Genomic DNA, 144,179 nt, shown 5'->3' with positions numbered 1-144,179 from the left:
AAGAGCAGAAGATTCAGGCCACAGAAGCATTTTCCCTAACCCAGCAGAAATAGCAACAGTTTGCCCATGGAGAACAGCCTAGAAGAGCCTCTGGCTTTGCTGGGTTTTGTTTTGTATCTATGGGCTCCAGCAGCGGCAAGGCTTACAGCACTTTTGACTGACAGGAGGCCAGTGACAGGGTAGGCCCACAGAAACCTGTAGTGGGGCAGTACCAGCACCCAGAGGGGAGAGACTAAGCCAACACTCCACCTAGCTCAGGGCCTAGTAGTGTCATTTGTCATCCTGTCCTGGCACTGGAGGTAGCCCCTGACCTGGCAGAGGGAGCAGCAGGCAGTGATGTGGGCCCTGGTGCCAGGGGCAGCAGTAGGTAATGGCTTACCAGGGCTTGGTACCAGCTCATTGTACTCCTCCTACACCCCCTCACCCCCCTCCACCCCTGCCCCTGGAGGGCTTGGAGAACCAACAGGTCCCAACAGGGAGGGGACCTACTTCTTGGCAACAAGGGGGCAAAGAAAGTGTTTAACTAGCCCCAAAGATAAAGGGAGGGGGGCAATCCTTCAGAGGCCTCTGAGGGGCAAAGCTTTCATATCCCCTTTCTCCACCAGGTTCACAGGGAGGGGACAGTCCTGAGTTATGGGCCAAAGCTCAGTAAGTGGATTTGGGTATGGGAGGGTTCCACCTGACCTGTGATGAGGATCTATGGCTATGCAGAACATAGACCATCTGTGCTGAGTCTCTGCTATTCCCAGTGCTGACCCTCTTACAGTTACCTTTCTCCACTGAAAGACCCACTTCAAGCTGCAAAGATTTTACATGGCCCCTATGGACCTGCCTGTTTACACCTGTGATTCAGTGCTTCCTCAGACTCTTCCAGATGGAGTCACTGCTTTAGGGTCCTGCCACATTGTTTTGGTTTTTGCTTCCCTGTTTTAGTTTTTCTCTTCCTCCCTTAGTGCTGTCTGTATTAAGGCTTCTTGGTAATTGCCCTTCTAGTAATTGCCCTTCATGAAAAAAGCATTTATTAATCACTTCCCATGTGCAAAGTACAGTGTATGCAAGTAAACGAGTAAGACAGTCCCTGCCTGCTCTTAGGGAGCTCACTTCCTAATGAGGGGGACAGCACACATGGAAGGTTTCAGCTGCATGTCAGACAGAAAGGTCCTATGATCCTTAGAGCACAGTGTCAAAGAAGATGGTGAGGCCTTATCTCTGCATATGCATTTTTTTTTATTTTTTATTTTTTGGTGAGGCAATTGGGGTTAAGTGACTTGCCCAGGGTCACACAGCTAGTAAATGTTAAGTGTCTGAATCCGGATTTGAACTCAGGTCCTCCTGAATCCAGGGCCGGTGCTTTATTCACTGCGCCATCTAGCTGCCCCTAGGCCTTATCTCTGAATGTCATTTCTACTGAAAAAATTATATCAGTTTCTGATGTTGAACTATTTGACAGTACCAAGGACTTTGGTGACGAGAACTTTTCCATGTTCTATAAATGTGGCTGTAGCACCTGCAGGAGCCCTTGTGAGGCTGCATGTCCACAGGGATTACTACACAGGGTGATGGCAGTGGACATTGGGCTAGAAGCATTGCTATACCAAAGGCTCTGATTTTCAGAGTCCTCAGCAGTTTCCATCAGGGTGTGGAAGAGAGATGTCGGTCAAGGTGGTGGTAGTGGTTTGACCTGCCTGGTATATGCTGCCCTCTGCCTCTCCCTTGGTGCTTCAGCCAGGCTGGCTGGTTAGTTGGCACTTAGCAAGGACGGTTTACCCCTTCTGCACAGGAATCAGTCCCTCAGATGTAGCTGGGAGCTCTGGGCTCCAGCAAGACCCACTAGGACTCTTGTGCCCATCTACCTGTTGGAGGAAGCTGATCAGCAAGTTGTTGCTGGTGGTGATGAGGAAAGGCAGCCCCCTTCTCTATATCAGTGATGGCTTTAGAAGCTGGACTGAAAGCAATTCTGGTCCTTTGTGGGATGCTTCTCTTTTCAAGGCTATTCCCATTAGGGTTCAAAGAGAGTGGAGTATAATAGGAGCATATCCCAAGTCCTCCTTCATGCTGGTTAGGTTAGTTTTTCCTTTAAAAGCATTGAGAGACTCCCTTGAGGACATGATTGGCTCAGGGGACTATTAACTTCACTTTTGCGTCACCTGAGAACACAGTAGACAAGATGAGCTAGAAGGACTCTCAGGTGTTCAAACTTTGCTCAGCTGAATCAACTTGAGGTGTTGATGGTTCTTGTTGTTGAATAGCCTTCTCCTGCTGTGGCTAAGTAGATCTTTTGTTAACTGTTACATACCCTACATATGTCTAATTTTATTTCCATATCTAGTCTAAACTATCAGTAAGCTAACCCAGCACAGACCAGATGAAGACTAAGCAAAGCCCATTGGATTTAGTAGCTAATATTTTATCAGTAACTTTGGATAGATCAGTTTCAGTAGAGTGGTTGGGCTGAAATTAAAATTTCAAGGACTTGAGAAATGGAAGCAGCAAATGTAATCTTTCAGTAAAAAGAAATGGAATTATAGGGTAATAAGTTTAAGGGAGAGCAAGGTTAAGGTTTTTTTAAGGATGAGGGAAGAGTAAATATGTTTATAGACATCAAGGGAGCAAGAGATAAGGAGAGCTTGAAAATGAAATGTGTGTGTGTGTGTGTGTGTGTGTGTGTGTGAGAGAGAGAGAGAGAGAGAGAGAGAGAGAGAGACAGAGACAGAGAGACAGAGAGACAGAGACAGAGACAGAGAGAGAGAGAGATGGATAAAGAAGAATGCATAGGTCACCTCCTCTCCTTAGGCAATATAGCCTTATCAAGAAAAAGAGTCACCTTTTCATCAGATACTGGAATAGATGAGGAGGCAATAGGTGAAGATAGAAAGGGGGTTTAATGTGTGCGGTAGGGGAGATGAGGAAACTCCTGTTTGATGGCTTCAATTTCCTGAGTAAAGGAGAAGGCAAGGTCAACTCCCAACACAGTGTTGGCCTCCACTGGGCTTAGGATCTTGTGAAACAAAAGGCAGTGGGGGATTTTATCATCCTGTGTTTGTACATCTGATTTTTCTTAACTCAAACAAAATATCTTACATTCATCCCTGTTAAATACCATCTTTTTTCATCTTCTGCAACAGCTGTTAATTCCTAAGCTACAATTACCATGATGGCAATTCCCTTGTTTTTGCTCATCATAATCACTGCAAGGTAAGACTTAGAAGCATTCCATTAAGTGATGGCTCTTTTTGCCCTTGGGCATGCTATAAATCCTTTCAAAGGAGAAACTTAGCCATCCTTCCATTTGGATGTGATATCTTTACATAATATCTGCTTTCATTTATAGGAAGAATGTCCATAAGGACACAGTTCAATTTCCCATATATATATATATAAAATCTCATTGGCCACAGGACAAAGCTCTCACATTCAGAGTACCAATAGTTGAATTAATAGTTATAGATGGTCTAAGAACTATGTGAGTCATAGCATTTCTTATTTCCTTGTCCACCATATTTCCCCCTTATCCCTATGAAAGCAGAAGAGGACTCCATAGAACTGTAGACCCTTGTGTATTTGTATCTGTTTCATGACTTGTCATGGCCAAAGAGTTTTCACCTGGTTGCCAACCTGTTTAAAATACTGAAATGGTAGGCTTGAGGCTAGAGATGGATGTATCTAGACTAGTGAAAACATGTTTACCTGGTTAAATTGAAAAGGGAAAGGAAGAAAAAAATCTATATATTTCTACCAAGTCAGGGACCATAGCCATTAGCAGGTAAGACAAATGAATGAGAGTATTTGAAGGAGACAATATCTGAGAAGAAAGACAGTAATAAAACCCACAATCTCAGCCAGATGTCTATGTGGAAATATACATAGTACAAATAATAAACCAAATAAAATTGAGATGTTAATGTAAGGCCATACATTAGACCTTAAGTATCACTGAGACTTTGTAGAATAGACTCATGACTAGAATATGACTCTAAAAGGATATATACCTTTAGTATTTGTACCTTCCAATGCTTAGCAGTGTCTGGCACATAGTAAACAATTGATAGATTCCTTTTCATTCATCTTCTTGCTACAGAAGTGGCATTGTTTCATATTTTCTTCTTTTGTTTTGACATGGCTTATGTAAGAATTTGTTTTGCATGACTATTCATATTTGTAATTTTTGGGGGGGGGCCTTCTCAATGAATGGGGGAAAGGGAGGAAGGAGCGAGAGAATTCAGAACTGAAAATAAAATTTAAAAAAAAGAAATAGTGTCCCATTAGGACACTGAAAGTTTGGAAGAGAAATACTGATAATGTAAGGAGAGAGACTAAAAAACCCACAGGAAGTTTGTGTGACACATGGTCTGATAAACACAATTATTGAACTGACTGACTTCATCTAGTTTCATTCCCAAGCCAAGAAATTGCCTGGGGCTGACCAGACTTTGTCAATTCTAGCTTGTGATGATTTTGTAGATCTTCCAAAACTGTCCCCTCCAAAGAATCTCAAGCTGTCTTTTTGTATTTTTGCTTGTTATGTAAAACAGTTTACCTTAAGAATTTATGAGATACCAAACCTTCATCAAGCTAATCTAGTTACAATATATAAAATAATTTAGCTGGTGAAACTATGAGGTAAATTAACCCAGAAGCAATCTTTTCCCTCTCTCTATTCTGTTACCCCATATAAACCCTGGTCCCAGTCTCCATCTTTGATATTCCTAGCACTAGCTATGACAGCATCCTGAGTTATAACTCCTCTGCCCTGATTAAGATCTTAATCAATTATATTGATTGTTTCATTAATTTTCAGGTGGAGAGCCTAACAAGCATGTTCCAGAATGAGCTAGTCAGTGTATATTTAGTTTTAGTTTTCATATTCTGCCACGACATCAAAAAACATTTCTTTCATTTCCTGCCACTATGTAAGGTTTCTTCCTGCTCATGAATTCAGGTGAAAGGTGACTTAGTGGTAAGAGGCAGCCACATCAGCTCTTTAGAATGGCAACTGCAATGGAGCTTCCTGAAGAGTTTGCCAGAAGTTATGCATTCATTTTCCTTCAGTTGTTGGTTTTTTGGTTTTGCTTTGTTTTGTTTTTTTAGCTGAACCACATAGACAAAAGGCAGCTAGGTTGTGCAATGGATAGAGCACTGACCCTGGAGTCAGGAGGATCTGAGTTCAAATCTGACCTCAGACACTTACTAGCCTCAGATTGTGGGCAAGTCACTTAACCCTGGTTGCCTCAGGGGAAGACAGACAGACAGACAGAGAAAGAGACAGAGACAGAGACAGAGAGACAGAGACAGAGCAAGAAAAAGAGAAAGAGAGAAACCACAGAGTTAGTGCAATGAAATGGAGCTGTGATCCACAGAAATGCACTTTGTCATTCACAGAACAACATTTCTTCTTTATTGTCTTTTTCTGGCAAGGTGATTTTGGATGGAAGGTCCCAGTCCTTGGGTCTTCTTGGCTCCTTGGATTGTTCACTATTAATCTTCATTTGAAAATGTGCCTGCTTATTTCTATTTCTGTTTCAGTTTCTTGAAAGGCGATTTTCCTGAGGATGCCTTAATGCTGAAGAAGTCCCAGGAAAGGTCCTGTCACAGTTTAGAGTAAAGCTAGTTGTGACTTTCTAAGAGACAAAAGTTCTTTCAAAGATTCAAGAGCAGCAGACAAGGGCAGCTGGTAGGTTGTGAATGAACAGTGTTAGGATCCAGCCAGAGAAAAATAAGGTAAAGGAGAGACAACCTGGGTTTTTATTCCTGCTGCTTCACTGCTACCCTTGTTACTGTTCTCTCTTGTGCCCCACCGGTTTCTAGAATAATGCCTGGCACATAGTAGGTGCTTAATAAATGTTTATATAGTTTGGTTGATTGACTAATTAATAAAAATCCACAAACTCCTCTGTTTGGCATTGAAAGCCCTTGGCAATCTAGCTATGCCACACTATTCTTCCTTTCAGACTTTACATTCCAGCTAAACCCACCTACACTGTGTTCCCATGCAATGTTCTGGTCTTTAGGTTTTTGCATGCTTTGTCCTCCTTTCTGAGAATGCTTTCTCTCTTTACCTCCACCTTGTGGAAGCTCCTTTCAAGGTTCAGGTCAAATGCAATCTCTTATAAGAGGCTTTTCCTGCTTCACCAAGTGGTTAATCTCCTCCATCCCCCACTTTCAAAATGACTTTATTTATATGGTATAGATCTCGCATTTACTTATTTTGATCTGTGTAAATTTGTTTCCTCTCAGTATAATGGACATTCCTTGAGGACAAAGATAATTTCATTTTTGCCTTTCATCCCTAGTGCCTATCAAAGTACCTGGCACGCAATAGGCATTTGGCAAATGCCTATTGAATTGAGGGAAAGTGGAATAAATGAGATAATCTGTAGGTCTTTAAGGAGAGGATCCTTCTGGCAAAGGGTGGATATCCTATCCCAAGGAGATCAATGACATTTGCAAGGTCCTATAGATGACAAAATACTCAGAACAGCACTCTTTGTGGTAGCAAAAATCTGAAAACAGAGTGCCTTCAATTGAAGAAAGGCTAAATAAATTGTGTCATATGAATATAATGAAACAGAATTACTCTGCATATATGAGACTTGGGAATTCTTGTATGAACTGATCCAGAGCAAAGAAATAGAACCAAGAGACCAATATATAGGATAACTACAAAAAAAAAATAAAGGAAAACACCATTCAAGGTGTCAGAATTCAGGTCAATATCTGAAGTCTAATCAACTCCAGAAGATGGATGGGTGAGAAAATATTTATTAAGTACTTGTTATGTGCCAAGTATTGTGCTAAAGAAAGACAGTTTCTGCTTCCAACAATCTCACATGCTAATTGAGGGAGTTGCTCAGTTGCTTCGGTTGTGTCCAACTCTTTGTGAGCCCATTTGGGGTTTTCTCAGCAAAGATACTAGAGTGGTTTGCCATTTCCTTCTCCAGCTCATTTTACAGATGAGAAAACAGGCCAACACAGGGTGAAGCGACTTGCCCAGGGTCATGCAGCTAGTATCTTCGACCAGATTTGAACTCAGGAAGATGAGTCTTCCTGATTTCAGGTTCAGCATTCTATCCACTGCACCATTTAGCTGCCCCATAATTGGAGAAGACAAGACATATAAGGTAATCCAGTTACAGGGCAGATGGAAAAGCCCAGAATTCCTAGGCTTCTGTAGTGGGGTGTATAGCAAGTCCCAGGGATTCCTAGGGTGCATTGGCAGGTCAGATATGATAATATGATGACAAAACTTATCTCTTTTCTCTCAGCAGAGAGGTGATAGACTATAGGGTCAGGATGAGACGTGCTGTTAGATATGGCCAATGTGTTGGTTTTGTTTAATTGTAATAACAACCACCATAACAGCTAACATTTCCATAGCGCTTTGAGGTTTGCGAAGTCTGCTCTATTGGATTGGAAAATTAGGAAGTGATAATAATATTTAAAAATCAATAATCCTTTTTAAATTAAAAAAAAAAGATCCTGAGATTAAATAACAGAGACATTTATTGAGCAACTACTATATGAAACTCTGTAGGAGGTATGATGAAATGTAAGACAGGAACCTCTGCTCTGAAGAAGAAAGCTGAGGTTCTGTTGGCTAAAGAAGAGTCCTGAACTTATAACATTGTCCCAAGAGCTGTACTTTCTTATCTTTTTTCTCTCTTCCCTTTGATAACCAATCCCCATGATACCAGGAGTGAATAAATAAAGAAAAGTGATTAGAGCCCTTAGACTGGCTGGTAGTTGGGGAGACCTAAATTCAGGTTCCAGCTCTCCCTCTAGCATAGGCAAGCCATCTAGCCTCAGCTTTCACATCTGTCAATTTAAGGGACTGAAGCAGATTGTACCTTCAAGCTTTAAAATGTTATGCTTCCTTCCTCAATAAATCAACTCATCATGCAAGGCACTGAGGGAGATCTGAATGCACAGGGCTGCACAAAAGCAATATGGCTGGCATTCCCAGAAATTTTTTTCTGGGCCATTAATGAATGATATGTGAGTTAGTTTGAAAAACACTATTACGCTCTGAAGAAAACATAATCTCTCATCTTCAGACCTTTACGGTAATGGCAGGACCTTCTGGCCTCATTCAGATGAATCAGCTTGCCTTTTGCCCTCCATTAGGGTGCACCAGAAGGATGTCCCTCGTTTGCCCTCCTCTTTATGATCCTGACGTGGAGAAATTAAGGCAGATGGGGCTGTGCATAGATTAATTTTGCGTGAAAGCTCTTTCTTTTCTTTTTTTTTTTTCATTGTCCCGGTCAACAACCATATGCTAATGTATTACAGCAGATGGCAGCCTTTTCCCAGACTTCCTGAGAGCAGAGAAGGAAGAACTAGTCTGAGGGAGTACAGGGTGGTGGTTTGGTATGGTTTTTTCTTCTTTAATAGTTTCCACTTGAGCCAAGTTCAGGGCCCAAAATCACAATAGGCTCTGCCAGAGAATGAACAGGAGTGAGCCTTGTACTTTGGAGGAAATGGAGGCAGGATACAATGAAGGATGCAGTGCCTCCCAATCTCAAGGAGAATGCCCCACGGGTCCTGGTTCCCGTGGTTTCTCGTTGGTCTTGAAGTGATTCTCTATAGTAATCTCTACAGAGACCCTTGAGAAACCACAGAGAAAATCAAAATGGAAGCTTGCTGGAGGGCAGGTGTAGTGTGGTAAAAAATGGCAGAGGCCCTCCCTCTGCAAGACCAATGTCAAAGTATTGCGTTCATGAGGGACTGCCCCTCTGGACAAAATTTTTCTCTCTCCTTTTCTATATTGATATTATCATATTATTAGATAGCATAGGATATTATTTTTGGCTGTTTCATTGAGCAAACTTATTCGTTTTTCAAATGAAAGTAAAAGGGGGAATGTGGTAAAAAATGGCAGAGGCCCTCCCTCTGCAAGACCAATGTCAAAGTGTCCCGTTCATGAGGGACTGCCCCTCTGGACAAAACTTCTCTCTCTCTCTCTCTCTCTCTCTCTCTCTCTCTCTCTCTCTCTCTCTCTCTCTCTCTCTCTCTCTCTCTCGGCTCACACGTTGGCGTTCGGGTGATCGGCTCTGGTCCTTGGTGGCAGCAGGCGTTCAACTCTGGTTCTCAGCCTGAGAGGTAGTTTTGGGATTTGTCGAGTTTTATAAAAGAATATAGACTAAGCTTAGATCTAAGACTATTCATTTGTATTTCTACTTTCCTATTTCCCTAATCAGTATCACTTGTTTGTTGGCTAATTAATTCGCAAACAATAAAAGCTAATTAATCCCTCTCTGACTAAAGCTCAGAGGCTTCTTTCTCTTACTGGTCTGGGAGATAGATAAGGGAAAGGTTAAAGGAGAGTTTAATGCTCTTATATCCAATTTTAAATCTCACAGTAGGAATAAGTTACCTTCAGTCCAGAAAGGAGGGATAAATGAAGCCAAAGGTGGTCTTCCATTACTGATCTAGACAGTTATCAACTCTCCCTTGACAACATCCTCCCACTTCCATTCTACCATGATGGTCTTAGTGGATACTGTACCCTATAACTGAAATGACCTCTCCTTTCATTTCCAAGTGTTGAAATTCTATTAATTTTTCAATATTTAGCTTAAATGAAACTTATACCATGAAGCTTTTCTTCATTCATACAGCTATCCACATACACACATGGAAATATACTTTTCCCCAGCCAGTGTGATCTTTCCATGGATGGAATTCTAATAACACTTTGTTTTCATTACTCTCATACTCTTAAAACCATAAACCTAGAGTTGGATGAGATTGTAGGGGTCATTTAGTCCAACCTCCTCACTTTACAAATGGGGGGAAACTGAGGCCCATGGAGGTTAAGTAATTTGCCTAAAGTCCTATAAGTAACAAATATCAGAGTCAGCATTTGAACTTAGGTCCTAGGACTCTAACTTCAGTACTCTTTTCACTGCACTATAATACTGTCTTGTCTTATCTTGCATTCTAGTTATTCCTGTATCTGTCATCTTATTTTCTTTACTAGGTGGTAAGTTTCGTGAGGGCAGGAGGGCATGTTTTACTTATCCTTGTATTTTTCTCAGTGCCTAGCACAGAGTTGATACTTTAAAAATTTTGGTGACTTTCTGATGAATTTGTTGAGGAAGGAAGCAGCTGTTCATTAAGTCTCAGTGGGATTGTTTCCAATGGTGACTTAAAAAAAATATGTATATTTGAAAGGGTATTTATCCACTGGGGTACTGAATATATACACTTATATATACATATATGTGTATATGTATATATACACATTTGTGTGTGTGTGTACACATAATGTCATGTGAGGTCCAGGTACATGAGACTCTAATACATCTCAGTGATCTATTATCTATGAGATCCTCAGATGGAGTTTTCTGGGCCTGGCACCTGTTGGTGTTAATTTCAACAGCATTCCTCCTACTTCCTAATAAGCCAACTTGTTTTTAACACCTTTTAGTGGAGTGATTTGCATATTTCTCTCAACGGCTGTTAGGAATGCATGAACACTTCTAATTTCTCACACAGTTTATTGACAAGTAGGTACAAAGGTCTATTTGTAGTAATGTTGGCACACTTTCCATTTAGGTTAGCACTACTCAAGATAGAAGCATAGCTGACATTTTTTTTTCGGTGACACAAGGATATGTCATGGGAGCCTGAGAATGTTGGATATGTGAAGTGATACAATCAAATGTTATTGTATTGGGAAAAAGACAACCCAGATTACATACAGGTCTCCCTTGACAGACATCTAGCAATCCCATTTCTCACGTGAACCCCTAGAAAATCTGGGACCCCCTACGTCAAGATATTTTCTAGATGTGGATCTACTCAAAAGGATATTTTATGTGCCCTTCTCCCCTTGCCTCCCCCAAATATATTGACTTTAACCATTTAGTCAAAGAAAACAGTTCAAAGCAAAGATAATTTATGTAAGAGCATGGTAAGAAAAGTAGCAATACAAAATTCTTTCCCTAGACTGGGCATGCTGTTTTTATTTTTTTGTGTGTATGTGTGTGTGTATATATGTATATATATAATATGTGTGTATGAATATGTACATGTAAATATATACATATACATACATATACATATTATATAAAATCAGTGGGGAAAGTAGACTGCATAGAGATTACATGTGGGTGACACATGTAGGAAACATTTGTACCCAGAACACACACGCACAGAGGGCACATATATATCGCATATGCTCTATGTGCTATTAGTGTGTATTCCCACCAGAGCATAGGAATTACTTGGAACAAGCAATGGTTTTAATATGGTTTCATTTTGTGAACGTAATGGTCATGATCCCATGCTCCCGATGACACTAGGATGACACAGAACCTCGGGCCTTGATTGGATCAGATGGGATTTAGCTGATTTCCCAACCTCTAGTTGGTTCTCTAGTTTTCAAGCCACACTAACAATGTTGTCTTGTTCTCTTTGTTATGCTTTTAATTCTGTAGTTTTTAATGAATGCAAAAGTGGTAGCTCTTAAAGAGCACACTTCAATGACTATCAGAGACACTGCAGTGGCTACCAGCATGGGAAAGTCAAATATCTCAAGGAGCATTCAGGCTCACATTAAACAGAATCAGTTGTACAAAAGCCTAAAAAGGGAAAGTGAAATTTAAAAGGTAAAACAAGACCAAAAACAAAGTATTGCAGCAAAACAGCCTAATGAAAACTCAGAAAATAAGCAAAGTCCTCAGAGGGACCTGACAGTTGGAGGGGTTGTTACCAATTCTTTTTTTTAGTGAGGCAATTGGGGTTAAGTGACTTGCCCAAGGTCACACAGCTAGTAAGTGTTAAGTGTCTGAGGCCGGATTTGAACTCAGGTACTCCTGACTGCAGGGCCAGTGCTCTATCCATTTCGCCACCTAGCTGCCCCCCCAATTCTTTTAAAGGGCATTAGTGGCTTCTTGAAATTGGAACAAGACCACTTTAAAAACAAATGACTGTTAACTATTGTCATGAAGGGGAAAAATACTCATCATCAGCAAGACCATACAACCACTGGAGTACTGGACATTGGGAAAAGGTTATTTTTACTGATTTAAATCACTTTTCAATTCAAAGACATATCCCACATTGTTATCACAAGAAGCCCAGGTGGACTTGATCGAGACATCTTCATTAAACTATACAACATCTACCCAAAGAAATTTTGGAGAAATTTTACTTTCAGTAATCTTCAGAAATCTTGCCCTTATTGAGTAGGAACTCTGAAAAGTATACTGACATACCTCAGTACATACAGTCTGGTCAACAATCTTTTAAGTACTTATTAAGTACTTGATAATAATAAGCTAAGTGCTGTGATGCTGATAGAAGTAAAAAGGAAGTCCTGCTTAAGGAGCTTAAATTCTAATTGAGGTCAGGGGGAGTAGAATACAATGCATAAAAGGAAGCTCAGAGTGGGAGGGGTAAAATAAAGGTACCCAGGGAAAATATTGTAGTGAAAATCAAGGGAGAGTTAGAAGGAGGAACCAGCAAATCAAACGGGGAGCCTGCCAATTTCGAGGCTGAGGCTACTTCCAATGTGCAAAGTTCAAGGGTGAAATCCTGGGGTAGAATGAGCAAAGAAGTTTCTGGGGAATTATAGAGAGAGTGTGGGAGACTCAGGAATATAGCCTACAAAGGAATGAAGGCATGACTGGTCAGTGCCTCCTCCTTAAAATAGAGGTTCTGGGAGTAACCAGTCAATCAAAAGGAGAGGCTGCAGCACCAAGGGTATTTATAATATGTGAAATGCATGGGTAGACAGAGAATTGTACCAGCAGCATTGTTCTGGAGTTAAAAGAAATTCCCAGCCAAGCAATCAACAAGTATTTATTAAGCAACTGCTATATACCTGAAACAGGGGATCCTAGTTCACTAAAAGACGCCTTTCTACTTACAAGGAAATTTGCATTCTAACAGGAGATGACATCCTATAATTTGACCCTGCCACATATCAGAAAAGGTTAAAATATACCCAAGAGTTGAAAATAAAAATGCTTTGATGATCTGGGGGCTCACTAAACTAAGCACCATTGATGTTCTATGCACTGTAACCAAGGGTAGATATGGAAAAAGGACTGTCAGAGATAACTTGATATCCAGTGTGATGAAGATTCAAATCTTGTGTCACATTGTGTGTGTGGTATATAACCTTTATCACATTGCTTTCTGTCTTGGGGAGGAGGGAGGGAAGGGAGAGTGGGAGAAAAATTTGGAACTAAAAGTCCTATGAAAACAAATGTTGAAAACTATCCTTATATGTAACTGGAAAATAATAAAATACTTTTATTTATTAAAAAATTAAAAATAAAAACAAACAAAAAAACCAATTGTGTGAGGCAAGGCAACAAGTAATTATTGAGCACTTACTATGTACCAGGCACTGTGCTAAATACTGAGGATACATGAACAAGTGAAAATAAAGTGTTCCTGCCCTCCAGGAGCTTACATTCTAGTGAGAGAAGACAACAGACACCAAGGAACTGAAAAGGCTTGGGGGAAGTTACCTAAGGTTGGGCTTGGTGTTAGGGTCCAGAAAGTCAGGGAGGAGCCAGCCAACTTTGCTCCACACTGCCACCTGCTGGTCACACAAGGATAGCACTGGTGCTCTTTACCTGGATTCTAGAAAAGTGATAGAACTCTCCAAAGACATTCAGAAGAAAGGTGAAATACATTTTTTATAGGGTAGGGTAGGGTAAGGTAGGGAGAAAGATAATGAGTTCTATTTGACCATGTTGAGTGTGAGATGCTTAAAGGCTATCCAGTTTGAAATATCCAATAGGCATTTGATAGATGAAGTTCACTGAAGCTCAAGAGAGATGAGGCATGAATATATAGATTTAGGAGTCATCTGCATAGATATGCAAATTGAACCCATGAGAACAGATGAGATCACCACCCAAAAGAATATAGAGAAGAGAGGCCAGGACAGAGCCTTGGGATAGTATACTTACAGTTAGTGGAGTTGGCATGACATGCTTGATGATCCAACAACGGAGTGTGAGAAGAAATAGTCAGCTAGGAGGACAAAGAGGAATGTCATGAAAATACAGAGGGGAGGGAGTATTCCTGAGGAGAGGGGGTTTAAGAGTATCAAATGCTGCAGAGGACAAGTATGAAAATTAAGAAAAAACCATTAGATTGAGCAATAAAGGGATCATTGACATAATTCTGGAGAATAAAGTTTCATTTGGATGTTGAGATCAGAAACCATATTGCTGAGAGATTAGAGGAGGGTAAGTAGAAGCAACGAGAACAACTTTTCCCAAAGAACTGTTCTGATAAGGAGGAGGGATGTAGCATGATTGGTAGCACGGATGGCACAATCTGGCCAAGGTTGTTATTTAAGGATGGGGGAGACTTGGGCATATGAGCAGGCAGAAGGAAAGGAACAGGTAGATAGGGTAAACTTGAGATTAGACAGAAGGAATGTTAGTGGGGACAGTCTTCTTGCAGAAGAGAGGAAGAGATGGACTCAAAGATACTTCATGAGGCAGTCTGTTCTATCCACTCGTTTGATATCTTCAAAATATCCAAAATAGGAAAACTTTGAGGAAAGCTTACATGGTGGAGTGGTCCTTGATTCAACTGCTATTTACACAGAGTGTTTCTCTGTATCAACTTTCCTCAAAGTATTCCTTTGAAAATTTGCCAATAGCACCAAGATTTGTAATATATCTTGTGGAAGATATGAGAGAGAAGAGGAAAGGTAACCCCCCAAATTCTAAGGGCCTAACGCCCCTTATCCTCTCCTTTTAGAACACTCGCTGCCAGTTATTGACACTGGGGCCCACTTTAAAGGTCAATTGATTTAGCAAATTAGTTTTCCCTGAAAAAGGAATCCAACATCTATGGGTACACAATCCTTAGAGCCAGAACCAGTAACCTGAAGGCTACTGTCCTCAGCTCTTCCAGATGAATGATGCAAAGCTACAGTAGAGAAGGGTTCTAGGTGAACATTACCTAAACAACAAGTACAGCCTGCATAAGGTTTATATCTTCTCATAATTTTCTTTTCTTTTGTTTGTTTTTTTATTTTTATTTTTTTCTTATATTTTTTATTTTTTAATTTTTTGCGGGGCAATGGGGGTTAAGTGACTTGCTCAGGGTCACACAGCTAATACATGTCAAGTATCTGAGGCTGGATTTGAACTTAGGTACTCCTGAATCCAGGGCTGGTGCTTTATCCACTGCACCACCTAGCTGCCCCCCCCTTTTTTTTTTTTGGTGAGGCAGTTGGGGTTAAGTGACTTGCCAAGGGTCACACAGCTAGTAAGTGTTAAGTTTCTGAGGCTGGATTTGAACTCAGATCCTTCTGAATCCAGGGCTGGTGCTCTATCCACTGTGCCACCTAGCTGCCCCTGCCCCTTTTCTTATAATTTTTAAAGGGCAACAAGGACACACAGGCAGCAGACGGAAGCAGAATCTGACCCCAGCATACCCTGGGTTGAAAATTAAATGAAGGTGGGGGCAGCTAGGTGGCATAGTGGATAAAGCACCGGCCCTGGATTCAAAAGGACCTGAGTTCAAATCCAGCCTCAGATACTTGATACTAGCTTTGTGACCCTGGGCAAGTCACTTAATCCTCATTGTCCCATCCCCAGAAAAATTTAAATGGAAAACTATACCCAGAATCTGAGGGACCGCCTCTACAATTCTCCATTGAAGATGCCCTTTCCCCCAAAACTTGGATTAATAGAGGCTGTATCTCAAAGGATTATGCTTTGGGAGCAGGGGGAGGTTTGTCATTTCCTCATCATTTTATAGATGAAGTAAGTAGGGTCTAGAGATATTAAGTAACTTCCCTAAGGCAACATAAGCAGTAAAGAGGGGAACTGGAATTCACACTTAGATTTCTCTGACTGAACATTGTGTACCCTTTCTACTTCATCACCTCTACTGCTTGCATGCACCCCTACTCTACATCAGGGAGAGTCCAGCAACATTCTCTTGTACATTGGCATGCGAAACACGCCGCTCTTTGGCCAGATTCCCACAGATTCTCCTTCACAGTTGGTTTTCCCCTTCAGGTAGCAGTGTCTCTATTTTCTTGTGAATCGGTTCTGTAAACCTTTAACACAACAGCAACTTTGCTTTTGTTTTAAGCAAATAAAAATGACCTTTTTAGTATTTTTGGCTTTTTCTTTGTATTCCCAGTGTTTAGATGTGGTTGGCATATAAATTAAGCACTTAATAAATGCTTTTAGATCTGTTCTTTGTTGTCAAGAGGCAGAGCCTTGAAAAAGCATTAGCATGATACCCAACTCACCCTCTCCCTTTATCTCTTGCCTCTTTGGCTAACATATTCTATACCCCTACCCCTTCAGCAATATTTAAAAGGAAAGAAATCAAGTAAACACATTTGAAAGCTTGGGCAATCAGAGAACCTTAAAATAGCAGTTGATCTGCAGCAGGTTAAATACACACAGATACACATGCTAATTTTTCAAATTTTATAACTACCCACAATTTACACTCTGATCTATCTTAATTGGCTATTTAAAAAAATTGCTCGTTTTTCATGGCATAAATATAGACACGTATCATAGCCTCAGTAAAGTTTCAGTAAGATTTCTTATGAGGAAAACCACAATTACTTTACTCTGACCCAGCATAGACACTGAGGTCACTATTTCTTTGAAGCTGGTATAACTTGCACCAGTGAGGACCCAGTTCTTGGAGCATTTGGCAGTCCTCCTTTATACTGGTGGGTAGCTAGGTGGCACAATGGATAGAGTGCTTTGCCTGAAGTCAGGACGACCTGAGTTCAAATCTTACCTCAGTCATTTACAGGCAAACTTAACCCTGCTTGACTCATTTTTTTTTTTATCTGTAAAAATGAGCTGAAGAAAGAGATGATAAACTACTCCAGTATCTTTGTCAAGAAAACCCCCAAAGGGGTCACAAATTGTTGAACATGACTGAAAAATAACTAAACAATTTTACACTGGTATGTTATGGTAGTTAGGTAGAAAAATTACATTTTTCTAAGTTTTCTTGTCCCCTATGACATCCAAACACACACCAGGTTGTTAGGAGTTTTATTCAGTTGTGGGGTGTGTGTGTGTGTGTGTGTGTGTGTGTGTGTAGGGAGAGCTCAGTGAGGAGACTTCCTCAAATAAAACTGATCTGAAAATTATGGTTTTGCAGGGTTACTTGGGAACCTGAGTTACTTGTTCAGGATCACAAAGCCAATGGGCATCAGAGGGAAGACTTAGCCCAGCTGACCAACATAAGACCAATGAGACAAAGTACCCTTTTGTACTGCTTCTCCCTGTCTCTAGGTTTTCAAAAGTGGTATATGCACATTTCCATGAGGAAACTGAGCAGAATTACATTTACCTTAAGTTAGTTACACAAGGGCTAATGGCGATACAAACCTTATGCTGGGAAGTAGCAGAATTTTTAACTATTTGAAGATAATTCAAATTATGAGAGGCAGTTGTGAGTTAAATAGAGTCAGCAAGACCCTGATTCAAATTCTGCTTCTGACACATACTGGCTGAATGACCAAAGCCAAGTCATTTAAGCCTGGCCGAGGGCCAGGAAAGATAAGTTAAATTAGAGATAAACACTTCTCTGTATTAGTGGAGGAAGTTGTTGTTTGTCCTTCATCCTTCGTTTCTGAAGAGGAACAAAGGCATTGAGAGGGTCATGCCCTAACATGCCGTGAGGCAGAGCTACACAAAGTCATCAGCCTCATTCCTCCAGAGTCCAGTGTCAAGTTTCTTCATAGGGAGTTTCCTATACCAAGGAAATCACAAGTCTGGAGCTTTTCCTCCTCAAAGACCTTAATCACAATAAAGTAACCTCAATGTACCACCAATATCCCTTTGCCTATAAAAAAATCAATCAACAAGCACTCATTAAGCTCTTTTTATATGCCAGATACAATGCTAGGTGCTAAAGTTACAAAGATCAACAAGGAACATTTCCTGCTCTCAAGGAAATCACACCCTAATGTAAAGAATGATAAGGGGCAGCTAGGTGGTGCAGTGGATAGAGTACTGGTCCTGGAGTCAGGAGCACCTGAGTTCAAATTCAGCCTCAAACATTTAACACTTACTAGCTGTGTGACCTGAGGCAAGTCACTTAACCCCAAATGCCTCACCAAAAAAAAAAAAATGATAAAAGCCCAAATTAAAAAAAAATTCCTAAAATGGAAGACCAGATACACAAAAATCTAATTCAGTCACCTTTCCAACCCACTAGGAATTCCTTGAATTATGCTTTCCTCCTCAGTACATTCTTCTGATTATTCTTTTTATCTGGGTGTATTTAACTGTGTGTATTTTATTCCCTCTTTGAACCAATTCCAATGACAGTAAGGTTTAAGGGTTGTTTGCTACCATCACTTCCCATGTTACCCTCCACTATAAAAGCTCTTTCATGTCTTTGTCATATGAGATGATTTATTCCATTTTTACTTCTTTTTTCCTCCTCTTAGCACATCCCTCTTTCTCACCCCTTGATTTTATTTTTTAGATATCATCCCAACATACTCAACTCATACCTATTCCCTCTATCTACATAGAATTCTTCTAACTACCCTAATAATGATAAAGTTCTTAGGATTTAGATGTATAATTTTCCCATAAAGGAATATAAACAGTTTAACTTCACTCAATTCCTTATGATTTCTCTTTCCTGTTTACCTTTTTCTGCTTCTGATTCTTGTATTTGAAAGTTAAATTTTCTATTTGGCTCTGGCCTTTTCATCAGGAATGCTTGAAAGTCTTCTATTTAATTAAATGCCGATTTCTTTCCCCTGAAGGATTATGATCATTTTTGCTAGGTAGTTGATTCTTGGTTGTAATTTTAGCTCCTTTACCCTCTGTAATATCATATTCCAATACCTCCAAACCTTTAATGTAGAAGCTGTTAAGTCTTGTATTATACTGACTGTTGCTCCACAATATTTGAATTGTTTCTTTCTGGCTGCTTGCAATATTTTCTCCTTGACCTGGGACCTCTGGAATTTGTTTATACTATTGCTGGGAGTTTTCATTTTGGGATTTCTTCCAGAAGGTGATCAGTGGATTCTTTCAATTTATTTATTTTATCCTGTTTCTAGGATAGCAGATAAGTTTTCCTTGATAATTTCTTGAAAGATAATGTCTAGGCTCTTTTTTTTGTTTTCAGGTAGTCTAATAATTCTTAGATGATCTTTTTTGATCCATTTTTCAGGGCAGTTGTTTTTCCAATGAGATTTCAGATATTTTTTCTAATTTTTTTCATCCTTTTCACTTTATTTTATTGTTTCTTGGTGTCTCATGGAGTCATTAGCTTCCATTTGCCCAATTTTGACTCTAAGGAATGGTTTTCTTTACTGAGCTTTTGTACCTTCTTTTCCATTTGGCCAATTCTGCTTTTTAAGGAGCTCTTCTTTTCAGTGGGTGTTTGCACCTCTTTTACCATGTCAGGATGACCATGTCAAGACCATTCCTCTCTTTTTACTCCTCTTTTTTTTCTTTTGGGAGACACCCTGTTTTCCAGAGATAAGGCCCAATAAGAAAGCTGTGTTCTGAGTATGGCATAATAACAATCCTTTGCTCTCTTCTAGGTGAACACAACCACAGCAAAATCCAAGACTTTTTTCATACCAGCACTAGGTGATCCCTGAGTTCAGACAAGGACCTGCAGAAAGCAGTCATGAAGTCCTGCTATGAATCAGATTTTTCTCACTGTTGCTGTTACCCCTCATTGTCAGGGCTACAACTCACTATATAGCCACCAGTATATGTATTGAGATTTTCCCACACTAAGGTGGGTCTCCATAGTATTGGAGAAGGCCCTGGAACATGTGTCTTCTTCCTCCAATGGAATAAAGAAAGTTTTTTGCTTATGATTACTGTTAGTTCTTTAGTTTTCTTTAGTTTTATTTTATTTTTCAGAGTTAACTGTGGTTGTGATAACCTGTGTGAGCTCTTTGGCCATTTGTTTTCAGGGTTGACAACCATGTGGCCTATTCTTTTTTTTTTTTTAAGGTGTTATATTCTTCAGTATTTTTGGTGCCTCCTTTACCAAGCTGCTGACTCTTTTTTTCATGATTTTCTTACCTTACTCTCATTTCTTTTCCATATTTTCCTCTATCTCTCTTATTTGATTTTTGAGTTCATCTGGGAATTCTTTTTGGGCCCAAGACAAGTTCATACTTTTCTTTGAGGTTTTGAATGTATCTGTTTTGACTTTGTTGTCTTCTGAGTTCGGGTCTTGGTCTTCTCTGACATCATAGCAACTTTCAATGGTCTGATTCTTTTTTGTTGTTTGCTCATTTTCCCAACCTATTTCTTGGCTTTTAACTTTGTGTTAAAGTTGGGCTCTGCTCCCAGGGTTGCAGGTGCTCTATCCCAAGTTTCAGGGTGTTTGTACAGCTATTTTCAGAGCTAGTTCTGGGGGGCTATAATTTTTCAGTTCTTCCAAGCGGTATGATCTCATCTGTGAATGATCACTAGCACTCATCTGTGAATGATCACTAGCACTCTTTTCTTCCCTGGAATTGTGACCAGGGTCCATGGTCCCCTGAGGCCACACACTATTTTGCTTGTACTTCTCACCCTGGGACTGGGACCTGGAACTGAATATGGTCAATGCAACAGAGTCCTATACCCAATGCTGGCAAAGGGATCCTTATAATTTCCTTCTGGCAAGTTGTCTGTGCGCTAAGAGCTCCAGAAGCTTCTGATTCAGTCACCCCCAAGGCCTGCTGCTGACTTGCTGGGCAAGGCCTGTACTGGACTGTGCTCCATTCTCACACCAGTGACACCAACCCTTTCTGCTCAACTTCTAAGTTTCCTTGGGGTGGAAAATTGCTTCACCCTGTCCTTCTGTGGGTTCTGCCACTTCAGGATTTGTTTTGAGGCATTATTTTTAAGTTATTTGGAGGGTAATTAGGGAGAGCCCAGGTCAATCATTACAAGAAGCCTTTCCCAATTGCCCTATTTGATAATGCTCTCTCCAATTACCTGAAATTACTTTATACTTTCTTTGTTTATATTTTTTTCATTAATGTATCTATGTACATAATGTTTCTTGACAGGCTTTATTGAGGGCAAAGGCTATTTCTTTTTATGAAGTTGTATGCCTAGCCCTTGGAAGCTGGGATCAAAGAATGAGATTTATTAGAGTCAGAAGGGAACTCAAAAGCTGAGTGCATCCTTCTCATTTTACAGATGAGGAAATGGGGGCTGAGAGAGGGTAATTGATTTACTCCTTGTCATACAGTTAGTAAATGTCTTACTTAAGATTTTAACTCAGTTCTTTCTGACTCCAAGTCCAGAACTCTATCCATTGTGCCACATAATTGCCAATCAGCAGACACTTATAAATACCTATTGAATTGAAAGTGGTCATTGTTAGGTACTCTCAATCACTGTTGTGAAGGCTTAATAATATATTATCCCTCCTAGAGGACAATCTGCTGTCAAAGATGCCCACTATGTGTATTTTAGCCAACAATTTCCAGCCATGAATGAGGAAATTATTTCTTTCTTCTTCCTATTTGTATGATCTGAATATAGATTTAATGCTGCTCTTGGAGTCAGAAGACTGGGGTTCAAAGACTTCTTTAGCGACTGGGTGTGTCACACTCTTTATGTTATTTTAACCTTTATGTGGCTCAGCCAACTCCCTAATACTTACCCATTAAGTTATTAACTAAATCACTACCCCGACTTTTCCCCTGCTATTACCTATCCTTTTATAAAGTATCTCTGATCTCTAGGTTTTCATGACTCCATTCACTTGTTCTCCTACTTTTTTACTTCCATTGAACCCAAAAGTCTTTTCTGCATTGAGGGAGTGGCAAACTCTGATAAATTTACCAAGAACTAGAATTATTCCAGAAACATAGAAAATCCTAAATGGAGGTAGAATGCAGCAATACAACATTGCACCATTCCACTCATCACAAAATCATAATAAAATTTTCCAAATGATAAATATACTTCAGTGGCCTGGGAACTCACCGGATTTAAATCCCATTAAAAACCTGTGGGCTATAATCAAGGCTACATTTGGGGAAAAAATGGTCTGTTTGTCCGAGGTATATTTAACATCCTATGTGATAAAACTATGGTTTCCACAACGAAAACTAAAGAATATGTATTTTTTAAAAAATCTTGTGAACACAATGCCAAGTCATGTGAAAAACAGTAAAAGGTAGTTGTTACATTAAAATTTTTTTTAAGATTTGAAAATGTGTAGTTTATTGCATGCCAGTAAATTTAATTTTTGACTTTGTCCCAAGTAATTCACACACCTTTTTTATAAGCTATTACCATCTATGTCACTAGGCCTTCAGGCAGTTATTGTCTAACCTGTGGCCTACGTTCAGACTTCTGCAAAGACTTGATTGACAAGTCCTTCTTAATCAATTAATCAGTCAACAAACATTTATTGAGCATCTGTGCTAAGTGCTAGAGATACAAGTGCAAAGAACAAAAAAAAATCCCTATTCTGAAAGAATTTATATTCATCCTGTATTATTTAATGAATAAATTAATTTCAACAGACCTTTGCATGTCAGTGTGAAATACTCCTTTATGATTGGTTGTTTCTCCAATAGCTTGCAATTTATTTTAATGAGGAAGACAATAAGGGCATAGATAAGGATTTACAACATTAAAAAAACAGTGAATAAATAGGAATATATGCAAAATTATTAAATATAAAGTAACTTGGAAGGAAGAATAAGGAAATAAGTATTTATTAAGTGCCTACTACATGCCAGGCATTGAGCTAAGTGTATTACAAATATTTCATTTGATCTTTACAACAACTCTGTGAAGTTGGTGTGGTACTGTTATCATCTCTATTTTACAATTGGCAAAACTGAGGCAGGTCATGGTCAACTGAGGTCAGATTTGAACCTTCTTGACTCCAGGCCCAGGGTTCTAGCCACTGTTCTACCAGCTGCTTCTTAGGGAGCTGGCACCTAGTAGGCCCTTAATAAATGCTTATTTCCTTCTATTTAATATTATGGGGGTACCAGTGCAGCATTCAGGTTATCCATCTGTTATTGCCTGCTTTCTCTACTTGACCAGTGTCAGAACCAGATTCTGAGACAGAGGAATTTCTCAAGCACTCAGTTTTATTTTACAAATCAGGAGCCCTCCATATGTAGATTCAGACATATGCTTGCCAAGGTCAATGAACATGGAACTACAGGTCATTACAGAATGTGGAAGAGTGGGCAGATTGGTTGATTTGTTTCACATTCTTATAAGGAGGCATGGGAGATTGTGGGCAGGCATTTACCCCATGGTAGCTTTTTTTTTTTTTTTTTTGGTGGGGCAATGAGGGTTAAGTGACTTGCCCAAGGTCACACAGCTATTAAGTGTCAAGTGTCCGAGGCCGAATTTGAACTCAGGTCCTCCTGAATCCAGGGCCAGTGCTTTATCCCCTGTGCCACCTAGTCCCACCCCCCCATAGCTTTTTCAATTATTTGTCCTTACTTTTCTGACCATTTATCTAAAATGACTCCCAATTTAAAAGGGCTTTCATACCAGCCTACCTCCTTTTTTGATCAGATATATCTCCTGAAGTGTAAGGGGAAGACACTAAAGGCTTGAAAAAAAAAAGTCTCAGACCTAGTGATTCTCATCACTCAGTTCTTTCTCAGCCTGTTGCTGCCATACTAGTTGCACTATTCTTCTTTCCCGATCTTGAATCATTGGTGAATCAGTTCACTCTACACTATCTTTTAAATTCAGATCCCTTTTCCTTTGCCCCATAGCTCATCATGCCTTCTCAAACTCCAACCATGAAATGTCCCCACTATTTGCGACCTTTATTCCTATTCATGAGCTGCTGAACAGAGCTGGAAAGAACCATGAAATCATGCTGATTGGATCCACTACAAATTTATGTTACACGATCTCTCTGGGCTCTCACTGTAGCAAGGCACCTCCTTAATCAGTTCACTCTTCCACTCACTGCAGTGGCTATTCCAATCCTTTTCATCCCTCCTCCCCTTTCCCACTACCCCCATTCTCTGAGGACTTCACTGAAAAAATTGAGGCCATTGGCCAAGAACTTCCTACTGTCTCCTCCCCCTATCTCCTCCTTCATCCCTGTCTCACTTGAAGATATGGTCCTCCTCACCAACACAAACTTCCATATTGCATTATCGATTCCATCTTTTCTAGTAGTTTGCCGCTTTCTGTCATCTCAACTCTTTAGAATCTTCAGTGACTATCTTTTGGGGGGGGTGGGGCCATGAGGGTTAAGTGACTTGCCCAGGGTCACACAGCTAGTAAGTGTCAAGTGTCTGAGGCCGGATTTGAACTCAGATGCTCCTGAATCCAGGGCCGGTGCTCTATCCACTGCGCCATCTAGCTGCTCATCTTTTTTTTTTTTTTTCAGTGTCTATCTTTTGTCTATCTATTGGTTTCTTCCCTGCCATATATAAACATGCCCTGAGTCTTTGAAAAACTAAAGTTGAAGGTTACTTAAAAGGGCAATCAAATGGCACATGGTGGGTGCGAACAAGTTGTAATACATTATAAATGAAGGAAAGGTCATAATGGATATTGTTAGAAAGATGTGTGAACTGAGTGGGGTGGGGGGGGGAGAGACGAGATGTTCACACAAGAGTGAACAATAAATGATGGATACCTTGTGTACTCCATTGATATCTATACAATGTGAAGAGATCCAAAATAAGGCCCTGATCATGTTGGGTAGAATGTTGGTGTAAAATTTCTGCAGACAAGATTCAGATGAGATAGGTAGGCGTGGGTGGGCTGTGATATGCATTGTTGGACAGAATAGTCAAATGGATCTTCTCAATGTGTGAAATAATTTAAATATAAATCTCCTGGTTGTTATCTTTTATTCTATTTCTTATGTGCAAATAAGTTATCCCTGGTAATATGCTGCAGTTGATTTATTATACTCTCCATTGTCCTTTCAATTTCTAGAAATGTTCATTCTTCCAAAATGATGGCATCTCATGATTCACAAGCATGTAGCATCACCAAAAAAAAACCCCCCAAAAACCCCAAGAAAAACAAAAACGTGTTAAAAAGCTAGATTTTTGTTTCAAGGACCATTTTGGGATTACAGAAAACACTGCAATTTTTCCAAACACAATCAAACCTCTTTTCTTATGCCGGACCTCCTATTTCATTTGTCCATTTTCAGTGTCTTTCCAATATAAGTGGGCTGATGGACCAGTTCAATGGGCTCTCGCCTATTTTATATCCCAATTTCATACTCTTCATCCATGTGTTTTTTCTATGTGTGAATGGTTAAGCTAGCCTCTTTACTGACTGGAGATCTCATTGAGAAGGCCTATATGATATTCCCAACTTAAGGCAATCACCTCAATACTTGGAGAACATCACCATCTGCAGTTATTTCTTTTTCCATTTGGACTCTGCATTGGGCAGATTTCATGATAATGTCAAACACCTTGGGCAAAGATGTCTTCCTGTTTTATTCCTCAGTTGATATTAATTAATAATCAAAGGATCAATGAACATAGTTAATTGTTACTGCATCATGGAATTTAGCCACAAAAGAGTGAAGAGAAATCTTATATGATCATAACATATGCATTAACATTAGTATACTTTAAACAATCAATCAAGAAATAAGTTTTTATTAAAATCATATGATGTGTCATGCACTAAGTTAGGAGGGGGGATTCCATGGACAAAAAATGAAGCAATTCTTATTCTCAAGGAGCTTACATTCTATTGTGGGAGATAGGGTAGGAATTATATAGGGGTTAAGTGACTTGCCCATGGTCAACAGCTAGTAAGCGTCAAGTGTCTGAGGCCACATTTGAACTCAGGTCCTCCTGAATCCAGGGCTGGTGCTTTATCCACTGTGCCACCTAGCTGCCTCCAAAGTAATAAATTAAAAAAAAAGATATTGATAGTAACTGTGGAAAGAATTATGCTTGAATATTGGGATCAAAAGCCACAGTGAAAGGGCTTGTGAAAATGAATGGGGAGAATAGTAGCAAGAAGTGTACCAAGCCCTGCAATAATGACTAACATAAAATTGGCATAGGTAATAATAATAACAACCATGGATAGCATTAAAGTTTGTGGAGTGATTTACAAATTTCTAATTTCATCTTCATAACAAACTTGGGAGGTAGGTGCTATTAATTACTCCCATTTTACAAATGAGGAAACTGAAGCAGAAGTGACTTGCCCAGGGACATATAAGTGTCTGAGGTAAGATTTGAATTCAGGGCTTCCTGACTTCTGGGCCTCTACACTTTAGGGGGGAAACCGTTCTCCATAGCTACCTCTAGGAGGGTATTAAAAAACAAAATTTAAAAATGAAAAGTATGGCATTTGTTATCATATTCTTTCACCAGTACAAACCTCTTTCTTTCCTGGTCTGTTTAAATAGTGAACTAAAATCTCAATAATCACAAGGGGGAAAAAAACCACCTTAAAAACAGAAAAGAGTTTGAAATCGAGGTTGAAAGCCTAAGGCTTAATGATGACACTCTTCAGGTTTTCCATACAAAGTCTTACTGCATTGGACCTGTAAAAGTAACTCACTGCCCTGTGCTCTATTTCCAAACTAAAGACTCTCAGAAGTTTTCCCATTTGTCAACAACTTGTATGGCTCTTCTCCTTAGATGGCTCAGGGATGATATAGTGGATGCAACTCTGTAAGTCATTTATAGTTCTCTGCCTTAGTAGTCTTTGAGAGGCAATAGAATTCCCTAAGTGAAGAAACTGTAGATTAAGCCTTATACCATCTGCTGCCAAGTCAAAACTTTCTTCTTACAACACTACGCCACCATAGAACTAAGGAGAAAAAAATGTAGAGATTATTAATTTATTATTGTCAAAGGGTTGAGTTACTTTAGTTCCCATAGGATGGCTAATAATGAGATTCAAGGCTGTTCAAGGAGTTAAAATATAAAAGCATGTTACTTAACACATGCAAAGCAGTGCTTAGCACACTCCCTGACATATTGTTTTTGTTGTTCTGCCTTTTTTGTCAGTCGCATCCAACTCTTTGTGACCCTGTTTGGGGTTTTCTTGGCAAAGATACTGGAATGGTTTGCCATTTCTTTCTCCAGCTCATTTTATAGATGAGGAAACTGAGGCCAACAGGATGAAGTGACTTGCCCAGGGTCACACAGCTAGTGTTTGAAAGCAGATTTGACCTCAAGAAGATGAGTCTTGGGGCAGCTAGGTGGCACAGTGGATAGAGCACCAGCCCTGGAGTCAGGAGTACCTGAGTTCAAATCCGGCCTCGGACACTTAACACTTACTAGCTGTGTGACCCTGGACAAGTCACTTAACCCCAATTGCCTCACTTAAAAAAAAAAAAAAAGAAGATGAGTCTTCCTGTCTGCAGGTCCGGCACCTGGTTGCCCTTCTGGCATATAGTAGGTGCTTAATAAATTTTTATTGATTAATCTTACTCAATTACAGGAAACTTTGAGTTAAGGACAACCAGAAAGGCAGGAAACTTATCTTACCTTTTCTGAACTCACCTCACTCAGACTCTGGCAGATTTACAATGAATAATTGCCCATTGTTATTCCCTGCCCTCTAGCAAAGGAACATCCAAATCTTGATATCTAAAGAGGAGACAGTGGATGAAGGTTGGACTCCAGCCCTGTCAGAATTCCTTGTTCTTGTGAAACCCCATCCAAACATCATTTCAATGGTTGTTTTGTATTAAAAGGGGAATTGAAACACTTTTGTAAATAAATGAATCTATTTTAAGTTCCTAACAATACTGACACCATAAATGAACCCTAAAATAAACTTCTGAAGGTCAGGCCTTAAGTTTTCTATGGCCTATGTAATATGTGGCCACACTGTAACGGAATGAGGAAATGCTTTTCATGGTTCTTTCTCTGCCAAGTTTACCTGGATTCTCCAAAGTTCTGGCTTAGATTTTCATTTCACTAAAGTGGTCAGGTAATCCTCCAGCTATAGGTCCCACCTACATCCTACTCCTGTTGTGGAAACAGACTTTCTTTGCCTGGTAAAAGTCAAGAGTAACTTTGCCAGGACAAAGTGATTTTGAATCCAATTAATTAAAAAATTGTTTTTAAACATATGAACTCATTTGAATCTATAAACATACTTCTTGGATCCATGAACACCCTCTCCACAAATGCAGATTGTTAACTCAACCTGTTCTTTCTGATCCTCATGTCCTTCTATAAATCTTCCAAAGAGAATCTACCCAAAGTCTTCCTTTTTTTTTTAATCTTATTTTTTAAAATTTTAAATCATAAAAGTATTTTATTATTTTCCAGTTACATGTAGAGATAATTTTCAACATTTGTTTTTATAAGATTTCTAGTTCCAAATTTTTCTTCCTCCCTCCCCCCTCCCCAAGACAACAAGCAATCAGATATAGGTTATATAGGTACAATCGCATTAAACATATTTCTGCATTAGTGATGCTGTGAAAGAAAAATCAGAACAAAAGGGAAAAAACCTCAAAAAAAAAAAAAAGTAGAAACAGTATGGTTCAGTCTGCATTCAGATTCCACAGTTCGTTTTTCTGGATGTGGAGAGCACTGTCCATCATGAGCCCTTTGGAATTTTCTTGGACCATTGTATCACTGAGAAGAGTTAAGTCTACCACAGTTGGTCAACACACAATGTTGTTGATACTGTGTACAATGTTCTCCCGGTTCTGTTCATCTCACTCAGCATCAATTCATGTAAGTCTTTCCAGGTTTTTCTGAAATTTGCCTGCTCATCATTTCTTACAGCACAATAGTATTCTATTACAGTCACAAACCATTCCTCAATTGATGGGCATCCTCTCAATTTCCAATTCTTTGCCACCACAAAAAGAGCAGCTATAAATATTTTGGCACATGTGGGTCCTTTTCCCTTTTTGATGATCTCTTTGGGATATAGACCTAATAGTGGTATTGCTACATCAAAGGGTGTGCAGTTTTATAGCCCTTTGGGCATAGTTCCAAATTGCTCTCCAGAATGGTTGGATCAGTTCACAGCTCCACCAACAATGCATTAGTGTTTTTCCATGGCTTCTCCAACATTTATTTTCCTTTTTTGTCATATTAGCTAATATGATAGGTGTGAGGTGGTATCTCAGAGTTGTTTTAATTTGCATTTCTCTGGTCAATAGACATTTAGAGCATTTTTTTTTCATATGGTAATGCCTTCCTTTTTGTCTTTCTATTGAAAACTGACCTAGAGGGCAGTGGGGAAACTATTTTTTGGAGAATAGTACAACACTAGATCTTCCCAATGGGCAGCTAGGTGGCATAGTGGATAGAGCTTCTGGCCTAGAGCCAGGAAGACCTGAGTTCAAATTCTGCTTCAGACTTACTATCTTCAGAGACTTACTATGTGACACTAAGTCACTTAATCCTGTTTGCCTCAGTTTCTTCACCTGTGAAATGAGTTGGAGAAGGAAATGGCAAATCACTCTAGTATTTTTGCCAAGAAAACCCTAAATGGGTCACAAAGAGTTGGGCATGACTTAAACAATTGAACAACAATGATAACAAAAGACATTTCCATCTGTAATTCTTTGCTCCATAACCCACCCATCTCCTTTCTAATCACACATGTCCTTGGTAACTTTTTACATGTTGCTTCTTGTGTGTAAGTCATTGATAGCAAAATGCTTTTGCCTTCTGAAACCTATCATAGTTTCCCTACTGCCCTCTAGGTCAGTTGCAATTTTAATTGTTTTGGGTTGGTGGTGATTCACAGTCACATAACAACACTGGACTGGGGTTGAAATGGTGGCCATCTATGTTAGGGAGAAGTTTGAGAGCACTTAAAACATTACATAATTTCCTAAATGCAAGCCAGACCTCTCTCACCTTCCTCTTTGATTTTAGGCCAACTCATTGCCCATCAGTAAAACCTGTCCATATCTATATACTGATAGACTGACTCAGTGAGCACCCAACTACATGTCATAATCAGAGTACTATGCATTCTTTACGCACACCCAGGTTTTTTCCTTTGTAGATTGCATGGTCAATGTCTTTTGATTGTTCACAGGTCTCATTGAAGAGGCCCTTTATTGCTCCATGCAACAGGATGACACAATGTCGTACCTAAAGAGAAGCATCTGGAGAACTTGACCCTTGGATAAAACAATTTTTGAAAAAACATCACATAGAATAATCTGTATCATGATGGGTCTATCAGTCTTGACTTTTTTTTTTTTTTTTTGGCCTGGACTATCCATGGCCTTTGGACTTTTTTTCCTTTCTTTGTGATTTCATGTCCATCAATACTTCCACTCTCTCCACTCCCCCATTCTCCTCCCTTTGGGAAAAGCAGGGAAGTAGTTGTAAAAGAAATGCTTTGCACTAGGTACATAAATGCCTCAATAGATGTCAAATTAACCTGCAGTCAACATTGCTACTTTTTTGGCACGTTAAAAGGGCTGATGGGGGAAGAATTTCAAATTATTGGCTTCAAAGGAAGTTAAGACCTATGAATGTGATAAATCATACTGTCATCAATTGCTATAGATTCAATTTGGAAATATTCATGGCAGTATGAGATTTCTGACATGACTTGATATAAGTTTCACGTTGCTAGAAAGCACTTTCCTAGTCGGTTTTCCATATTGTAGAAAGACGATATATAATAATGGTAAGGGAATGGTAATGGTTTAAAGAAAACAACTCCATTGAATAGTCCTACTCTTTTTACCTTGACTTGCTTTGTTGAGGCTAAGAAATTTATTGCCCTTGTTGGGCAAGTCAGAAGAACCAGAGATCCCTCAGATAAAAGACCTAGCCTAAAGAATCAAGTTTCCTTTTTGAGGCTGCTGATGAAGTCTTGACTTAAATACAACCATTAGAGAACATTCACATAGTTGAAGGTACACCATTGGGCCCTGGTAGAAGGAAGAGCTGAGATTCAAAATTCTCTCAAACTAAAAGGCAGAATTTAACACACAGAGAGAGAGAGAGAGAGAGAGAGAGAGAGAGAGAGAGAGAGAGAGAGAGAGAGAGAGACAGAGACAGAGACAGAGAGACAGAGAGAGAACTTATCAACTTTTCCTGTGGCAACATTATGCTCATGTGACAGTATTTTAAACTTTTGGCACCTGAGTTTGAGTTCCTTATGCAATGAACCCAATGTACCTACTCTATAGGTAAATTTTACTCTGCAGGTAAAATTTACTCAATTTTATTCTGTAAAATCTTTTGAGAAGCTAGACATTGTTCCAATTCTTTTAGGCTATTTTGATACCATTTAAGCAGTGCTACAATTACTAAATGCTTTTGTTCAAGTAGATGTTAGAACTCCTTCTGACTTATGTTTCCTAAAGGACCAATTCCCTACCAGGGGACTGACTACCTCAGAATCAGGGACAGTATGTTTCAATAACTTGAGAGGCAGCATGGTGACAAGATTTGGATCAAGAAGATTCAACTTCGAATCCCATTTTTGCCACTATCTGACCTTAGGAAAGTAATTTATAGCTATTCTGGCTGGGCCTTTAATTTCATTTGTAAAATGGAGATTTAGGGGTAGCTAGGTGATGCAGTGGATAGAGTTCCGTACCTGGAGTCAGAAGACAACTTCCTGAGTTCAAATTTGGCCTGACACTTACTAGCTGTGTGACCCTGGGCAAGTCACTGCCTTGGTTTCCTTATCTATAAAATGAGCTGGAGAAGGACATGGCAAATCAAGAAAACCCCAAATAGTCATGAAAGGTTGGACCAGACAAACAACTGAACAGCAAAAAATGGGGGTCAAATTGGATGACCTCTCAACTTCCTTCCAATGGCCTCTTCTCAATCCTCATTCTTCTTGACTTTTCTGCAGCCTTTGGCACCGTTGATCACTCTCTTCCTTGATGATTTTCTCTTCAGGGTTTCAGGACACCATGCTCTCCTGGTTTTCCTTCTACCTGCCCTTCCATCTGTCTCTGCTGGATCTTTCTCCAGGTGTCCATCAGGGTTCTGTGCTGGTCCCTCTTCTCTTTTCCCTTGATATTGCTTCACTTGGTGATCTCATCAGCTCACGTTGACTTAATTACAATTTTTATGCTGATTTTCAAACCTACCTATCCTGCCCCAATCTCTCTGTTGACCTCTAACCTTGAATCTCCAACTACTTTTCAGACATCTCACACTCAATGCCCAGTAGCCATCTTAAATGCAGCATGTCCAAAACAGAAGTCATTGTCTTTCCCTCCAAAGCCTCTCTCCCTTCTACCTTCCCTATTACAGCAGAGAGTACCAGCATCCTCCCTCAGGCTCACATCCTAGGAGTCATCCTAGATTCCCCCTCCCCCCCCATCCAAGGCTGTTGCCAAGGCCTATTTCATCTCTTGAATTTATCACCACTTTAGTGCAGGCCTTAATTATGGCAATAGCCAGTTGGTGAGTATGCCAGTCTCAAGTCGTTTTCCCATTCCAATCCATCCTCCAAGGTGATTTTCCTAGAGCACAGGTCCCATATTGTTACCTAGTCCTTGCAACTCCCCCACCCCACCCCAGACCCCACCTTTGCTCTGTTTGGCATTCAAAGCCCTTCCTAACTTGACTCCTCCTACTTTTTTAGTCTCTCACACCTTTCCCCCTGGCATGTACTCTTCCATCTGATAACACTGTCCTCCTGGTTACTCTAGGAACAAGAACCTCCATCTCATTTCTGGGCCTTTTCCCTATGCCTGGTGTACTCTCCCTTTCCCGCTCCAACTACTGATCAATCTCTGTGGCTTCCTTTGAGTCCCAACGAGAATCCAATGGGCTTTAGACATTTCTCAGCCCCTCTTAAATCTAGGGTCTCCCCCCATTTTATTTCTTACTTATCTTCTCCGAAGCTTGTTTTATAAATATATTTTGCATTCTGTCTCCTCCATTTGATTATAAGCTCCTTGAAAGCAGGGAGTGCATCTTTTTGTATTTCCAGCACTTAGTATAGTGCCTGTTACCTGGTAGGTGCTTCAAACGTGTTTACTGATTGACCCTAAATAATGAAATGCTTTGGAAAAAGAAAGAACTGATATATTAATGTAATCTTTTCACCTACTTGATTGATTTTTGGTGAGGCAATTGGGGTTAAGAGACTTGCCCAGAGTCACACAGCTAGTTAGTATTAAGTGCCTGAGGCTGGATTTGAACTCAGGTCCTCCTGAATCCAGGGCCGGTGCTCTATCCACTGCACCACCTAGCTGCCCCATCATCTACTTGAAATAAATTCTTCCAGTCTGGGAAATAGCCTGTCCCCACCCCATCCCACATTTCCTATTCCCATCTCCTTTCTTCCATATAAAAAAAAATTAAACCAAAAGAAGAAAGCTTCACATTTCTGTTTTGAAAAGTGTTTACTTACAGTTTGAATAAATTAAATTGCAAAAAAAAAATTAGCTATGGTATAGCCCAAACAGAAATGATCGAAACAAATACAATATAGGGGTTGATTTCTTTGTTGCATCAGTCACAATGCATGTGAACAATCTAGAAAATTTCAAAATCAATTATATTTCTATGAAAAGGGTGTAACAGCAGTTACTTATACTTATAATACAGGTTTCCTGACATGCATTTCCTGAGTGAATCCAAACAATTATTTTTTGTTTTTGTTTTTAAAAAAACAAAACAAAAAAACAAGGAAAATCTGACAGCTGAAGTGAAACAGTTCATGGCTTCTAAGCAAAAGATTCTTTTTTTTTTTGTTCTTTTTACTGAGAAAATCAAAGCTATGCTACATAGTACAGGAATTTGCTATTGTCAATTTTTATTACATACCTTTTTTTTCTTAAACCAAAGGAAAAACATCATAAATGGAAAAACCTCAACCTAATCCCAAGATAGACTGATTTACACATGTGTCACAAGACCCCTTTTTGATGTAACATACTTACCTATAACTTTCATGTATATAGTCCATGAAAAAAGGAGGGAATTTTTCACGCTTCTGAAAGAATAGTTTTAAAGGCTATTTTCTCACAGGCAGACTTTGTGTACAATCTCCTTCCATTGTCCTGTCACTATTGTCCACTATCACCTGCTTTAGTGTGTATTTGCTGAAGTGACCAGTGCTTTGTTGGAATAGGGGGATATGAACTTGATTTCCACTGAAAGTCTTAATGTAAATCAACTATTTTGAGGAACTAAATCCAAAGGTATACACTGGTCTTCTGGGTTCAAAGACAAACGTGTTTTTTTTTTTTTTTTTTTCCCATTCAGCCCACTGTACTTCTGTGTCTGTATCTTTATATCCCCAAATCTGTAGATAAGGCCAAATGTAGAACATCCAATTTAAGCATCTCTTTTTCTAAAAAGTCAAGTCACTCTCCCTCCTTGCTAATTTATGCAGCTTCTAATTATGAAAGATTTTTCCAGTGAACAGATGAACCACAGTTTGTGTCTAAAAAAAAATAAATAAACCTGCCGAATGTTGCTAATACTAAAAACAGATTAGTTATCATGGGAGAAAAATATATAATCTAGATTAAATTGCATATTCAAAGGAGCATATAAAATGTTTCTTAGTGATAAGTTCTTTTATAGCACTATACACTAGAGAAACATTTTAAGAAAATCCTTCCTGATTATCTTTAATGTGGTTAAACTTGAACAAATCTTACACAATGTAATTTGTATGAAATTCAGTTTTACAAAGCATTCTACTAAATCTAGCAAATTTAATATTATTTTTGATTAAAAAAAAAAAAAGAAAAAGATTGTTTCATAATGTTTTTCCTAACCTTGTTCTCGGCTAGTGACTCAAAGCATCCACGCCAGGGATGTTACACTACTTTGCTACTCTAACAAATACACTCTCAGATATTTTCTATAATGAAGATAAATAGAAAAAGAAAGTTAATGTACATGTTGTTGTATTTTACAATGTTTGCATCCAAACTGTAAACTAACATAGTTTGAACCAACAGTACCTCAGTAATACAAAACATCTCTTAGACACCGAGGATGAGTGATTCAAAAAACACGGAAATGAAGGCATTGAATTAGACTGTAATTCTTTCTTCAAAATATATACTCAGACACAGAATATGGGAGTCTGGAATTACACCAGATTCCTTTGCTTGACTTTTCCAGACTTTGCTCAGGAATTTTTGTTACAAATACAAAAAAATTTCTTTTTTTTTTAAAAAAAAGTCTTCATCTTAATGTGAATGATGAAAGCAGAGAAGTTTGTGGACAACTGTTGGGAAAAACCTGCATCACTTAGCTTATAAATTTAGCGCCGCCCTAACGCGTGTTTATTAGTCTAGAGGTCCTTGGAATATGAGTCTTATGTAGCCCTGCTCGCCGGCCAGCTGGTGTGCACAGAAAGGGCAGGCTGCGTGGAAAGTGTGAGTTCCATGAGGAAGGGGGATCTGAGACCAGTAGGCAGTTGTTTTCTCTGAGCACACGTGCCCACAAGGGCTGAAGGCGTGAGTCGGAGGGCCTGCGTCCACGTAAAACCCAGCTTCACAGCCAAGCCAAAGGGGGACATAAGGGCCCACCGACCTACACATGGGGCATTCACGGTCCTTCCCATCTCTCTCTTCTTTGTTTCCCCAGTTGTGATACCCATGAACATGGCCACAGTTCAGATACACCCAGGGCTGCTTTTCATCGACGACATCTTTCCTTTTCATACTAGGAAAAGCAAGTGTGTTGAACCCAACAGGGCACTGAGGCCGTGCTGCATTTATCTCCTGTCTCAAAGCTTCCAGGTGCTTTACTGTTGGAGTGTGTGAAAGGCCTTCTGCCGTCCGCCATAGCAAGGTGGCACCACACAGGTCAATCAAAGAGCCATCCTGTAACTGGTTGGTTTCAATTTCCACCTGGGGGAAAGGGGAGCCAGGGAAGGGGAAGAAGAAGCAATATGAATTTGGTTTGACACCTAACCACTTGAATTTTGGATGTAGCTTATAAAGAACACTAAATACCCCATTACTGCAGTTTAGGAACTAGTTAAAGTCCTTGGGGCATAGTCATAACAAAAGTGATATTTAGGAATGAAGATATTGTAATTTTAGATAATGACACATGCTTTTTAAGTTGTAAGGTAATAGTAGATAACTGAAATGGTAACACTATTTTTTTTTTAATTTTTAATTTTTTTTTGGCAGGGCAATGGGGGTTAAGTGACTTGCCCAGGCTTACACAGCCAGTAAGTGTCAAGTGTTTGAGGCTGGATTTGAACTCAGGTACTCCCAAATCCAGGGCAGGTGCTTCATCCACTGTGCCACCTAGTCGCCCTGGTAACACTATTTTTAACCAGATAAAAATGCAAATGTAGCTGGGTAAGATAGAATCAAACACCACCTAGATTTTATTCTTTTTAGTTTTCAATTTAGGAAACTTTGGATTTTAGAATGATATAATATGAAAGACACAAAGGCAATCACAAGAATGGTGAGTTACCATCTAGTATCATGTTTAGTATTTATGTATATGACATTTAATTTATATAAAAATCTTGTGGGGAGCAGCTAAGTGGTGCAGTGGATAGAGCACCAGCTCTGGAATCAGGAGGACCTGAGTTCAAATCTGGCCTCAGACACATGACACTTACTAGCTGTGTGACCCTGGGCAAGTCACTTAACCCCAATTGCCTCACCAAAAAAAAAAAAAAATCTTGTGCACACAGACTTTCTCATCTTGTATTTATAGGTGTGAAGAAGCAATTCTTTTGCAAGAATAAGAATTTGTTTATTTCAAGTAACTACTGATAGCTGGTGCCTTCTTGACTATGAAAAATTGAATAAAAAAGTTTTCCAAACTTACCATTTTCCCTCTCTGCTGAGCCGATCTGGTCTCACGCAGACTGAATACGTTTCCACACACTGAGATCTCTCTCCATACCCCTGGTTTCGAGTCTTCAGTAAAGCCATTGCGCGGATGCATAACAAGAACTCCATTTGTGGTCAAACCATCCATTTGCCCATCTGCAGTCTTCCACTTGGCAGCCTTTTCCTAGGAGAAGAACAAAAATGAATGAAAGAATACCCATTTATCTGTAATTAGAAATTACAAGCTGGCATAAATGTAAAACCTAATTCAGGAAAAAAGATTTTTTACCCCAAGAAAGATGTTTTTTGATGAGTCAAATCCTGCAGCATATATCCTGGCTGTGAAGGGGGGATTCCGTTCACATATGATTCTACATGCAAATCTTGAGATAGTACTTTGCACTGACTGGGTATCTGAATTGCTTTGACTTCCAGGAACTGTATCAGTTACTACAAAATCAATGGGGCTTTCAGTAGATCGTCCGATCTGGGGAAGAAAGAAAAGATTATAAAATCCCTGAAGAAAACTTATTGAACATAATGGAGATCAAAAAGGTTAGAGCAACAAACCTCTTAAGGTTATAAGGCTCAAAGTTATCACTTGCAGATGTGGGATCACTATGTCCTTAGAAACCAATCATGTTGGAAGAGTATTTCTGATAAAGTAATCAATTTGGGGCAAGAGTTTAAGTATAGACTTGTGACTTTGAATTATTATAGAAAAGTTGTATTTATCTTGAATCCTTCTAGCCAGAGAAAGGTTAGCCCCTTTAAACATCAAAGCATATTTTAAATGTTTTGAACAGAAACCTTTCTACACACTCTCCTACCTTCTTAAAATATGTGGAATACAACTGAACTTCTCAGTGACTTAGGAGCATTGCTGAATGCAGCCATTATGAATAGCAATATCTGTACTGTTATGCATGTCCTTGGAGGCTACTGAGGGGTCTTTAGGAATGTGCCCCTTTACACTCAATGGCCTAAAAGCCAGGTTTTCTGAACTAGTACATTGTGTTTTATGGTTTTCCTACCTTTTCCCTCATGGCCAGGCTTATCAGGGCCATCATTTCTTACTATTATTAGTATGTCAGCACCTAGCAGCACCCTTCTCCCCAGCTATGCTATGGGTAGAGAAACCAAAGAGCTTGTTAGAACTGTGTACAAACTTGGTTTGGAAGGGAGCCTACAGAAGTTTCTTTAGGAGTAGAATTCATTTTTAGTGACATCGACTTTGGTTATTCAGAATGGGGTGTGTGTGTGTGCGTGCGTATGTGTGTGAACATATGATAGCACCTCTTTACTTTCATGTTATTTTATAGTATACAAAGTGCTTTTATGTATACATTCTTTCATTTTATCTTTATGACAATGCAAGAACTAAGCAGGCTAGGTATTAACTTTCTCCTTTCCCCACTTCACCTCTCCTGAGGCTCATAAATGTTAAGTGATTTGGACAAGGTCACCTAGCTGGCAAGAGAACCAGAATAAACTTGGTTTTTGTGGTTCTAGGGCCAGTGTTCCTTCCATTGTACCATACTGCTTTCTTTACTCACTCTTCTACGAACTCTCTTCTGTGTTCCACATAGATGAGGTTGCCAGAGATGATAGGTTGACATTTTATTTCTACACTATGGCAAATGTAATTTTCAACTTAAATTCATTTCATTTTGAAGGCTGTCTCTATCAAATGATACCTTGAAACACTTTTCCAATTGAGTTAATATTACATATGTTTGTTAGCTCACTATCATGAGACAGTTTTTTTTTTTTAAGTTGGAAAATGTAGATACTGGAGAAAAAAAAATATGATTTTCTAACCAAACCAAGGATTTGGAAAAGGCATTCTTTGCTTCACTGAATCTCATTAGTGTTATATTAGCACAAATATACTTGTAAACCAAACTGTATTTCTTGGGGAGTGGTTATCTTCGTGGAGGATATGAAAGCTTTCATTGTATATTTTTGGGTAGCATGAAGCCTCAATTGTCTGGTTTATAGGTATTACTAGACAGGATGCCTTTCTTTATTATTTCTAGTTTCTTTTCTTTTTTTTTTTTTTGGTGAGGCAATTGGGGTTAAGTGACTTGCCCAGGGTCACACAGCTATTAAGTGTTAAATGTCTGAAGCTGGATTTGAACTCAGGTACTCCTGAATCCAGGGCCAGTACTCTATCCACTGCGCCATCTAGCTGCCCCTATTTCTAGTTTCTTGTGAACCTGAAGAAATAGCACCAAGCTTTTTACAAAGTACATTGTTGTTTCACAAATATAAAAGACCCTTTGTGCCAAAAATCTATTATGTTCCAGGTACTGCAGTTAGTGGCAAGGATACAAAGGGAAAAAGGAATAATCTCTGTCCTCAAGGAGTTTACATTATATCAGTGAAGAGAGCATGTATACAGAGAAGGAGATATGATGTCTGTGTGTGTGTGTATATATACACACACACACACACACAGACAGAGAAATGTACATACATATATCTATAGATAAGATAGATAGATATAGATATACACCCACATACACAAAGTGATTTGGTGGGGGTTTAGAGTGGTGGAAATAAGGAAAGGCTTCATGTAGAAGTCAGCACTTGAGCTGAGTTTTGAAGAAAATGAAGAATTCTAGGAGGTGGAAGTGGGGAGGGAGTATATTTTTGGTACAAAGGACAGGAAGCCTGTGCAAAGTTCAGAGAAGTGTCACATATGAGGAACACAAGAAGGCTAGTATGGCTGGACCACAGAGTGAAGGAAAGAGAAGCGACTATTTATGGATGGATAGAGAGGATGAGGCCAAGCTGGGAAGAGCTTTAAAAATCAAACAGAGATGCTTGTACTTTAGTGCAGAGGTAATAGGGAGCCACTGGAATTTACGGAAGGGATGTAGGAGGTGGCTAACTATGGTCAGACCAACATTTTAGAAATATTCCTTGGTCTGGAAGATGGCCCGTGGGGCCAAAAACTTGAGGAAGAGATCTTCATTAGGAAACTATGGCAAAAATCCAATGAGAGGTGGCAGAAGCCTGAATGAGGGATGTGAGTAAAAAGAAGGGGGCTGATATGAGATATGTGATAGAGGTAGAAAGGATAAGATTTGGCAAATCATTGCATATGGGAGACAAGAGAAAGCGAAATACCAAGAAGAATTTCAAGGCTACAAACTCAAGAGCAATGTTAGTATCCCTGGGAGAAATAAATAAGTTGGGTAGAGGAGTGGGTTTGGGGATAAGAACAAATTCTATTTTTGCCAGAATGCGTTTGAGAGAGCAATGGAAAATCCAGTCTGAAATGTTTAATAGTTAGTGATGGGCAACTGAAGCTAGATATATATTTGGAAGTCATTTGCACACAGATAACTGAATCCCACAGGAACTAACGAGATCACCAAAAGAGGAAATGCAGAGAGAAGATACGATGGTCCAGGACAGAGTTTTAGGGAACACTCAGAGGTGGAGGGAGAACAATATCAATGACGCTCTCTCTAATAAGGAAACCCAGAAGGATCAGAGAGGTAGGAGTTTCATGAAAACCCAGAGAAGAAAGAACGGTCAACCTGCCAAATGCTGCAGAGGTGAAGAAAGATGAGAACTGAGAGAAATCACTGGATTTGGCAATGAAGAGGTCATTGGCAATTTTGGAAAGAGCAGGTTTAGTTGAATGATCGGGTTTGGAAGGGCTGAGAATTGAGTGGGAGGAGCAGCAGTGTAGATTCTGTAAAAAGCATGAAAGATACAGGATGAAAGCCTGAAAGTATGGTAGAACTAATGAAGGATAAAGGATCGGGAAAGCTTGGTATTTTGTAATCAGAACCACCCCCCCCCCCCCAGTTTAAAAAACAAAGAAAGAAAGAAAAAGAAAAAGAACCGGTGGATAAGGAGAAATTGAAAGTGTGTGTGTGTGTGTGTGTGTGTTTGAATGAGTAAATGAATGAGAGAAAGGCACAGTGAGAGAAAAGAGGCAGAGATAGGCAGGTAGCACAATAGAGAAGATATGAGAGATGGGATAAAGGGGGAATACACCTTGGCAAGAAGGGCCATACCTTCGTCACAGACTGGGGTTCAAAAAGGTAAATAATAATATTAATGAAGTTACAAATCAGAAAGAAAGTAGGTTTATAAAAGGTTCTCAAATTCCAAAAGTGTATGTTATAGGAACTACTAGCATTAAGCTGTACCTGAAATTTGTTCCTGCTGACTGTGAAAGGAAAAAGTAGAAGATCATGGCCTTATTGATTGTTTTGGAGGAGTAAACAATGAGAATAAAACATACATTTCATTTGTTAGGTTTGGCAATTACAGATGGAAGCTACAGAAAAGGCACTGGTTCAAACAGAAAACTAGGTCCCAGAAATATTAAGAGAAAGTCAATTCTTCAAGGCACAAACTAACATGTCATATGAGTTTGTGCTCTGACAGAGTGAATATAATGTTTTTTGAATAACTATTGATGCAATGTAGAAATGTCTGGCTTTTCTACCAGCAAAGTCACAATAAAGTTTATGTTAGGAAGAATATTCTAATTCTCTAAAAAACTGAATTTAAAAATTATACTGAATGACACTTTAATTGGTTGCTAATGAAAAACTCCAGTGTTAGAAATCAGTACAACTTTTTTTTTTTTTACAGTACAACTTTGTTGTGGGATCTAACAAGATCTCTAACCCAAATCTTCATTGAGGCAGCAATTTTTTTGTAAAAGCAAAAAGGTATATTAAAAAGGGACATCAGATCCAAACAGTGGCTACTTTATGAGAGTCCCCATGGTTCATTAAAAGTGTATTTTGAAAACCTTCAAAAGAGAATTTTTGGTACATGACAAAGTTTATTATTCTTTCTTTCTTTCTTTCTTTCTTTCTTTTTTTTTTTAGTGAGGCAATTGGGGTTAAGTGACTTGCCCAGGGTCACACAGCTAGTAAGTGTTAAGTGTCTGAGGCTGGACTTGAACTCAGGTACTCCTGACTCCAGGGCCGGTGCTCTATCCACTGTGCCACCTAGCTGCCCCGACAAAGTTTATTATTATTTTTTGTATTTAACTTCAGAACTCCCTTTGATGGGACATAATCAAGAGGTTTAAAAAAATCCTACTTAAGTTTGGTTGTTAAAAAAGAAAAAAGAAAGACATTCCAAACCCAAAGTTAAGGACAGAGATCTGATGAAGTTTATTTATACCTGTTTATATAACCAGTAGAGATTAAGAAGGCAGAACTGAAGACAGTTAACTCAATTTGCCATCACTCACCTCTAGATAACCCCCTGGGTAAGACTTGGGTCACAGTTCTCCTCTTGAGAGCAGCCTTCTGAGCTACCAGCAGTCCTTATCAGCTAAGTGCTAACCACATATGGATTACTTGCAAATGTATAATCTAGAATGGCCTTGTTTTAATTGGAGGTTGTGTGTAGATAATATATTGTATAAACAAGTATGGAATATTTTTAAAATTTTTAAAATCTTAGTTTAAAAAAATTTTTTTAGCTTTTTAATAGGAATTTTTAACTGTATCAGAAGAATAACTAATAGAGCAACGTAATCATTTTCCTAAAGAAAAAAAAATAGCAGATTTGGAGATACCTGGAACATATCAGTGTTGCTGTCATGAGTATATTCAACCACCACTGTCTGAGCTCGAGACAAGGTATATGATATGCTATGTTGGTCCTTATTGCTTATTGCCTATGAAAGAAAAAGTAAATAGCATAACTAAGCATGGAAAACAATAATAGAATATTTATATATCAAAACAAGAAAGGTATAATTGTTCTATAAAATAAATCTGCTTAAGTGAAGTTTAGGACTAATAGTGGCCAGTAATGGGATTATATAAATTGTGAGATTTAATTCAATTCCCTTGGTTTGATGAGGGGAAAAAATAATGTAAAAAAATCTATCTGGGCTCTGTGGGATAAGATTAACTCTTCAAACATAAAACCAGCCCCACAAACACCACAGCAACCTCTAGACACACATAGTACCCTAGCATCTTCCTACATATCCCTTACAAAATAGTTTAAACAAAAAACGAGATGGCTTAGATGCTAGTAATGCAATATATGCTAAGTCCTTGCAATAAAAGAATTTAGAAAATGTATTAAAGCAGTAAATATTTGACTTCTAATTCTTAACAAGATTTTAAAAACACACCATAAATCTTTGGGTTTACCTATCATATGATATTATAAATTAAATAATCTAAACCAAAAGACTACATAAAGACTGCCAAAAATTCTTAAAACTGCTTTAAATAGGAAGATACTCAAAAGTCATTAGACATGTATGAACTGAATGAAAATATTTTTTAAAACAAAAGATTAATTTAGAATAAAAGAATAAAGTTGTAGAAAAGCAGATTTAACAGGTTCTCTTAACCATGCTTTTAGCCTCACAGATGTTGCTATGAGAGACACACATTAGTGATGCCAAGTGTTAGCCATATGCTGGCTAGACATAAAAAGGTACATAGAATGATTAAGCATCACACAAAAGGAAATGAACAGGATGCTGATGTGACTATACTTCTAACTTTTCCACAGCAAAGAAGCTAACGAACAAATATGTTTCCTGATTAAAGCTTCAATATTGAACACTTTTACTTGGTCTCAATGTGATGGTTTATCTGTAAGTGATAAAACATTATGAGGACAGAATTTTATGTCAAGTGTGGACTATATTTTAAAGTTAAAGCTTGGGGACAGCTAGGTGGTGCAGTGGATAAAGTACAGGCCCTGGGTTCAGGAGGACCTGAGTTCAAATCTGACCTCAGACACTTGACACTTACTAGCTGTGTGACCCTGAGCAAGTCACTTAACCCCCATTGCCCCCCCCCAAATTAAAGCTTGAAGACAAAATACTTATTAAAAGAAACAAAAATTCAAAATATTTTTCAGCTAACTCTGCTTTCAGGATGGTGATGAACATCTGTTCAAATTAGGTCTTTGGCAAGGTCTTTACTGGACTGAAAGCTAAGGTTTTAGATGGTAGTCCCAAATCCCTAGATGCCTGAGTAATAAGCCCCTCTATAGGAACTTTCTTCATTTGACAAGCACCTGGGGAGAGGGACAACAACACGAAGGCGGATTAAATAGAAAATACAGTGTAAATACAACACAATAGGGATAAGCCATACAACCTGGGGGGACAGGGATAATTCCTGTGTAGGAATAGACATTTCCAGAGTCTTAAAGGAGCCCAGGGATTCCAAAAGGCAATAAATGAGAAAGAAGACCATTTCAGAGATGGGGAACAGTTGGTGCCAATGGCATGAAAAAAGAGTTTCATATACAAAGACTGGCATGCAGGTTGGCTTAGATATGCGTGAGGGGAAATGATGACTGTGCAATAAGCCTGGAAAACCAGGGTGGAGTTCAACTGTGAAGGGCTTTTAGTGCCAAACAGGAGCCTGTGTCTTCTAGGCAACAGAGCCAATGGAGTTACTTGAACAGAAGAATGACACATTCCTATGCTTTAGGAACATTAATATGGCAGCTGTGTGAAAAATGGACTGGAAAAGAAAGAGAATGAAAGCTGTGACCCCAATTAAGAGGGAGTGATGAGTGCCTAAGTAAGGGTATTGGTCGTGTGGGTGGAGAGAAGAGGACAAATGTAATAAATGTGACGGATGCAGAATTGTAGAATCAACAGGTTGTGACAACTGATTGGTTATTTCAGGTAGAGAGTAAAGAAGATACAGATTGAAACTGTAAAATTCAGTGACTAAAGGGAAGGCAGTGACCTCAACAGAAATAGGGAGGTTAAGAAGAAAGCACAGTTTCGGGAAGGATACACATAGCAATGAGTTATATTCTGGACAGCTGAGTTTGAGATGCCTATGGGACATCCAGCTGAAAATGTTCAACTGGTAGCTGGTAACATGGGATTAGAACTCAGGAGAAAGACTAGGGTTGTACAAGGATCTCTGAGTCACACATACAGATGTATACATGTAATTGAACCCATGGGTTCTGATGAGATGACAGCAAGAGAAGGCATTGAAAAAGAAAAAAAAAAAAACAGGGCTTAGAGCAGACACTTGGGAGCTACCCATGGGCATAGGGTTAAGGGATATACCTTAGATGATGATCCAGTAAAGGAGATTGAAAGGAATAGTCAGATAGGTGTGAGAACCAAGAAGAGAGTCATGTCAGAACAACTGAGGGAAGAAAAAGCATCCTGGATACAAGAAGGGGAAAGGATGGGGTGAGGTGTGAATGGTTCCAAAAGCAGGTCAAATGAAGGCTAAGTAAAAATGGCTTTGGCAATTAAGAATTGGTAGTTTTGGAAAAATAAGTTTCAGTTGCATTCCAAGGTTGGAAGCCAGATTATAAGGAAATGAGAAATGAGTGGTGGCAATCAGTTCAGCTCTTTCCATGACAGAGTCAAGTGAGGGTGTGCTGTTTGTTTGTTTTAAAGGAGGGAGAAGATTTGGCCATATGGAAAGGAGCCATTTAATAGAGATGAAAAGTTAGGGAAATGGACGGGATTCTGGGGATAGAACGCCAGAGAAGACAGGAATTAAGAAGATCCACTTCTTCATCACTGACCGGCAAAGAAGAGATTAGAGATAATGCCAAAGGGTTTGGGGATATAGAGAAGGGAGAAAGAGGAAGCTCACGGTAGACGGTCTCTATTTTCTCAGTAAAGCACGAGACAAGGTCCTCTGTCTGATGAGGAGAAATGGGACTATGTGGGAGAGAGGAGAAGAAGGTAGATGATGGTGATAATTCAGGGTTGATGCTTTGCAAAAAAAGCATGTTTGATCATAGGATCAGAAGAAAACAAATGTAAGCATAAAGGCAGTTGCTGAACTGCTTAATTACAAGGTCAAGATTGGGAAGAAAAAAAATGAAGCCAGAGGAAAGGTGGAAATGTAGGAAACTACTGAGGAAAGAAGGGCCTGGAGTTCATGGAGATGAAGAACAGGCTCAGGAGTCGAGCAGAGGGAGGGATGAAAGGACAGGTTGGGGTCAGAGGGAGGCATTTCAAAGCTCCACACCACGGAAGAGAGGCATGGTGATGGTCAGTGCTCAGTGGCGAGGCCCTCCCTGGGTGTAGCTCAGTGGGAATGAAGTTGGTCCTAGCAACCAAGGAAGTCCCTTAACTGAGAGGTAACCCTGTGTCTCGGAGGACCAAAGGCCCAAGTTCAAAAGGCAGGCATTCTGAGGCATAGGCAGGCACGCATCTTGTCATATGTCCTCCTCAAAGTCTAGGAGCGCCCCAAATCTGCTCACCAGACCCCTGAACTGATACAGCACTTCCACCCCATGCTCTGACCATCCCTTTCCTACTGGGAAGGCAGGAGGACACTGAGACAGCTCAAGAGCTGGGGTTCTAGGGTCTCTGTTCTACCAGCTGGGCCCTGGGGCAAAAGCCATGGCAGAACTGCCTCTTGGGCAGGGAAAAGCTGGGCTTAGAGAAGAGCCAGAGACCCTTGCTTTGGGAACCAAAGCTGTAGTGCAACATCAACACAAACATCAGGGCTGCACACTGGAAACGGCCATCTAAAATTACATGCTGTGTTCTAGTTACAATAAATCTGTTTTTTTTTTTCTTTTTTCAAAGTTAAAATATATGCTTATTTCTTAAAGAGTTCAGATTGTAAACAACTGCACTCTGATAACCCCAGGCTCGGGGTACTTCCTGATAGCAATGGGATAATTAGCAAAATAACAAAAATTTGGGTTGCCTATCCTTTAACTGAAATGTTGTGTTTGTTTTTTTCAGTCACTGTATTATTATTATTATTAATTTTTTTTTAGAGTCACTGTATTATTGAAGGGAGGAAGATCATAGGAGAAGAGAGAACCTAAATAACTCTTCCCCTTCTTCATTTTTCCTTCCCCTGAAAAGCCTTAGGAGAGATCAAAATCTTCCATTTTTAAAAAAGATTTTGCTACTTATATGCCCACCCAAATACTGTGAGAAATAAAGAGGCAGGAGACTACTACAGTGTCAGAAATGGTCACTTGATTGGGGTGTTTTTAAATCTGGTTTGGTTTGTGTTGTTTTGGCTAAAAGAAAGGGCTCAATCTGGGGGTTGAATATTTTAAAAAATGACTACAGTTTGATTTTTGATATGAATTGGATTTGTGTTAATTATGACCTTAGATCATAAGCTTCTTGAATGGAGAAATCATATCTAAGCTATTCCTTATAACTTTATGTTGATTCATACTAATACTCCTTTAACCTTTCCTATATTAAGATGCAGATAACTCTCTAAGCTATGAGAAAGGAAGTATGAAGTAGAAATGTGAAAATAATGTTACAGAATACAATTAACTCATACTTCAAAAGATCTATGATTCTGTCAGTAACACTTCCATGCCTTAGCAGTCTGGACTTCCTAATCACCCCCCTTTCTGCCTTCAAACTTACACTAGTCTTCAGATATATCATCTGTCAAGAAGACCACACTCTAAGTCTTTCAAACTTGGTGGGATCCACTAAAGCTTACTGGTGCCATTGCTGGTATAGTTTTGAGAACCTGGAGTTCTTTATGCCACGAGGAGGAATTAGATTATGATAATCAACTCGAATACACTTGATTTCCCCACCCAAAGTTCACTTTTCCCTTTCATAGAAAAGTCTAATTACCTTTGCAGCTTGTGGAGTGCAGGCAATATGCACAGTGCTGGGCTTCACCCCATTTGCCTTAGGTCTTTTAAACAAAGCAAACCTACTTTTTCTCCTTCCTCTATCACCATTTGGGAGTGACCCATTATACCTGATGGAGAAAAAAAAAAGTTAAGTGACTATTTATGATTATAACCTTTCAACATTTTTTTCTTACAAAGTAAATACTCAATTACCTCCAAAACTGTTATTTACATTTAAATCTTTCCCCATCTATATGTGATTCTCATACCAGCTGCTGACAGCAGGAGGATTGGTCAGGGAGGGGGGTGGGGTGAGGGAGAGGAGTGAAGAATCTGTAAGTTGGCTTGTCTTGTTTCACAGCGACAGAGAAATGCCTTTTGGATAATCTATTGTTCTGAATTAATGGCACCTCTTTCCCCCTTCCCTATCAAAGATAATCAAGGGCTGATTAATGGCAGAGCAGCTCTCTACTTATGACTCACTTTTTAAAAAATGGTGACTGTTTGCATGTGCTAATACAACCTTTAAAAGTACAGTACGTATTGTTCAAAATAGAATCTGCTTTAGTTGTGGAGCAAAAGCTTTAAATAGCTGAACTTTTGCAATAAGGAATTTTTAGATGTGTTAGTTGAAGAAAATTAACTCTCAAATGCATACACACATTGTGTTGGCAGAAATATGTAAATAGGTTACCTATTCAACTGAGATGCATGCCAACCAAAAACTATATCTTTGGACATTTTTCTCTACTGATTCATACCCCATCTCTAGAACCAATCATTGGTTGTTAGAGATCAGGCTAACATTAACAAAAGGCCAAACAACTAAGAGCTTCAGAATTATCTCCTTTGTCTCCAGGTTAGACCTATGTCCCATTCTGAGCTGCAGCAGTCCAACACTTGGCCCCTCCTGTGGTCTATTTCTAAAAGCTTGATATGGGACTGCAGTAAAGACTACAAAACCAAAATTGTTATCTTAAACTAAAGAACTGAATGTTGCTCCTTGAATTCTTGTCTAACCCAAGTTGAGACAGGAAAGGATCACTGGTTGGCATGGAATATATACCAGTTAAAGCTTGGAATACTGGATTTCAGAGATTATATTGATCATTAAAAAAATACAAACAACGCATATGTAATATCTATTATGGAAAATCTTTGGTTCTCTCATACCATTAAATACAAGAAATTTGCTATTCTAGACCAGCATTGTGCCATTTGTCCCACTGCAGTTCCTGTCTCCATACTAACCTCTCTTTAGTTCTGAATCATTCTTCCTCCTTAAGAATCTATGTTCTGTTTGTCCCTATATTGTACATCTGAATCTCAAAGTATTTTGCTGAGTAGCAACAACATAAAATTAACATACCTTTCCAGATTTATTTTGTTATTTCTAGATTGTTAGAAGGAAGCATCGCTGTCATTTTAAAGAAAGGAGCATCATGCACACAATTGACTGCTGTGGTTGGGGATTAAAAGAAATAAGGAGAAGACAACAAAATGCTAGGTGGAAATGAATATGATATGGAAAAACACATGGAATGAATTTCAAACCGTTCTTCAAATGGCTCTCAACTCTTGCTAAGGGAGTTAAGACAACAGTTTTTCTCAGAAGTAAAGAGCTATTTATCACCACCACCATCATCTGAAGTTGGAACAGTACACTAACAACTATAATAAATACAAAAGATTTTCTAAACGCTACATTTCTGATAGCACTCAGAACAGTCTAAGCCTAAAGATCACCTTATCAAATCCCCTCGTTTTATAGAGAACTAAAACCTACAGCAGGGATTCTTATTTTTAACCTCTTGAACAGTCTGGTGAAGCCTCTGGACCTCTGAATTGTTTTAAATATATAAAATACATAGGATTGCCAAGGAAAGCAATTACACTGAAATACAATTGTCAAGATATTTTTAAAATTTCATGAACTTCAGGTGAAGAATCCCTGGCCTAGAGGTTAAATGATTTGCCCAAAGTGACACAAGTGATGAGTCTCTTGACTTCCAAGGTTAAACCATTTTTTCCATTATACCACACTGACTTCTCAATTACTAACACTCTCTTCTCTGCAGCACTGAACATCTTCATACGGGTAACATCTGTACCAAGCTCACTACTCCTGTAGATACTTAAGATGAGTAAAGCGGTTTCCTGTCAGAGTTGAGTTGTTACCAGTGACTAACTCTGGTTACTGGTTCATTTGGTCAACTGGTTACAGAAGATGGAACAAATAAATTAATTTCTTCCTGTTCCTAAATCTAGGGAGTATGTCTATGAGGTACATAGATGAAATGCCACTGACATATTTGAGAGACTTCACAAAAAAGGAAGGAATGTGGGTTTTAAGCATCAAAAGCTACTTCTTATCCCCAACAGAGTTATGGAGCTAATTCCAACTTGAACATAGGAAGCTCTTTAAAAAAACCATATCAAGGGGCAACATAACCATAAGAAGATTGTTCTATACAGGGTATTTACAATAGGGGAAAATAGTATGGATCTTTTGACAATCTCAGTGTGGCCAACCTGTCATCTTATGAGGAGTGTAAAAGAAGGCATCAGGGGAAAGCTTCTAATGAATTGTTGTGGTCTTGGTTAAGTGTCTTAATTTTTCCATTTGTCAAACATGCCATTTTTATTGACAACATGAGGCTAGTGTGTATACAGCATTTTGAAAGCCTTAGAATAGAATGATATATAAATAAGTATTTTCATTTTCGTAGCAGCCTGACCCAATAATACTATTTCATAGCTTCAGAAATTCTGCAGTTCCTGTTTGTGGTGGATTGCTATTCTGTGTTTATGAAGCCTTACCCTAAGACAATGAGTTCACCATATTTTACTGGTGACTTAGATGGATGATTTTCTTGATCAGGAGAAAACATGAGCTTGGTTTTCTGTCTCAAATTCTCGTTCACTGATCAGGATCCTGGGGACACCTTTTGCATTATTTCCTAAAAGAAAAAAAGATAATTTTTTTCATTAGTGGCATGAAAAAGGAATTTCACTATACATGTATATCTACATCTATAAACAATTAGATATCTATCTATTGGCATACTTGGTATAATCAGCGGGTCTAAGACCTTTATTTTCTTTTTTCGCGGGGCAATGAGGGTTAAGTGACTTGCCCAGGGTCACACAGCTAGTAAGTGTCAAGTGGCTGAGGCTGTATTTGAACTTAGGTCCTCCTAAATCCAGGGCTGGTACTTTATCCACTGCAACACCTAGCTGCCCCCTAAGCCCTTTATTTTCAACACTAGATATACTCCAAAGTTCTCTTCGGTTCTTTTTGCTTTTCTCTCAAAATTCTCTCGTTACTGATTTTATCAGTTCCTATGGATTTAATTATCATCTCTATATCCATGACTCCCTGATCTTTGTATCCAACTCTAGTAGCTCTCTGGAGCTCCATTCCCACATTATAAACTGCCTAATGGACATTTTGAATTTGATGTCCTGTAGGCATCCTCCTCCTGCATGCCAAACATGGACACCTCTTATATTTCTGTTGAGGGCACTACCACCTTTAGGTACCTGGGCTTGAGGAGTTGAAGATGACACCAAAGTTGCACTATCACTCATCCCACATATCCAATTGGTTGCCAATTTTTTTTTCACCAAGTTTTATCACCATAACATTTCTTGCAACTGACCGTTTCTCTCCACTCACACCTCTCGTCACCTCTTGCCTGGACTGTTGCAACAGCCTCCTAAATGGTTCCCTGCCTCGTCTCTCCCCATTCCAATACATCCTCTGCACAGCAGTGATTTTCCTAAAGTCAAAGTGTGATCTTGTCATTCCTCTCCTTCTCCCCACACTCAAGAAGCTCCTTTGTATGGCACTTAAAGCTCTTCACAACCTGGCCCCATATTGGCCTTTAGCCCTGTTATACATCACTCTTTTCCATGGCCCCACAGGCCAGCCACACTGGTGCTGTTACTCCTTACACTTGAAACTCCATTCCTATCCATGCCTTTGTACTTCCCCGATGCCTAGAATGCTTTCTCCTTACCACTAACCCTTGGACTCTTGGTTTCCTTCAAGATTCAGCTGAAGAGACGCCTTCTGCATGAAGCCTCTTCCTGGTCACCGTGTCTGTTAGTGCTTTCCACCCCATGGTTAGCTTGTCTATGTTTTTTATGTGCATGTTGTCTTTCCTGTAGAATGTAAATTCTTAAGGACAGGCACCGTTTTACTCTTGTCTCCATCTCTAGCATCTAGCACTCTGTGATTGGCACATAGTAGGCACTTAATTTGTACTTGCTGACTGATATCTAGATAGAGCCCTCTGACCTAATGAAAATCTATGATGTAACTGATGTAACCAAAACCTAGTTTGGTTGTTCAGAGGGCTCTTTTTGTATCACTGGTTGTCACACATTTAACAAAACTGTTTCAACGTTTTAAAAAGTAAAGCATAAACTATGGGAGATTGATTCGCAACTCATATAATCCCAAACCCACCATAATATACATAATCTCAGATTGTCCATTTCAGCTATGGCTCAACTAAAACCTGAAGTTCCACACATCTATCCTTTCTCCAGTGTCAAACCTATTGCTTCAAATTCATGACATAACCCCTTCCATGGGGAAGATGCTTCATGAAAAGTCAGCACTGCTTTTATCTATGAAGGAGCAAGACGCAATTTCATAAGAGAGAAAAACTACCTACTTATCTGAAGGATGAAAGATTTATTTTTAATAGTACAGAAAAAATCTTAGCAGTATACTCTCATGTTACATCAGAGAACAGTGAAATGGTAGAAACATTTCACTTTTTCTTGAACCTGACATACACATACTTAGATCACCAATTTAGAGAGTTATTTTAGACACATACATATATCCATGCTTAATATACTCAAGAAATACTATTTTCTAATGCAATCAAGAACTATATTTGCTAGAATGAGGTTTTCCTTTAAAGAAAATAGTCAGAGACCAAAGTATATGAGGAAGTTCTCTGGTGAGGTATTGAAACAAGCTTAAATACCTCACCAAACAGGCTAGCTGTACCAAATCTAAAGCTAGATCATAAAGCAGAGGTCATCAAAACTATTTGGTACTGGTTAAGAAATAGAGTGGTAAATCAGTGGAATAGGTTAGGCGCAGGAGACACAATAATAAATGACTATAGCAATCTACTGCATGATAAACCCAAAGACTCCAGCTTCTGGGATAAGAACTCAATATTTGGCAAAAATTGCTGGGAAAACTGGAAGACAGTATGGCAGAAACTAGTCATAGACCAACATATTACACCATATACCAAAATAAGGTCAAAATGGCCACATGATTTAGACATAAAGGGTGATACCATAGGCAAATGAGGAGAGATAGGGAATATTATGAAATGCAAATGGATCATTTTGATTCATTAAATTAAAAAGGTTTTGCACAAACAGAAGCAATGCAGCCAAGATTAGAAGGAAAGCAGAAAGCTGGGAAACAATTTTTATAGTCAGTGTTTCAGATAAAGGCCTCATTTCTAAAATATATAGGGAACTAAATCAAATTTATAAGAATACAAGTCATTCCCCAATTGAGAAATGGTCAAAGGATACGAACAGGCAGTTTTCAGATGAAGAAATCAAAACTATCTATTGCCATATGAAAAAATACTCTAAATCACTTTTTTTTGGGGGGGGGGGCAGGGCAATGAAGGCTAAGTGACTTGCCCAGGGTCACACAGCTAGTAAGTGTCAAGTGTCTGAGGCTGGATTTGAACTCAGGTCATCCTGAATCCAGGGCTGGCGCTTTATCCACTGTGCCACCTAGCTGCTTCATAAATCACTACTGATTAGAGAAATGCAAATTAAAATAACTCTGAGGTACCACCTCACACATATCAGATTGGCTAATATGACAAAAAAGGACATTAATAAATGTTGAAGAAGCTGTGGAAAAATTGAAACACTAATGCATTGTTGGTGGAGCTGTGAACTGATTCAGTCATTCTGGAAAGCAATTTGGAACTATGCCCAAAGGCCTATGGGACTGTGCATACCCTTTGACCCAGTAAGTAATACCACCACTAGGTCTATATCGCAAAGAGATTATAAAAAAGGGAAAAGGATCCACATATAAAAAAAAAATATGTATAGCAGCTTTCTTTGCAGTGGCAAAGAATTAGAAATCAAGGGGATGCCCATCAACTGGGGAATGGCTGAATAAGTTGTGGTATAATGAAACTATTGTGATATAAGAAATGATGAGCAGGCAAATTTCAGAAAAACCTGGAAAGACTTAAGTAGACTGATGCTGAATGAACTGAGTAGAACCAGGAGAACATAGTACACAGTAACAATATTGTGTGATGATCAACTGTGATAGACTTAGCTCTTCTCAGCAATACAATGATCCAAGACAATTCCAAAGGGCTCATGATGGACAATGATCTCCACATTCAGAAAAAAGAACTGTGGAATCTGAATGCAGATTGAACCATAATATTTCTAATATTTTTTGTTTTGTTTTTTCTTTTTTGAGTTTTTCCCTTTTGCTCTGATTCTTCTTTCACAATATGACTAATGCAGAAATATGCTTAATGTGATTGCACATGTATAACCTAAAAAAAAAAAAAAACCAAAAAAACCCTCCAAGTACTTCCTTACTCCTAGAAGTTTTGGGGGTTGATATCAGAGCCCAAAAGGAAACACTATCTCTTTTTTCCCCCTTTTTTTCTGGTGGGGGGGGCAGGGGTGAGGCAATTGGGGTTAAGTGACTTGCCCAGGGTCACACAGCTAATAAATGTTAAGTGTCTGAGGTCGGATCTGAACTCAGGTTCTCCTGACTCCAGGGCCGGTATTCTATCCACTGCGCTACCCAGCTGCCCCAACACTATCTCTTTTTGAACAATACATTAGACAAAGAATTCATTCTAATTGTTTCACACTGCTTAAGAGGTAATAGGAAATGCCAACACGTTCAGTATCTTTACCAGTTGTCCATCCCCTCCCTACCCACCATGAGCTGGGAAAAGGCAACAAAGACAGGATTGGAGGTAGAAAATAAGCAAGGCCCAAGCTGTGCCTCTCTTGCTCCCAGCTTCCTGGTCACATAAGGATATAAAAGGTCTCACTCACATAGGGTCTGGGCCTTTATGACTTGGTAGATTTCTGAAGACCATGCAAATCACCACGACCTATTCTTGTGAACAGATGCTTTCTACATGGAGATAAGGTGGGGCTATAACTATAAAAGCTACATTAGAGCTTTAAAGCTAAGTAAACAATAATTGCTCAAGGACTTATGAGTGTCTCATTTTATCCCAATGTTGAACCTGAAGAGGGTAACTACTGGAATCAGGCCTACCCCTAAGATGAATGCAAAACCACATTGTAGCACAATTATTTTTTCTAACCACATATGAATGGTACTGGTCAACTTCTTAATTTAGAATAGTAACTGATGCTAAGAATTAAAGCCTCCAGTTTCAATGTTACTTTTACAGTAGAATTCTCTAATCTTTTTTTCAGTTATTTTTTAAAGTTCACATAGTTAATGCTGTTTTAAAATAATACTGTAACTAGAAGCGATACCCCTCCTCCCCATTGGAATTCAAGTTCCTTGAGAACAGGAACTGTTTTTGCTTTTCTTTGTATTCCCTGCATTTAGCACAATACCTGGTATGTCATTAGCACTTAATAAATGCATGTTAACTGTTTGAAAAAAAGTAAAGTGATCATTTTTTAAAAATCTATAAATATGGCTTTTGATAAAATATGAAAACTAACTCAATAAGACCCTATAGTCACTAAAGGATTATACTTTTAAGGTATGCTACAGCACCTCCACAGTCTGCAAATGACAACTACCAATAGTAAATTTAAAACCCCAAAATCAATATTTGTATGAGAATATTTTATGGACTCTGACTAACACAGAAACCTTTAAAAGTCATTGGGAATTTGACCCATAGCTCAGGAATACACACCACACATATGTGGGAAATACAAAGATAGCAAGTGGAAGCTTAAGAAAATACTGAGTCCTCCCTTTTAAGCAAAAAGTACTTAAAGTGCCACCTACAGTAATTTTGAAAGGAAATTCAATACATTGTTAATACCTTTTAATCACTTTTGGAAGCAAAGTCCTAAAGTAGAAAGTGAACTAGGGCATCAAGGTGGCACAGTGGATAAAGCACTGGCTCTGGCTTCAGGAGGAACCGAGTTCAAATCTGGCCTCAGACACTTGACACTTACTAGCTGTGTGACCTTGGGCAAGTCACTTAACCTTCATTGCCCCTCAAAAAAACAAAAACCAAAAAACCAAACAAAAATAAAAACTTATGATTCCCCACCCATGTCCAGCAATCTATTTGTAAAAGTAGTCTTTTTTCCTTAACATCAAAAAATAATTGTAGGGAGAAATTTTATAACTCAATTTCAATACCTTTGTAACTGACTGACTCTGGTAAGTCAGTCTTCATGTAAATGGGGATGAGAACTTTAAAGACTAATGAAGGATACTAAAGGTGGTATCCTACTATAACAGATTGCTCACATAATTTTTACTCCCCCAAAGTCCATTTTTAAAAAAAAAAGTGACCAAAAAAGTATAAAGTGACTACAATGGTCAATTTAAGACTGACAAGGGAAAAACAATTAGAAATTTTATTTTATTAGAGTTCATGCTTCTATTATCAAGGCTAATAGTTTGTCTTAAGATGGTCAAGCCTAGTGATTATAAGCAAATAAAAGTGTTTTAAGTCTGGAAACCTACGTCTTATTCAATGGATAAGGCTCCACCATCCCTGTTATTACTGACATGATGTCAAAGTACACATCTGTCTTAAGTTAATAAGTGATCTTAGGCTTACTGATCTGAAGTTGAAATGGCTGCCTGATGAAGTGTACAATAAAAAAAAGAAAAGAACCATCATTCATGAATACCATAGTTTCTTTTCCCTCCTGCTTGAATGTTGGCAGTATACATACATATATTATTGTTGTTCAGTTGTGTCTGACTCTTCATGTCCCTGTGGTCCATAGCACACCAATACTGTTTTTGTGGTTTTCTTGGCAAAGACACTGGAGTGGTTTACTATTTCCTTCTCCACTGGATTAAGGCAAACAGAGGTGAAGTGACTTGTCCAGGGTCACACAGCTAGTAAGTGTCTGAGGCTGAATTTGTACACAGACTCCAGGTTCAACAACACTCTATCCACTGAGCCATGTAGCTGCCTCTACGTATTTACATTCTGTACATACCAAGCCTCAAATATACCTTAGTCACATTCTGATCAATGGATTTATCACCTCACTTAGCACAAAGTCTTATGACTAAACACAAATGAATGAAAAATCAGTAAGCATTTACTATGTGCCAGGAGTTAAGTAGAGCACAGGTTCTGGAGTCAGGAAGACTCATCTTTCTGAGTTCGAATTCAGTCTCAGACACTAATTGTGTGACCCAGAGCAAATCACTTCTCCCTGTTTATCTCAATTTCCTCATTTGTAGGAAATGGCAAACCACTCCAGTTCTGGTATTTCTGTCAAGAAAACCCCAAATGGGGTCATGGAGAACTGGTGGTAAATTCAGTTGATCAGAAATTTAGGGAAAATCAGAGTTACTAGTACTTATAATGGTATTCCCCTAATGCCTGCCACTCTACTCCCCATAAAAAGAGAATTCTGTCTTAAAATATAAATGGCAAAAAAGAGTGATCTTGGAAATTACCTAAACAGATGGTCTGAAATAGTGTTTCTCTCTGAAGAGAATTGCAGTGAGGGGTATATAAATGAAAATATGATCAGAAAAGAAGGCAGGTACATTATATGGAGAGTCTGAGTATTCCATCGGTACCCTTGAAATGTGAAAAGGCCTAGTTGCCCTCCTCTACTATGCTGGGGAATGGGGAAGATCCTATGTATGCTGACAAGAAGAGTATAGAATGAAAAGGCACAGGTGGATTGTGATGAGAAGGCAGGGATGATAATGACATCAGTGATATCCAGGTAGCACTTTAAAACTTGCAAAGCACTTTATACCCAGTATCTCCTTTTGAGAGCTTCGTAACAACCCAGGTAGGTGAGAAAACTGAAACTCAGGGAGATGAATAGAATTACAAGTAAGTATCACAGGCAGGATCTGAACTCTGTACTTCCCGACTCTCCCACCTAGTCTTTTTTATTCACTATGCTATAATGTCTTTGGAATGAGATTCACTGAATTACCAACTCAAAGAGATAGTGCCCCTCACCCAAATGTACTCATGTTTTGAGAAGAAACTGAGCAATTAGTTTTATTTTTTAACTATAAAAATGTTTCTTAAAGCACAGGACTTTGAATAACAATTATTTCCTTTTTTTTGTCTTTGCAGGGCAATGAGAGTTAAGTGACTTGCCCAGGGTCACATAGCTAGTAAGTGTCAAGTATTTGAGCCTGAATTTGAACTCGGGTCCTCCTGAATCCAGGGCTGGTGCTTTATCCACTGTGCCGCCTAGCTGCCCCAACAATTGTTTCTTCTTCTTCTTTTTTTTTTTTGTGAGGCAAGTGGGGTTAAGTGACTTGCCCAGGGTCACACAGCTAGTAAGTGTTAAGTGTGTGAGGCCAAATTTGAACTCAGGGCCCCCCCAAATCCAGGGTTGGTGCTCTATCCACTGTGCCATCCATCTGCCCCCCCAACAATTATTATTATTATTTTTTTTGGTGAGGCAATTGGGGTTAAGTGACTTGCCCAGGGTCACACAGCTAGTTAAGTGTCAAGTGTATGAGGCCGTATTTGAACTCAGGTCCTCCTGACTCCAGGGCCGGTGCTCTATCCACTGCGCCACCTAGCTGCCCCATAACAATTATTTCTTAAAAGTAGAAAACTAATTTGTTAAACATTTAATAAGAATAATAGTAACAACAACAACAATGCTTATACAGCACTCTGAGATTTGCATAGCACTTTGCAAATACCTCATTTTGTCCTCACAATAACCCTGGAAAGTAGGCACTATTAATATCTCCATTTTTGATGAGGAGATTAAGGGAGGCAGAAGTTAAGTGACTTGGGTCACACAACTGGTAAGTATTTGGGGCTGAATTTAAATTCGGGTCTTCCTGATTCCAAGGTTCAGTGCTCTATCTACTGTGCCACCTAGCTGCCTTTATATAAAGCCCTCTGTAATGGTTTCATTGTTCACTTCTCCTCATCCCCATTTAGTATACTCCAGGTCAAATTCCATATTTTCCTTGGTTAATACTATTCATTATGCCTGGAATTTCCCTTTCTTGTACCCTTTGTTGAATTCTTACCCATTCTTTAAAGTCCCACTCAAATGTTATGGATTTGAGTATATATATGTGTGTGTGTGTACACACAAATGTACACACACACACACACACACACACATATACACGCATGCCTTTTTGTGCCCCTGTGTTATTTTCTACCATAGGTACTTCCATATGTAGAAAAAAGAACATTGCATTTGGAGTCAATGTCCCATTTTGCCTAATGGATCAGATTGGACTGCATCAACACACTGGTTTACTTCCATCATGATGAGGTCAAACACAGTGAAAGCCTTCAGATATGCTAAGGGATTTCATTACGTATCCTTATTACTGTATCATTTGTGGCCTTTTTTTTTTCTTAAATATAGCTCATTTTTACTGTGGCTGGTAGCATTCCTCCTCCTCCTCTGTACTCTGGGATCCCTATCCTTCAGCTTCTCTTATTTGCCCCGGTGGTAGTACATTCAAAAGTAAGGGGGGAAAAAAGCACATGAAATGAGTCAGTTTGGGGTCAATGGCAAAGGGGGTTTATGCAGCGAACAAATGTTTTAATAAAAGTTGAACTGTAATTACTCCTTGCCGTGGCTGACACCAAAAATAAAGTGAGAGAGAAAAAACCACCCCCAAATTACTGAATAAAGGTGACAAAGAATGGGGGAAAATGCCATTTAGTAGTTGTGTGACCCGAGGCACTTAACTTCTACATTGAAATCTCCTCATCTGTAAGATGGGAGTAATGCCTGGAGTAGTTGTTGTTTGTCCTTCATTCTGGAGGAGGACCAATAACGTCATGAGGGTGATGACTTGACTTTCTTGTGACCTGGACTTAAGTGAGGCAGAGCTGCACAAAATCATCAGCCTCACTTTCTCCTTCAGTCATCAAAGGGCAGTGGCAAAATAAAAGATGACTGAATGGCGTGGGATACAGTGGGTCCTGACCTTTCTACATTAAGGTCTTTTCCAGGTCTCAGTTAGTCTGAGGCAACCATCATTCAATGACTTCAAAGGGAGGTCTGGAGGATCAAATGAGATCATGAGAATTCAAATGAAGTGACTTCTACGCCATATAATTATCCTAGCTTATGTGCCAGATACTGTTGCTACTATACTATATATATTAAAAAAAAACAAACATAAAAAAGATTTTGCAATTAATCTGTAAATCAAAACCAAGTAACTAAGAAAAAAAATTAAGCTCTTTTTCTAATTCAGTTTCCCAGCAATGACAGTTTTTATAGACACATACCCAATTAAAAAAAAGAAGTAACAGTAAGCTTTCTGCAGCAGAGCAAACTACAAGAGTGACAGAATTGCAAGGAATAAGTATTGGAAGGCAACTCTGAGGCTACTGAAGCCGATCTTCCTATATGAAGGGTTCTTAACCTTTTTGCATCATGGACCCTCTTGACCGTCTGGTGAAATCTATGGACCCCTTCTCCAAATACTGTTTTTAAGTGCATAAAATACCAAAGATTACAAAGGAAAGAGATTGATTAGGGAGGAGAACGGCTGAGTTGAATAAAGAGTAGGGGAAGAGGTAAGGATTTTTTGTTTTGGCAGACAGACTGAATCACAGAAACTGAGGAGGAGGCTGGCACTTGTTAACTATAGGACAGAGCAAGCTGCAATGTAGATTAGAGAAATGCTAAAGATATAGGTGACCTAGATTTTAGCAAAGCATTTGACTTCTCTCATGCTATTATTAAAATGAAGTGAACTTTGTGATTGGTTAAATAGCCATAGACAAAGGACAAAGAACAGACACCAATGGTTCAATGTTTCCTTAGAAGAACAATCTTAAGTGAAAGGCCTAGAAAAAGGTCTCTGGTGAAAAGCCACAGGAATCAATCTGTTTAACCCAGTGCTAGCCAACATTTTTATCAAGTGATTGAGATGAAAGCATGGTATACTTAACAGATTTACATTTGACACAAAGCAGAGAAGGACTGTTAATAAGGATGATAGAATTCCAAGAGCAGGCTACAACATTGGGTCAAATCTAATAACAGGAAACTGAAAAGGGATAAATGTAATGTATGTAGGGTAAAAACATGGACTTCTCAAGTAACTGATGAGGAGGAATATCTAAGCAGCAGTTTGTCTGAAAAAAGATCTGGGGATTTTGGTGGATTAAAATCTCAAGTTAATAACCAAACCAAAAATGCTATGATGTTCTTAGACTATATTAAAAGAGGTACAGTGTTCAGGACTAAGGAGGTGATAGCTATGCTGTATTATTCCCTGGTCAAGCCACATCTGGAATATTGGGAGTATTATGTTCAGTTCCGGGTGCCACATTTTAGGAAAGGTATTAATAATAAACTGGAAAGGGCAATAAGGAAGGCAAAGGGAGTTGAGTCGGGATGCCACATGAGGACTGGCTAAAAGAAATGGGGTATTTAGTCTGGAAGAAAGACTTATGGGGGTGGGGTGAAGGAAGAATGGGGCATACTAGTGGTTTTCCAGTTTTTTTTCTTTTTTCAATTAAAGCACATTATTTTCTCTCTCCCTTCCATACTCCCCTTTCCTGGGGGGGGGACCCCAAACCAAACCACAGCAAACCAAAAGTAAAGTAAAACCAAACTCTTGTAACAAATCTGCAAAGTTTTGTAAAATAAATTCCTACACTGGTCATGTCCAAAAATATGTATCATATCCTGCATCATATCTATCATTTCCTTTAGGAAGTGGAAATATGTTTCATCAACATTCTGGGAATTGTGATCAGTTATTGCATTATCAGAGATCTCAAGTGTTTGAAGGCTGTTTGTCTTAATGTTATTATATAAATTGTCTGCTTAATTCATTCACTCTGCACCAGTTCTTACAAGTCTTCAAAAATTTCTTTGTAACTGCCCCTTTCTCAATTCAATGAGAAATATATTCAAAATATTCAATTACATCCATAAACCATAATTTGGTTCAGTCATTTTCCAACTGACAAATATCCCACTTAATTTCCAGTTCTTTTCTACTACAGAAAGAGCTGCTATCAATATTTTTTATACAGGTCAGTCCTTTTTCTCTGTCTTGGATCTCTTTGGACATGATAGTGGTTTTCAAGTATTCTAAAGGTTGAAGAATAATTAAACCTAATCTTTTTAGGATTAGGAACAATGGGTAGAAGTTGCAAAGATGAAAATGGAGGGATAATGGAAAGGGAAAAACAAATAAACCAAGTTTCAATAATGACATCTCTCTAAAAGTTGAATGGACTACAGGAGTTTGCAGACCCTCTCTCTCACTGGAGGTCTTCAAAACACAGCTCTATGACCACTAGGTTATGTAGAAGAGATTTCTGTACAAGTATGGGTTGAGACTAGAGAGCCTCTGAGGTATCTTCCAATTTAGATTCTGTGAATTGTTGGTGGTACCAGGGACAGGAATATGATGGTAATAGTAATGATGATTTGGAAGGTTATTTGGGAAAGGAGGAAACTAAACCTGACGGTTCTGGGATGGAGAAGCTGCACTCTTCCTTCCTTTTCATCATAATTCTTGAAAGGACTAGCCCCTAGAGCCAGGAACTTTGATGGAAATGGTAGCTGGGAGGGTCATGTGATAGAGGAGGCATAATGTTACAGGGAGGGCACAGTTGTCAATCCTAATGAAGGATTGAAGCTGGGGAAGTGATGTCAGCAGCCTTTTTTCATTTATTCATTCAACAGGCATCTATTAAATATTTATGATTAGGCACTGTTGCTAGAGACTCAATGGAACAGTATCTTAAGAAGCTTACTTTTTTTACTCCTTATGAGAAGTGGCACCCTCACCTACTGATTTCATAGATAACAATGATGGAGAGTAAATAAGTGCTAGCTTTGTAAATGGCAGCTAGGTATGTGGCAAGGAGTACTACAGGGACCCAGTAGGTCCTGTGATGACGGAGTGTGAGCTGAGTGCTTGGGTAGCAGTGTTAGCATCAGCAAGACCTCCTTTATGAAAACACATAGGAAGTAAAGTTTGGGGGAGGAAGGATTAATGAAACATATTGGGCCAAATGTCTGAGTTAGGACCACCTGGTGATCAGGTCAGGTCTTTAGATGGGGAATGAACTTGAATAGTGCCATGTCCATATATTCTTTCCATGTCAAGATAAGGGTCATTAAAAGATTATTCCATACTTAGAAAGAAACCTCAACTTCAATCTCACAATGCTCAACTCTAAGGACCATGATCAACCAAAAAAAAAAAAAAAAAGAGCTAAACAAGAAAATCTCTCATTATGTAATGTTTTAAAAAGTAAATAAAAAATAAAGTTAATTCATCTTCTAAATTAGAATTTGGTATGAACAGGAAGGAAATACCAGCTACCTTAACAAAGGCTGGGTAATTTTACAGCTACCTCAACAATGTTTCAAAACAATTTTGATTCTAAAATTGCCGATGTCTTTATTGTTTACCTTACCTAATAGCAGCTACTTATCATGAATTTTGCCTCGGTATATCTAAAATATTCTTTCTCACCTCCCAAAATCAGATATAGCAATATCAGTATCACTCAAAAGACACCCCTAACACATCTTGACAATAATTTCCAAGGAATAAAAACTGAGTTTAAAGACATTCTGCTACCTTTCCCATATTTTAACATTCAGACCAGAAAAATGACCCCCCCCAAAAAATTAACAGAATCTGACAGTAACTATACTTGACAGGGCTTAGAAAAAATTTTTTTTGTTATAACATGTATTGAAAAATTTTGAGAAAATAATGGTACATGCACATATTCTCCAATTCTAGCCTACAATATGCACATATAGCAATATTATTATAGAAGTCTTATCTTTAGCTATACTTGAAACTATTCCAGTTCTATCTACTTATCCATATAAAGCTTGCTGTCCATAACAGCAGAGAGAACAGAAAGTAAAGTTTGCTGAAAGAAACTGTAGAACAAGGAAAGAATTCAAAGAAAATTTTAGCACATAGGATCACAGATTTAGGGCTGGAAGTGACCTTAGAAGACATTTAGACCAATTCCTTCATTTTACAGATGAGGAAACTGAGGCCCAGTGTGTGAAGTGAATTGTCCAAGATAGAACCTCGAAGAGTCAGGATTTGAATTAGACCCTCTGACTCCAAATGCACAACTCTTTCCACTGTATCACACTGCCTCCTTCATGCCATCAAATACTGACAATTTGCTGTTTGGTCGTTTTTACATTGTGTCCAACTCTTCATGACCTCATTTGGGGTTTTCTTGGCAAAGATACTGGAGTGGTTTACCAATTCCTTTTCCAGATCATTTTAAAGATGAGGAAACTGAAACAAATAGGGTTAAGTGACATGCCCAGGGTCATACAGATAGTAAGTGTCTGAGGCCAGATCTGAACTCAGGAAGATGAGTCTTCCTGACTTGAAGCCAGCTGCTTCATCCACTGTACCACGTAGCTGCCCACTGATCTATATTACTTCATTTCTATTAGTTCTGATTTCCAACTGGACAGGAAAGCTCTTAAGTCAAGTCAAAAAGCATTTCTCAAGTGCTTACAATGTGCAAAACCCCAGCAATTTACTAGCTATGTGTCCTTAGGCAAATGACCAGTTTGCCACAGTTTCCTCAACTTTAAAATGTGGCTACCTACCTTTTAGAGTTGTTATGAGAGTCAAATGAGATAATGTTTGTAAAATGCTTAGCACAATGCCCAGCACCTATAGGGCACTATATAAACCCTTATTCCCTTCCTAACTGTACCAAGTGCTGGAGATACATATAGAAAAATTAAGGCAGAACCTACCCTTAAGGAGCTCATGTTCAAAAAGGGGAAGACAACACATAGAGGAAGGTTTAGCTCCAAGTTAAATAGATAAAACAGTGGCAAAGCAGAGGCTAAATACATTTTTGTTAATAAACTGTATTGATTTCTGATGCTGAACCATTTGTAGGTGACAAGACCTTTGGTAGCAAGAATTTCATTTTCCTGGTCTTAAGTATCTATGGTTCCTGAGGAGGCAGGGACCATAGCACCTGCAGAAGGAGGTACTAGGTTACATCTCCACAGGGGTCATTTCCCTGGACTATGGTGGTAGGGGCCAAACTGGTAGCAGGAGCAATTGTTAGGGGTGTGGGGATGGGGGACTATTGCTATTTCCAATGTTCTTGAGAGCAGTTGGTCAGTATTTCATGTTGGTATTGATAGGGATGGCAGATTCCTTTTCTGCAAGGGTTGCTCCCCTCCATTATGATTATAAGGGTCAAGATGGAGGAAGAACTGAAGGTCAGTGGGGTAGAAGGCTGAAAGAATGTGGTTAGACTGCCATTCCTAGGGCCTCAGGCTTAGAATACTAGGCTCTCTCCCCTAGGGTATTAAGGGAAATGGGAGTCAGGGTGACCTGCTTCCACCTGTTTCTCCCTCAGGGAGTTTTGCCACTTTCTGCTTAGCTGGTTTATCTGCTTCTTCAGTGGTAGTTGGCCAGCAGCTGGTATTGGTAGTGGTGGAGATGGGTAACTGTTTCTACACAAAGGTTTCTCCCCTTAATGAAATGGTGCTAGTCTGAGGAACAGTGCTATTTCCAAAAGTCTTAGGCTTCCTGTCCATCAGTGGCAACTGCATTGGTGGTAGCAGGGATGGTAAACCCTTTCTTCACAAAGGTCATTCCCCTCAATAATGGTTATGGGAACATATAATTCAATAGCTCCCCACTTTATATAGGAGGAAGTTGAGACCCCAAAAAGTTTAAGTGGTTTGCCCAAGTAACCAATAAGGGGGGTAACTCAGGTCCCCCAACTTCTACTAAGTACAAAAGCAATCAATAATAAAGTTTTAATTTAATCTCCACTACAACTAGCATGCATATTAGTATAAGGGAGGCTCTCAATAAATACTTGCTGGTTTGATGGATAAGGAAACTGTTAATCAGGTGCCTTTTTAAATCACATTCCCAATACTCATCACCCATCATAGAATTAAAATGAAGACTATATGTCAAGCCTATATTTATCAACAAAGTTTGTAAAATTCTTTCCATTTAACTTGAAACTAAAGCTTCCTATATGTGTTGTCTCCCCCTTTACGAACATGAGCTCATTAAAGGCAGGTTCTGTCTTATTTTTTTCTATATATGTCTCTAGCATTTCGCACAATAAGGAAGGAGGGGAAGGGAACAACACTAATAATTAATTTGTTGTTCAGCAGTTTTTCATTTGTGTCTCTTTGTGACCCCATTGGGATTTTTTGGCAATGATGATGGAGTGGTTTGTCACTTCCTTCTCTAGCTCATTTTAGAGATGAGAAAACTGAGGCAAAAAGGGTTAAGTAACTTGCCCAGAGTCACAAAGCTAATAAGTATCTGAAGTCAGATTTGAACTCAGAAGGTGAGTTTTCCCGACTCTAGGCCCAGCACTCTATCCACTGTGCCATCTAACTGCCACACCAATAATATATACAGGGGATTTTTTGTTTTGTTTTGCTTTTGTGGGGGCAATGAGGCAATGAGTAACTTGCTCAGGGTCATACAGCTAGTAAGTGTCAAGTGTCTGAGTCTGGATTTGAACTCAGGTCCTCCTGAATCCAGTGCTGGTGCTCTATCTACTGCGCCACCTAGCTGCTCCTGCCCTTCCCCTTTTTAAAATTAATTTTTTTTTATACATACAGTTTTAAGTTTACTGTACTACACCTGACATATTACAGACACCCAAATACATCAAAGAATCAATCATTGTAACTGTAGTTTCAAGGCCAAATTAAGTTGTTTTCATTTAAGTCTAATACCATAAATCTTTTTCATTAATAACTGGAATTAGTACACATAGATCTTCGGATCATCGATTTAGAATTTAAAACCATAAGGGACCTTAGAGGTCATCTATTTTAATCCCCTCATTTTATAGATGAAGGAATTGAGGCCCAAAGAGATTAAATGATTGTTTTCAAGGCCACACAGGCAATAAGTGGCAGAGCTGGGATTCAAAACCAGATTTTTTGACTTCAAATCCTACATTATTTCCAAATGCACCACTCCCCAAATGAGTGTTATTCAAATATTTCATCGTTGAACTTGTATATGTAAAAAAACCAAAAGAACAGTTACATATGAGTTATAACAGAAATTGTTGATTGAGAAGCAGTGAGTGGGATGTTTTCCTATTACATGAGTGACATCTGTTTCCCTGCAGTTTTATTCAAAGTAATGCCACTGTTTTTCATTATTGAAGGGATCCTACCTTAAAACCAGATCACCCAATTAAACTAGGCATTTTTCAAATTTCAAGGAAGATTTCAAAGACCAGATGTAAAGATATAACTAAAAAAAATTTCACAGTTTTCCAGAAAACTGTTATATGTTTGATTTGGGAAGGTATAAGGTGGAGGGGAAAACAGATTTAAACTGAGTTCTAGATATAAATATACATAGCTCGGCCTCAAAGGAAAACTTCAGTTATAGTTTCTAATAAGAGAACTAAGATTAAAAAAAAAATTAAGGACTAGCAACAAGAGAAAATTTTTTAAAAGACAGACTTAACAACATGCTATGTTATTAATAGAATAAAATTCCATTTTGTGAGAATTTTCATTAATTTTTTTTTTTTGGTAAAAGGTAGAAGAAATAGTTGATTCTCCTCAGATAAAAAAAACCATAATATCTCCCCACAAATTGCAGTAACAGTAATTCTGAGACATTATATGTGGAAAGCTAAGAATGTTTATCTTTTTTTAGTAGAGTAGATATTTAAAAGTAGTCTACTCTCTAATCCTTTTTAAATGTATACTGTATCCTGGCTAGTATTCCCTCTTTCCCCATACAAATAAAGATGTATAAGGACAGAAACACTAAAAATGCTCCCAAATAAGCAAAATCTTGACTAGTAAGCTTTTTCACTCCTCCAAAAATTTATGATTTTACTCATTTGTCTTTGGTTGCTATGACTAAATTCCACAGTATTACAATTTCACGGAGAACATAGCTAAAAAAGATAGAGTTAGTGTTCTCTCTAAATACACAAGAAGGACTGGTTCTGAGAGGAATCTCACTCAATAGATTATTGTGTTCCTTCTAGAAAACAAGCTAAGCCTTTTCTGTATCAGTTCTTAAGGGAAAAAAAGTTCAGTTCTACATCATCTTGAATGAAGATAGGGGGGAAAAATAAAGGGAAAAGAGGATGAGTATTGCCATTTTTCAAGCAGAAAGAACTCTAAAAAAGAATACTAATCACAAGATCTATAATTACATCTCAGTTCCCCTCCACAGCCTCTCATAAGAGGAAAATCATTTAGGCAAGAAAGACATACAAGTTGTACAAACTCCATAGACAATTCACTTACTCATTTGAAAAAAACCACACACGATAATTTTCAGTTTTTTTCCTGATTTGTCAAAAGATTTGTCTTTTGATTGTGAATTCTAATATATTGTACTGGCAGAGAGATGCATAAAAGAATGGACCCTAAGCCAATCTTTATGACTGAAGATCTAGATTTGGAGTAAATGGTCAATGACTCACTAAAACCTGCCAATGCTTCTGAAACACCATCATTAGACAGCTATAAAAGAAGTTTCAGACAGTAACACAATCCTTTCATCTGATGATTTAAAAGATAACATCAAGTCCTAAATTGTGTGAAAAACCAAGTACCATACAGCTTAGACTAGAGGGAAAATGGCTTTCAGTAATTTGCAATCCACTTATTAAGCATTACACTTTTCTGTTATAGCAGTCACTTTTTGTTCTTTTGTTTTCCTTCAGGATGCTAAGAGAATTGAGATGAACAGTGTATGAAGATATGAAACCATTGGAGGATAAAATTTATTTCTTTCCCTAAATGAAAAAGGATAGTTTATATATACTTTTATTTAATATAAATAACTAGAAGCATTTTATACAAATTATCTAATTAACATTCCTTGCATTTTCATCTGAGATCAGAGACCTACCTACCAAAGCAGCAGCAATGTGATACTTAAAGATAAGCCACAGAAAACCTACCTTTATTAGCTCTCTATCACCACAAGGCAGACAAAACAGCCTATTCTCATTAAAGAATCCAATCCAGGTAGCCTAAGCAGCGCCTAATCACACTTGAGATTCACACACTGACTCTGTCTGCTTAGTGTTCTTTTACTTAAGCAGTTCATAATGTGTGTGTGTGTGTGGGGGGGGTAGGACTGTGTAATGCAAACTAGGCAAACACTACATTGTTCTACATTCTATGGACTGAAATCAGAATCCACATCTTGCTTATTACTTTGTCCCAGAGGAGGTATATGACCAAAACCCGAAGAAACGGAAATGAAAGGAGAAATAAAGAACTGGTTTTTTTTAACAAAAGCCTGACTTTGAGTTATAGAATACAATGTCTCAAAAGAGAACATTCTATTTCTCAAAAGCCTGACTGAGCTGTAACTGTATAAATGGTTAGCTCTGTCATTCCACTCTATATTTTCAAAAGCATAGTTAAATTGCCAAACTGTCACTTGATGACAGTAACATAATTTCTTCCAAAATAATAAAATTTAGCAAACTAACAGTTCAATCTAGAAGAAAGATACCACACTTAAGAAAAAGGATGAATACATATTTCAATCTTTAAAAAGAAGACTATTAACCATATTAGTAGGATATTGTGAGCAAGTCTTGGCTCTGGAGTCAAAAGAAAGGGTTCAAATTTCAGTTGCTATTACCTTGGTAACTTTGAGCAACTTATTTCACTTCTTTGGATTTCAATTCTCTCTTCTGTATATATAAAATAACATGGAGCAATGGGTGGAAGTTATAGAGACTCACAGGGTTTGAGGTAAGGATACCCTTCCTAACAGTCCAGGTTATCCATTGTCCCAGTTGGCAGTTGGTTTCTTAGGACTAAAGATTTTCAAGAAAAAGTTGGATGAACAAATGTAAGATGTGCTGTATGAGACTCTGTGAGATGTACCAATACAGTGCAAATTATCTTGAATTTATTCTGTATATGCTCGTGTGTATATATACTGCCTTTCTCAATAGAAAGTAAGTTTCCTGAGGGTTAGAATTGTTTCAGTTTTTGTCCTACTTCCAGTACTTATTAGGTGCTGAATTGTTGACCAGTTGAGAACATAGGGGTACCAAGTGTTATGTGAGAGATCAGAAGAATGAAAAACAATTTATGGAAAAGGTAGCATTTGAGTTAAGCCTTGAAGAATTGCTGGATATCAAAAAGTTGAGATGGGAGAGCATAAGAGCAGATGACAAAAAAAAAAATCTTTAGAGTTATAAAGGGGAGAAGATACAGTATAGTTTAGCTGAAGTATAAAAATATGTAAGGTAAGTATAAGCCCGTTTTTTATTAAACAGGCAAAGGGGAAAATGAGGAGTGCCTATTCAAAGAATAAGAGTCAAACCTGAATTATCTGGCAATAGGGTAAGGGATACAATGGAGAGGTGGGGATGAAGGACAAGGTCAATTAGGAAGTTGTGGTAAAATTCAGGTATGTGGTAATGAGGGCCTACAGTAAGGTAGTGGCAGATAAAACAGTAAGAGATGGATTCAAGTAATATTCTAGGAGGAGAACTGACATGATTTAGTAACTGGTTAGAAACTGGAGGTGGGGGACATCAAATCAAAGATAATGCTAAGGTTTCAAGCATGAGTCAAGGTTTCAAGTAGATTGAAACCATTAACAGAAATTGGGAAGACTGACCAAGGGCTGGCTATTTGGGGGAAAAGATGATAAATTCTTTTTTTTTTTTTTAAAGATGATAAATTCTGCCAAGATGAGTTTGAGGGCAAGAGAAATCCAGGTGATGAAGTACATATAGTATATAGATGAAAATGTGGGTCTAGCACTCAGGAAAGAAGTCAGGGATTGGAAAAATAAATTTCAAAGTCATCCACACAGATGTTATTTGAAGCCACGAGAGGGGAAGAGATAGGTGTGGGCAAAAGCTAAAACCTTGGTAAACACCTACCACCTTAAGAGGTCAGGAAGAGGAGTCAGGAAAAACAGACCAGTAAATGTGAGAAGTATGACTGAATGTAGTACTAGGGAAAGCAAGGTAGGAGATACTATCAAGAAGAATAGAATAGTATTGCCAGAAAGACTGAGGTATAAGTACAGACATAAAAAATCTGGTAATTAGGAAGTTACTGATAACGTTTGAGATAGTACAGAAATTGTTTTGATCAATATATACATAGCAGCATGACCAAAAAGACAGTTATGTATGGAACTCCCTTTTTGTTTTGTTTTGGGTTTTTTGCAGGGCAATGAGGCTTAAGTGACTTGCCCAGAGTCACACAGCTATTAAGTATCAGGCTGGATCTGAATCAGGTCCTCCTGAATCCAAGGTTGGTGCTTTATCCCCTGTGCCACCTAGCTGCCCCCTAGAATTCCTTTTAATACTATGTACCTTTGGTCTGTTTTTGAATATAGAGACTAACTCCATATCTAACTTTTCATCTAATGTTTTGGCTCAAAATGAACCATGTCTGACTGCTGTACATCATGGATTCAACTGCTTCAGCTGTTAAATGATGGAAAACATCAATATCACTTTACTTAAAAGTTGCACTTCAGTAAACTACTTTTTATTCATTCTGTGGGTAGCAGATCCACTTTAGATTGCTGTGCAGCACAGTACTAAAGTACCCTGCTTTTACCCAACTTCTGTAAACATCTAACCTAATGGAATTGTGCTTCAAGCCCAGTAAACATATTCTCAAATGAAGCCACAATTATGTTCTAGGACTTCATTATTAGCAAACCTGTCTCACCATTTGATGTTAAGTATGGCTCATGGGTAAATTGTTGAAGAAGTCAGATAAAGGTCTAGGATTCACAAAAAAAAAGAGATTGCAGCTGTTATTGACTTTGAGGCCAGTCTCCTCAATAGTACTGGCTTTCTGAATTTGGTTTCTCCTTCTTTTAGTGAAAAGTACACACAACTCTTCTAGCCTCAGATGCTTACAAACAACTAAGTTAGTACAAAGTTAAAGTTCTGTGACATATTTCAGAGTTATATTTATGCCAAACTCCTAAGCTGCTTTATTTTTCTTAATGGAATATAACTGGAAAATCTGAGTGAAGAAAGCCTCATGGATCCCGAGTCATTATTCTGCCTTTGGAGTAGAAGCTCAGACAAACATTTATTGAGTAAAAGACTAGGCTGTAATTCCATTCTTTTCTTTTCCAATAAGGGTCCTGATTAATTCAAAAAAACCTTATCTTTTTTTTCTGTATTGGTTTTTTTTTATAAAAGTCTTTTATTATTTTCCAGTTACATGTAGAGATAGTTTTCAACATTGTTTTTTTAAGACTTCTATAGTTTCAAATTTTTCTCCCTCCCCCTCCCCAAGACAACAAGGGATTTGATACAGGTCATATATGTACAGTCAACCTCCATGACTGGGGCAAGATTTGATAAGCTCCAGAAGTATCCACTATGGCAAATGGCCTGAATCTTTGTTCTCTACTCTTCTGCATACTTGTTTTACCTAAGAGATTTGTGACTGACAAAAGAAAACAAGTATTTCCTTAGTTTTCTTTTTTCCATTACGTAGATACAATGTCTCATCTTAACAGCTAAGTGTCAACTTTTAATACTCAGAAAAGCACCTAACGGTGCTTGTACATTGGAGGAGTGAAAAAAAGTTTGTTGAATTAGATTCATCTACATAGATGAAGTGCTTGAGTGAATGCAAATGAAAGGAAAAGTTTTTTATACACACATGTACACACACACATACAGAGGAAGAGAGAGAAAGAAGAAGAAACAACAACGATGGGTTACAAGGCTATTGCAAAGTATTCACATTAAAAGATAGGGAAATGAACAAAGAATAGTGAAGGAGACAGAAAATAAAAGGTTTGTAATAGGAAGAAAACCAGGTGAGTGTGGTATCTCTAATACCAAGGGTGGAAAGCATTCTTAATAAGTGTTCAGTGCTACAAAGTTAAGACAGATAAAGACTAAAGACACTGGATATAGCAACTGATCAGGAAATAAGTGCAGTTTCAGTAAAGTGGTAGGGGTAGAAGCCAGATTACAAGCTGTTGAGGGGAGATGAGTTAGTTAAGAAGTGGAGGTATTGGATAGAGACAACTTTTGCCAAGAAGTTTAGCAGTGAAGGTGAGGAAGAGCTGGGATAGTAGTTGAATGGATATGGGGAATAAGCAAAGCCTTTTTTTGTTTGTTTGGTTGGGGTTTTTTGGTGAGGCAATTGGGGTTAAGTGACTTGCCTAGGGTCACACAGCTAGTTAAGTGTTGTATCTGAGGGCGGATTTGAACTCAGGTCCTCCTGACTCCAGGGCCAGTGCTCTATCCACCGCGCCACCTAGCTGCCCCTTTTTGTTTGTTTTTTAAAGGACTTGGGATACCTGAGAAAATTTGCAGGCAGATGGTTAAGAGACCATTGAAGGGGGAAGAGATTTAAGATGCAGAAAAGCTGATGAATGCAAGGAGGAAGGTGTTGGAAGACAGAATGGCAACAAAGAAGCAAATGAGCTTGAATGAAGAACGGGAATACATGCTTCTGTGACCAAAGACAAAGGAAGAGAAAGTAGCTGAAACTACTGCAAAGTTTTGAGAAATGAAGTTAAGTAGTTCATATCAGATGGTCTTAATCTTCTTAGTGAATTGTAAAGCCAAGTCCTCATCTAGGAGCTTGGGGTATTGAGAAGTTATAGTTGGAGATGAGAGGTGGGAGGAAAACATTTGGAACATTAGGTGTAGGGGAATGAACTAGGGAATTGATGATGGTACACTAAAAAGACTATTCAGGAGTCCAAAGACCAGTCTATATATAGCATCATCTATATACAGCATCATCAAATCAACAGATTGTCTTTCTATAGTAAATAAGTACTCAACTCAGGATACAAATACTTGGTCTTTTAAATAATCACTCAACTTATCTAGCAAAGTATCTAGAAGACTGATTCTTTGGCTGACTAGATAAAAATTAATGCCTTGTCATACTCTGATGTTCCTTATGTTACTTAATAGGGTCATTGTTGCACTACAAGATAAAAGAGATAATCTTGGTTAATTTCCTTATCTGTTGCTACCAACACCCACAAATTATTTGATTATTTTCTCTACCATAGATTTTGGTTAAAATGCTTTTTCTTTATAACTGCCTGATTGTTTCATCAGTTCTGTTCAATTAATGTGCAGATAGCCCACATGCCTAGCCATCTCCAGTTTTATTCCTTTGTATTTACTAATAATTCATTCATTGAGTCATCAAATATTTACTGAGCACCTGTGTCTAAAGACTTGGAGAAGAAGAGGTACATCCCATTTAACTACATCTGTAAAAACACAACTCTCAGAAAACTTACAGGAGTAAATTAAAAAACATCAATTTATTAAAGTGCAACATAATAAATGCCATGGAGCAGCTAGGTGGCTCAGTGAATAGAGCAATGAATGAAGCAACTCAACAGCTAGTCTTTCTTTTCATAAGCATTTGTACTCTCAGGGTTTAGAATAGTTGCCAGGCATGTAGAAAGTGCTTTAAAAAAGATTATTCATTTTTTTCCACTGCGATTTTGCTTGGTTTGAACTCTACTGAACATACACCCCTGCCAGAATAAACTGATCACCTGAAATCTCAGGATCATCTTACCTTAGTTTTTGATACTACTTTTCCAACTCCCTCAGCTTCTGGAGTGTGGAGCATTAAACTTCTCCCAAAGCTTTCCTTTAAAGAGGGCAGGATCTAAACTTTCCAGCTCACTATTTTTCATCTGGAGTTCTGGTTAGTTTGAACTCCAAAGAATAAGATACCTATATCCAGGGTACCCCCTGGTGTCTACTGAAGCTCCTGCCCTTCCAGCTTCTTTATGTGAGCTGTCTTTCCACATTAGATTGAAAGTTCCTCGAGGGCAAGGACTGTCTTTTTTTTTCTTGTCTGTATCCTCAGTGACTGGCATAGTGCCTGGCACATAGTAGATGCTTAATAAATGTTTAGTGACTGAATGAACTGTTGAGATATGAAGTTCTTGTTTGTTTGCTTGTTTTTGGTGGGACGATGAAGGTTAAGTGACTTGCCCAGGGTCACATAGCTAGTAAGTATAAAGTGTCTGAGGCTGCATTTGAACTCAGGTCCTCCTGAATTGAAGGCTGGTACTTTATCCACTGTGTCACCCCACCCACTCATTCTTTAGGATTAGATTATTTAGTTTCCAATTAGCCTTTAATTTACACTTCCACGGACCTTTATTAAATGTAATTTTTACTACATTATGGTATGAAAAGGGTTCATTTAATCTTTTTGCATTTGGTTGTAAGGTTTTTCATGTTCTAATACTAGGACAGTTTTTGCTTTCTTCCTGTAGTGATCAGTTCCAGAACATAGCAGAAATGCAGGCTAAAATGAACAGGCATGCACTGAAAAAGTATTGGAGAGAACCCTATAACCAGATGTTTATGAATCAGAGTTTAGACATGGAAAAGATAGTGTTTTGGTTTTTATATGGATTATACACCTGCTGTGTATAAATCCCCAGAGTATGAATCTCTTGGTTTTGACCCGACTGTTGAAAGATTAGTTTCCATTGGATTCCCCCAGGAGCTTTTCAGTTTTGTCTATGATTCGGCATTCCTACCAGAGGACTGGTCTTTGACACATCACATGGGAATTTGCTGAAAGTTGATACCTATGGAAACCTCCTAGTATGTGTACATGGATTTAACTTCATAAGGGGGTTGGGAACAGTATCCAAATACATTTATCCAGCAAGATGGCACAGACTGATTTTACATTAACGTCCAAAAGACCTACTTATTGGCTTGCCGAGGAGATATTTTTTAAAAAACTAATTGTGCTAGATATTTCAGCTGCGAGATGGGATCTCCATCTTTAATCCTTTTATGTCTTTCTGGTATATGTTTCAGGATGTGAGAGATGACACTGATTACACTGATTACAAGGGTTCCCTCAAGGAAAATAATGGTTGAAAATCTAGAGAAATATGTGGTCAAACAAGGAAAGCTACCTTTGCTTCTAAGTAGGAAAGGTAGCTCTTGCTACCAACAGTGATTATAAAACTGATAAAATTATGACCCATCTGTTTGATTTCCTGCATGGCCTTAAGCCAGGTAGCTCACATTAACCATGGTAGTCCTATTTTGATTTAATCCTTATGGATGCACAAAAACCACTGTTCTTTGGAGAAGGTACAGTCCTGAGGCAGGTGGACACTAAAACCGGAAAGCTAAAGATTGGTACCTACACAAGCTCCCTCCTGCATGGAAATGTCTATTCAGGAGGTTCATCTGATATACTCTGTGATCTACTGGGGGCCATAGGCATGGGTATTCTTCATACTGGAGACCCCAGTTTTTGGGAAATCTTGAAATGAGAGAAATAACAAGTTCAGAAGACTTTCCTTTTGATTCCCAAATTAGAACCAAGGCTGTACCTCTGAAGTAACAGAAGCTCATTTTTTGAGGAGCTGCAGAGGTTGGCTATATTTTTGGCAGAACCATATAAGCACCTGGACAGCAGCAGTAATGAGCACCCAGACATCAGTTCCAGTCAGAGACAAATTAAGAAAGTAATTCTTAATGAAAATATGCTATGGAATGATGGGAAATTTGTTCTACAGTGGTTCAAGGTAGTTGCTATTTGCCAGTCAAGTGATCAATTATGCAGACCTCTATGCTGCCTCTTTTATCAACCTCCTGTAATATCTATTCAATTACCTCTTCAGAGCCGCTCATGTCCTGATGCCTCATGAAAGTGGAACACATCCATGAGGACATCAACCACATGGAATTCTCCCATGCTACACAGAACTGTACATCTGTGGATTTTAAAGACACTGACTATAAATGGGACCAGTTGACATGCTTCATCAGTGAGATCAAACCTCTCAACCTCTTCCTGTTGGCTCTTTAAGAAATTACACACTGGAATGAGGAGGAGGGTGATGAAGAGGAAGAGTAAGTCCAATTTCATTAGTCCAATTCTGCTTTTTTAAGGTGTAACTTTCTTTAGTATTTTTTGTGCCTCTTTGCAATGATCCCTGGAATAAAGAAAACTATGAAACATTCAGTAAACAAATTCTATCAGGGCTCAGCAGGAAGGGAGATGGCTCCCTGTTTGGGTTCCTGGTAGAAAGGACTCCACCAAAGGTACATCTGGAAAGTTTCTGAAGACTTAAAAATATTCTCATCATAGTGAACCTTGTTTTAGTTTTATGTATCTACACTCTTTGCAAATGGTTCAGAATTCCAATGCAGTCTGTTTGAAAGAAATGAGAGTGAATTCAGATCCAACTGAATGTTAGTGGCTCCCTCCTGTTACTGGTTATGACATTGCTTCCTTATCCTTTCTATTAATGATGTATGTATCGAATTGGTTTCTATCTAAAGAACACCAGTGGAGGACTGGGGAAATTGGGGGCAGAGGACGTAGAGCCAGACCAGGAGTGGGTAGACAGTCTGAGAATGCTTTATGTTAACATGTTGTGCTCTTACTCCAGTCCCATCTTTTCCAGTCATTACATGGTATTGTATATTAATGGGGAGATATGTATGTATGTGTGTATATATATTTTTTTCCTATGCCAAATTCACTCCTGAGAAGTATAAGTTGCCCTTTCTAAGCTTTTCAGTGTTCTGAATGACTCTGAGTCAGTAGCTTAGAAATGCATCTTGTTTATGTTTTAGGTTTGGCTTGGTAGAGCTCCCTAATTTTCACACCTGACATGGGCTGTATGTATCCTGTTTTGCTTCCTTACAGTGCAGGCTGCTGGCACATTCACATATTTCACCCTGACAGCACAGAAGCCTGTTTTTCCAAAGACGTCCTACAAATTCAGTCTGAAAACTTCCTGTCTAGCCCCAAGACTTGGACAAAGCAATGATCCCTAGAAATGGGCAAGGAGGATTCCTTTTCTATCCCAAACATGTGAAATCAGTGACATTATGGGTAAATGTAGCCCAGTCCCAGACCCCTCTGCCTGAGCAGTGGTGTAGGCTGGGAAGTGTGCTTCCCATTGTTTTATAAAGTCCAGGGGACAATCAGTGTAAAAATATGTCAGTACTCCAGAATAAAACCTGCTATTGATCTACAATTCTACAGAACCAGTGAAAGTCACTATGCAGTGCACTCTATGGGGTCACCCCCACAGCAGTTCACTGGCCCAGACAAATACGGGGGCCTTGTCATTGGTGAGAACCTACTTTCTTTTTTTTTTTTTTAATGTATGAGGTATTTTATTTTTTCCATTACATGTAAAGATAGTTCTCAACTTTTGTTTATACATGCTTTACAATTTCAGATTTTTCTCCCTCCCACCCCTCCCTCCCCCCCTCCCCTAGACAGCAGGTAATCTGATATAGGTTATATCTATATATCTCTATACATATACATATAGATATATATACACACACACACACACACACATATATACACACAATAACATTAATCCTATTTCTGCATTAATCCTGTTACAAGAGAAAGAATCAGAGCAGTGATGCAAAACCTCAAAATAGAAAGAAAAAAAAACCCAACAGCACCCAAAACAAAAGAAATAATATGGTTCAATCAGCAGCTATACTCCACAGGAGAACCTACTTTCTGCATTACTCTTCTACTTTTATTTTTCTTCCTAACTTACTGGCAGGGGAGGATAATAGGGGCAGCATCTCTAGAATTCAATAAAGTGTGTAATATTTCTAAAAAACAAACAAACCAAAAACCAAAAACCTCTCCTCAATTTATTTTCCAGGTTATTTTTCCTATGAGATATTTCATATCTTCTGTTTTTTTCCCCCAGTCCTTTGACTGGCTTATTGTTTCTTGGTGTCTTGTGAAGTCATTAGCTTCCACTTGCCCAATTCTAATTTTTAAGGAATTATTTTCATCATTGAATTTTTATATCTTTTCTCCATTAGTCCAATTCTGCTTTTTAAGGTGTAACTTTCTCTAGTAATTTTTGTGCCTCTTTTACTAAGCTGTTAATTCTTTTCTTAATTTTCTTCTTTTACTTTCATTTCTTTACCTAATTTTTCTTGTGCCACTCTTAATTTGATTTTGAAAATCATTCTTTAGCTCTTCTAGGAATTCTTCTTGGGTTTGGGTCCAATTCAGTTTTTTCTTTTCTTTCTTGGAAGTTCTGTTTGTAGCTGTTTTGATTTTATTGTCTTCTGAGTTTGTCTTGATATTCTCTGTCACCAAAGTAGCTTTTTATGGTCAGGTTATTTTGTTGTTGTTTACTTAGTTTTCTACCCTATTTCTTGATTTGGAATTTTATATTAATGTTGGGCTTTGTTCCCAACAGGGGACTCTGTTTTAAGCTTCAGATTTTTATTTATTTATTTTTTGCATTACTGTTTTCAGAGCTAGTTTTAGGGGGTGGAAGTTTTTGGTGCTTCCCAAGTGGCGTGATGTATGGAGAGGTCTGGTCACTGCTCTTTTGGTATGCACTAGGAGATACCATTCACAAATCTGAATAGAGAAAGAGCTCATGACAAATGAAGGATCAGAGAACATCAAATAGACAGTTCTGATTATTTAACACTGAAAAGCTTCTGCACAAACAAAATCAATGTAGTTAAAATTAGGAGGGAAATAGTTAAGGGGAAAATTTTTTGCAGCAAGAAGAACAATTCTGAAAGACCTCAGAACTGAGATCAGTGCAGTGACCAAATACTTCTCCAAAGGACTCATAATGGGGCATGCTATCCACTACCTGACAGAGAGGAGAGGGCTTGTGGATCAGGTTCATTTTCAGGCAGTGGATAGAGTGAGGGTAGATAGATAATACAGTGGATAAAAAGACGACCTGAGTTCAAATTTAGCCTCAGACACTACTAGCTGTATGACCTTGGGCAAACCATTTAAACTGTCTTCCCTAATTGCTTCATCTATAAAATGGGCTAATACCACCTACCTCCCTGAACTGTTGGAAGGATAAAACGAGATAACATTTATAAAGCTCTTAGCAAACTTTAAAGTGCTAATAAACACTAGCTGCTATCATCACCATTGTTATTTATAAGAGAAGGCTTAAAAAATACAAGTAGGGGGACTTCAGAGGGAGTAAAGAAAAGATGGTCATGGTAGCACTTTAAAAAAAAAAATACAGAAGAGAAAAGGAAGTTCAGAAGGAGCCACGAACAGGACATTTGTGAAACTAACATGCTGAATTTATAAGTCTTTAAAAAATGCAAACTACTTATGAGTACACAGAAATATCAATACCAAAAATCAATACTCTAAAATTTCTGAGTGGTGAATGTGACTTAACAAAATCCCCAAGTCCTCAAGTTGCTCCACTCTTCCTTGGCAGGTGATCTGGTTTCTTTCCTAGAAGATTCCATTAAGAGCTTCTTCAACTCCTAAAAACTTTGCACCATCCTCTCATTCTAATCTTATTCTCTCCTGCCTCAAAAAAGGGTGTCCTTATGCCTCCACAGAACTCTTATGCAAATTAGGCTATATTTCCCTTAAAGGGTACTGAAACCATCCTTAAGACTTGATTGGCTATAAGGACTAAAGGCTCAGACTGTTGACATCACTTCCTGGTCTCCAAAGTACAAAATAACAGCTAGGAGCTACTTAGGCAAGGAAGCTCAGCTGAATCAGCCTGAAGTATTCTCAATGCATATTCTTGTTGAACATCCTTCTTCTATGACCTATGGTTAGCTGATGAATGAACCAAGTGTCTCGTTTTGTTCCAATACTGAAGATAAACTACCATGAAGCTGATCTGCGTGAAGCTCAGCCCAGAACAACCCCTCTAAATTTTTACCATTTCCATTTGCTTCCAGGGCCTGCCTCCATCCCTCCATCTATCTCTATTAAACACCAGCTATGTGCTAGGAACTGTGCCAAGCACTGGAGATACAAAAGGAGGCAAGGCAGTCCCTGCCCTAAAGAAACTTATAATTAATGGAGAAGACAACATGCAAACATTTCACACACACACACACACACACACACACACACACACACACACACACACACACACACCCACCCCAAGCTATATGCAGGGTAAATAGGAAATAAGAGGGAAAGCACTGGAATTAAGAGGGGCTGGAGAAGGCTTCCTATAGAAAGTGGGATTTTAGTTGAGACTTAAAGGAAGCCAAAAAAGTCATTAGTCTGAGTAGAGGAAGGCAGTGTTTCAAACATGGGGAACAGCCAGAGAAAATGCCTGGAGCCAAAAGAGAAACAGCCAAGAGGCCAGTGTCACTGGATCAAAGAGTACATGGTAGCAAGAAGTAAGGTATAAAAAGACCAGAAAGGTAGAAGGGGGCTAGATCCCGAAGGGCTTTGAATATCAAACTGAGCCTTTTGTATTTGATCCTGGAGGCCATAAGAAGCCACTCTAATTTAGTGAGTATTTGCTGGGGGACATGATCAGGCCTGAGCTTTAGGAAAATCACGTTGGAGGCTGAATGGAAAAGTGGATTGAAGTGGGAAAAGGCCTGAAGCAGGTATACCCACAAGCAAGCTAATGTAAATAGTCCAGCTGAAGTGACAAGAGCCTCAACTAGAGAGTGGTGGCAATGTCAGAGGAGAGAAGGGAGCACAATTGAGAGATGTTGCGAATGTGAAATCAACAAGGCCTTGGCCACAGCTTGGATAAGGGGAGGTGAGAGATACTGAGCAGGCCAGGATGACTCCTCAGTTGCAAGCCTGAGGGACTGGGAGGGTGGTGGTACCCTCTAATAGTATAAGGTGGTTAGGAGAAGAGGTTTAAAAGGACAAGATAATGAGTTCTGTTTTGGACACACTGAGTTTTAGATGTCTACAGTAATCATTCTTTCTCTGATATTTTATATACACACATATTGTAAAACACATTGCAAACCTTAAAGTGCTATATACACAGTTATTATTGTCAGCTTCATTTCTCTCCTCTCCTGGATCTTTCCCATTTGCCTATAAACATACTCAGTATTCCCCAATCCCCAAACAGAATCTTTTGTTTTAGCCATTGCAACAACTCTTCCCTTTACCAAACTTTATGAAAAATAATCTACAGATACTTGGTGCAAAGTAACCAATATACTTCCTTACTATAACTCTCTTCTCAGTCCCTTATAATGGCAGCTGGTGAAGCAGACCCGAGTTCAAATCCCACCTCAGACACTTCATGTGACCTTGGGCAAATCACAAACTTCTGTTTGCCTCAGCTTCTTCAGCTGTATTATAGCACCTGCCTCCCCCGGTTGCTGTGATACTCAAATGAGAATATGGCACTTAGCAGATGTTTGATAAATGCCTGCTTTCTTGACCCACTCTACTCAAACTGTTCTCTTAAGGTTATTGATGACCTTCTGATCATCAAACCATCATCATCCTTGACTGTTAGTACACCACTACTGACCACTTTTCCCACCTCCTGGATATTCTCTTCTTCCTTGGCTCCTCCCTCTGTTTCTCTCCCATCCTTTCTAAAAGCTCCTTTTTTTTGGGGGGGGACTACAGGGCAATGAGGGTTAAGTGACTTTCCCAGAGTCACACAGATTTAAACTCAGGTTTTCCTGAATCCAGGGCTGGTGCTTTCTCCACTGTGCCACCTAGCTTCCCCTAAAAGCTCCTTTTCAGTCTCCTCAACCCCTTAAAGGTTAGTGATACCCCAAGTCTATTTTCAGCCTGGCCTTCACACCCAAGCTTCAACTATACCAGGAATTGTTAACCTGAGGTTCATGAACTTAGTTTTTTAAGAAAATATTTTGAAAACTGCATTTCAATATAATTGGTTTCCTTTGCAATTCTACAAATTGCATAAAAGCACTCAGGTTCTAGAGGTTTCACCAGATGGTCCAAAAATCAAACTTATCCCATGTTTGAAACCTGTTACCTTTGCCTCTTCTTTTCTTCATTTCTCACATCTGATCACTGGCTAAGTCCACACCTAAGCCATCTCTTTCAAATCTCTCTCAAGATCTTTATTCCCACTACCACCAGTCTATTTCAGGTATTTATTGTCTCCTAAGTGGAGACTGCAAAAACTGCTTAACCAGTCCTTCAAAACTCTCTCTCTCTCTCTCTCTCTCTCTTCCTCTTTTATATGCTGTTAGATTAGCTTTCCTCTTTCAAAGATCTGATCTTGTCACTCTGCTATCAAATAAAGTTCAGCTCCCTTAGGCTGCTGTTCATGGTCCTAAACAACACTGCTGGACTATTTGTTATTTCTGATATGGTACCCCAAGCTTTTCTCATCTTCATGCCTCTGCTCATATAAGGTGTTAGTTTCCTTTGCCTGGAGTTCACCACCTTTCCTCCCACCTTTCTTTTCCTCACTGAAACATCTACTAAACTTAATTTCAAATGCCACCTCCATGGAGCCTTCCCTGATTCATACAGGAGGAGCTCTACAGAGCACTTCGTGCCCCTTTTAGAATTTTAAATATTACAGTTGTTTGTCACATCCCCTCCTGGATTGTAAGCTCCATGAGAGTAAGAACTCTTGCAAAGTGTTTTATACAAATACTAGTCATTTATCAAATGTTGAATAACTGTTATTTTAATTTCTATAAGCATATTTAATCTTTACACATGTTATATTTCCTATACTGATCTCCTCAGTTACTACATTCGTCATAAGAAAACTGAAGCAAAGGATCTTGAATATGTAACTGAATAACAAATATGACTCAATTAATAAGTAGTTCTTTTCATCAAATCTCTTGGCAAGCACAAGGTCATAGACCTCACAGTTAATAAAAATGTTCACAATAAATGGGTTTGTGTAAAAAATCTTGTTCTGAGACACAGTAAAAACTCTCACAAGAAAGATGTATTCTGTTTTGAAATAAACCAACTTCTCGAATTCACCGTACTGCTCTTTGCCATTCTCTCACTTGTCTTTACCAATGTGTGGGTAGTAGAAGAAAGCAAGACATTTAGTACAAAATGTTAAGCAGAGGGAAAGTTTTAGGCAGCGATAAACTGTGATGTTCATTTATATTTGCTCTGTTGGAACAAATTGAAGCATTTTCAACTACCTCTTGCATTCAATGAATATATTATTCTTAGAATACAATAAATTCAGTAATATAATTTATTAAAATTTAAAATTTTGGCAATTTTTCCTATAATAGACTGACTTGCCATAAGAATCATATAAAAACTCTTCTTTGTCTAATCCATTTTTCTCAGCACATTCAGAATGAGATAGATATATTCAATTTTCATTATTATCTATAGTTATGAAAAGTATTGCTTGCTTAATATTTAGAACTTTTATGAAAATCATTCAAGGGGGACACATTTGAAACCACATTATGTTAGGAGCTTATTTTCAACTGATCAGCTGGCATGACAAGTCATTTTTCTGTCCATCACCAATTAAAAGTAAAAATTTTAAAGAGTAATGTTGATTTATACCGATATTTAATTCATGAAGTTGTTGGTATAGGTGGTCCTAATACACACACATATAGAATATTGATATTAGTCTTCTTCTTACACTTTTCCAAGGCTTGTCTTGTAATACTGTAATTTGGGGCAGGGTGGTAAACTTTACTCTATTTTCATAAAATTTGGTGGCATAACTTAATCCTGTATTATGATAGAATTTTACTGTTATCCATGTCATAAAAAAGTTTCTAAACATTGTAAGGTCTAAAGTACTGCAGTCTAATCCAACAAGTTCTACCATTTTTGGTCAAAAGTACCCTGGTATAGAAGAAAGCACACTGGTCTCAACGTGAGACCTAGATTCACATCTCAGCTGACACTGTGACCCTGGAAAATTCAATGTACAACTCTGAACTTAATTTTTCTTATCTTTAAAATTGAGATTACATCTATATGACTTATCTCATAAAGTTACTTTCAGGAGAGAGCTTTACAAATTTGAAAGTGCTACAGAAAAGTGGGGCAGCTAGGGCGGTTAGAGTGACAGGCTTGGAGTCTTCTGAAGATTCTTCTTTCTGAGTTCAAGTCTGGTCTCAGATACTTATTAGCTGTAAGACCCTGGGCAAGTCACTTAACCTTGTTTGCCCCAGTTTCCTCATCTGTAAAATGACCTGGAGAAGGAGATGGTAAACCACTCCAATATGTTTGCCAAGAAAACCCAAAATGGGATCACAAAGGGTCAGGCACAACTGAAAACGACTGAACAACGAGGAATAGGAAAATAATTTTAATTTTTAAAACAAATGTTTTTAGATATGACAGTTTTGTTGAAGTGGATCATAATCTTAGTATGTACAGCTATTACCTAATTCTGATAACTCTATGCTACTGTTTCATCAATGTAAACAGTGTCAAGAATCTTCAAGCAATAAATCAAATTGTCTTTTTTTCATAATGTAATGTGTAGTTTCATTCTCACATGTGGTGAAGACCAGACTGTACCACAAAACCAACAAACCTTTTTCTTAATAGGATATTTCTGTATGAGGGGCCTGTGGTAAGTAATTATATACTAACATATCTTATTGGTAAAAGCTTAAAACACTAAGGCCTGTTACTGTTACATAAAATAAACAATTATATGACAGGAAATGTCAGAAATAACATACATGCAGTATGTAGTGTTAAGAACTGAAGGAAAGAAGTGTTTGTTCTGTTACAGGACAATTTGAATTTCTTTTCCAAATTTTACTCTATTTTCGTAAAACTTTCCTTAACCACTAACTGTACCTTTTTCTGAAAAGAAAAATAAAGCTGAAATGACCTATGAGGTGACAAATAGCACTCTATCAAGAATAACTTTATCCATTTCTTTGGTTCTAGACCTTTATGATTCTGCAGGTCTTTAAATCTTAACCAAGAGGAAGCCACTAAGATTTCTTTCTACTATGCCAAGATAGACTTCTTTTAAAAAGCTGAGGCTATTTGGGGGTGGGTGGAGGTATGATATAAACCACCTGGACAACTAGCATTTTCCACCCGCTTAATTTTTCCTATATAAACTGTTTAATGGATTGCTTTGAAGTAAATATTGAAGTAAAGGCATCCCTGAGGCCTGCTCAATGGTGAATCCAAGGAGCCCCAGCCACAATTCACCACCAGCTTCCCTTTCTGTCGGCACCACCTCCACACCAGCTGCCTTGTCCCAACAGGCATCCCCTTCTCCAGCTCCCTGTTATGTTTTGTCCTCCCCTATGTAAATGTAAACCAGAAGGGACTGTCTTGTTCCCTCTTTTCGACATCCCTAGCACGTGGTACACAGAGTAAGTACTTAATAAACACTTCTATCTATCTTACTTGGATGTGCAGTGGAGATCATAGGATCAGCCAGTCAGAGGAGCTGGTTTTGAGCCCCGCCTCTGACGGTCACCTGTGTAGTCTTGGGCAAGTCACTTATCCTTCCTAGGCTTCAGTTTTCTCATCTGTAAAATGACGCACAGAGGCTGAATCTGAGGCGCCATCTGGCTTTAGATCAATGACCATCAATGACCATCAATGACCCTCTGTTCACAGTGAAAAAGCCACGTACTGTTCTGGGGCTTGAGGCAACTGGTATTACGCCATTTCTCAACGGGACCTTCCTAAAGACTTCACCATCAACAGGGCATCCCTCTGCATTTGGATGGAGAGGAGAACATTCTTCATGATGGCTTTGTCAGCAGAAGCTCAACCGACTCTGATCCAATGGACAGTGATTGCAATGAAGCACATATTTAACACAACACTGTGCAAATGAACTTGCACTGGAATCCACTGGAATCCTAATAATACGGACGCAAACTTTCATCTTCGCTATTAAATGACCTAAGTTCATGAAACAGATTGTGTTGTCATATTGCTAGCTAGGCTGCATCTGAATGTGAAGCATGGAAATTCAAAGTTAAACAATCTTCTTTTGGAATTTTAAAGTGCCGTTACATCTGTTACATTTCTCAGTGTCATTCATTTTGGTAAGTACAACATATTAAGCTACTTTCCAAAAACACTTCAACATTAAAAAACGGAAATAACTAAAAATGGCTACAGATAATAGTTATAGTTTTCAACAATGAAATTTTAAATTGTCTTAATTTCTTATTGTTTCTAATTTTCTAAGTGAAATAATATTCCTTTATAACCAATTTGAAGAGAAAATCTACTGGAATTTCTGAAACTAGTATAAGCAGAGACAACTGAGACTGCTGAAGTATTAGAAGTACAAAGACACAGGTAAAAAAGCTCAAATCCAGAAAAAACAATCTACTGTATTTCTCACTGGAATTCCCAAGTACTGTTACTGATGGAGAAAAAAAGGTGATTGTGTTAGTTTCAACAGAGGATCATAGATAGATTTAGAGAAGGCCCTTATAGGCCACCAAGTTCAGCCCTTTCATTTTATAGGTGAGGGAACCGAGGCCCAGAGAGGCTAAGTGGCTGGTCCAAAGTCATAACAGAGGCAGGGCTGGGATTTGAATCCAGGTCCTGTGACCCCAAAGCACCCAGTGCCCTATACTGCTGTTTTAGCTGGAGCTGGCATAAAACATCATTAGTATAAAAAAAATACAATCATGAAAAGAGAAAAATTTCAGACAGATACACACACCCCTGGCAACCACTTGAATCTCTACTGAATCAAATGCTTTTGAATACAAAATAATAAGTACCGTAGTATTATGGATTCTCACTTTAAAGTAATTATATGACTGAAAATATCTAGAACATCATCTGCAAAAGTATTCTTGCCCTTAATACTTAATGCACATATGGATTATTCTCATCAATATTCTGTAGGGGTGAGTTGGCAAGCATATATAACAATTGTTGATATTCTCAATTGTCATCTCCTGTCCTCACCCAATAATAAGATTTAAGATCCCTCCCTCCCCCCATCTTTGGTATCCTGCTTCTAACATGTTTCATAAGCTGACTCTGTATATACTTGGTCTAGTCTAACTGCTCTCTGCCTAGGTTTTCCTCATTTCTGGTTTTGCCCACAACATATCAGTGACTAGGGCTGGCTGTCCAGTTTTCATTCCCCTCCTGGCTAAGCTTTGCCACTGTGCCCATCAGCCCAGGACCTTCATCCCCTACAAGCTGCACCCCACTTCCACCTGGCCTATGTGTGTTGTCTTTCCCCATGACATTGTAAGCCCCTGGACTAGAGGACAGGAATTGTCTTTTTTGGGTTCATATTTGTATTTCCAGAGTTTGGCACATTGCCTGGCACATGGTAAGTGCTCAATAAATGCTGCCTCCTGCCTGCCTTTGGTATTAGAGCTCAAATGTGATAGCTCTACCATCACAGATGGAGAAGATAGTTATAGAAATTGAGACACCACTTCCATTTTTTAAATCTGTTCATTGTCCTTTGAGTTTTATCCTCAAATGCTTTCAGAATGATTTGACTTGGTTGGTTGTCTCACCTATATAGAAGACTATGACTCTGAATCGTGGAATGCTACAATCTCTAAAGACTTGAAGTTGAGGGGGGGGTCAATGGAGAGGTATACCAATATATAATGAATACTTTTCTTCAATAGAAACCTTTGATTTCTTGTTTCTTATTCGTGAATCATGTTTTCCAAACTATTTTTTTCACTTTCCTTCCCTATGCCCACCTTGCATAGAAATCACCCAATATTAAACTAAACTTTGATGTAATCTGGATGGTCTTATTAAGCTCTCAATACCTCTTCATCCTGTGTGACAGATGTTAGTACATAAGCTGTAATTACCATTAGGGTGGTCTTTTTTTCCAGCTTAAATTTTTTTTTTATTCTTAAGTTTGCTTTATTTTTTTTTAAATAAACATTTTTGTTTAAAGTTTTGAGTTCTAAATTTTATCCCTCTTTCCCTCTGCCCTCCCTGAGGCGGTAAGCAATCAGATATAGGTTATGCGTGTACAATTATGTAAAACATTACTATTTTAGGCATTTTGTATAAGAAAACTTCAATAAAAGAGAAAAAAATTAACAAAAGTGAAAAAGAGCATGCTTCAGTCTGTGTTCAATCAATATCAGTTTTTTCTTTGGAGGTGGATAGCATACTTCATCATTAGTCCTTTGGGATTGTCTTGGATCATTGTATTGCTGAAAATGGTTAAGTCATTCACAATTCTTCATCATACAATATTGCTGTCACTGTGTACAACGTTCTCCTGGTTCTGCTCCCTTCATTATACATCAGTTCATAGAAGTCTTTCCAGGCCTTTCAGAAATCATCCTGCTTGTCATGTCATGTTATTGTTATTGTCATGTCACAATAATATTCCACCACCATTTTATACCACAGCTTGTTTAGTCATTCCCCAATTGATAGGCATTCCTTTGATTTCCAATTCTTAGCCACCACAAAAAGATCTGCTATAAATATTTTTGTACAAGTAGGCCTTTTTTTCTTTTTGGGGGATGTCCTGGGGACATAAACCTAGCAGTGGTATTGCTGGATCAAAGGGCATATATAGCCCTTTGGGCATAGTTCTATAGCCCTTTGGGCATAGTTCCAAATTGCTCTCCAGAATGGTTGGATCTTTTCACAACTCCACAAGCAGTGGATTAGCGTCAAGGTGTGGTCTTTTTGTGGATGCTTATCACAAGCATTGCAATATAAGATGCCCAAATGTACCATGAACATGGTACTTTTGCTGCCTTTTGACAAATGAGAAAGCCATTTCTACCAGTTTACTTACTCATTCATTCACTTCTCCATGAAAAGTCTGGAAAACATCCTTCCATTAAGTTCTTTTTGTCTTCCCTTTGCATTTACTGTGACAATGTCAAGAACTACGATTATGTTTTTCTCTTTATATCTGCTCATTGGTTTGCTGTACAAGGACTTCACATTTAGAATACCAGTAGTTAAGTTAATGTTTACAGTTTAGTTAATGTTTATAGTTTGGTGTGAGTGTTATTAGTTCCTTTTCTACCACTCCAACATCAAAAATGTAAATTTGAAAATGGGCTGCCCAGGACCTAAGGTCATTTTGTATTTTTCTTTGCTTTATTGATTAACACAGTTAAAGGGCAGGCAGGCAGTGCAGTAGATAGAATACTGGCCCTGGAGTCAGAAGGACCTGAGTTCAAATCTCACCTCAGACACGTACTAGCTATGTGACCCTGGGCAAGTCACTTAACCCAATTGCCTTAAAACATCTGGGGCCATCTCCAATTGTCTATCTTGCCACTGGACTCAGATGGCTCTGGAGAAGTGAGGTTGGTGACCTTGCACAGCACTCCCTCACTTAACTCACAACTTAATTCCTTGCAAGTCATGATATCACCCCAATGTCATGGTCCTCTTGGAGAATGAAGGACAAACAACAACACAATTAAGGAATTCATTACTAAGTGCTCCCAGCTTACTGCTGACAAGCCTTTATGTATTTAGCCAGGTGCACTCATCCTCGAGAAGCTGTTTGTTGCTTGGTGGGGTATTAGTGGAAGCCTTTCCAGCACTCCATTGACATTCAATTTCCACCATTCCACTACCTGTGTTGCCTTGGACAAATCCTTTAACCCCTCGGAGCCTCAGTTTCCTCATCTATGATATGAAAGGTCTCTTTTAGTTCTAAATCTACAGTCCTGTGATCTAGCTTCTGAGAAACCAGGATTATCCCCATACATGATGCATTGGAAGTTGGACTATGCAGACTTCATATTAAATGCTTTTCCTTTAATTCAAGACAACAGAATTGAGCTCATGTAATCATCTTTCTTTTTTTTTTTTTAGTGAGGCAATTGGGGTTAAGTGACTTGCCCAGGGTCACACAGCTAGTAACTGTTAAGTGTCTGAGGCCGGATTTGAACTCAGGTACTCCTGAATCCAGGGCTGGTGCTTTATCCACTGCGCCATCTAGCTGCCCCTCATGTAATTATCAATAAAATTTTTTACCCTCTATTAAGATCTTGAAGTATTTTCTGTTATCTAAGGAAAAAAAAAGTGTCCGGCTCATTTTTCTGTAACTTCACCTAGAATACAGTAGCAGGTCTAAATCCTACTCACTCACACTTGTTAGCTAAGTGACTTTGGGCAAGTTGCTTATAGCTTGAGCCCTGCTATCATTATCTGTACAACAGGTTGCTTGGGTAACAACACTCATGGTAATTATTTCATAGGGTTATTGATAACATCAAATAAGGTGAGGATCAAATAATTCATGCAAAGTACTATATAAATTCGAACTGGGTGCTAATGTCTGACAATTACATAATCTTCAATACCATGTGAATTGTAATTCAAATATAAGAAGCCTCAATGCATAAAACATCTCATCTTTATATATTACTTTTCTTGCAACATCATGGAAAAAATATAATTATTATCCCTTTCTCAAAAAAAGAAACTGAGCAAACAGACAAAATGAAAGTTTAAGCTAAAATTTAAATGCTATCACATTTAAAAGTTTCTTTCACAACTAGTCAGTTCTTTGCAGTCAAATGTTTGCCTTATTTATTACTGGGGAATGTTATGAGATGAGACTCCTTAATTTACAATTGGCTAACATGTAGCTTTGTACAATGTTCTCTTCCCTTGGGAAATATATTTTATGTTTTTATAGAAGAAACAGCTTTGTCTTGTTGGACATAATTTAAAAATAGCACAATCATGAATCATGACTGGGAAAGTCATATTTCTCTGTGCCTCAGTTTCCTCATCCAAAAAGTGGGGTGGAGTGTGCCGCGTGGCTAGATTACCTCTCAAATCTGAAAGTCTTATGATAATCAAGAAGTATTTTAAATACATATTTGAGATTACTGTATGTAAAGCACTCTGTTTGCCTTTGTAACAAAGTCAGTGTAGCAAAGGGAATCTTGGTAAACATGATTCAGAAAAATGTTACTGATATACTCTGAAGCTTCATTATAACACTCTCTGTCTAGTACATACATGTTATGTGAGAAAATACTACAAAGAAGATCACTGTGATATTATGCTTCCAATAACTTTTCCTTCCCCTACCATGAAATCTAAGGAAGTCACTCTTGCTATAGAAAACATGTTATATCAAGGATCCAGTGTATTTCATTATTTGTCAAAAAAAAAAAACCCTCACCACCTTCCCAAATAAAACTACCTACCATAAAGACTTGGCAGTCGTGGAACTCACCATTTTTGCTGTATTTTACAATTTTATCTAGATTCATACGACTGGTTACTACTCTATCAAGTTTAACATAAGATATTTCACAATCAAAAGAGAATATTCACATTCCTTTGGATTGTATTTCATTAAAACTGTACATCCATGTCACTATATTGATTAATAAAGGATCAGGGTTACTACACATGAGATGTATTATATTATGGATCTTACAACTTTTCCTATTTTCTCCATACTGCCAGTTTGTCAGCAATAGTCTGAGAAACACCCTCTCTGGTCAGTAACTTTCCCTGAGTACTCTATGGATACTGATTAACTACAGATCAAATTTAGCTGCTACTATGGGAAGCAAAATAGTACCCTGGGACTTTTAGAAACATATTTCTCCAACTCTTATTTTGCGCTTCACTAAACTGAGATTTTTGTCTTAGATTATTTGAGGCTTTAAAGAGCTTGTACTGAAATGTAAAAGTATGAAAACCAGTGGGGACAACATGTTTCCTTCACAACAACTTGATGAGGTAGGTAGTGTAAGTTATTAAGTGAATGAAAAAGCCTTTATTAAGAGCAAAGCACTGTACCAAGTGTTGGCAATACAGAAAAACAAAAGCCTCTGCTTTCAAGAAGCTCATGTTATAATAAAGAAGACAATACATATGAGACACTTCAGCTTCAAGTCATATGGAAAGGTCTCCTGGCTGTTAAGGTATATCAGCAAAATAACTAATGATGCCTCTTCTTAATTTGACGTTTCCACTGATGGAATCCTGTCTGTTTCTGATGTTGACACATTTCACATGCCAAGGACTTTGGTGGTAAAGACTTTATTGTCCAAGTCTTCAGAAGTCATGACTCCTGAGGAAGAGGAAATGCAGAACCTGCAGAAGTTCCTGCTAGGTTGTATTTCCATAGGGCTTGCTTCCCAGGCTAATAGCTAGATGAGGAGGAAAGGAGTCAATGGTAGGCTGAAAACTGGACTAGTGGTCTAAGGCAATGCTGCCACTCCTGGATGATCAGCACCAGTGTCAGTGGAGGAAGAAGGGGGAGACCCTTTCTCAGAGGGGTTGCTCCTCTCAGTGATGGCCATGAAGCTTGGATTATCTCCATTAGTGTCTGAGGGAAGGTAGCAGCTGAGATGGTGATGATGGCATGACTTCCTTGGTACACCTTGCTGCTTCAGGTAGCCTGCTTACCCTGTAGGCAGCAGTTGTTTGGTTCTTATCTCCATTTTATAGATGAAGAAACTGACGTTCAGAAAAGTGAAAAGATTTGTCTAAAATCACAAAGCCAAAAGAACAAAGATATGAATGTAGGTCTTTTCTGACTCCAACATCTGAACACTACCTTCCTACAATCAAATATTGTATAATCACACTGTTTCTAATACAACATAGATTCATCATTTTGGATCACCAAAGCCTACTTCAACAATAAACAAGCTTGTATCCTGTTTTCTCTTAGTAAGAAAGAAGTTATTATACCCTTCAACTTAAGGGTTTTGTTTTTGCAGTGGGGATGGGGAGGGATGCTATAGAAAGAACACAGGAATAAGGCCACATCTAGGTTCAAATCCTGTTTGATACCTACTGTGTGACAACTATGGACAAATCATTAAACCTCTCTGAGTTTCAAGTTTCCTCATCTGTTAAAAAAAAAAGGGGGGGCAGCAATAATAACTACTTCATATTGAAATAACTACTTTTGAAGTACCTATTTCAAAAAGCTATTGAGGATCAAATAATATATTTAAAGCACTCTGTAAAATCTTATAATGTTACTCATTATTAATGTTGATGTTCCCTCCAATTATATGCTTTGCTGAATAAAAATTGTCCCCAGAGAAGTGAATAGTAATCCAGGATTATTTTTAATATTTTCTGCTACCTTGCTCCTATCAACAAAATGGTATCATATGGAATCATTAATGACTGGTGTAGGTTTGCATTCATTTATGAATTAAAGATTCATATGAATTTCTTCTACTATTTATCTGTGATGGTGTCACATGAAATATAAATCCCCATTATCTGAACATCTTATTCCAAGCTAAAAAGAGACGAATTCCAAGGCTACTATGTTAAGTTTTTAATTGATAACCCAACCTGGCAGCCAGGAAGACCCAAGTTCAAATTTTATCCTAGACACCGGGAAAATCACTTAACCTCTGCTTCAGTTTTCCTCAGCTGTAAAATGGAGATAGTAAGCAGAACTACCTCCCTGGGCTGTTGTGAGGATGAAATGACTTGTAAAGCAGTTAACACAGGGCCTGGCACATAGTAGGCACTTCATCAATGCTTGTTCCCTTTCTTGAATAGGACTTCCAAAACTGTTGTTTCAATAATAAGAGAAATTGAGGATGCAAGAGAGAAAGAATTTTCTATAGGTAATTTTATCTGATTAGCTTACTTAATAAAGAACTGCAAAATAAACTTCACTCAAAGATGTTAAAAATAGAATCTATGATAAATGAAATAAAAGAAAACTCAGCATTTATAAGCCCTATGGTAAAAACCTACCTGCAAGAATTTTCAAAGATACTAGTAAGTCTATAACTTCTAATTTGTATCACTATGATCAATCATCTATGATTCAGCTTGTTTTCTGAAAATTTCACTTCAATGTGAGCTTTTCCATCTGACAGTCCTTCTTTAGAAGTTCTGCCAAAATGTGGAGGCTATGACTCAGGGCTACTAGATGTTAAGAAGGAGGTGATTTCAATTTAAGAAGTGGGTGGGAAATCAGTGGGGGCAAACTGAATCACTAACAGCCTACTCATTTTTGAAACCTAGCAAATGCTTTTTTTTCTGCAAATAATTTTATAAATTTTTAGTGACAAATCAGCACTGAGAAAACTGAAATAGATACAAATTAATTCAGATATACTATTTCTAAAACAGATATAAAACTAAATAAGCATTTTCTATAAACCTGCAATTTCTCCATTGCTGAAAAAGAGTCACTTATAAGCCAAAAGACTTCTGAGATCAATAAGGTCACAGGACTGGTCTATGTTGATCACTTGGGTGAGTGTGTCTCAAAACTCATCAAAACTGCTTTTGAAGGTGATAAAGGAAATAAATATTAGCTTGGGAACTGATGCACCTTCTCTGAGGAAAATGAGAATAACGGACTATTAAGTAAAAAGGGTTTCCGACAAGGGGAGACTGCAACTTCTAAGGCTATGGCTTCTAACTTGGAGCTAAGGTATTACATTACAAAAACCACAAATTCAACAGGTTTTCTCATGTAAAGCTCTGGTGAGCTGGTTTTGTTAACACAGAGGCCAGTTCTCTTTTGATAGTAAATTAAAAGGATCAGTAGGAAGGAACAATTCGAAGAAAAATCAATATTGTTAGCTGTAGTCTAAAATTAAAGTCTGCTTTTGGTATTTCCAGTACACGCAGTACATTTAATCTGGCATAAACCCAGAGGAACACAAAGTACTTAGGAATATTGTCTGCCAAAAGCCAGAAATATAGCACTTAGGTTTTGAAGAACAAACAAAGCACCTCCAATTGTTTCTCTTCACCCAATGTAGTGCTAATGAACATAATCAAGGTGATCTTTTTGAGACACAATTAAGTTTGAATCAACTGGCATAAGAGGCACTAGACTGAGCACCCACTGGCTGGCAAAGAATCAATGCTAATCATTTCATAATTCACTCCCATAGTAGGCAAGGTTAGGAACATCTGTTAAACTTCACTACAATACAGATATTTTTATCCTCTCCGCCCTAAACATCAAACAGATAGATACTTAACAGTTCAGACACATGCAGCTTGTTCCATGGTCATATTACCATTTAAGATGATAGCAACTGTCTAACATTATGCAGGAAAGGTGACAAACAGGAAGAGAAAAAAATGACAGCCCACTCTGAAATTCAGCTAGGCAGCTACTTCAAATGTTCTTTTGTCTTAGTTTATTTAGGTATAGTTCCACTGAGAAGCAAGATTAGAGCACCACCAGCTATCTTCTATATATAGACTATTTCTCAAATCAGTAAATTAACAAAAATGGATTATATATCCCAAATACGTTTGCCGGTTACCCAGTTGATTAGAGGGCACAATTTTTACAAAAAAATTCTGACCCCAAAAGCACAAGATAGGAATAGCAAGAGGTAAGAAGAAAAGGTAAGAGAAGAAGGGGGGGGGTGTCTGGTGTTATACTCAACTATTAAAGATTAATGGTTTAAAAAGCTCCCAAATAAGGGAGGAGAACTCTAAATCTCTGCTATTATTTTCCTGAATGAGTGTATAGCATGAAGTGAAAGGCTCTGCCTCTAAGTATACTAAACTCAGAAGAGGCAGCAGCTGGAAAACAGCGGGAATGGTTAAGGTGACAACAGGAAGGAAAGTATAAGCTACAAGAAATGACCTAGAGGAGGAGAGGATAGGAAATGATGCATTGAGTTTAATGGACAGATTGTAGAGAATCACCTGGAATCTGACATTAAATCCAGAGAGCTCTAACAACTGACCTACACTTTTAATCAGCTAAAAACTGAGGGTGGGGCTTTATGATAATCAATATACTTAAGTACACAAAGTATATAGTATCTTTATTATCATCTTTTTTTCTTTTTGCAAAGCATCTCCTTTCCTCGGTATATGTAATAAAGATAGTATCTGGTCACAGAATTTCAGGAAATACAAGTTATTAACAAGAGATTTTTCTAGAAGCCTGCTATCTTATGGAATACTGTCTTTTAAAAAAATGAGCCACCATATAGTATTTTGGCCATCACTAGCTGCAGGACTTCAACATCTCCTGTGAACAAGTACTACTTTTTATTTTATTTTATAGATGAATAAAGCATACAAGTTATCTGGCTTGTTTATACTCTCAGAACTAACAGGAAAGGCAGGAATTGAACACAAGTCCTGTATTCAACATGAACTGGGCTAGTGTTCAAAGGACATCAAGTTTTTCAGTCTGTAGCTCATAAATTAAATAACAGCTTAGCATTTATATAGCTCTTAAAGTTTGCAAAGCATTTTACATATATTATCCCATTTGAACCTCAAAACAACCTTTCAAGGTAGATACTATTATCCTCATTTTATAGCTGAGGAAATTGAGGCTGAGGGAGGTTAATTGACTTGCCCAGGGCTCCACAGCTAGTAGGTGAGAGAGACTGAGGCAGCATGTAGCCTGAACTCAAGCATCATATCTAACTACTCTAAGCAAAATCTTACTATTATTGAAAAAGATTAAGGTGGAAGCTGTATTCAATGTTGACTAATCCTAAGTCTGGAAGACAGAAGATGGTAGTGGTATAGAGGATGGAGATGGGGTTTTGAAAATTAGGTGAGAGAATATGATAAGACTACGTGTACTAGAAATACCAAAAGCAGGCTTTAATTTTACATGACGTGAGATCCAAAGTGGAAAGATTTGTACTGATTTCTCACTATCATCAGATTCTTCATTCTATCCCATTTAGATTTTATTATAAAGTTGCTATTACCAAAAAATAAAATCACTAATTGGTGGCCGATGTCTGTCTTTTAAAATCCAGGGTGATTTCCCTACTAAAATGAAGTACTGCAGAAGGACATTAGTGGGGTTTTCACAAACTATTCGAAACCTCATTAACTTCCTTTTAAATCAGGCATATTATTTGGTTAATTACTTTGTATTCAAGTATGTATATTTAATACCCACATACATAAAAGATAAATTATGGCAAAGTAATATGGTATAACTGATACGTTCCATTTTTTAGGGTAGAAAAAGATATATTTAAAAACAGACCTGAGTAATAAAAGTTGGAACTCTTTAAGTGAACCAGTTTCTTTGCAAAACACAAAATCATAAAAAGTGGCAGAGCATTTATGTGCTGGCATATTGCATTCAAACTTCTGGAATAGGTCCAATTAATCTAATACTAACAAACAATTCTTTTCAAGAAATATTTTCTCAAATTAACTAAAAAATGTGGAAATGAGGTATGGATATAGTATAAAGACCTGAAATCAATCTTTATCTCTATCATTGATACCCAAGTCATAGAATCTTGGTTTTTCCAATATGTAAAATGGAAATATCTACACCAACACAAGAATTTTGGAACGAATAATACTGTAAAATACCTACTTAGAAGACAAGTGTCATACGAATTTGAGCAAGTTCCATTACTTCGGGTTCTAAAGTCATGACAATAAATCTATCTGGAGAGCCTTTGCTTTGCATACTTGAATTTTTGTAGGCTGTAGCTATAGAATAACAATTTTAAAGAATCATGTGGTCATATATCCAAAAGGAATGTTGTAACCTTCAAGACAATCATTCTGGAAGGCTATGCCATTATTCCAACACTGTCTCCCCTTGAAATAGTTTTGGGACATCTCTTCTGGAAAGGTCTTTTAAGCTTGTGGAGGTCTTCATTCTTTGACACTAAACTTGACTTCTAAAACAGTCAAGGGTTTTCCAAAATGATGAGATAGGTGATTTTGCTACTGTTACCAGATTTGGTTAAAAACACTATGGAGTAATGTGACCAGCTTTTTTTCTGTGGTTTCCAAGCTGGCTCTAAAAGCAATTTTAAAAGAGAATCCCTAAACACATTTTTAGTAACAGAAACATTTTTGGGAGAAGCTTATAGTTTCTCAAGGGCATTTTCATTCGTACATTTTGTTTGTTCTAAAAAAAAAAAAAACCAAACCCTTTATAAGTAGCACTCCTTCTGCTAACAAAAACTTGGCTTCTTTAGTCGTTGAAATTTAGCTGTGAACTAACCAAAGCATTATACTGTAACGATTGGAATAACGCCACCTGCTGGATACTTACTGTAGAAGAGTTCTGCCCATGAAGGGAAGGTCTTTGAGGGCAAGACCAGGAGTCAGGAAGTGACGCGGGCTAGTGGGAGGAGGAAGGAAGAGACTGGCGCTCAGGCTCGCTCTTTTCCTCTGGACTCTGGTGGAGAAGGGAGCTAGAAATGTGCTCTCCCTTTAATAGATAGAAATCTACGCCTTTTTCTCTCTCTTTACCAAATTCTTATTCTCCTTAATAAATGCTTAAAAGTCTAACTCTTGCTAAAGCTTATAATTTATTGGCGACCACTCATTAGATATTTTAGACAGACTAGCTAGAATTTTAACCCTTAACAATACCAACTACATGTATTGTCAGTAATAGCTAGGCATTCTACAGCCTAGTTCCAGGAGGAAAGCCATAAGCATGTAAACAATAACAAAAAGTTGTAGTGGCTAATGGGAAACCAAGGGACTGACATTTTTAGATTTAGCAACTTCTCTCAAGAGGTAGATTACAAAAGAAAAATCAGCTACAAATTCACTGAAAAAGAAAATAATTTATCTTTTTTAAAAGCTATGTTATTGAATTTTAATTTTTTAAAAATCACATTACAAATGTTTAGCTTAGCTGGATGATAGGGATGAATTTCACAGTTCCCCCCCAATTATAGTCATCAACATCAGTTTTCCTTCTAAAAATGATTTAATGTGATGTAGGACTATTAAAGGAGTTAATACTATGTAGACATGGCTCTTTTATTAATGTTGTCCCAGTATTGTTGACAGCAGGCAAGGCATCACAGCATTTAGAAAACTAATCAGATCTTCCAATTCTTGGAATTTAAAATTCATTTCCATTAATGTTACCCTATATTATGTCTTCTTTCTTCTTAGCTTATTTCTGTGTATAAGTAGGTAGCTATGTTAAGTGAAAGGTGTCAATCAAGTGTTCAAAGGTTATAGATTACTTGCCACTAACAGTAATCAATAATTTAATTGCAGAGAATGCTCACATTCCTTGAAGAAATGCTAACAGCAACTGACATTCCTACAGTGCTTCAAAGTTTGCAAAGTGCTTCACAAACATTATCTCATTTGAGCATCAAAAACCTGTGAAGTAGGTATGTAGGTATAAGCATATCACTATTTTTGTTTTTAAAGATAAGGAAACTGAGGTTGAAGTAACTTACCAAACAGCTGGTAAATGTGAGAGATTTGATATGAACTCAGGTCTTTCAGACTCTAAATTTTTATTAAACCTAACAGTACTATGCAACAGTTCCTTGCTTGCAAATTTACTCACACAACAAATTATCTGAGTGCTTTTACTTACTACACAACTGTGCCAGGTAAATAGTATTTTGGCACAAGTATTGTCTAAGATCATGTGTAACATATAATATTCAGAGAAATTATGTGTCCTGCCCAATATAACAAAAAAAGTTAGTAGTAGAACCTGAAATCATAACCACATCAATGACCTTTATTTCTTCCAGGGACCTAATATAAAATCAGTTTAGGGAATATTTTGTTCCAGAGTTCAAACTTGGAATAAACAAAACACCAGAAATCCCAATCTTAGAAAGTATTATTTCTATTTAGTTATTGATGTGTGATACAATTAGAGGTGACCTGAAATTTTTTTGCTAGCTCTGCAGCAGCAAAGTATAAAATGCTAAACAAAAGCATGTAATCTCAACAAATGTGGCTTGTACCAAAGTGTTCTGTAGAAATTACTTCGTGGATCTTAGTTCAGAATGCTATCAACCTTATTCAATTATAAAAAGCTTGGAGGTTAAAGTAAAATACATTTTGCTTAAAACAAATAATTTAAGGAAATCTTTATTATTTTGAGAATTTAAAAATCATATTTTCTACCAGCAACAATATTGTTTTCCCTTTCTCTGTTTCTCAGATTGGTCTCAAAAGTTTTTTGCTACTGCTTTCCCCAATTAAAAAATGTTAATTAACTGCCAGTTTGGGAATAATTTCTCAAAAGAAACCCTCAACAAAATCTTCTTTCATATTCCAAAATGATTTTTTGAAAATTTTATAACAAAAAAATTTAAAAGAAAATAATCCTTAATGATAGCTCACATCTGTAAGTGCTTGAAAGTTTACAAGGTGCTTTCCTCCCAACAACTTTGTGAGGTACTCCCACTTTACAGGTAATAGAATTGTTTTTGATGAGTTTAAGTGACATCTACTTTCACATAGCTTATAAAATTTTTTTCAGGCAGGCAGGACTTGATTTCAAGTCTTCTGGCTAAGGCTAAGTCCAGAACTCTCTCTCTTAAAAAAAAATCAAACATCACTATTATGAGAAGGAACACACACACACACACACACACACACACACACACACGCATTTGCATGTGTATCTGTGCTATGCTTCAGTAGACATCTGTGTGAATAGGTTAAGAACCTAACCTTCAGGCTTTGTCTAGTTTACCAGCTATCAAACAATGTCTGCTTGAAAACAATGATTGTTTATAAAATACAACTGCTCATCAATTAAACTATTCAAGGATCACAACCTAGGATGTTTTTCAAATGACAGTATACATACAGCATACACATATTTCTGACAAGTTGAATGGAAGTTGAAATATACTCACAAAACAGCCTTGGTAGTATTTAACAGTGTCTGACCCAATTCTTTCACGTGTATTTTCCTTTCATTCCTTTAGATCCTTTTGTCAGTGTAGGTATGAAACCAGAGGTTAAAGGATAGAAGCTGTGGAATGTGCAGATAGGCTCCCCCAGTCTGTGCTGCCTCCTGACTTTGGACTCCAGTGATTGAGTAAAGAGAATGTTCAAGTAGCTTCTCTAAAGTACAAAGGGTCCATGATAAATCTCATTTGCTAATCTGCCACAGAGCTATGTAAATGTCAACCAACAGTATGACCACTTAACTGATGATGTTAAGGAAGGGGAGGGACCTAAAATAAATGTCTCTATTGGCACAATCCATTTTTATCTCATTTTTCAAGTCAAAATAAACATTAGCATCAAGACAATATGCCATTTTACATGAACTCCATTGCTCTTACATATATCTGAGTATCTCTTTATTCTTTAAAAAAGGGGTAAATTTCTTAGAAGACATATTATACTTACTTTAGCACAAGATTTCACAAATGCTACTTTCTTCCCACACCCAAAGTCCTGTTTTGTTTGTTTTTAATCCAAGATCTAACTAGAACAGGGAAAGGATGCAAGTTTGTTATTTTGATAATCCTCTCTTTGTAGAGCTCCTAATGACTCATTTTTACTTTTAGACACAACCAGTCAATGTATAAGTTTGGTCTGAGGGGCAACAGGCTGGAACACATAGAGCAGCACCCTACAATTGGAAGTACCTATGAAAATATCAAAATTAAATTTTTCCTTAATTTACTATAAAATACTTCTTTATGCCTATTGTGATAATAATTCACAGAAACAGGAAACAAGGCACAGAGATAATGCATTAAATTTAAAGCCATTTCTGGTAACTTTCAACTCGCTCAACTACCAAAATAAAAATGAACTCATGAACAGGCTATTAAAAACAGTCATAAGCACTCACAGACCAGCTTTAAGACACCGGACAAGATCAAGCTGTGCAGAAGAATACAAACTATTTTAAAAACCCAACAAACAAACAAGAAAAACTGTGTTTGTACAAAGGATCATAACGTTCCAGAGAGATAGACATCTAGTCATCCTATGAAAACAAGATGTCTTATCTGAAAGAAATAAAAAAGGAGCATTACAAACTAGAACAGTAAGAGAGTGTCTAATAAAAAGTTCGAAATTTTTGGAAGTTGGAAAAATGTTTTTTGGCCACTTTTTGAAACAAATGTTCAACTATGAAACCAAATGATAACACTTGGTAGAGCTGGAAAAAGTCAACAGACTTTGAAGAAGACCAGGTAGCTGACCTTTAAGTATTCAACAAGGAGCACAGTGACTTGCTTAAACAGGCCTTCTATAATATTGACAAATATATTATTGTTGAATGGCTAAAAAGTGCATTTGAGTTTGAGGAGGAATTAAAATTTGTTTAAAGATCCAAGTCAAGTTTTGTACAGCGACCTTAAAAAAAAATTAGAGTCCCGTCCACCAAAAACAAGTACACGGTGCACAATACTTCTCAAGTCTTAGCCAAGAAGTGGTATTAGTGAAGAAACCCTCTCAGGTGTTAAGAGTCAAGTCCCTATAAGCGGCAGTACTCTTTTAACTACCCATCAGTGACCAAGACTAATAAATTTCAGTTGACCTACAAGTAAAGTGTGTGTTTTTCCCTTCATCCGGGGGACCTCCTGAGAACAGAATTCTTTCCCATGAAGTGCTCTGAGATCTCTCCAGCCACCACATGAGTTTCCCGCAACTCATCAATTACAGGGCTTCTCCAGAGCCTCAGTATACCCACCTACAAAACGGGTCTATGGACTTCCCCCGCAGGGGTGCTGGGAGGCTTAATTAATTAGTATTTGTCAAGTGTACTGAGAACCAGAGATGAAAGGAGGCCCGAGAGACACGCTGAGATAATGACAATCATCCTAACAATAATAAAAAAAATTACTAAGTTGGGAGTCGGCGTTATGTAAGGAGAAGGGAGGGGAAAAAAAATAAAGAACTTATCCAATAACCACAAAAGAAGCATCCGCGTCGTCCCCCCCTCGCGCTCCCCGGATCCCCGCTCTCCCTTTTGTTTCCCCCTCTTTCCCCACTCGGGCCGGCTGCTTCTTCGGCAGGAAAACACAAGGCCCAGCGCCAGGAGAGCTAAGGTGAGGGGGCGGGGGCGGGGAGGGGGAAGTGGGGGGGAGAAGCTGAGAGTTGGCGGATGCTCGCCCCCTCCCCCCCCTCCCGGCCGGGGTCCGCGCGGGGTTGGGGAGGGGGAGAGAAGGGTCTGGGGCCAGGCAGCTCCAGGACAAAGACACTTCCTCTTTCTTCCCAGGGCTCAGGATGGAGAGGAGAAGGAAGCTGTGCTTTATCCGGGGCTCCTTCGGTCCGTGGGAGGGGGTGTATAGAGGGGGGAATAAACCCAGCAAATAAACGCAGCAAGAGTCGGGGGGAAGTTGGAGTCTTTCCTCTCCCTCCTCCTCCTCCTCCAAACAAAACCTTTCCCCAACCCCCCCCCCCCAAATGTACAGCGTCCGTCCGTCCTGCTTCCCCCCCCCCCTCGAAGGAGAGCGCGCGCAGCCTCCCGACAGTCGCGATACTCACCGGGCGATCTCCGTCGGTGACTGGGATTCCCTCACAGCCCTTCCACCGACACGGAGAGACAGAGGAGCTCGGAGGCAGGAGGGTGAAGCGAGAGACTCGACGGAAGCTCTGGAGTCCTTCGAGCGGCCGCCGCGGGCTTCTCTCGAGCCCGGCGAGCGCCGACCGATGAGAAGTTGGCCCCGGAACTGGAGCGACGGAGACCGGCGGCAGAGAGAGAGACGGGAGGGAGAGAAAAAGAACGGGGAGGCTCCGAAGCCCCCTGACGTGGGGGCGATCCCGGCGGGGGAAGAGAACGCACGCACCGCGAAACCGAGCAGCGCAGCGGCGGCGGCGCCCCCCACGGTCCCCCCTCCGCCTCACCCTGCCTCTGGGTCAGTGACACACAGCGAAAGAGAGGGGAGGAGACACGCGGGGGAAGGAGGGAGGAGAATAGGAAGGGGGGGGAAGGGTTAAGGACCGGGGAGGAGGAGGAGGAGGAGGGGAGAGGGAGAGGGAGGAGGAGAAAAGGAGCCGCGCCGCAGCCCAGAGGCCTCTTGGGAGTTGTAGTTCTCAAACGGAAAAGGCGGGGGAGAACCTAGGGAGAGCTTCACCTCGCACAACCCGCGCCTCTTTATGCTATTGCGCATGTTTGTCCGGGCTAGGGCCGTCCCCTCCCGTTTCCATGGCCACAGACACACTAGCGCAGAAAGGATGTTCTAGAGTGTTGTTGACGGAGACAAGGCCCCTCTTGTTTTTTTTTTTGTTGTTGTTTGGGTTTTGGGGTTTGTTTTTTTTTTCGTATTTTTTTTCCTGGGGAGGTTGGGGACTCCACCCGGGAGTTCTTCGCCGTATTTACTATAACCCGTCCCCTACTTCCCCCAGGAACGGTTTCTCGGGAAAGCCACGTTGGTACAGACCCCTTCAGGGGCTCCTGCCCTTGGATCTCTCCACGTTACCCATGGCTGTCTTGTCCCTCTCCCCTCTCACATCCCCTCAATTTTAAACACTCTTTCCCGCTCAAGACTTGAAATCGATAACAGGTGTAAAACTTTCCAGAGCACAGACATACAGCCGGGAGCCCACATCCCATATATCTATGACTTCACCCTTTTTGCACCCCACTTTAAGGGCAGCTAAAGAAGAATGGGATTATCACGAGTACTGCTGCCAGGTATCATAAGATATCATCACTGTTAGCACCAGGCTTGTATAGTCACTTGATGAACCAATCCAGATTTGTTAATATTCTTCATAAGAGCTTTCTCATAGTCTGCTTTTCTTTATCCCTCTTAAGGCTAGTGCCTCCTCTCTGTTGATTATCTTCTATCTATCTATCTATCTATCTATCTATCTATATGAAAGGCAAAGTATGCACTTAGATTTGGTGTAGACTTAATTTGCTGTAAAAATCAAAGTTTGTCAAAGGGTGTCTAGGAGTCAACTGTCAAGTTTACCATTTATTCACTTCCAAAATATCAGTCAGCAAGTATGTGTATGTGTATGTGTATATTATAATATGTATATATGTATGTGTGTATACATATCTACTATATATGTATACATACAAATACTATATGTGTGTATATATGTATATGTTGTGTGTACATATATATTTTGCCTCAGATACTTACTAGCTGTGTGACCCTAGGTAAGTCATTTAACCTTGTTTGCTTCAGTTTCCTCATTTATAAAATGAGCTGGAGAAGGAAATGGCGAACCACTCCAGTATCTTTGCTGAGAAAACCCCAAACAGGGTCACAAAGAGTTGGACTCCACTGAACAACAACAAGAACAACTGTATATATTTATATATGTATATACACATATCAGTATATATATTTTTGTGTGTATATACATATATCTATATATCTATGTATATATCTTGTTTGTACCTAGTTGTTTACATATTATCTTCCTCCATTATGCTTTGTGTTCCTTGAGATCAGAAATTGAGGTTTTTTCCTTTTTTTTGTATCCAGAACTTTGCATTGTTCCTGACACATAGCAGGGAAGGGAAGCGAAGGGAAGGAGCGCCTATTAATTTCCTACTATGTGCCAGGCACTGTGCTGAGGCCTTTACAAATATCTTATTTGAGCCTACCTAGTAGCAGCTTAATAAATGTTTGTTAACCTGATTTGACTCTTGTCAACTAAGTCTACTTCAATTTTTAGAGACCCTGGAGTAGGGGTAAAAGGTGAAAGAGAAGGTGGCATGCTCCTCTTCTGTACTTCTATACTTCTTAATGTTCTAGTGTTGCCAAAGCTGCCCCTAAATCCTGAAGAAAAATAGCAATGGGGAGCATCTGGAAGCATCCCCCAAGATTTGAGAGAACCAAACCTATTAGTATACTGCAAACAGAAATTGACCTTTCTAAAACACTTTCAGGTTCACAGTGCACTGTACATACATTTATATTTATTTCATTTAATTTTCACAGTAACCCTGTGAAGGAAGTACTACAGATTATTATTATCCCCACTTTACAGAAGAGGAAATTGAGGTTTAGAGAGGTTGGAGGATTTGCTTATAGACACATGCTCCTCTCAGAGACAGTATTTGAATCCACCTGTCCCATTTCAGGCCTCTCAATCCATCATTGTCTCTGCTAAACCCCAAGGCACTTCTGTCTTAAGATTTGGGTCTGGGTCCCAGCTGTGCTACTTAATAGCTAAGTGACCCTGGGCAAATCATTCCAGTTCTCCAAACCACACTTTTCTCATTCTTCAAACGACCCTCATAACAGCTACCCTGCCTACGTGACAGGGTGGTTAGAAAGAACTAATGAACTATATATGTAAAAGTACTCTATAAATGGTACTGCATTGTAGATATATGTAAGATGTTAGTTACATGGCCAATGTCTCACCATCTTGCAGATTTATCTCGTATTATTGCATACCTTGTCCAAACACAAGGATTTCTCCCTACTGTTCTCCAAGGTCACAAATAGTCAACATGGACCATGTTCCTATTTTAAACCTGTGAATGGCACACAAATTGAAGGCTTGGGTTTTCACTCAAAAGATTTTTTGCCCCAAATGTCTAGTCTGACATTTTAAATATATTTCCAAAATGTCAAGAGCAAGTTAGTAAGGCAACTTTTCAACATTTAACATTTTAATATTTGAACAGAAAAGAAATCATGATAAATTTTCTGTTCTATTGTTGATTCTCCATAAATGTTGTCAATAGTTTGTCATGGCTCTGCCACTGACTACCTGTGTGACCACAGGATAGTTACCCTCCCTGAGTATCAGTCTGCTCATCCATAAGATGAGGAGTACGTTTGCCCTATCTCAGAGAATCACTGTGTTTATAAGTGGCAAAGCAGTATAAAAATGTGAGCTATTATTATTGTGGTTAAATCTACATGCTTATCTAAACCATCATCTCTCAAACTGTTCTATAAGCAATACTGAAACATCCCATTTTAAAAAATGAAACTCAATATTTACTAATAGGCATTAGAAAGAATTAATTTTAGAGAATTTCACTATAAAAGTTCTGCTAAAGATCTGTTTAAAACGAAGAGTTCCACCATTATGGAAAAAGGTTCTACCACTTTTCTATGAAAAGTTTGAGAACCACTGATATAAGCAGCTAATTTAGAAATTTTATTGCACAGGTTAATATGAAAAATGGGAAGCTAGTAATCAGAATTCTTAAACTAAATTCTTAAATTTTCCTCTCTAAAACTAACTTGTGTTTTTCATGGGCAAGTCACAATAAAATCTTTGTGTCACAATTTTCCCATCTGTGAGGTTTAATTAACTAATGAATATTTTGGAAAACTTTCATAAAATAATGAAAGGGACAATAGAAGTTTAGAGTATTACATCAAGTTTGGTGGTTTCCCTATCTTGTTGGGTGGGTAATATAAAAAGTAGAAAAATGATAACTAGAGAAATTTCTCTTTGAAAGGCTAATAACAGTAATAGAAGGCTACAGCCAGAAGATACATTAGTGTAGTGGTTCTCAAAGTGTCATCTGGGCATTTCTGGGGTTCCTTGAGATCCTTTCAGGGGGTCTACGAGGCCAAAACTGTTTTTATAACAATACTAAGGTATTTTAATACATAAAGTCAATTAATCAGTAAACAACCAATAAACATTCATCAAGCATCTACTATGTGCCAGGTGCTGTGCTAGGATCTGGGAATACAGTAAAAAAGGTAAAAAGCAGTTCCTGCCCTCATGGAACTTTCAATCTAATGGTAAATATCAGTAGATAGAGCTCGCATAAACAAAAGCTCTTTGAGGAATTTTCAATTTTCGGTAGTGTTCTAGAGACAAAAACATCTGAGGATCGCTACAGTAGAGATTGCCTAGTGTAACTGTCTCATTTTACAAATAAGGAATCTGAGGCTCGTCAATTAAGTAACTTGCCTAAGGTCACAGAGTAGCGGAGCTGGTGATGCTAGAAAAAGAACAACTAAATTCTCAGTCCAGTAACCAACTTTCCACTACTCTCTGGTACCTCTCCATGAGAATATTCATATGATTTGTCCTGACACCCTGTCAGTTATGGAAGACACTAAGTTGTGAAACGATGGATGAGGACCAGATACAGTATAATTTTAAGGCTCAGTATGAGTTACTTATTATGATGGGCATTCTTTGCAGCACACATGCTGATGGCTGGCTATAAATCACAAGATCATAGATTCAGAGGTGGAAGGTAGACCCTTAGAGGTCATCTTAACTCCACTTATTTGCAGATGGGGAAGCTTAAGTATCTAAGAAACACAGGGAATTATAAATGCCAGAACAGGGATTATCAGCCCAAGTGCTAATTCCAAATCCATCAGTCTTTCCCCCGACCAAAGCAGGTAGAGTTTCAGATCTAGTTTCCTGTTTTTGAATGTTACAATAGGAGGAGGCCCAGGAAACAGACTCTGAACTAGCATTTGAGAGAAAGAAAGCCATTTTCCAAACAAAAGAAATGTTAATTTTGGTTTATTCTACCTTTTGAGATTCTGCAATTCTATGAAGAAGAGCTAATACTGATTCATTTTGTCATTATTACCTTGTTTCTTATTACAAATTGAAGAGCAACAATTTTAAGGAAATAAATGAATACATTTTGAGAAAAATTATTCAAAACTAAATCAAAAAATGATTTTTCCTTGAGCCCTATGCTCCATATCCATACAGTGAGAATACCAGTGGCAGTGTTGTATGCCAGTTTTGTAATAATTTACCTTATCTATCAATGTAGAAGAGCTAGATAAGTTGCTCGAAAGATGCAGGAGTTAAGTGACTTGCCCAGGGTCACTTGGCAATTGAGTGTCAGAGGCGTAATTTCATACCAGGTTTTTCTGTTTACAATTCCAGCATCCTATTCCCTATGCTGTGCTGCCTCTATATCTCATTATATATTATAGTGAAATTAACATCACATGTTAAGTGCAATAAAGGGGCTAATGTTGATTGAATAGCCATTTGTAGTTTCTGGTGATATTGCCTTCCTTTTAGCAATCTAATAAGTCCTTCATCGAACAAACAAATGTTAAACTTGATTCATCTTTGTTAGTGGGAAGTAGTGCTTTTTAAGAGGGTAATAAAAAAGCAAGAAATTATTTTCTTTACAAAAGAGAAAAAGGATATCTTCAGTCTATGCACCCTTTTAAGATGCCGATAATGAGAACTAACAGCCCCTTAATATCTGTCTACCCTTTTTAGTTGCTTATAATGAGAACTAACAGCCTCAACTGTCTGTCCACGCTAAAGAAAACATTTGGTCAACAAATTGAAGATAAGCCAAAAGTAATGGACAGCTCCCCCACCTCCAGTTGAACAGGAAAGCTTCCAAATTATTTAAATCCCATTTTACCTAGGAAGTTTACCTTTGCCGTAGCTTGGGAATACTTGTGTATTTGGGGCTGAGGGAGAAAGGATGGAGAATGAAGTGTAATGGTTTTGAAATTTTAAATTTCTAGGATCAACTCTTCCTATATTCTCTCATCTAATTTTCAAAACCCTATCTCCATCTCCTGTTGCACCACTATCACCTTCTACCTTCCAGACTTATGCTTCTTCCCACATCCATTTGCTCTCAGCCTTGTTTGCAGAGCCAAAAAAAAATATTGCTATCCATTAAGATCCAAAAGGACCTTCCAGGATTCATCAGGGTTAGATTTAGAGAAATGACAGTGGGAGGGAGAAAAGAAACCTTCTGGGGAAGGGACTTTAGGACTCAGCAGCAGAAGTTATTTCTAGCTTTTACACATAGCTATGTCATATATAACATGTATTATCTTTTTTATTTTATTTTATTTTATTTTTTTGCTGGGCAATGGGGGTTAAGTGACTTACCCAGGGTCACACAGCTAGTAAGTGTCAAGTGTCTGAGGCTGGATTTGAACTCAGGTCCTCCTGACTCCAGGGCCGGTGCTCTATCCACTATGCCACCTAGCCGCCCCCTATATAACATATATTATCTTTCAAAATTTGTCCAAATTCCCCATTTCAGTCTGTTGGACAGGAATATATCATTTGATAGTAGAAAATATCATATATCTATAATATAAAATATACTTTAATATTCCAAGTATCAGTGATTTCATTCGTTTAGTTACTTCCTGCCCCCATTGCAAAGCTTTCTACTGACTAGTAACTGGTCTTTTGGTTGCTGTGACCATAAGAGCCAGTACCCTGTGGCCCGCTTGTTAAAGAGCTTCTTTGTCTTTTGCTTGGTCCTTGGACAACAAACTTATAAAAATGTCATCAGATGTGTAGTCCAAGTCTTGTGATTTGGTGTCGGGCCTACGGGGTTTGGTCTCTGGTGTCAAAGCCTTTGAGAAAATGAGGCATCAGAGTAGTACTTTAGTAGTGGTTTATATATCTATTTCCATATCTAAAATATCCTTCTTAAACATTTCACTGGATCTGCGATTTAACCAATGTGGATACTCTCAGCAGATACACAGATAACAGTTTAGCCATGTCTTCTCAGCCAGGGAAACTCTTGTGTTCTCACACAAATCCTTAATAGGGGGTCCACTCAACATGCCAGAGCTCTTCCTCTAGGCCTTTTGTAGGCATACCATGCAGCCAATGTCTGTTTTCCTTTTCCCTCATGTGGTGTGATCAGCCCACCTTCTTTTCCAGTTGCACTTAAAAAAATTTTTTTCTAAGCTACTTTTTTGCATGTAATTTATCATTGGTAATATACTTATATTGGCAATATTTATACTTAATCATAGGCTCGTAGATCATACAATCAGAGCTCCAAAGCTAGAGAAGTGTCCTGTGGAGGCCATTGTTTGTAGAGATGAGGAAACGGAGACCCAAGGCAGCAAGTGATAAGAGTTGAGATTTTAACATACCTTCTCTTACTTTTTTAAAAGATGGAAATAACTTTATTTTAAAAACTATTATTTATTCATTTTAAACATTGTTTTCTTTTTAAATTTTAAATTCTAATTGTTCTGTCTCTCTCACCCCTTCCCCTACACTACTGAGAAGGTAAGCAATATGATATCAATTATATGTGTGAAATCATGTAAAATATATTTCCATATTAGCCATACTTCCAAAAAAGCACGAAAAAGAAAGTGAGAAAATTATATTTCAGTTGGCATGGAGTTCATCAGTTCTCTTTCTGGAGATGGATAGCATTTTTTTCATGATGAATCCTTTGGAATTGTGTTGGATCATTGTATTAATCAGAGTACCAAGACTTTCACAGTTGATCATCATTACTTCATTGCTATTACTATATACAACAAACTCCCAATTCTTCTCATTTCACTTTACACTTTATAGGTCTTGCCATGTTATTCTGAAACCCCTGCCCCCACCTCATTACTTCTTCTAGCACAATAGTCTTCAATTGTATTCATAATACTACAACTTGTTCAACCATTCCCCAATTGATGGACATCCCCTCAATTTCCAATTCTTTGCCACCACAATAAAGACCTGCTATCAATATTTTTTTGTACATATGGAAGGGTCCTTTCCTTCCTTCTTTGATCTCTTTTCTCCTTTTACTTCAAACTATAAATCCAAGCCTGATCTTTCTCCTGAACTTCAGCTATTCTCTAACTGGATATTCTCAAAATTGAACTCATCATCTTCCCCACTAAACCTGTCCCTGTTCTTAGCTTCTTTATTTTTTTTTGTAACTATCACCCCCAGTCATCAGTAGTAGGCTTCTACCAGTCGCAGACGACTATGGATCAGCTCCTTGAAGAGCCACAGGCCACAGTGTGGCTGTGCAGTCCTATTCGGGAGCCATAGTTCCTGCTGCAACAAGGACATCGGAAAACTGTTTTCCGAAATTTGGTGTCAAGCCTTACGTCAATCAGGCAAGTAACTTATAACTGGTAACTGCAGCATCCCGTGTTGTATCTACCCCATGAGGAGTAGCTGGAGTGTCCTCTCCAGAGCGCTGGCCTGGGCGGATCAATATGGAAAACAAGCTGTTGCCCATGCAGCAGGCTTTCTCTCTCTACAACATTGGTGGATCCAAAGGAGAGGCAGAGCCAATACAGTTTGGTACCAGTGTTGCCAGAGGGATGTGATGTCCAATATCCAACTGCCTAAGGGACTCCAACTCCTGAGTTTTCCTTAGGGTTAACTCCCGAAGCCTTTCCCATATATGGGTATAGCCTCAAGGCAGTGGAGGTTTAAAATCAGGGCTGCGAGTTGCCTGCCAAGGCTAATGAGCCCCACCTGCCTGAAGAGACTGGTTTTAAGGTGTCAGTGACTTGCCTTTGCCCCTTCTCCTGTTAGTGGAAACAGTTCCGCCATGAGAAGGCCAGGAGTTGGGCTTTGGATGTCAGAGGCTATTTGAGATGCATGCTATTGGAGCATTTTATAGAGAGTGGGAGCTTATCCCCACTCCCACCCCAGACCCCAGTGATCAAGGTTCAAAATATTAGCCATCTTGACTTTGCTTTACATCTAATTGGTTCACATATCCCCTACCATCTTTTACAGATCCCATACCTTCTCTTTACCTACACTGCCACCACCATAGTTCATCCCTTACCTGAACTGTTGTAGTAACTTCCTAATCAATCTCTCTATTTTCATTTTCTCCCTTCCTCTATGCCAAGGGGTTCATAACCATTTGTGTTATGGATCTTCTGGCAGACTAAACCTGTGAAACCCTTTTTCAGAATATTTGTTGTCTACATTCATAATTTTTTTTCTTTTTCTTTTTTGTGGGGCAGTGAGGGTTAAGTGACTTGCCCAGGGTCACACAGCTAGTAAGTGTCAAGTGTCTGAATCCAGATTTGAACTCAGATCCTCCTGAATCCAGGGCCGGTGCTTTATCCACTGAGCCATCTTGCTGCCCCTGTCTACATTCATAATTGAAGGAAAAGCTAAATTTCAATGAAAAGTTAGTGAAAATTAAGATGTATTTTTCCTCATCCCAATGTCATGGACCTCCTGAAATCTGTCTATGGAGCTACCCCTCAAGTGCTTGTGGAGTGGATCTCAGGTTAAGTACCCCTTGCTCTAATCTATCTTTTAAACAATTAGCAAAATAGTCTTCCTAAGGCATAAGTTTGAATATGTCACTTCCTTGCTCAAAAACCTCCTAGAGTAAAAATAAAATGATTACTTAGTCTGATATTAAGACACTCCACAATTTATCTCTAACTTACATTTTCAGGCTTATTTCATATTATTCTCTTACACAGATTCTATTTCTAGCTATTGGACTAATAGTTATTCCACAAATTCAGTATGCAGTCTCTCACCTTTATGCATGATGTATGCCCATAGACTGTCCTCCATATATGGATTACAATCTTTCCTTTCTCTGCATTTCAGAAATCTTTTCTTCCTTCAAGCCTCTGAGATGCCACCTAAAAATTTTCTCCCTTTTCAAACTTTTAAAGATTTCCATCGACTGGGGAATAGCCAAAAAAAAAGATGGTATATGGATATAATGGAATATTATTGTGTAGTTAAGAGATGATGAATATGAAGAATTCAGAGAAACATGGGAAGATTTGTATGAACTGACACAGAGTGAAGTAATAAGAACCAAGAAAACAACACACACCATTGCTACGGCAATATAAATGAAGAAATAAATAAATACAATAAGATAAAATTGAATCCTGTAGAACTAAAATAACCAAACCTGTTCCCAAAGTAAGATAAGAAAATGTACCTTCCTTTCTTCCTTATAGAAATGGTTGGGGTAGGGGAGTCAATGGGTATGGGACATTGCACATATTGTAAGATATAGTTGATGCGATGATATGTTGAATTGTTTTTGTGCTTAATTGTACTGAATTGGTTTTTTTCTCTTTGTATTCTTTGTTACAAGGGATAGCTTACTGAATAGGGAGGGGGAAGAGATATATTTAGAAATAAAGGTGACATAAAAATTAAAGATATCCATAGAAATTAAAAATAGAAATAAGCAAAACCAAAAGGAAAATATGTCCAATGCCACAACAATACAAATGAAAAGATGACTAAAATAATGTTGAGTTCTGAACAACTGAAAAAACAATGAAAGTCCTGGAAAAAGATAATAAAACATACTTTCTTACTCATGATGTGGGGTGTGTGTGTGTGTGGGAACTCTTAGGGCAAAATATTGTATATTTGTCAGATATGGTGAGTGTATCCTATGTTTTTGCTTAATTATTTTTCTTTGTCATAAATGAATGTTCAGTCTAGAGGAGGTAGAGGGTTTTATTTTACCCTCAGAAATTTCTATGCTATGAAGATGGTACCAATAAAATAGATTTTTAATTGTTGAACAACCTTTTGTCTAAATCTTTTGTGCTTGCCTGTGTAGGCCAAATCTCACTCAATAAAATGTAAGTTCATTAAGTGAAAGAATCATAATAAAAATAACTTTATATCTATAACCTAGCACAGGGCTTTGTACGTAATAGGCACTTAGCAAATTATTTATTGATTTTGTTGTTGTTGACTATATTCTTCTTACGTATGGGGACTTAAATATGAGAACCAGGAATGAGTTTCATTCCACTCCTATTCCCAACCCCTGGTTGTGCTGAAGGACCCAAAGATTCAGGTTTATTCAAACTCCAGTATCTATCTCAGAGGAGATAGCCAATTTTTAAATGTTGTTTTTTTTTGGGGGGGGGGGAAGGAGGGACGGGCAATGAGGGTTAAGTGACTTGTCCAGGGTCACATAGCTAGTTAAGTATAAAGTGTCTGAGACCAGATTTGACCTCAGGTCCTCCTGAATCCAGGGCTGGTGCTTTATCCACTGTACTACCTAGCTGCCCCCAATTTTTAAATGTTGGATAAAGGTGGGGGAGCATGAAACCTAAGTAAAGAATTCCAATGGTTTTAACTTCCTCTTATCAATATAAGAAATAAACAATATTTCATTTTTATTTTTATCTAGAAGGAATAACTAAGTTATTAGATGAGAATTGAACAGCCAAAAAGATCTTTATTATAAAAAATCAGAGTTCTTAAGCTAGGGTCCATGAACTGATTTTTAAAATAGTCTGATAACTGTATATCAGTATAATTGGTTTCCTTTGTAATCCTACATATTTTATTTTATGCACTTAAAAACATGTTTAGAAAATAGTCCAGAGTCTTCACCAGACCACCAAAGAGGGTTATTACATACAAAAAAGTAACTTAAAAACCTCTGATCTAGAACATTCAGTTGAGTCTAATATGATGATATTTAATAGGGATAAAGGTAAAATTATATAATCAATGAATTTTCAAATCATAAAGGAACTTAGTGGCAATCTAGTCCAACAGTATACCTGAAACTCCAACACTATACCTACTACAACCTACCCATCAAATGCATACTCAGTCTCTGCTCAAAGACCTCCTGCCCAAATAACCTACCACCTCCAGAGTTCTGATTGTTTAGAAAGTTTTCTCTGGTAATTTAGCCTAAATTTTCCTATTTGAAACATTCACCCATTGATCCTGGTTCTAAATATAATCCATATTTCATATCTCAGTACCTCAAATACTTGAAGATTACTTTCATCCTGCCAAAACACTTCTCTGTCCTCCACCTCCCCCCCAAAAAATCTATCTTTTTTCTAGGTTGAACCTGCCCAGTTCCTTCAAGCAAGGTCATGGATTCAAGACCTTTTCCAAGGGTTGCCATGTCTGGAAGCTCTCCAGTTCATTAGTGTCCTTCTTAAATAATGGTACAGAACATCTGTAATACTCCAGATATATTCAGATCAGAACAGAACACAGAGAGAGCATCCCCTTTTTAGTCATGGAAGTTATACCTTTTTTAATGCAATCTGAGACTACAATAGCTTTTTGGCTACCAGGTCACACAGCTAACTAATTTTGAACTTGTAGTCCACTAAAACCTCAAGATGTATTTCTGACAAATGGATGCTCTAACCATACTCTCCCATCTTAAGCATATGAAGCTGATTTTTAAAAAAACACATGTATGATTTCACATTTATCCTTATTGAATTCTAATTTCTTATGTTCAGCTCTAAGCCTGTCTGGATATTTTTTGGACCCTGTCTCTGTCATCCATTGGGTTAGCTATCCGTTCCAACTTTGTGTCAGATGCAAATTCATTCCATCTATGTCTTAATCCAAGTTATTGATAAAAATTAGAAATGGTACTGGCCCAAGCACAGATATGCCTTGGTACAGTACTCCACTGGAGACCTCCTGCTAAGTTACATTGAATTATTGACAACCACTTTTGGAATTTTTGGATATTATACATAGGTTCAAAATAGCAATTTCCCAAGTACAAGATGGGGAAGGTGTGACTAGATAGTAGTTCATCTGGCAAAAAGCTGCTCTCTCTTTGAAAAAAAAAAGGATTGTAAACTTAATAGGAATCAAGGGAGAGAAAGGAATAAGCATCTATATAGTGCCTTCTCTGTATCAAGTAATGTGGTAAGCACTTTACAACCTTGAGATAAAGATGCTAAGATCTTCACTTTATAGTTAAGGGAACTGAGGCAAACAGAGATTAAGTGACTAATCCAGTAGTGTGATATAGAATCCCCAAAAGATAGCCCAATCTTAGAAAGCCATACTTTACTCTCTCCTAGTCATATCACATCTCAAGTATTTTGATTACTCTCTGAACCACATTCTCTGAAGGATATTATTTAGCCAGAGTGTATACAGAGCAGGATGACCAAGATATAATAATAATGATAACAACAGATAATATTTATAGGGAGGCAGCATGATGTAGTGGATATGAAATAAGATGATCTGTGTTTGAATCCTGACTGAGCCATCAGACCTATGTACACTGGGATGAGCCATTTTGACCTGGACCTGAGGGATGGACTTGGATATCAAAGAAGAAGGTACTGTTTCCTCAGTGACCAGAATATCTGAGAGAGAAATAAACCTGGCTTAGAATAGCAGCAGTGGGGCTAGGATCCTGGAATGCTCTCTCTGTCCTCATCTCCACCTCCTGATTGCCCTGGCTTCCTTCTAGTCTCAGCTAAAATTCTACCTTCTACAGAAAGCCTTTCTCAGTTCCTCTTCATTCCCCTTCTAGTGCCGTCTTTCTGTCAATTATTTCCTGTTTATTCTGTTTATAGTGTGTACATATTTGTGTATGATTGGAAACTCCTCTGGAGCAGGAGCTGTCTTGCCTCTCTTTGTATCCCCAGCATTTAGCATGGTGCTTGGTCAGTTGCTTACTGGTTGACATGGAAAGAAATGACTAGGAAGGAATGTGATTTAAGAATCTATATTAAAGAAGTTGACCTAATATGAGGGACAGGTGCTACTAGAATAAGTTAGTTGTGAACCTGATTAACCTTTTTTTAAGAGTTAAACTTTTTCAGACAAATAACAAGATGATTTGCCTGTAGTTTAACTACTGATATACAGTTTCAGCCTCCAAGACCTCCATATGCTTTAGTAATCTAATTTTGCACTCAGATTATGCATGCATCTGGCTGAAAATATTAATAAAATTCACAGAGTAGGGGAAAATGGTAAAGTGGAGATCCCTTGCCTTGGGCAGTCAAATAGTGAAAAAAGTATAGCAATGGTGCAAACATTCAGGAAGTTTTCTTTAAATTTTTTATTTTGGAATTTTTAGTATCAAATACTCTCCTCTCCACTCCCTTCCCCATCCATTGAGGAAACAAGAAATATGGCACTCATTATGCATATGAAGTCATATAAAACATTTTTATATCAGCTATTTTTCAAAAAAGGGAAGAAAAATTAAGAAAGTGAAAAAATACTCAATTTTCCCTCAGAGTTCATCAAATTTCTCTCTGGAGATGGATAGCATTTTTCATTATGAGTCCTTTGGAATCATTGCTGATAATTGTATTGATCAGAGTTAGCTAAGTCTTTTACATTTGATCACTGTTACAATATTGCTGTTATTGTGTACAATGCTCTCCTTGTTCTGCTTACTTTACTTTGTATCAGCTCATATAAGTCTTCCCATGTTTGTTTGGTTTTTTCCCAGTGAGTTACTGAATACTTTTATTCTGCATATAGAAGCCACTAAGGATCTGGCCGGTGGGCTCATTGGGGCTGTATCACAAGTATGAGGCTCTACACATAAACACGGGGTGGGAGTGAGAACAGGTCATTGGAACCAGTTACAAGATGATTGGGTATTTCCAACACAGCACCAGATGATCAGGTACAGTCTCTGATAAGACAGTTCTAATGAAGCAGTGAGAACATCACAAAAAGATGGAGGGGAGAGGGAGAGTTAAATAGCAAAGACCCCTGCCCCCAAACAAAACTGGTCTAGTCCTTGGAGCTGCCCATTCTTAGGAGAGGAGCAGACTTCTATGGAGGAGCCTAGTGCCTGCTGGCTCTGAGACTTCCTGGCCAGTTTACTTGGCCCGGGGTTTCTGAAGTTCCTTCTAGCAAATTTAGCCTTGCTCTGCCCAGCTCTTCCTCAATTCTGAGAAGCTGGTTGTACTTGGCCAGATGCTCAGATCAGCAGGTGCAGTCCAGTGCAGAGACCCACCACCAGGTCTGCAATGAAGGTATCTTCAGTCTCCCCAGAACAATGAGAAACCATTACTCCCCACCCATTGGACTGGGCCAGCTTACACACCTTGGGAGATTCAGTCAGGGAGCCGATCTGATTTACTTTGCGTAGGAGGCAGTTGCAGGCTTTCTAACTCACAGCCTTTTTCATTGTGCTTGGGATTGGTCACGGTGATATCATCCCCTACAACCTGAATACCAGCAGTAGCAGTGAAATTCTTCCAAGCTTCCCAATCATCCTCATCAAAGGGATCTTTAATAGAGACCACTGGATAGTCCTTGATGAAACTCTTTTAGAGGTCGCCAAGCTCAGAAGGGGAGATGTATCTGCTGGCATCATCAGGTGACTTGAAGTCCAAGTCGTATTTTCCAGATTGGAAGAATTCTGAGGCAGCCACATCCATGCCAATCATGACCTTATCAGTATAGCCAGCCTTACCAATAGAATTCTTTAGCAGTTCCATAGCTTCCTTATTTTCCAGGATGTTAGGAGCAAAGCTACCCTCATCCCCTATGTTGGTGGCATCTGTCTGTATTTCTGCTTAATCATACTCTTTAGGTTGTGGTAGTCCTCAGCTGCAGTTGACATGGCCTCCTTGAAGTTTACTGCACCAACTGGGAAGATCGTGGACTCCTGCATGGTAAGCTTGTTACTTGCATGGGAGCCCCCATTGATCACGTTGAAGGCTGGAACTGGCAGGACGACTTCGTCATTGCCTGTATGGCCAGCAATATAATGGAAGAGGAAGAACACCTTTCTCAGCAGCTCTGGCCTTACAAACAGCCAGAGACACTCCCAAGATGGCATTTGCACCAAATTTAGATTTATTCTCAGTGCTGTCCATCTCAATCATCAAGTTGTCAATCTTCTCCTGCTCCACAACATTCAGTTTCTTGATAACCAGGGTCAGGGCAATAGTTTTATTAATGTGCTCAATGGCTTTTGAGACACTTTCCCCACGGAAAGGGTCTTTTCATTGTCTCGGAGCTCCAGAGCTTCATGGATACCAGTAGGAGCACCACTGGGCACAGCAGCTTGGAAGAAACCTTTTGCAGTATAGAGATCAACTTCAACAGTGGGGTATCCATGAGATTCAAAGATCTCTCTTGCTTGGATCTTGAGAATAGATATGTTGAGTTTCTGGATGGGGCTTCATCCACAGGGTTCAGAGAACAGAGACTGAGGGCCCCATGTTTTTCTAAAACCATCCTCTATTATTTTTTTATAGGACAAGAGTATTTCATCACAATCAAATACCACAACTTGTTGAGCCTTTCCCCAACTGATGGACATTCTCTCAATTTCCCCTTCTTTGCCACTACAAAAAGAGCTGCTATAAATATTTTTGTACACATAGGTCCTTTTCCTTTCCCTTGGTCTCTTTGGGATACAGACCTATTAGTGATATTTCTGGGTCAAATGGTATGCTTGGTTTTATAGTACTTTGCATATAATCCCAAATTTTTTTCCAGAATGGTTAGACCAGTTCACAAATCTACCAGCAGTGCATTAGTGTCGTTATTTTTTTTTTTACACAACCTCCAAAATCTATTATTTTCCCTTTCTGTTATGTTGTCCTATCTGAAGGGTGTGAGTTGGTACCTCAGGGCTGTTTTAATTTCCATTTCCATAATAATTTCATTTTTAGTGATTTAGAGCATTTCTCATTTGACCTTAGATAGCTTTTATTTCTTCTTCTGAAAACTGCTTGTTCATATCCTTTAACCATTTATCAACTGGGGAATGGCTCTTATTTTTATAACTCAGGAAGCCTTCTACTTGGAGGTTTCCACAGTCCTATTTCATTGCAAGTATCCATAGGAATTTTTCTCAGGACCAGATTCCCTACCAACAACACTAGCCACAACTACTTCCTATGGAGATTGTTTACCATTTTCCTGGGGCACGTATCCATAAAACTTGTCTTTCCACTTTAAGGGATCTCTCTGAACTTTGGATGCTTCCCATTCTAAAATCTTGGCTTCAGTAATTTTCATTCTGGGATATTTAACTCAACCCTGCATAAAACACTGCCTACATTATCCACTCACAATGGAATATCCCAGCTCAGGAATTCCTATCCTAGAAAATTCCTTTATGCTAGGATACTTCCCCTGACAAAAGGAGAAACATTCCCTTTGTTCATTGGGCTTTGTATTTACACACGCTGCTGTATTTCCTGTCAAAATGTTGAATTTCAAAGCATTATAGTTACTGTCCTCAAAGAAGGTTCTAACATATAGAAGCAAAAGCAAATAAAAAAATCACTAGTATATATATATTTTTAAAGAAAGATAATTGGCTAATTGTAGTAATAGAAATTATCATCACTATGATAGATAACTCGACATTAGGGTCAGAGTGACCTGATGTGCCAGTGTTTAAGAAAATGAGGAAAAGCACATTTTATTTACCAAAACCCAAGGAAGAACTCAGTTTCATGTCATATCAGCTGGCTAATGTGAAGGAACTTAGTAAAAATCCTTACTATGTAGTTTAAAGAATAATTAAAAGAGACAGAAAGTGGTGAAGATAGGAAATAAAATTGATAAATAGCCCTGTTAGTACTTCTGAAACTAATACTATACAGGAAGTGCTATTGGGTTTTTGTCTCATTTAGCAGATTCATGCTCAGTGTTCTAGTTCTGCAGGTCACTCGACAATTGTGAAAATGGAGACCATCTGTTTGACTGCAAATGATAGGAATAAACATTTCAGAGTTAGGGTTGCCAGCAGGAAGGTTCTGTTTATTAGCAGAATTCTCAATTAGAGTTGTACCTGCCCCTTCACTTCAGGACAATAATTCTATGAACTAGCAGATGGGCTGAAATGCAGTATGGAGGCCTTTAGTTACCATCTCAAAAGAAGGTTATTTTCTAATTTTTTTTTTTCCCTAGGTCATGGCACTATTGTGGGGCCCCATTGGTCTGTGAGTACTGTCAGGGACTGGTGATCCTAGGAGGGTGGTCTTGTCTTAATAGATCAAGCTGTGATGAAACTTGAAGATTCTTGACAATGATATGAGACTTTGCCTTTCTTTAAGAAGATAAAAGCCAATTGGGGAAGCTAGCCAACTGTGACGACAACTTTCTTTTGTTCTATAGGAGATTAGAGGAACTAACAGTGGAAGACTTTTTGATTTCAAATTCTTGGGCAACCAACTCTGGAAGCATGTGGCTTAAGTGGCTGCTTAGAATTAGAGCAGGGGAGGCCAATCGGTGACTTTTTACAGAAAATGCTGCTCTTCAGAGCTTTATATACAGCCATTGAAGTAAGTGTTATAGGGCCTAGCACCCCAGTACATCAAAGAACCTTCTCCTTGAGAAACTAAACCAAAGGACAGATACATTTAAAGAGATAAGTGGAACCGGATCACGACTGAGTTAGCTCTGGGACCACCATCCTTCATTCTAGTCTCCCTCACCCCTGGGGAGATAAGATTAGGTGTGGCTGCTGCCTTTGTGGCCTGAGGAGCAGAGAGATGGCTTGAGAGATCCGAAGCCACCCTTCACCCAACTCCTCCAGCCATCACCAGTGGGGGATGGTTCTCCTTCAATAGGGGAACTTTCCACAGTCAGTTGATAACCTCATTGGACCACCATTGGACCTCTATAAAAGTATCTGCCTGTCCCACACTCTGTGCCATGCCTTCTCCCCATAAGAAGAAGTCTAAGGATTTCTCTCTTGGTTTCCCTTCCCCAGCCCCTAAATAAACTACTATCTTATTCTATTGGATTTGTGTGCAAGAGGGTGTAATTCTTTAAAGAGGAATTCCTAAGGACCCCAAACCCCTACCCTCTTTTCCCCATAACACAAGCACAGGAAAAATTGTCATTATGGATAGGATCTTCGATGTAACTAAAAGTAATTTTGTCTTCAGAAGCACCAACATTTATAATTTAAAATGATACATAATTAAAATATGTATTAATCCAATTTAGTATAAAAAAGCAACTCATTGAAATTTACTGATGATACTGAATTCTGGAAAAGGAACCTTTGGCCACTTGAATCAGAGACAGATCTTTACCTAAGACCACAAGTATTGGTAATAGAATCTAGAGCTGGACAGCATCTTTGGGATCATCTAGGCCAACCTTATCACTTAACAGATGAGGAATGAGGAAATCAAAGCCCTGGTAATTAGTACCATAGCTGGGACTTAACTTGGATTTTCTCCTTCTACATCCACTGCTCTCTTAGGTGATCTTAGAAGGGAGCTAAATTTCAAATCTATCTTACATATTGAAGGGCAAATCACCTGGTATTATTCTAGATAATGATAACGATAATAACTAGCATTGAAATAGCTCTTTAAAGTTTACAAAGCACTTTATCTTGTTTGACCTTCACAACAATCCTGTGAGGTAGATGCTATTCATATCCCCATTTAACAGATTAGGAAACTGATGACAGCTTAGTAAATGAGACAGGATTCATTATCTAAGATAATGAAGAGTCCCAGATTGAGGTGGCTGTATTTTTCTATCCCAGAGGGAGATCCTAGTATCACGTGTACTCCAGGGGGGAAAAACAACAACCCAGGTGCTCTATGAGGCATAACTGACCCAGAAAGGATGGATTCACTCAGCACTGAGTAGTGGTGTTGACTGTAGCAATAGATTTCTGGTTGATGATTAACAGGGCCAATGTGGGCACCAGTAAACAGGAAGTTGGGGACCAAGGTGAGCAATATGACTGATGGAGCTGCTGGTTCAGGGCCTGCTGTAACCACTTTGCTAACAGGGCTGCTGACTGACTTCCTTTCCTGTGTATCCTTGAAAAATAAACTTTTCTTCACCACTCAGTTACTGTAAATATCTCTTCCTGTATGTTGTCACCTGAAGTAGCAATGGACTAGTCTTTCAGGCTAACTGATCTTTGTCAGAATCACTCTTTTGCCCTCGTTATTTTCTACCTTGTATTACATTTATTTGCATCTATGCCTGCTCCCCCTCTCCTCCTGAGTCAATTAGAACCTTGCCCCAAGGCAAGGACCTGGTGGTTTGTTGTTTTTTTCATCACTTCAGCTCCTAACATTGTGCATTACACATAGTAAATATTTTTTTAAGTGAATGTTTACTGGTGGTGGTGGTTGAAGTAGAAAGTTAAAAAAGCCTCCAAACTGCTAAAATAGATGAGACAAACTCCACGTGCTCGGGTCCTTTATTCTTAGGAAAGCTCTTCTTGTTTTAGACAATTTAAATAAGCTTACTTATTTGGCTTCTCACACTACAGCAGATTAGAAACTGCAAAAAGTGACAGCTGACAGCCTAATGTAGAAAGAAAGGCATACAATTTGAAAAAAGCAGACAACTGAAAAGGCAGAGGAGGCTGGGCTACTGAATGTTGGGACAAATAGCCATTTGTGTCCTAAGAAATTCTAAGGCTCTTGATTTATTTCAGCCAGAATGATAATTTATTTTCTTAATGATAATTCCAGGTTGTCAAGAAAATGTAAAATTATGTTCAACATTTTTTTTGTTGAAGAAGGTAGAGAAATGTGTATTATATTTTATAAAGGTGCCAATTAAAAATGGTCTAAATAATATAACATAGCTCAACCAAACCTAGGTTTAAATCCTGACTCAGCTACATACTAATTGTAGGTAAGATAATTAACATCTCTTGGCCTCCTTTGTTTCCTCATCTATAAAGTGGGAGAATTCTAATTCTAAATAAAAAATTCACTGCAGTAACTTTAGCCCCTAACATTGAGCTCTGCGGAACAAGATGCCCCTCTCAGGTTGAGTTCATCACTTCTACTCTCCAGGCCTGGACTGACACCACCTCCCTCAGCTTCCTCCTCTGATTGGAGGGATGGAAGGTGAAGTACCAAACTGTTTCTCAGGTAACTATTCTCTGAATTTGCTCCTCTGCCTGGTTTCAGCTCCGTGGAAAATGTCCCTATGCCCAGTAACTGCTTCTGTGTCCCACTCCAACCCTCCTCCCATTCCTGCCTTCTGTGCATTGTCTCTCAATAGATTGTAAGCTTCTTGAGGGCAAGGACTGTCTTTTTTTATTAATGGTATCCTCAGTGTTAAACACTGTGCTAAACACAGTACATGGTGAGTAGTACTGGATTGCTTTGCACTTAGTAAATATTTTTCAAGTATATGTCTAGTGATGGTTTGTTGAAATAGAAAGCTTAAAAAGTTATCTAGAAAATTCACTATTATGGTAGATTTTTTTTTTCTAGTGAATGAATGAAGTGTGATTTATACTGGCTAGGGTAGCTGGGAAAAAAGAATATAACAACCTGTAGGTTCATATTAGTAGCTCTGGCTTCTGGGTCAAGCAGCACAAAATGTCTGGGGACAAATAGAGTATAAGTACTCATAAATAAACTTTTTAAGACAAATTTAATTAGAGGAAGTACCCAGAGAAATGCCTGAAACCTCAGGATACCAAATCCCAAGAGAGGAGAGACCCTGTCCTATAGTAGGGAGAGACACCTAAGTATAAGCCACATATGATAATCCCATAGGGCTGTTTCTGGCAAAGGAATAGGGCATGTCTGGGTCCTGGAGGAACAGGATGTACTGGATTAGACAGGAGGTTACAAGATGTGCTGGGGAACAGGAGAACTAGAGGAGGAGTCAAGAAGAACTGGGCTCAAATCCTGCCTCAGATACTTACTAGCTCTGTGATCTTGGGCAAGTCACTTCACTTCTGTTTGCTTCACTTTTCTTTTCTGTAAAATGAAGAGAATAGCACCTATCTCCCAGGGTTGTTGTAAGTTCAAACCTCAAAGCATTGTATAAATGCTAGTCATTATCATTACTCCATCTGGGAGCTTCCGATTTTAACTTATTATTCTTGTTAACTAGATGCTAAACACAGTTATTTTTACCAGATGAAGAAGTACAAGTGCTGTCAGTGTCTCGCCCTAGAAACAAAGCCCCAGTCATCCTCATATTACTGTCTCTGCAACTTACTTCATGTATGACTTTGGGTAAGTCACTATTTCTGTAGGCCTTAGTTTCCTTATCTGTATAATTAGGGGGTTGAATAACCACTAAGATTCCTTCTCACTCTAACTCTATGACACAAAGTTATGTCAAATAATAAAAGCTAACACTTTATTTTTTTAGGGGAGGCAATCAGGGTTAAGTAACTTGGCCAGGGTCCCAAAGCTAGTTAGTGTTTGAAGCCAGATTTGTTCTCAGATCTTCCTGACTTCAGGGTCAGTGCTGTATCCACTGTGCTCCATCTAGTTGCTCTAGACTAACCCTTTAATGAGCTTAACTTATAAATTAAAAAAAAATCCTTGTACTACAACACCAACTTAAAGTACATAGCAATATTGAAACAAAACATACCTAGAGAGTATTCTATACACTAAAATAAATTCTTATTTCTAGAATCCAAAGAAACAGAAAGCTGAAATAATTGAAGTTTTTTTCTATGTTCTCCCTTTATTGGAAGAGACAAAGGTAGGTAATTTCTAAGCTGTCTTCTAGCTCTAAAATTCTATGATCCTTTGAGAAATAAAGAAAGTAATGTCAGGGACTTATTCAAACCCACAACTCTCAAGATGTGTCAATATAAATTCAGCTCAATTTCTGGTATCTCTCATATTTACCATGCTATCTGGTGTTTACCAATGTTTGTAATAATGACTAGGGTTATCAAAATAGAAACCAAACCCAAACAAAACAAAACAATCACAATATCACTAAGAAGCAACTGGCTTATGTTATAAAATACTGGACAAGCCGGTCAAATTGTCTCTCTGCTTGGCAACCCTAATTATGAATAAGCTACCATGAAATCTTCAAGTGCTTTCTAAATCATCCAGAAAACATGGAATTGTGTTCAATGTGATTTTAACATTGTGTTTTTATTATATTATATATTTTTAAACTTATTAAATCATTATTCCTAATCCAGTTTCTTATCACCTCACTACTGTACTATTGTAATAACCTAACTGGTTTCCTTCCTTTCCCTTCTATCTTCCATAGAATTGACAAAACGATTTCATAATAAATAGATAAAATAAATTATATATATAATATAATAACTCATAGGTCAAATTTCATTATTCTGGGGTGGCTAGGTAGTGCAGTGGATAGAGCACTGGCCCTGGAGTCAGGAGTACCTGAGTTCAAATCTGGCCTCAGACACTTGACAACTTACTAGCTGTGTGACCCTGGGCAAGTCACTTAACCTCAAATGCCTCACCAATAATAATAATAATAATAATAAACACATCCAAATTTCATTAATCCCCTTCCAAAAAGTTTCAGTGACTCCCTGTTGTCTTTAGGATAAAATACAAATGCCTTTGTTCAGTATGGAAAGCCATTTAAAATTTGACTCTAACCTATATTTCCATGTTGATTTCATACGACTCGCCTTTATGCATTATATGTACCAACCAAGCTGGCATTGATGGTCTTCATTCTCAGCATTCTTCTGTTTCTGACCTCCATGGCTGTCCCCATGTCTAGAATTCACTCACTCCTCACTCCTCTTCTTAGAAACTAGCTTGCTTCAAGGTTAAGCAGCAGTGCCACCTCCTACAAGAGACTTTTTCTGATCCTATCAGTTGTCATTGCTTCCCTATTCCAATTATTTTGTGTTTATTTTGTATATTTCAAATCCACTTACCTGTGTGTATGGTTCTTCCCCCTGAATAGAATGTTATCTCCTTAAAGGCAAGGAGAGAGAGAGAAAGAGAGAGAGAGAGAGAGAGAGAGAGAGAGAGAGAGAGAGAGAGAGAGAGAGAGAGAGAGAGAATGTGTGTGTGTGTGTGTGTGTGTGTGTGTACCTCATTTTCTGGTAAATTGTATACATAAAGTTCTACATCCTATTGAGTAGATGAATTTTTTTAAATGAAAAAATTTAATAATTCATTATTCTTCTGGACTATTTTTATACATTAACTACCAAGGAGAAAGCAAGAAAAATAAAAATACTTTGCTGCTTATTACACATTTAATAAAGTTCCTATGGAAATTTTGCAAAATTTTTGCATGAGACCATAGCCTAATTTAGTGCCACAAACCCAATGTGTATTTTTAAATGGTATCTTCTGAAGGCAAGAATGAAAATAAATACAAGGCTCAGGTTCTTTCAATATCCCTGAATACTGAGAATTTTAAAATCTAGGAAACGTGTCGGTGGAAAAGGTTGTTAATTTATAATTAGAGGACTTGGGTTTGATTCCTGGCACTGCCTTGCTACTCATAAGACTGTAGGCAAGTCAGTTAGCATCAGTTTCCTCATCTGTAAAATGAGATGGTTTGCTTAGAAGACCTCTAAAGTCCCTTCCAATGCCGAATCCATGATCCTACTTAACTTGAAGGAATAAAAAAACCCCAAAAACCACCTCATTTTCCCTCTGTACATTTGTATGATGGGGGAGGACATGTCCTTATAACTTGAATGAATCAATGACCTCACTGATGTGAGCATACTGATGGAAATCCATCCACTATCTCATTCTATCCTGTGCAATTCTTGGCCATGTTTTCTCCTAGATCTTCCACAAAAGATCCACCTAATATGACAAGGTCCTTTTTCTTTCTTTCTTTCTTTCTTTTTTTTGGTTTTGTTGTTTTGGAGGCAATCAGGGTTAAGTGGGTCACCAGGATCATACAAAGCCAGTAAGTGTCTGAGGCTGAATTTGAACTGATGTCCTCCTGACTCTAGGGCCAGTGCTCCATTCACTCTGTCATCTATCTGCCCCTCCTTTTTTCTAGATGTTCTTGTTTTATGGGTCCTACTGCAGCACCCAGGCCACACACCACTTATCCCTAGATTGCTCTACATGTCTTTTTCCAAGCATACATTTCTTGCATGATCACCCTTATACAACTTTTTTTTGGGGGGGCAGGGCAATGAGGGTTAAGTGACTTGCCCAGGGTCACACAGCTAATAAGTGTCAAGTGTCTGAGACCAGATTTGAACTCAGGTCCTCCTGAATCCAGGGCTGGTGCTTTATCCACTGAGCCACCTAGCTATCCCTGTACTACTTCTTACCCACAAGTCATTATTGGAAATGCAATATCATTTGGCTGAGCCCCCTGTAAGTCTCTCTGGTGACCATCTTTGGATTGCCCACAACTTTGATTCTGCAGATCTCCCTTTCTAAATTTTGTAACCATTTGACATTTGTGTTCATTTTTGTTCACACCAAGGAACAGTTTAAGATCATTAAAATCACTGTATAATTTCCAAAATGTAGGTGATTTCTCTTGTTTTCTTTTTTCAATTCAAATCTGGGCTCAAACTCCTTATCCATCTAGAGTGTTTTGCAAATATGTGTACTAATGGTTTGTCCAACTAGAGATGGTATTCTGGACAATCTGCATTTTTCACTGATTTGGTTTTTTCTTTATGGCTTATTAAAGGGAAGGAATACATATTTATATAGTACCTACTTATATGCCAGGCACTGCTAAACTTTTTTTTTTCTTTATAAATATTAACTCATTTGTTCCTTTTACCAACCTTGCAGGGTAGGTGTTATTATTACCCCCATTACAATAGAAAAACTAAATCAAACAGCTTTGTGGCAATGACTTTGGATCAGTGAAACTTTCAAAGGGGATGATGATCATTAGGGTCACTCTAGTTGCCTTTTCCCATTTTTAATGTTGTCTTTGAATGTGGAGATGGCCATATCTTTTGGGAAAATCTTATATCTGTTTCCATTCCAAATTCTCTTGCTGTCAGAATAAACGCCTCTAAAAACTGGAAAAGGTCCAGTGACACAGAGGAGAATGCCAAATATTACTCATTGTATTTAAATAATAGAGAGTGGTTAATTTCAGATAGGTGTCATTTATGATTGCATTTTAAGAAGGGGGGAATAAGCATTCACATAATACCTGCTTCGTGCCAGACAGTGTGCTAGCACTTTACAAATATTACCCCATTTAATTCTCACTATAGCCCTGGGAGGTAGGTGACATTGTTATACTCATTTTATAGGTGAGGAAACTGAAGCAAACAGAGGCTAAGTGACAGTCACACAGCTAGTAAATGTTTGAGATCATATTTGAACCCAGTTTTCTTGACTTCAGGACAACTATTCTGTACACCATCTAGAAGGAGATAATCCAGGTCTGAGGCCAGAGCGACAGATCTACTGAGGAAGTTTCTTTACTTCTTGGAAACTTATTTCCTTCTGCCAACCTAAGACTTTATTTTACCATGTAATTCCCTATAAAACTGGCCAACTAGATCACAAGTAATGGAGTGTAGGGTCACTTGGTGGCACAGTGGATAGAGCACTGGGCCTAGAGTTAGAAGACCTGAGTTCAAATCTAGCCTCAGATAATTGCTAGCTGTATGACCCTGTATGTCACTTAACCTGTTTGCCACAATTTTCTCATCTGTAAAATGGGGATAACAATGTCACCTACCTCCAAGGGTTGTTGTGAGGACAAAATGAGGTAATAATTGTAAAGCTTTTAGCACAGTGCCTGGAACATAAGAGGTGCAATTGTGATGGTGAACTGTATGACCTAGACAGTACATAAAGAATAAAAGGGGAAAAAAAGAATAAAAGGAATTATTTTTCTTTTCTTACATTTGATTATGAAACAATTTTGTTTCCTAATGAAGAAGTTACTTTAATATTGAATCATAAAAAAATGGTGTGTTTTGACACATCAGCATGACAGGTCTCATCCAAGCAGCAGATGACTAATTGCCTGAAAATAGCCCTGTGCCCACCTGGATGAGGTCAGGATCTAATGTAGTAATGAAGAAGCTCATTAAAAAAACAGAAATGTCCTATTGCCTTCTGCTTTAGAGAAAAACAACTGATTTCAACAGCCCAATAAAATGTGTGTGTGTATCTCCTTCTTACTAAAGAAAAAGTAAAATTATACCTTGTCTCTACCTCCTTGACAATCCAGCGGAATCGACTTAGTTTTGGATTTCCTTTCCTCCTTTCCCCCATAGCTTTGCTGATAGGTTTATAAACCCCCAGACCTCAGGGAACATTCTTGCCTTCATTCTTAATGTGGCACAGCTTCACATGTCCTATTTCTGATTTCATGAGAGGTGAGATAGTTGGTGCCTAACAGAAGCATTTTAACCTTTAACCTTGTTTAGAGTTGCCCTGGGAAGTCTTGAGGCCATATTAATTTAGGATGTTAAATTCCTTTGTGCAATGAATGAGATTACAGCATAAAATAGAGTGGAAATATATTAAAATGAGATTCTTATGAAATCGTTTACATTTTTATAAATCTCATATGGAAAAAGGATGCTAGCTAAATAGATCTTGCTCAGATATAAAAGATTATAGCCCTTTTAGTGACTGATATTTATATAGCATGGTTGCTACCAAAAACCTAAAATTTAATCCATGTCAATTGAATGGAAATTGGAAAAAAATCCTCATGTTTACATTTGTATTTTAGCCTTATTTTTATATTACTAAAAGAAAAGCTAGTTATCATAACTATGGCAGACTGCCAAATTTTGTACTAATGCTTTCAAATGTATATTCAGGTTCATAAATAGATATAGCAAAGATTTCCATCTTTATGTTTCACAAGTTTCTCTGTCTAGAAAAAAATAGACTAGAGTGCCTTAACATTATTTTTAGATGAATGCAATATCAGTTTGTTGAGATCATTAGGATAAACTATAAATAAAAAACTTAAACATGGGATTTCTAATGATAGCCTTTTTTCCTTAAACTGGGTAGAAAAGATCATGTTCTTTAATTTTTTTTTTTTTTTTTTTTTTAGGCAATGGGGGTTAAGTGACTTGCCCATGGTCACACAGCTAGTAAGTGTCAAGTGTCTGAGGCCGGATTTGAACTCAGGTACTCCTGAATCCAGGGCCGGTGCTTTAACCACTGCGCCATCTAGCTGCCCCCGTTCTTTAATTTTTAATCCTTTTTTTCCTGTAGGTAACACAAGCCCATGATCTGAATGTGTTGTATGGTTTAAATAAAATTGTCTTTAATTGAATTTCACTGGAAAAGTATCATAGAATACATTCTAGACAACATTCTTCTCCTTTAAAGTGAGCTTCAACATATACAAATGGCTTTGTTCTTTCATAAATATACTTCCAAAGTTTAAATGGAAAGAAAATATAATGAATTAATTTGATTCTCACACTTTAATCACTGGTGGTGAGTACACAGAGGGTATTTTGTGTACCACTTTATGAAAATTATCTTTATTCATTAAACACTTTTTCTTGCAAGTGATCTATCTATGGGGGCTACAGTTAGCTGCATTATTCAATTCAACAAACAATTTTTAATCAGCCATTACATGAAAAAGCAGGGTTTTAAACACCAGGAAGAACACAGTGCCTATTCTCAAGTAGCTTATATCTAAAGGGAAGAAAAAAAGTACAAAATAATTAGGGCACTTTGGTGGTGGTGTTGTTCAGTCATTTACAGTCATGCCCAACTCGTCATGAGTTGGGTTTTTGGGGGGTTTTCTCCAAAAGATACTCCATTTCCTTCTCCAGCTTATTTTACAGATGAGGAACTGAGGCAAACAGGGTTAAGTGACTTGCCCAGGGTCCCACAGCTAGTAAGTGTCTGAGGCCATATTTCAACTCAGGAAGATGAGTCTTCCCGACTCCAGGCCAAGCAATCTATCCACTGTACCATCTATCTGCCCCAACACAAGGGAAAATGAAAATGAATTTAAAGTTAAAGAATTAAAATTCTTAAATAAAAAAATGGAAAGGAGAAGTTCAGACAAAGTACTGAGATAAAGCTGAAGAGAAGATCACTTTTCCTTCAGGGAAATCAGAAAGGTTTTATGGAGGAGATGGTACCTGAGTTGGACTTCAAAGGAAGATAATGACTTCAATTAAGAATTCATTTCAACTAAATTTTATTAGGCATTGATTATATGCAAAGCACTGTGTCAGGTGCTGGGAATACAGTGACAAGAATGATAAAAATCTCTGCCCTCAAAGGGCTTATATTTTATTTGGGAGAAAACAACATATACACTGACAAGTAAATACAGAGTTCGTACAATATTACACCAAGCAGTTTTGAAGAGGGAAAGAGATGGGAGGATCAGGAAAGGCTTTTCTAGCAGATTGTACCTAAGCTATGCCTTCAAGGAAGCTAAGGATTCCAAGAGGCAGATATGAGGAGGGAGTGCATTCCAGACACAGAGAATCATCTGTGCAAAGATGTGGAGATATAATATGGAATGTAGTATGCAGAGAACCTCTAGTAGTCCAGTCTATGTGTAATGGAGAGTTCCCAAGCCATCTATGCCAAGGAGACTGTGAACCAGACAGACAGGAAGAGATATAAGAGAGAGCAATGTCTTGGAAGCCAAGAGATGAGAGACTGTTCAGGAGGAAGAGGTAGTCAGTGGTTTACAGAGGTGAAGACTGAGGATAGGCTATTGAATTTTTTAGTTAATAGATCAGTGATAACCATATAGAAAGCAGTTTCAGGTGACTGATAGATTTGGAAACCAGAATACTGGAGTAGGAGGATTAAGTCCTATTAGAAGACTTAATAGGACCTATTGTAAGCATAAGAGGATAGCATGGACAAAGACAGATATATATTAGAGGGCAGGATGAGAACAGGAGATCAGTTTGTATGAACTATAGAATCTATGATGAGGAGATAAGGTTGTGTGAATAGGTTTAATATAAATTGTAAATGGCCTTGAATACCATACTTGGAACTTTATATTTTCTTAATAGTCAATAGAGGTTTTTGAGCAGACAGGTGATTGAGTCTTAGAAAGGTTACTCAAGTAGCTATATGAAAGATGAGCTGGAAAGGTGGAGAGACTGAAGACAGGAATGATTTAAATAACTTTTATAATAGTTTAGGTGAGAAAAGACAGAGGCTTAGGCCAGTGATGGCAGCAGAAATTATTTGTCCTGCATTCTCAAAGAAAGAGGACCAATGACACCGGGAAGGTAATGTCTTGACTTGCAAGTGAATTGGATTTAAGTGAGGCAGGGCTGTGAAGTCACTAGCTTCACTCTGTCCTCCAGGGTCCAGTGGCAAGATACAGATCAGAACAACTGGAGATGCCCCTGATGCAGTGGGAGACCTTAGGCTTTTTAAACTAAGGTCTTTCCCAGGTGTCACTTTGTCTGAGGCAACACCCATCCAGTGATTAAGGCTAGGTAAGAAATGAAGCCAAAAATGGCTTCTTTAACCTAGTAAAAAAATCAATCTGGAAGGTTAAGATCCTCAGGGTTTCTGCCCCAAACAGAAACAATTGCTATTTACACTCACTCTGAGCAATCAAAACCCAAGCAATGACCTAGTAAGGCCTGGACTGAGACCTATTATTGGCCAATCAGTGAGAGTCAGAGTGATTTGGGTTTAAGGCATGGTTTATAGATGATAAAATAAGTTGGGAAGAGAAGAAAAGAAATCTAGCCCATAAACTCCAAGATATTTTGTAAGGTTTCAGCGATCAAAATTTATATTCCTTTGGGCAGAGCACCCACAGGTAAGGGTATGATTCTCTATATAGACAGAGGGAGAGGAGAGAGAGAGGAGGGAGAGGAGGGAAGGAAGGGAAAAAAGAAGGAAAGAGCATTGCTCAATTGGACCTGACCAGTTGGGTCCCCAGTGGGGCAACTATTACTACTACAGCAGTGAAGAGTAAAGTATGGATAAAAGTGTTCTTGCAAAAGTCAAAACAGTCAGATTTGGATGTGTGGGGTGAAGGAGAGGGAGGAGCCAGAAGTTTTGAACTGGGGTTTCAAAGGAGGTTGAGGGTGGCAACAACAGAAATAAGGAAGTTGGTAGAAAGGGCATTTTTTGTGGAGAGGTGGTAAATTTAGCTTTGGACATGCTGAATTTGAATTGTTGACAGTATATATAAATGAAGGTATCCTATCAGACACTTAGAGACTAGATGTTTCCTTGTGCCTTCTTTTTTTTTTAGTGAGGCAATTGGGGTTAAGTGACTTGCCCAGGGTCACACAGCTAGTAAGTGTTAAGTGTCTGAGGCCGGATTTGAACTCAGGTACTTCTGACTCCAGGGCCGGTACTCTATCCACTGTGCCACCTAGCTGTGTGCCACCTAGCTGCCCTCCTTGTGTCTTCTTTATGTAACTGTTTATCCGAAGCTTTGAGTCTGAAGTGTAACATATGGGACTATACCTAAGATCATAGGATCTGGAGCTAGAAGGATCCTTAGAGATCATCTCATCCATCTCCCTTATTTTATAAATGAAATCCAGTGAAGCAACTAGGATTTGAAGCCCAGGTCCTCTGACTGCAATCCTGGGTGTTCTTTTCACCTTATCATGTGATTTCTTTTGAAACTTGGTTTATCACAAGATCAATACATATGTGCCATAAAAAGTGAAATTTTCTGACATTAAAAATGTTTGTATGTCTAGCATCCCATGTCTATTTGGGTATAGACTTAAGGAAGAAAGTGAAGCCAAAAAAGGAAAAAGTATCCACTGTCTTTTCTGACCCTGACCATCAGATATGGTTATGTCCATAGGTGTGCTGGTCAACATTTAACAACAGACTCTCAGGAAGTAGGTATGAAGGACACACTTTAAGTTTAATCTGCTTTATTAATATTTTCTCCATCATTTTCTTACATCTAGAAAAATCAACAAAATGATACATCAAGCCCTGATTTGTGGTGTTTGCCAATTTCTGAGGTGTAAATGCTCACACTGAAAATTTTACAATCTGCTCTTGAGCAGGTATGAGCTGGCTCAAACATTCCCTTGGGTATATTTCAAGTGTGTTTGGGTTTACACCAACTACATACCAGCTGTCCTGCCCCTCTGATGATGACTTCACTCTGAGGCTGATTCAGTAATTGCTAAATCCTTGCACCAAATCACCATATCAATAGAAGTATCATCCAGGTTACCCACTTCTCTCCAGGTTCACTCTCCTGTTTGTAACACCTATACTCCGGCCACCTTGCCTCTCCCTGCAACCTCTTCACCTCCCCTTAATGTGTTGTCTTCCTCCATTAGAATATAAGCTCTTTGAGAGTAGGGGTAGTCTTCCTTTCTTGTTTGCTCATCCCCAGCACTCATCACAGTGCCTGGCAAATAGTAATCATTTGTAAATGCTTTATCTATCTACTTTTCTAGCCATGTCTACACCTTTTTTCCTCTCACTGGGTAGTTCCCATTTCGTAGTCACCACCCTCAATACTCTTCCTACAGAGTCCTTTCTCTGTACATATATGGGGGTGTAAGAGGGGTGAAGGATGAATGAGTGAGGCCACATGACCTGACAGCTCTCTTTTATCCCAAGCAACATAATGATTCTGAACTCATTTTACCCTGAGAGGCTAGAGAGAAATACTGATTCAGTTTGGATCTGCCATTTGGAGAGTTTATCTAAAAATTAATAAAGAAAAACCATAAAACTCTCCCTCATTTTGGTTCATCCCCCAGCCAGGAGAAAGCTTGGCACTTTGGATACCAATCCAAACCAAACTGGGATAGCAATTCCTAAGACTTCCTCTGTGCTGCACCTACCTTTTTTTGCAAATAAAGCAGCACACAGATCAACAGCAGTTAAATTGATCAGATATATCTAGTTGACAAAATAAATCTGAACTAAACAGAAATTAGAAAAGTAACTTTACAGAACACAATAAGCTTTGGAATCAACCTCTTCCTTGATTGGGCAGAGAATTAAGAGGGCAAAGGAGAAGGGCAAAGTGCATTTCACAGTCTAGCACCTTATCCCAAATGGAAAGTCGGCAAACATTGTCCCAGTTGAGCCAATTTCAGGGGACAACTGCTCAAGTGGCTGCCCCAAAGCCCGATATGCCTCAACCCTCAGTTCCTGGTGATAACTCAGTGCTGGCCTCCTCCAATGCTTCACTTCCAGGCTCTTAGCCTCTTGCTGGCACCTGTATATCATTGTTGCTGCTGCTGCAAACCACTGTTCTTTTTTTTGTGGGGCAATAAGGGTTAAGTGACTTGCCCAGGGTCACACAGCTAGTAAGTGTCAAGTGTCTGAGGCCAGATTTGAACTCAGGGCTTCCTGAATGCAGGACTGGTGCTTTATCTACTGTGCCACCTAGCTTCCCCCATTGGGACCTATATTCTAAAGATTTCCTTTGCCTGTAGATATCTGTCTGCAAAAGCCAGCTCACAAGTAGGTAAAGGGATGTTAAAGCATTCCTTTGCAGTGGATAAAGCACCAGCCCTGGATCCAGGAGGACCTGAGTTCAAATCTGGCCTCAGATACTTGATACACACTAGCTGTGTGACCTTGGGCAAGTCACTTAACTCTCATTGCCCCACAAAAAAAGTGTTCCTTGATCCACCCTCCGGTACTTGTGCCCTAGGTGATTGTATACCTCTCTAGCCTATTCTTTATCCTGTCTTTGATTAGTGAGTTTAAGGTTAGCAGAGAATATTTAAGATAGTGCTTTGAATTTGACTCCATTATCTGAATAAAGAAAGAGTATTAGGCAACTTTCTAAACTTAGGCATTTTCCAAGTCTCTTCTTTTTCCATCCCCAATTTCCTTCATTCCCTTCCTCTTCTCTGCCTCCCCCCCCCCACCCCCAAACAATATTTACTAAGGTAAAGCAAGAGTTAATGAGAAGACTCTATAGAAAATTTCACCTTCCTCTCTCAAGGCCTTTCTTATACTTTTGGTTGGGTAGACCTTTTTGGCATGAAATCAATCATAAGTTTGGCTCTGCCAACATTTTGTTACCCTTCTTTTCATTCACATGGGGGAAAAATTGGCCCCAAACACCATCATCCCATACATTTCTCCTTAATTAAGAAAAGGAATAAAAGGACATAGAGAGTTTCTTTCCAACAGTGCAAGTCTCTGCTTGCTAACAGTGTCACGATTTTACTTCATGGAGAACAAATCTTTGCCAAGAGGTGTGGCTCCATGTGGCCTAAGGTGAATCATACATGAGTATGTAACATGAATATAACACCCCATACCTGATTGGACTTCAGCGAAACAGTGGGAGGTGGTTGAAACAATTCACTTATTGCCATCAGAGAAAAAGTCAAAGGCGTCAGAGCTGGGAAATATGGGTAGGAGAGAGGAAGAGAATAAGTATTTATTAAGTTCCTACTATATACCTATACAGAAGAGCCTATATATAGAAGACAGAGGATGAAGCAAGGGGTAATTTCTGTCTGTTTTTTTTATAATACATTTTTTAATGGATATCTTTTTAATGAAACCATCTGCATTTCCCAATGTGAACTTCTCCCTTCCAACCCTTAATGAGGCATCACTTACAGCAAAGAATTTTTTTTAAAAAAGAGGAAGAAAACAGTTTACCACAACTCACCAACACATTTAAAAAGTCTGACATTTTACGTAGTGTTACACATTCAGAATCTTCCACCTTTGGAAAGAACAGGTGGCCAAGCTTAGTCATTATGCTTGCTAAACATGGTTTCGATTATTTTGTTATTCTAATTTTTCAGCAGATAGAGTGCTGGACTTAGAGTTAAGAAGGCTGAAGTTCCGATTCTGCCTCTGATACTAGCTGAGTCACTTAACCTCCCTCTTCATTTGTAAAATAGCACCTACTTCCCAAGGTGGTTGTTGGGAGAAAAATGAGGTAATATTAGGAAAGGGCTTTGCAAACCTTAAAGTACGAGATAAATGCTAATTTTTGTTGTTTCTTACGTTCTATGAATTCAGGCTTATTTATTGATCAATTAAGATCAATTGGTAAAGAGGCTCTAAAATAAGATAAAATGAGGTCACAGAGATCACAGAATTTAGATTTCATCTAGTCTAACCCTCTTATTTTATAGATAAAGAAACTGAGGCTCAGTGTAGTGAGGGGACTTGCTTAAGGCTCCAGAGATGGTAAATAACACAGTTAAGGATTTGTGTCCTTAGGTTTGGGAAGTATCTTCCTCTAGGCTTTCCCACAGCTTTGACATTCCTTTGGGTTTCATAGCACACTGTCTTCTGGGGATGAAAATGATAGCCATGTACCCGGCTCCTGTTTCAGTAATATATAACATATAGCTTAGTGAATCAGGCAAACTGGGACAAATACAGAACATTTATGAACACTAAACCCTTTTTAAAAAACCTGAAATTTGAATAGTGTTTTAAAGTTGGCAAAACACTTTATATACTTTCTTACCTGAATGCTTACAACAATCTTATGTGATTATCCCCATTTTACAAATGAGGAAACAGTCTAAGAGAGGTTAGGTGACTTGCCATTGGTCATTTAGTTATTAAGTATCAGAAATGGCATTGAACCTAGATCTTCTTCCTTCTAATTCTATCAGTTTAAAAAATGGCATGGGGGGCAGCTAGGTGGCGCAGTGGATAAAGCACTGGCCCTGGATTCAGGAGGACCTGAGTTCAAATATGGCCTCAGACACTTGACACTTACTAGCAGTGTGACCCTAGGCAAGTCACTTAACCCTCATTGCCCCCTCCCTCCCCAAAAGGCATGAAATATTTCCATGGAATTAGATGAAGGTGTTTGCATTTCAAAATAGGATGCATATTAACCCAATCAAGTTTCTTTTGGATGGAATTTCAGGATATCTGACAAAGTAAAGAGTAGACTTTCAGTTAATATAAAGGAGATAATTTGATCATGGGAATATCCTACTGCCTCTTAAATTGTGCTGCCCAACAAAATCTGATAGCTTCCTCTAGACATAACAGCCTTCTACTCTTCATGACTAATTCTAGCACAACTTGTCTGTTGTCTTGGGTTAAACCATTCAGCCTCTCTGTAGTTGAGTTTTTCCTATTTTCGAATAGAAATTTGTGTTGTCTCAAACAGATTGTGAGGGTGAATGAGATCATATCTGTAAAGACCTTTGAGTTCTTTTGAAAGAAAGACAGTGATTGTGCCTGAGCATAATTCTGGCAATAGGATGCCAAAAGGTGATGTAGTTTGCATGCCCTTCAGGGGAGGGACCTGAGAGAACAGATCCTTGTGGCAGTTTTCCAGGAATTTGGGGCCAACCTCCAGATTCTCAGGTCCCTCTCTCAGATTTATAAAGAAAATTTGTTTTAAGCTCTTGTACTTCTTGGGAGCTGAATGCCTCGGAGAGCTGTTAAAGTAAGCAATGGTCTGAGGATATTCTTCTAGTGGCCCAGTTGGTCAAAAGAGACCAAAAAAGGACATTCCACCATCTTTTCACAGAAGAGCTATTTCTGGATTTTAAGAAGGGTAGAAACAAATAGACTAACCTCACCCCTCATTTTGTATCCTATAGTCTAAAAAGTGCAATGTATACTTTACTATACTACTAACTCCACAGGGTTGTTGTGAGGATCAAATGAGATAATATTTATAAAGTGCTTAGCCCAATGCCTGGCCAAAGTAGACATTTAATAAATGTTTGTTTCCTTCCTCCATCATTTCAATATGAGGCTATTTTCTAGGAATCACTTATAAGTATGTTGTGCTTTTTTGAAATGAAATGTAGGCTTCTTTTTAAAAAATTTAATTTCACAACATCTAGTACAGAGGCATAGATGTTTTATGCTTACTTTGGACATAGGGGAAGCTCAATTGATATTTGAGCATTTACTTGTTGATTGACTATAAGCATGGTATAGTGGAAGAAATACAGTATTAATTAAATTTGGGTGCTAGTCCATTCTCTGCTACCAACTGTATGAATTTGGGATATCTACTTGAGTTTGAGCCTCAGTTTCTTTTTTCTGTAAAATGATGGAATTAGACTAGATTACCCCTAAGGTCCTTTTCAGTTCTAAAATGTGATGATTCCTTTAGTGTTGTCAGTAAGTCAATAAACATTTATTAAGCACTTACTTTGTGCCAGGCACTGTGCTAAGTGTTGGGAATACAAAAAGCAGCAAAAGATAGTCCCTTCCCTCAAGGAGCTTACAATCAATGGGGAAGACAACAAATAAACAAATATATACAAACATGATATTTACAAGATAAATAGGAAATAATTAACAGAGGGAAAACTCTAGATTTAAGAGAGGTTAAGGAAGTCTTTCTATATAATATAGGACTTGATATGGGACTTGAAGGAAGTCAGGGAAGCCAGTAGGCAGAGGTAAAGAGGAAAAGCATTCCAGGAATAGAGGACAGCCAGAGAAAATGTCTAGACCTGAGAGGCTGTAGAAAGGAACAAGTGAGAGGCTTTTTTAAGACTAGGGGAGATGTTTGTAGGCAATAGGGAAAGATCCAGTAGAAAAGGAGAGAGTGAGATGACAAAAGGATATAATTTGTTGGAGGAGATAGGATCACTTATGCAAAGAGAAGGGTTAATCTTGGTAAGGAATAAGGCTGCCTATTCCTGTGAGACAGGGGTGAAGAAAGAGAAAGTAGAAAAAGTCATCTGTGAAGTCATCTTTTTTCCTGTAAAATATGAGGCAAGGGGCAGCTAGGTGGCACAGTGGATAAAGCACTGGCCCTGGATTCAGGAGGACCTGAGTTCAAATCTGGCCTCAGACACTTGACACTTACTAGCTGTGTGACCCTGGGCATGTCACTTAACCCTCATTGCCCCACCAAAAATGAGGCAAGGTTCTCAGCTGAGAGACTGGGGGCAGGGGGAGGCATGGGGGGCTGGGGAATGGAAGGAAAAAGTTTGGAAGAGTCACTGTGGAGAGTGGGATAGTGAATTGATAAACTAAATGTAAAAGGATTGCCTAGCCATAGTGAGGACCCCGTTGAGGTTGTCTAACATAAATTTGTAGTGGCTCTAGTTAGAGTAGTTGCATGCTTTTCTCTACCTTTATTCAGCAGCACATGTTTAGGAACGAAGGCAACAGATGATTGAAGTCATCCAAGGCTGAGGCTTGGCCAGATACAGTCAGCAATGGTATAAGGTGGCTGGGGAATTCAGAAGAAAAGGACAGTATAGAATTGAGCTGATTCACCAAGGGATCAAGTTGGGGAAAAGAGGAGAAAATGGGTAGTAGAGGGGATATTGCCTAGGAGAGAACTGAGGAGTCAAGGAATTGGAGGTCACAATGTGGACAAAGAGTAGAGTCTGGCAAGGAAAGGTAGAGGGAGACTTAGAAAGTCAATAGATAAAAAATTTTAAAAATGATAAAAAAGAGAGTCAATAGATTATGGTCAGATAAAGGGACTTCAGCATTCTTGGACATGGAGGTGGTGCATTTGTGGGTAATGGCAAGATAAAAGGTATAAAAGTGTGTGGCTAAGGTATGATGGAGGAGTAGGTCATGGAAAATGAGCAAGGATGTTGAAGAAATGGACAGTTAGGGGTTTGAGGAAGAGTCGATATGTATGTTGAAATCCCTACTATGAAGGCAGGAGTTGGGGAGGAGAGAAAAAATGTAAACCAAGTACTGAATTCGTTGAAGAAGGAAGGAGAGCAACCTGGAGCTCCGTAAATAATAGCTACCAGGATTTTGACTAGCCAGTGGATATGAATTGCATGAACTTCAAAGGTGGAAAGCTTACTGAGTGATGGAAATAGGGGGGTAAACTGGAATTGGCAATGGGTCACAAGGAAGACTCCAACTTCCCTCCTACAGCCAGTGAGTTGGAAGGTGAATGGTGTGGCCAAATGAGTGAAGATGTAGCCAGTACTGGAAAGGGTGAACAGAGAGACTGCATCATGGTGTTTGCTCGAAGATGGAAGGAGTGGGAAAGGAAAACATTTAGGGTGATGGAATTTTGTTGCCTATGGAACAGGCATTCCAGAGAAGACAGTGGAAGAAGTGAGTGATGTTTTGTTGGGTCTTTGGAGTTGAAGGGGATAGGAATAATGGATCCTGTGATGAGAAGAGAATGGGTTTTGGATGATGACCTAGAGGGGTCAAGAATCCGTGGGATATGTAGGGTACAACCAACTGTGAGACTATTCATCATTGAGTAAAAAGCACCACTCCTCTTTCCAGAGGAGGCTGAAGGAGGTTAGGATAGGGAATTATACATTCATAAAGATTGATCTGAGGTTCTGCTGTTGGGTATAAATTCTGATTTTTCCTGAATTCTATAAACAAGATGAGGGAAAATAAAACAACAAAGCCATGTAGAATAATTATAATAATGATGATAATAACAACTCACTATTATATAGTGCTTTGAAGTCTAAAAAAGCTTGCTTCTCACAATAACCCTGCAAAGGAGATAGTGCAATATTATAATTATTCCCATTTAAAGATGAGGAGACTCGGGCTTATAGAAGTTAGGTGATTTGCATAGTGTCATGCTGCTGGTGTCAGCATGCATGTGTTAATAATGACTTTAGTTATGACTAGTTTTAGAAGGGATCATTTTGATAATATCATAGTGCAGCTATACAAGCCCAATTAATGTGTTTATTAAATTCTTATAGTATACTAGGCACTGTGCCACCCACTAGAGATATAAAGATAAAGTGAAAAAACCCTTGGCCTCAAGGAACTTATATTCTATTGGGAAAACAACATGTGCAAACACAAAAGCAAACACAGAAACAAAAGAGAAATACAAAGTGATTTCAGGGATGGGAGGATGTGGTCACTTGGGGGTTGGGAATCAGTAAAGTGTGGGAGGTGGCACTCATACAGGTTCCCAATGCTTTTGTAATAGTATTTGTTATATCAATGACTTGTCATAGAATGTTCTTTTGCTTCCTATCTGTTGTGTAGTTTATTTAAAATTTTTTTGTGTTTCTATTTATTTATTCATTCATTCATTCATTCATTCATTTATTCATTCATTCATTTATTTATTTATTTATTTTTGTGGGGCAATGGGGGTTAAGTGACTTGCCCAGGGTCACACAGCTAGTAAGTGTCAAGTGTCTGAGGCTGGATTTGAACTCAGGTCCTCCTGAATCCAGGGCTGGTGCTTTACCCACTGCGCCACCTAGCTGCCCCATGTTGTGTAGTTTAAATGGAGCATAAATTATTGCTGATGCTGTATTCTTTTTGCAGCAGACTTAATCTTAATTCATCTTTGAAAAAATTCACCATTGTCAAAGATTAATAGAGGGAGTGAGAGGCACAAAACAATATGTTCTTGAAGAAATAGCTACTCTTTTAATTTGAAATACAATGAAGAACATGCCAGGGTGGTTCCCCAGGCCTTCTAAGATTCAGAAAATGCTCAGGATATGGTAGAAGCATAAATAATCTTAAATATGTTCTTTTATGAGAAAAACAATCTCCCATTTAGACTTTCTCATCCCTTTATAATTCATTTTGTCTGAGGCAGAGCCAGCAGTGTGGGGCAGTTTTGATTTACCTTCAGTTCTCATTTTCTGTCATCTATTTCTATGCCTGTCAGGCCAGTATAGAAAATAAGTTCTCAAAGAAACAGTAAATACCCACATGGACACTAAATTTGGTAGATTGATATTTAGATTTACTCATCACTACTGTGTTTTTGTCTATGGGGATAACTGGCACTGTGGAGTTTTCCCATTCCTTCCTTGTAAGTTCAGAAACAAAAAAGACAGATTGGTACTCTGTATAAGAAAGAGATTCAAAGAGTACATCAGCTTCAGTGGAAGATGTGTCACTCCAGAGGGAGAATTTGGCTTAAAACTGTTAAGGAGAAAGAAAAAAGCCAGGCCTGATAGATAGGCATGCAGAGAAACATGTTACTACAAAACAAATACATTTTTTTTAGTGTTTAAACCACACACCGTTCTTGTTTTCAAGTCAAACCAGACTTTCTGAGTTATGTTCAGAAGATAGCATATGGAAGAATCTATTGTTCTGGACAGGAAAATATATGATGTTGATATCTTTTGGGAGTAGCAACAGCTCCCTAATAGATAAAACAAAAACACATTTTAGTTTAGTAAAATAGATATAGGACAAGTATGAGGTTTGTTGTTTTTTTTAAATTGCATTCATAATAGATATCGAGTCAATTTTTCCTTTTGCTTTGCTACTGGAAGAGGGGAACGTGGTACCACACAAGCCTTTATGCTTTTACACACACACACACACACACACACACAC

General features: G+C 38.5%; 1 protein-coding gene and 2 pseudogenes across 3 annotated transcripts; 1 reads left to right on the top strand and 2 right to left on the bottom strand.

Moving 5' to 3' along the window:
* Positions 1-34,078: 34,078 nt before the first annotated feature.
* Positions 34,079-103,811, bottom strand: PELI1 (pellino E3 ubiquitin protein ligase 1). 3 transcript variants are annotated; one of them, XM_043984204.1, is made up of 7 exons: positions 103,378-103,810; positions 50,092-50,231; positions 47,270-47,399; positions 42,251-42,352; positions 36,974-37,171; positions 36,680-36,868; positions 34,079-35,733 (listed from the first exon to the last, which is right to left on the bottom strand). In XM_043984204.1, the coding sequence occupies exons 2-7, from the start codon at positions 50,160-50,162 to the stop codon at positions 35,167-35,169; spliced, it is 1,257 nt and encodes a 418-aa protein (XP_043840139.1). In that variant the 5' UTR covers positions 50,163-50,231; positions 103,378-103,810; the 3' UTR covers positions 34,079-35,166. The 3 variants fall into 3 exon arrangements, with proteins under 3 accessions (XP_043840139.1, XP_043840140.1, XP_043840141.1); XM_043984205.1 differs by lacking the exon at positions 103,378-103,810 and adding an exon at positions 100,782-100,995; XM_043984206.1 differs by lacking the exon at positions 42,251-42,352 and having other exon boundaries at positions 103,378-103,811.
* On the top strand, positions 64,659-76,383 carry LOC122739335 (annotated as a pseudogene).
* A 14,216-nt stretch (positions 103,812-118,027) lies between the features above and the next one.
* LOC122739332 lies at positions 118,028-124,286 on the bottom strand (annotated as a pseudogene).
* Positions 124,287-144,179: the final 19,893 nt, after the last annotated feature.

This window comes from Dromiciops gliroides, chromosome 2 (assembly GCF_019393635.1).
Source record: "Dromiciops gliroides isolate mDroGli1 chromosome 2, mDroGli1.pri, whole genome shotgun sequence".
Lineage (NCBI taxonomy): Eukaryota > Metazoa > Chordata > Mammalia > Microbiotheria > Microbiotheriidae > Dromiciops > Dromiciops gliroides.
The sequence above is the reverse complement of the archived record's forward strand: the minus strand, read 5'-3'. Positions and strand labels throughout refer to the sequence as shown.

Coding starts and splice junctions, on each gene's coding strand:
- PELI1 (XM_043984204.1), bottom strand. CDS start 50,162: ATGTTTTCTCCTGATCAAGAAAATCATCCATCTAAGTCACCAGTAAAA. Junction 47,400..50,091: donor GGTGAACTCATTGTCTTAGG/GTAAGGCTTCAT, acceptor TTTCTCCATCAG/GTATAATGGGTCACTCCCAA. Junction 42,353..47,269: donor GCACTCCACAAGCTGCAAAG/GTAATTAGACTT, acceptor TTTCTTTCATAG/GCAATAAGCAATAAGGACCA.